Raw genomic sequence first — 144,179 nt, forward strand, 5'->3', positions numbered from 1 at the left:
ATTTTTAATAATTGTTATTCCTATTTAAAATGTCCTCATAAAAAATTCTAAAAAATACGAAAGGTCATTGAAATCAATAAATTTAAAAAAAACCCGAAGAAATGAAATTATTTTCAAATTATTGTTAACTAAATACAGGGAAAAATCATATATTATTTTTTTTTAATAATTTTTATACATTCTAAAAAATACTTTTATTAAATTTTTTAAAGCAATAGAGAAAACGAAAACCCTTATATATGCAGCGTTATTTCACATAAAATAATTAGAATAACAAGGAATAGTATTATCAAAAAGTTGGCAAATCCTTTCAGCTTTCGCAAATTGCCCGAACTGGACTTAGATGCTGTAACCCAAAAGTTATGGCATTATTTATCGATTAATAAAGTCATTTATCGTTACAATTAATTGGAAAAAGCATTACACTCAGTCCCGGCATTAAGTCCTTCGCAATTATGCACATACAATTATGCAAGTTTGCCTACCATTGGGAGTCAATTTGTGAAATCATTTTTGAAATACGCCTGAATGTATACTACGGTGCGACGTGGGAAATTTGAAAACACTGTGCTTATTTTTCAGAATAAAACTTTAATTTCTTTTATTAGGGATTTTTTTTTTTAAATATTCTAAACATTTATTGAAGAACTCTGATCAAAAAGTTCTGTTTGTTAATGCATTTCAATTAAGCAGTTGAATCTTTTTGTTTAAACTACTTTTACTACTCCTTTACTTACTACTTTTACTTGAAAGCCCCTGCGGGTATGCAATTTTTCTCGATGCGTAATGCCATTACGCGCGTTTTTTTTTCGGTCCCGAAAATGTGCATAATACCGGGATTGAGTGTACTGTACGTTCAAAAGTTCAAAAAAGTATTCCATACTCTTTTTTTCCAAAAGAACGGCAACAATGCCTTAGGAGAAACAAATTTGAATTTTATAAAAAATATTATTAGTTCAGAGCCATTTGGAATGGTTTAAATTTGTCAAGGATTCCAAGACCTTTCCAAAGAATCCAAATTTACTTCAATCGGTAGAGAAATAGGTTATCTAAAGTCTTTTAAAGCGTTGAGAAAATGAGCCTGAAGGAGGGGACGAGGAAAAACAAAGTCCTTGAGTCGTTTTTTATGAGCCGAGTCTCGAATGTTTTAACCCTTTAAGGACGAGAAGCTTTCCGCTGAGCGAAATTCAACGAAATCAAGTTTCCCTCGATATTTTAGCCTAAATAAAATATTTACAGTTAAAAAGAAATTTTCCTATCCCTAGGAGTCCTGCAAAACTATGGGTCATATATGACCCAATCGTCCTTAAAGGTAAAAAAGCACAAAACTTTCCAGACAACTAGTTTACTCGTTTGCTCTGTTATTTTTGAAAGATAAATAACTTGAATATATTTGTAATAATGAAAAAAAATTAGAGTATACGAGTAAAAATTAAAACGATCAAAAATTAATTTTAAGAAATCCCATTCAATTTTTGGTCTCAAAGACTCTTGAAGACTTGCACACAAAAACAAAAATTTTTATGAAAAGATGTATTATTTACTTAATTTTTAATTTTTATGATATTCATCGAAACAAATTTCGCGTACTGGTAAGGTAACACAGAGATAAATGTCGCATGCCTCACAAATACAATTGGTCTTATAATCCTTTTTTCTGATAGCACCATGTGCGCCACAGTTTTCTTCGAAACATGTTTGATAGTAATGGGTAGGTGCAATATTGCTTGTCTCTGGGAATTTCAGGCGTACAGTTCCACATTGCTGTGGATCTGGGAGTTCTTCCGGAGTTGATGCGTTTTCGATGAAGACTTCAAAGTCCACTTCATCTAGGTCTTGTTCCAAATATATTATGTCGCTTTCGTTCAGGACAAGATTGTCGGCATCATCGCTATCTTCCGGGCATAATATGTGGATGATTTCGGGTTCATTGATTATGAAATTTTTTTTTCCATTTTTGAAGTCATATACAAGAGTAAAAAGTTATGAATTTACAACATATACGCAGAAGTATTTTATAAATTATCAAAATATTACCTTCTTCAGTCAATGTTGCACTGGGAAATCTCAGCTAATTGATATATCACACAATATCACATGAATAATTAACTATGTTGCGCACACATACACAAAAACATGAAAAAGTCTAACCTCAAATCTTTGAAAATCCACTAGAGACAAATTCGGTGTTTTTTACCTTTAAGGACGATTGGGTCATATATGACCCATGAAAATTATGAAGCTTTCTTGAAAATACCAATAAACTATAATTTTTACTTTGTTGAGAAATATTATGTATAGTTATTATAGTTTCTAGTTCCAAGAGGTTTTTGCTTAAAAAAAATTAGAAATTTTAAAAAATATTAAAATTCAAGCACCAATGTGAAAATTCGAAAATTCGTCATTTTTGAGCTTAAATATTTTTTATATAACAAGTAGATGGAGATTTGCAAAAAATATTCTAGATTCCTACATCTTTCTACTTTGTGATTTGGTAAAAACATTAGAAAGAAATAATAGCCGTACTCACTATGGCGCTGTTATCTTGTAATATCGTTATCTCTTTATGTTCTCGTAATGTATTTTAGCCGTACTCACTATGGCGTTGTTATCTCGTAATCTCCGTAATCTGTTATCTTGTTATAATTTTTCATTTATAAAAGCCGTACTCACTATGGCGCTGTTATCTTGTAATATCGTTATCTCTTTATGTTCTCGTAATGTATTTTAGCCGTACTCACTATGGCGTTGTTATCTCGTAATCTCCGTAATCTGTTATCTTGTTATAATTTTTCATTTATAAAATACATTACGAGAACATAACGAGATAACGATATTACAAGATAACAGCGCCATAGTGAGTACGGCTTTTATAAATGAAAAATTATAACAAGATAACAGATTACGGAGATTACGAGATAACAACGCCATAGTGAGTACGGCTAATTTCAGGTAGTCAGGAAAAATTATTTTCTCTATGGGTCACGGGTGACCCAATCGTCCTTAAAGGGTTAAGTCGCTGTCTCTCACGACAATCCGAAGACCGGCCGAAAGAGTCTACGAATCGGCTGCAAAAGCACTTAAAAAAGTTAAAGTATAGGACTTGTGACTTGTGACTTCAATTCTATGTCTCAAAAGTACTGCCGCATCATTCGCCGTTTGTTGGTTCACAACTGATTTGAACTGATTCATAAAACACTCAAAATATCTTCCAAAATGGTGTAGCAGCAACATTAAAATTGATCTTCGGATAAAAAATAGTTGTCGGTTTATTCCTGGTTTGTAATGCCGATTGAAACCGGTTCTATATTTTATCAAAAATTCTAAGACCTTTCCACGCCTCTCCATCTAGCCCAAACATACATCGCTTTGTTTGAGAAATGCGCACTTTTGAGCCTTTTTAACCTTTGACCTTGAAAAACCGTTATTAGGAATATTTCAACGGTATTTGCAACCTTTAAAACATATCCAAAAATAAAAACAAATCGTACGACATGTTTTCGATCGATCTCAAAAACAAGGTTTTGGAGGACAAGGAGAGGAGTGCACTGGCACTAACTCTCGGGATTATGCACATTTTCGGGACCAAAAAAACGCGCGAAATGGCATTGCATCGAGAAAATTTGCATACCCGCAGGAGATTGTTTGTAATTTTAATAATTAATTATTAAATAATTAATAATTAATTAATTATTAATTATTTTAATAATTTTTATTTTGTAAGCATGTTTGTGACATTTCAGTGAGAGTGAATGAAAACTAAATCTAGTCATCTCGCTCACTCTCATACAAAATTTTGAAAACATATTTGTAAACAAAAGTTATTGTGCGTTGGGCATTACGCACTTTCATTGAAATTCTTACGCAAATTTTTAATTACCGTATTACCTTATCTCATACTCGGCGTCACTAGGTGAAAATAGCATAAGAAAATTGAATAAATAAAACGAAAATGTGATAAACGGTCCTCCCAAGGGTAGGCACACCTGCATAATTGTATGTGCATAATTCCATCAGGTGCATAATCCCGAAGTGCATAATGCCGGCACTGAGTGTAGGAAGGGCATGTTAGCGACAGCCGGATGGAGGGACGGTCAGACAGACAGACAAACAGTGTGTGACATTATTTCTCAGAAATCGTCTGAATAATAATGAATATTAATAATTCTTCTTAATTAAATTATTTAAAATAATTATAATACCTTGAGGTTAGAAAATACACTGGGTCCCGGGTTTATGCACACACAATGGATGTTTGCTTATCATAGGGAGCGATTTTGTGAAATAAATTTTGAAATGTCTCTTAAATGTATGCAATCGTTTTACGAGATAAATTTGAAATGTACCTTATGAACATATATGAACAGTTCAAATTGGTTCAAAATTCAAATGCGTTGATACTGCAACTATCAATTAAATGTGTGTCCAGGTGTCCAGGTGTTGAGTATAATTTTCAGACATACGTGGCGCTGCGATAGCATTCGAATCTCAGAGTGTGTATGATATGTATGACACAAAAATCCGCCATTTTGAATTTTTCAAAACTAAATCAATCTGGTTTTTGTATAAAGAGGACTAAATTCTCAATCCATTTGTTCGAGTTTGATTTATTTGAAAGGTTTTGGATTTTCCAAAACGACTGTATTGGTTCTACTAATTAATAATGGATCGGTAAAGCAATGGCAATTAAACTTTATAGAATTCAAATGCTTGAACTGAAAACTAGGACGCCTTGCTACTGTTTTCCTCTATGCAATTTCATTGCACGTTCTTATTAAACTGTATCCATTGGATATTTGCCATTGGTGTCTGCATATTTCCAAGCTAGATCCAGTCAATATTTTTATTGGGGCTCCCAAAGAGCACAAGAGAGAAAGAGAGGGAGAGATAGATGTGAGCAGGTGAAACTGGAATCATCATCGCACCTCGATCGCGCTGAGGTGCAATTGAAAGAGAAAATGGGCGCTGTGTGAGCCAAAAAGAGATGGTAAGGTGGGGCAGGAAAGGAATTTGTGTCGTAATTTGAATCACTGCATTCAACGAAGCCAAAGAGTACAACTTGTATGCTGTTTTTCGTTTATACGGATCGTGTGCTCATTAGTTTTCGTTATTATTTGCAAAGAAAAGTCCTCGAAATTAGTGGAAAAATGGAAAAATTAGAGTGAAGAGTGTTTTTCTATGTTCTAAACAGCAATTTGGGAATAATTCTAGTGAGATTATTAATGGTTTTTGTGGTGATTTTGGAGGTTTTTCTTTCTTTCTGTGCTGGTGTTATGGACTTCAATGGGCGCAGCCAAAGAGAACCACGGTAAGCAAAAGTTTGAAGGTGGAATTGCTCAATTTCTCTCAGGTGAAATTCTTCTGTGCAAAATTCCCTCATGGTGATTCCCTTCCCCTCCAGCTCTTGTGGACTCTTTCTGCCCAGATAAATGCTCCTCTTTTGGGGCCCGCGTGCGCCGTTAGTTTGCATAGAGATGCGGCTGAAGAAATATTCATAAAAACAAGAGATTCAAGATAAAACAATAATTTTATTTTTATCATCTTTATTTGAACAATTGATTAAATATAGGTTTTCTTGTGAATTCGAGATACTAACTAAAAATATATTGTTATTGATTTAATATTTCACATTAAATGCGTCAGTCATTTAAAATATTGCTCTTTTTATTTGAATTTGAGCAGAGTAAAAAGACTAAAAAGATGATCAAAGTCCATGCCAAGGTGCAAATTTCAATGTTTCTACTTTGACATTTTGATTATTGAAAATTTCGCAAGAATCATCTGAAAAAAAAAAAGAAATGTCTCCGCCTCCAGAAATGTCCATAAATTCCATTAAATTTCTCTCCATGAGATCACTCTTTTGCAACGAACGCGGGAAGAAGTAGTTTATCAGCTTCAGAAGGAGTAACAGTTTGTGATAAAATGTAAAATACTTGAGATAAGCGGTCAAATTGATGCTCGATAGTAAATCACTTTAATTGCAAATGCGTGAATGAGCAAAATTAATAAAATTAAAAGGTGGAAGAGTAGTTTTCTGGTGATGAAATCCACAATTTATGGCATATTCTCTGAATTTACACATTCAGTTCAAAGTGAACCTCTTCGGGATCATTAAGAAAGAATCATTAAATAATGGGTAATAAAATTACAAACTTTAAGAATATTGATCTTTCCTCAAGTATTCTGTTTCATAATTAATTTCTCTTGAATTACTTGGCTTTGTTAATAAAATCTTTCATTGGGAAATTGAGTAACGAGATAATTGTAGCAATGTCAAGTCGAATATTTCAAAAAGAAAAAAAGTAATAATAAAATCTTCAAAATAATTAGGGGAGGGTGTGGTAGTATAGCGTAGGGGCAGTTACAGTTTTTATATACTCTTATTTCTTTGGAGGAATAGAGTAAAATATCTTTATGTTACTAATATGGTGAGTTCTGGAATTGATTCTATAAAACTGAATCAAATAAAATTTCATAATTGTAATAAAGGCATTTAACATTGGATGAATGGTAAGACGGTTTTGACAATTTTGCACTACGTGTTCTGAAAGAACGATATGGGCAGCTTCATGCAGGCTTATAGGGATGTATTCTGTGACCCTGTAATTAACAAAATTATAAGAACAATTTCAAATGCTCACTGAAAACGTTTTACTAACCGATTAAGTTGATTATGTCGCTGGTACACCTTTTAGAAGATCAGGAAAATTTCATGAAGTCGAAATTCGAATCCCTTTCTTCCTCATGAAGTTGGCCTATGTCTATCTCATTCTTTCGCACTCTTCTTCTTCTTTTAAACATCACAAACAAATTCAATTTAGCTCAATCGAATTTAGTGTGCGAAAAAATGGGACAAACATATTCACAGCGCATGAGAAAGAAAAGGGTGTGAATTTTGATTTCATAAAATTTTCCAAATCTAAGGTGTGTTGGGGCTATTAAGTTTGAAATTTAAAAAATAGGATTCTTATAAGTGCTTTTAAAACTAATTTAAAAAAAATGAACAAAAATATTTTATCATTTATTTTTGTTGTAAGGTAAGATGGGATAATTCGGAATCATGTGAATCATGTCTATTTTGGAATTTTGGTACTTCCTCACTATTTTAGACGGTCAAAGAGAAAAACAAAACCATGAAGAAGTACAAAACTTTACATTCGATAGTATATCTTCGTTGTTTTTTCCTTTTACCATGTAAAACTTTTAGAAAATCTCAAAGTTCCAAATTACCCCATTTTACCCTGTTAGTATTAATATGTTAGTATTATTAAAGACTCTGTTTAGTTTACAAATTTATTACAATAAGTTTACAATGTTTCGTGAAAAATGTCCATTCAGACCTTTCAATCATTTGCACTGAACTCACATGGACCAGAACTCACTGGCCCACCCAAGACCCGTACGCCTTTACCAATTACACCACAGACCCTCTAAGCACAAAAATAATTTTATTGTTTTAGGCATTGTTTAAATATGTCAATTTATTTAATACATTTATCAAATTAGAGCAATTGATAAACAATTTTGGCAAATATTCGGTTTTCAGTCTAATAAAAATAATATTGTAAAATTTTATATTGTAAACTTTGTTTAATATTCGTGTTTGTAGAGGTAAAAAGTCTTGAAATATTTACTAATAAACTGAAATTCATTCTGGTGTCTCTAGATTTAAAAAAAAGCTAATATTCATTATAAACTGGTCGATTTTTGCATAAAATTTGTCCGGAATTGGGGTACTTTCAATGGACATAAATTTCTCTACTGTGTAGAGTCCATATCGGAAGAACCGTCAAAATTTCTTAAATAGTACCAAATATGGAGATAATTTTTTATAGTATTGTGTAAACACCTTAAGTTGATTGAAAATGCATAGGGTAAGTGTGCCAAATTCCGGCCAGCTTGCAATTTCGGCCACCTTTTTTGTTCCTCGAATTTCCATGAACTTTTAGATTTTACGTACTGTAGAGATTATACAATGCAAAAGAATAACAAAAAATGTAGATTCGACAAATGAGATGACGTGAAAAAGATATTGGAAGAATTCCCAAAGGGCAAGGAACTATGAGAATGAAGGTGGCCGAAATAGGGCACCAATGCTATGTCTATATTTTTATTCATTTTAAAATGTATTAAGAATGATTTTAGAGTAAATAAAGACGGTAAACTCTTTACAAGGTTCCAAGCAACACTCTTTCAGAAGAAAGAATTAAAAAAATCAATTTGTATTTAAAATATTACAATTCAAACTTGAGACTTTGACGCTTGCATGCAACTATGCCGAAATTTGGCACACTTACCATAATAAGTTTATTTTGACGAAACTTTCTCAAAAAGACAATGGGCAGAAATGTATGGAAGCTAATGCAATCCTTCGCCAGAGATTGGACACGGCCCATTTTATAGATATTGGTGTACAATTTAAAAATTAGCGAGACCCAAGTCAAAAAGAACTGTCAGTCCTTATGAAATTGACGATATTTTTCTAAAAATTCACAACTTGTCATTTTATTTATTGAAAATGACTTAACCGACTTTAATGAAATTCAGCTTAAAGTCGATGTATGACTTAGGCTTTAAATAAATATTTTTAGATTTTCCCTCTGACCTCCATCTGGATAGCTTTCATACAAACTAGTCATGTTCTAATTCCACCGCGCGTTAGAAGAACAAAACGATTTTTTTTTGTGTGTGATGGAAAACCATCGGTATTTTCGGAGTCCTTGATGTGTTTTGTACATTATATCTCTGTGAAACTTATAGATCACGTCAATTTTTTTTAGATATCTTAAAGTAAGAGTTCTTAACATAGGTTTTTAATTATTTTGTGAAACTTGCTTTTTCTCAATAACGAAATATCGTAAATTGTTGATGCAAAGAACGATTTCTAAAGAATAACTCAAGGGATATTAGGAACATTTTTCCTCAAGGGACTATTTCTCCATTTTCCTTGTAATTATCCAGATTTTCCTCAAATGTTATCGAATGTTCTTTAATTACACTAAAAGTATTGCATCCTTTTGTCTCCTTTACAGAAATATTTTTCTTAAAAAAGGAACTTTGTTAAAGATCATAGGATTGAAAAGGTACCGATACTAAAAGAATTTTAGCAAAAGCTTCAGACTAAATGGCTTAATTAAATTTCTCTGAACGTATTATTGAAAGTATTTAAATAACGGCACCTTTTAAGACTGTGATTTTTAGAGGCTTTAACTCTGTTTTCACGGAGATAATTACTGCACAAGAGACATTTATTAACACACAATCCTTTTTTTCTGAATTTGAGGGATGTTAAAAGATTTACGAGGAAGCTCTGGAAAATTTCAGAGAAAATAAAGATGGTTTGTTCTAGGAAAATTTTCTTTGAGCCCTCTTACAACATAAGATAAACCGTTATTGTATAAAAGGAGTTTTGCAAAAAAAAATCGTTACAATTACTATACATTATGTTTTGTGCTTTAATGCTTTTCATAAATACTGTGGTTGGTCCCTGAACAAAAGTTGTTACTTTTGTTAATACCTATTCGATGAAAAGGTCTCATTCGTGGTGACACTTGGACCGTTTTGCCCATTGTCCTTTTGAGACCATAAGAGATTTAAAAAAAGTTAAAAAAAAAATGAAAAATAGATTAATTCGTGCGTACAGTACGACTCCAAGTCAACACATTTGATTTTTATGTACCTGCGATATTTTAAGTTATAAATTGTTGTAGTTACTATTTCACTCGTTAAAAATTATCTCTGATTCTTAGTTAACAAAAGTCGTTTAAAAGTTTAGCACTAAACCTGGAATTTTACATAATTTTTTACGATGCTTAAATTTTTCAGGGGTTGACTCTATCGGAGTCAAACTGTATTTTATTTTTAAATCGAAATACACTCAAAAACACAAATTTTGTTTAACAAATTTTGTAAAATATTTCTAAAATTAATTTAAAATTATTTGTTTCAAAAATACTAAAACCTTTAATAGTATGACATAAGTTACTATGTTAATGTGTTTCTTTCCGATAACTAAACTGATTCCCAAATTAAAATTTATATATTTTTTCAATAAATAAATCAAGAATTTTCTATATTTGAATAAAATTTGCAATAATTTGTAATTTTAAATTGTCATGATGTTTATCAAAAATAATTCAAGAGAATTTAATTAAACGTCATTGATCGATTGTTTCATCATTGAAATTATTTGCAAATAACATCATTTGCAAAGAATAAAAGCACTTGTGACAATTAATAGCGAGATATTGGCTCACGAATATTCTAAGAAATAAAGCATTTGTGGCTTTGAGGTAATTCATGTGACAAGAAGTTGCGATCAAAACAAATAAATTTATCCAGAGAGGGAATTCGATTGGGAAGCCAGCATATCGCAACTGAGATAAATTGCTGTAAAGAAAATGCAGACGGCGAAATGGGCATTAAAAAAAAAGGACAAAATGTGCAGACAATTAATCTGACGATTGAGCAATAAAACACCGAGTGGAGATTAGGAAATCGCAAGACTTCACCTATTCTCATTAATTGAGAAAAGTCTCGAGATTAGATTTGACCATTTCATCGCACCCAACCAATGCATAATCATACCACAAATCAGTTTAAATTGCCGTGGCATACAAAAAAAAGGCACTCGGTATCTTAATAATATTTTACTCCATGCTTCATTGCACTTTTCCACTTGACTCTATCGCTATTGGCTGGAATTTAATATAGAATTAAGTTTTCTTTAGTGCATGAGAACTGGAAAATATTTCCTCAACTTGATCACTAATTAATCTTATCAAGCCGGTACTAATGGCCTAAACAAATCCATATATGCAAATACAGTCACGGAGGAATTTAACCTCTCTGACATCCAGCTTTGTAATGCTGTATGGTGCATTGAAAACCCATTTTCAAATATCACATCACTCGATCAAATTGATCGAAAAAGAGAGCATGGAAAGTCTCAATACGGCAAAGGTATAAAAACAGCTTTATTTGTCTTCCTACTTTGGGGAATTCAGATTATTGGAATAGTTACGCAAAATTAGGAACATACCTCTATAAATTGAAGAATTTAAACTTTACAGCATTTCCGTTATAGTTATTGAACTGAAATATAGTGATCGAAATGTTTTAAAGAGAAGGCAAATTTACTACGACTATCACGAAGTCTTTCATATAAGTACTCGACTGTATCCTCTAGCAGCGCTCTTTAAAGGTGATCATATAAAGTTTGCACATTTAGAAGACTTGGTGTTATGTGTTATCATTAATACACTAATTTAATAGACAAATTCTCTTATTTGGATGCTTTCTAACTTTATCGCCATTTACTTTTTTAGTCTATAGGGGAGACTGGGGCAAAAAGTCACAAAACGGATATTTTATTTTTTTTACAAGGTACTCGAGCGCTTCAAAAATTTCTAATAAGCGCAGTTTTATAGGAAATTTACCGCTCTACAACTTTGTGAAAGTAATTTTCCTCTATTTTGTAAGGAAATACGTTTATCGATCCAATTTCTAAAAGGTAATTTTGTGACTATTCTCAAAAATGCTGGGGCAAATAGTACCAGACATTGGGTATTATCATATTTTGATTCACTTCATTACGGGCTTCCGTAAATTTGAAAAAAATACCTAGAGGACATATTTTCATAGAAAATTTATTCATCTACACCTTGTAAAACACCGTTTTCTCAGCGAGAAAAGTGAGAAAACGAGGAAAGCGCTTTTCAAGCTATTTTAGAAAAAAACACACAAAAGACTCCAAATCGTTTGACCAATGCAAACAACAAGCGGCGAGACATGATAATGACGTTCTTTTTGCCGTGAGACATCAGAAATTGCTTCGCTTTTTTGTTACTTTTTGCTCTATACATTTTGTTACTTTTTACCCCAAGTGGCCATTTTTAATAAAAGGATATCTGGAGAAAAGAACTTTTGTGAAATTCTAAAATAGATAGCGGATTCGTATTCTAAATATCCAAATTATTTAGAAAATATTCACCAGTGCATCAATTTTGGAAAATAAGTAGGTAATAATTGTTATTTTTTGCAAGGAAAATATTTCAAAAATAGGGCTAAAAATTTCGATATTTTTCATTTTATAAATTCCTTGTTCGAATTCTAAGAAACTTACGACATTGAAGATCTATGGAGGCTATCTATAGAAAAAAATTTGAGTCGCTATCTTCTTTACCTTGGAAGATATTGAATTTTTCGATTTGTGACTTTTTGCCCCAGTCTCCCCTATCGATTACAAACTCAATATTCAATCTTTTCACATAACATAAACAAATGAAAATTATTAGGAATATCACCTAATATCGGTGTTATAACTTAGTTTAAAAAACCTCAAGAAATTTAGTAAATTTGACAATTAAAATATGGGATTCGTAAATTTTCATAAATTACACAAAATTTTATAGAAAATATGGCCTAAATGAAATTAATTTTCTTATAAAGTTGCGAGTTATTTTTGGAAATTGTACATTCAAACGATTTTATTTGTTTTTTTCGTATGAAATCTTAAATTTGTGCAGACATTCATTTACAAAAAGATCGGTAGAGGAGACCGGAGAGGTTTGGGACAGGGGTAGTATGGGACGAGGCGATTTTTTCATTAATTATTGAAATAAATGGGATTTAACCACAACTCAATCGTAGGCAACAATAAGATGTCTTGACTAAAAGAATGGATATCTTCAGTTCTATTGCTTAAATTCTATGAATTTTGTTTTTAAATTGATAAAAATTGTATATTTTTACGCCTCAGTTTTCTTCTTTGTATTTTATATCAGCTATACATAATCAAAACTTTTCTATCTTATTAGCTGTGTAATCTGGGAACATATTTTTAAAAAATTTCCGTGATCATACACTCTTGTGTTTTACTTAAAGGTTTTATATACGAAAACTACACGCGGGGATGTTTGGGACACCTGAAGGGGATGAATGGGACGTTGATTTTTGACAAGATTGTAAGTGGCGCGCAAATTGTTACTGTCAAAATGGAGAGTAATTCCCATTTTCTACCGGAAATCTTCCCCTTGTGCAAACTTTAGCAGTTGAGCAGTTGCCTACAGAAACAAGTAAACCATCAATGCCTCTGAAATCAATAATTTCTTCTCATGATATTCGACCTTTGTCCAATCCCGTTAAAAACTATTTACTCGAAAATTTCTAGAGCAGTATCCTCTACAAATCTCACAAGTTCCTCAGAAAAGGCAAGACGAGAGCTTATTCAGAAAAATAAGAAAAAAAACCATACAGTTGTCGTAAAATCAAACAGGAATCTGTCAATGAGTTCAAAACTAAGTGTCAAACGAATCTATTCGCCTGAGGAATTTGATGATGATGAATCCAATATTTAGAATAAAAAAGCAAAGAAAGCTGGAATAGTAAATAAGAAAAAAATACAATAAATAAGTGAGTGACAAAAAATGACTATTGTACAAATAAGATTGATGATATTAATTTCTAAGTATGAAATAAAAGAATAATTTTTTTTATTTGTGTTGGAAATATTTTTAATCTAGTATTTAAAATTAATTGACATGCTCCAATAATGCAAATTATGTGAGGAAAAGTGCGTCCCAAACATACCCTTTTGCGTCCCATATTGCCCCAAATCGGTGAGGTTTGGGACAGAGCGTTAAGTTAAATGTTTTATCTTCTCCAAGAAAATTCAGTTGTTTTCCAAGTTCTATCGAGTACTTTTTATAGTCAATACCCATAAGTATCCTACAGACCACATGAAATTATAATACATTATCGTGATTTTTTGGAATACTGTCTCAAAGTCAAAACACGAAAAAGTGTCCCAACCTCCCCGGTCTCCCCTATTTCATTTTCAAATACTAATTTTTTTTTTAATTTATGGAACTTGTATTTATTATTAAGAAATCCTTAAAATTGATATTGAATTTTTAGTCTAAAGATTAAAGGTTACCTAGTCTAAGTTAAAAGTTGATGCCAGTTTATGTTAGTTATTCATTTCAAATTTTTCAGTGTTTTGAGGTCTTCATAAAATTCAAAAATCAGAAATGCTTGTTCTTATGTCAATTTAATTATGGTTTGATGTCTACAACTTTTCTGAAGACCATTTCTCTCTATCTCGAGAAAGGGTTTTCGAGCCATTTTTAAAAAATTTCAATAATTTTGCAAAAATTCGCAAAACTGCTCAGATAATTTGTTATGTTTTGCTCTCGCAAATGAAAAAATATCAAGTTTATTTTTTCATAGGAGAAACCGTTCGCGGTAATGTCCATTTATTAGGGGGTTCATCGAAGATCGAAAATTGATATCTCTTCTTACCGTTTGACCTCTAGACCGGGAACAAACTTAAGGTCAAGAAAAATAGTGATTTTCGAAAAAACGATTTAATTATTCGTACTTAACCGATTCATTACCGATGAAAACTGATGCAGTAGGGCTCGAAATTTCAAAACCTTTCCAAAAAATCGAAATTTAACCAAATTTGTTAAGAATAACCCCCTTCAAAGTGCTTGACCTTTGACCATCAATTATCCAAAATGTCGATTTTGAATTATAGGTATGTTTTGACGAAAAGTTCATCTGGACTACCCCTAATAAAATATATCTGAAAATCTTTAAAAAAGTTTGGGCTAATTTTGAGAAAAAATTGAAAAAGATGGTTTAGAAGGGCTTGTAGTGGCCGCTGAGAAGAAGAAGGAAAAACCTTCTGGAGATAATGTTTTAAGGGTTTTCGGAAGATCGCAAGTTGATATCTGTTACCGTTTAAGCTCGGTTTAAGAGCGGTGAAAAGTTGGAAAAAACGGATCATATAACAACTCTCTCTTTGAGTTTCGAGCAATAGAATTGAAAGTAAGAAAAGTACCTACAGTAAAATTTGTTAAATAGTGTTACTATTTTCCATATAACCAATGATTTATATTGAAAATATCCAAAATTTTATTATGATTCACTTGCTCCAGAAAAGTATTATAAACGAGTTTAGAATTATTTTATTAACACGACCTATAAATAAGTTATTTCTTGTTTTTTCTTATTGCTTAAATACAGTAAATAAAGTTTTCTTAATAGCATTTCCAGGAATAATAATAAATTACAGACAAAGCCAATAACACATGCGCCTGTTTTACAACATAATCTATCCCTGAGGGGATTAACAGGGAAAACGCAATTTTTAGGTGTTTTTATGTCCAAAAATAGAGTTGAAAAATAAATATTTTTTTCCAGATGTTTCTCTCTACGATAAATGGAAAGATTTCACTTTGGAGAGGAAATGTTCGATAGATAATAAGATGGAAAAATTACCACAAAATTTCCATAATTTTGTGAACAAGTTGGCAATATTTATTGCCTAAAAACAAATATTAATCATTTTTTTTTCATGAGATTCACTTGCGATAAACTCTGCCTTAAGGCAAAATCAACTTTCAGCGAGACGCACTATTTCAGGTTTCACTAATAATTTTCCAACTTATTATGTCTAATTGATGTGGAAGGAAAATATAGTGAATCATTAGAGGTACATACACTTTTTTTTTACCAACTACCGCCAAAGCAATTAATTCAGTATATTTTTGTTGCAATTAAACTGTGTTTCAGTGCTGAAAATTTCATATGACTTTGTGACCTCTCTCATTGAGCTCATTAAGTTGCTTTTTTCCTGGTTTCGTATTGCACTTTGTCCTATTTTTCCGAAGGTTTTAGCTTTATTTTTCGATGGTAATTTTGTTATTATTATTATTTCTTTTGATTTTTGAAATTCACCACGTGATTCTGCTGTTTGATTATTTCCCTGAGAATGTTATCCGAAAAAAAAATCACAGTGAAAACAAAAAGAAAGTCATATTCGTGTTATAGAGAAAAATTCTCAAGAAAAAAAAATTAATCAATTTCACACTTTGCTGCATCATCTTCAATTTGAATAATTAATTGCAAGTTGAGGAAAAATGAGCAATTGTTGGGTAATACTAATGTCTGCCCAGAGAAAACAACAACAGTAAATTTTCACCTTCACATTGCATCAATGTGAAAGATTGCCATCTTTATCACATGCCAAAGAGGAGAATCTTCTTTGAAAATCATTCACTGAAAATCTTTGCATTCACATGTTCTGATCGCCACTCAATCATAATTCCTGAAAAATTAACTACCCATCATTTTATGCACTGGCTGATTTTCTATCTTACAGTATAAGTGCTTGTCTTGCGTGCTAAAACAATAATACAATTAATAATTTTATTGGGTATTTTTAATTTTTCAACCATTTGCTATCGCGTCAATATTTTGCTCTAATCTTTCTGTTTTTTTTCAATTTCCTCAATTGCACAATTCGACTCTGATTTTGGTAAAGTTTACCCTACACGTAATAATGTTGCTTTTAGCACCATAACAAGCCAGCAAAATGTTATTGCCCACTTATTCGTGTACGGTTAATAAAAACATATATAAATTACATTGCGTATTAATGCGTTATATAGTTTAAAAGATATTTTAATAGTTCAGAGCACTTGGAAATTGCAATGTCTTATCTCACTGTATTTCTCTGGAAATATTTTTGCAATTATTTGATCTACAAAAAACACAATAGAATTTGCACGAGAATGTTCTATAAACTGAGAAAGAGAAAGAGTTTTAATTGAAAGTTATGCTAACATATAGCTTCGAACTGATCAGTTTAAATTCTTGTTATATACTGTTGCCTTCAAAAATGTTAGTTCATAAGAATTTATCGTTACAACCATTTGAATGTATAAAAAATCTGAAATATGTACATAATCCAAATATACATGTAAAACTTCTTATTAAATTGACTTAGGTGAGGTTCTTAATCTCTAATTATTTCAATATTCTAAAACTAATTTTAGAATTAATTTTTCTAAAACTAAGAATTGTTTTTAAATCACAATGAACTAGATAGTATACCTACATTGTGAAATTATTGCAATTAAATATTTAGACGTAGTATAACGTTTAAACTTATATTTTCTGAAATTTTTATTAAAAAATTTTACATATTAAAAGCCCCTGTGTCATGTTTTTCGTAGACCTTTTTGAAGAAAATTTGCGATAGTCACATCACTCACTATAAAAATACGCCAAAAATGGTAATTTTTTGATTTTACAGATTCCGGTGATCACCAGTAAGATTCTTCTTCACCTCAAGACTAGAAACATCCTTTTCAATCTTACCCAAAGCTTTCGGTCTCGATACTGACCTTCTTGAGTGGCTACAAGGGATATTTCATTTTATTAACAAATATTTCATACAAAGTCATTTATAAAATAATTGTTAATAAAATGAAATATCCCTTGTAGCCACTAAAGAAGGTTCATATCCGGACCGAAAGCTTTGGACAAGATTAAAAGGATGTTTTTAGTCTTGAGGTGAAGAAGATCACATACGGTGATCACCGGAATCTTTCAAATCAACTCATCACACCAGTTCCTTTACCTATTGGTAATTTTTTGTATAACATTTCCCCAAAAATACAAATTTAATTATTTTCAAAAATCCCTCGTTCAAGTAAACAGCTTTACTCTTCTGCTGTCAGGAAATATTACTTTTTTTTTTATTATTGATGATTCTACTCTGAATCATCAAGACTACCGCAACGTAGATGTTAAATGTTTCCAAAAAAAACATGTCTTGAACGGCTGAATTTTTAAACTTTTTAAATAAAAATTTTAATAAATAAAGCTTAAATATTGTATTATTATAATATATGCTTAAGAGCTTAAATTAAATATCTTTTTATTATGCTGGAAAAAATTAGAGAAAATAGGTGGATCACGTAACACCTTTTGTAGGGGGAAGTGGGGTACTTTTGAATGTGGGGCAGCTTTGAAATTCGGATTTCTCTCCGACTTTTAAATGGAATTGAGCCATATCATAATGTAATTTGGCTTCTCAATCTGTTTGTGGAGCTAAATTATATCATGGTAAGGCTCAATTTTATTTAAAAATAGGAGAAAAATTTCAAATCTGCCTTAAATTCAAAAGTGCCCCACTTCCCCCTAGCTGTGTACAAAAATCGATTCAATAGGAGTTATAGGGGGAATTGAGGCAGCTTTAAAATAGAGCTTTTTTCTCTTATTTTTAAATGAAGCTGGACCTTACCATGATATCATTTAGCTCTACAAACCATTTATGAAGCTAAAATATGTAATGGAAAGGTTCTATTCTATTTAAAAAATTTCAAGTCTACCCCATTTAAAAGGTACCTCACGTTCCCCTATTATTTATGACCCTTTGTGATCACTTAAATATCAAATGACAATTATAAGTGCGCCTAACAAATTTTCGTGAACGATCTTTCCTAAATAGATAGAAAAAAACAATATCAAAAATTCAAAGGAAAATATTCTTGTAAAATGTAGAACTTTTTGGACAATTTGCAATTAAACAAAATATTCAATTTAATGATTATTAAAAAAAACTCGCAACTGTCAAATTGTATATTAATGTAAGCCGCGATGTTCAATCATGAATAAACGACATTTTCGATTTAAAGACCTTGCTTATTTCACAAACAAAATATCAGTAATTTTATGACACGTGAAAAGTTCGAAAGCTAATGACCGAAAATGTTTTGAAAATAGTTACTACTTTCATTTGTAAAATGTGTCAATAAACAAATATTTGAAAAACAATAGGTGAAAGATTTAGTAATTATATTATAGTGGAGCAATTTATGATTATGCACAGATTGTACAGTACATAAAAGTCTTATGGCCTCTACACATTGGAGGCAATTTTCGCTAAAAATTGCTTTTTTTTTAAAAATAATTTTAGCGTTTCCACCTGCATGATGATATGGGAATTTTTCTTTAAAAAAGTATTATTTGCCAAAAATTTCTCTCAATGTATAGAGGTCTTTATAGAGATCAAAATAACACAAATATTTTATTCTACTAATTGCATGGGAGTGAGTAATATGGAAATTTGTTGTTACATCAACTAGTTTTATGCCAAGTCTATTTAATGCATACATTTGGCTATCTTTTACAATATCGTAACTTATTTATCTGAGATTTATTTAAATGTTACTATAACGCCGATTAACTTTAACATAAATCATGGATAAAAGAGTATCACGCCGCTTAAACTAAATATCACGCCCATAGCAATATTGGCCACACCCCTCACAGCATAGACTACGCCATTCACATCTTCATAGCATAGGTTTCGCTCTGCTGAAGATTTACCAGACCATAAATGCTATAAGCCTTCTGGTGCTTATACAAAGTTCAGGACCAAATAACTTTTTAGAGTTCACTTTTCAAGCGATTAAGACAAGTTTAGTTTCGTTTGAAAAATCTTAAATTCTCACAAATCCCACTAAAATAATTTTTTAAGATCATTGTTTTTAAAGGTAAATCAATAGAATTATGACCTTGATCATATCACAAAGTTTAGGAAACTTTACAGCGCCTTTTTGTCAACATTAAAAAAAAACAGAAAGATATTAAAAAAATATCGTCTATATTGTTTAATAATTTCAAATTTCAGCTAATTTTCCATTCCCATCTTCCATCAATACTTAGCAATTTATAATGTTTTTGTACTAAGTCAAACTTGATTTTCTGCCACTTAAAGTTGTTCTCTGAGCTACAAAAACGATTCATAAACAATTTTAGAGGGAGTCAAATTGAATTACTCATCTCTCTATTCATCTCTGAGCATCACCCATTTGATTGCTTTTATGGAAAGATATACACCAATACAGAAGATCGGTCGCGTCGCGAATCATATGACAGGGAGGTAATATGAAAGGTCACGCTATTTGAATGACCTAAACACACACAATTGCGATTAGATCGTTAAGTCTATTTGCGTTGGGGAATGATGAGAAATTGATTGAATATCTGTGTTGACTATATGCATTATATATATGTATAGTTATGTCACGTGGATATTGCCAGCAATAGTGCATGTCTCTATTTTCTCTTCCCATAAATCGGATAACATGAAAATCACTATTCCCATGGATAGATTTTTGTGATTAATTGTCTCCAGAGGTGTCTCCATCATCAATTTGCGTGTACCTGCCCTGTGTCCATTTATCATCACCTGCCTGGGCAAAAAGCGTATATACGTGGGAGGGGTGGTATTGCATTTAAAAGTATAGGATTCTTGGGTACATCGGGTACATCAGACAGAGCAATGTCACGCTGATAGTAAATTGTTGGAGGAGAGAAAAATTTCAATAAGCAATTAAAATAAATTGAGTAATGAGCTAGAGACAATTTTTGTCTCCTCTTAATTGTATCTTTATCATCTTCATGTGACTGCAATTTTAGTGCCATAATTCAGTGTTTGCTGGAAACTCAGTGAAGATGAGAAAAAAGTCACATGGTCAATTACTGGGGAAAACTTTTCCATAAATTGTATAGGTTTTTTTTTTACATAGTTAAATCTCTGTGCGATGGGCGGAGATGAATATTAATTATTTGTCACCTGGCGAGTGGAAGGAAGGACGTTCTCGTGGAAGACAATGCATGCAATCATTTCCGAATAGAAATACAATATAGGCAATAGAGAAGAGACAAATAGCTCATAAAATGACAAATAACTATTGATTATTTCTCTCCTAAATTACTTGGAAATGTGGGAGGAGAAGGTTATTTGTGCCGAGGATGCAAGGAAATATCATTAGGTGACGCCTTTAGTGGAAAATTGTCCTAAATCAGACACATCTAAACAAAGCTGCACTTGAAGATAATTTCTTTCTTATGACTTTCTTCTCCCACATCATTCGGGATTCTAGCACAAGGACAAATATTTCCATTTCACACGATGCGATGATAGACAGTTCAAATTACATGAACTAGCACTCAAAGGAGTGGTCAAGAGCACAAGAAATTCGTTGAATGCTCGAACGTATGAAATTGACACTAATGGCTCCGGCACACCTTTTAGATCAGGAAAATTTCATGAAGTCTAAATTCCAATCCTTTTCTTTTTCACATGTTTTGCATATGTCTATCTCATTCCCTCGCACTCTTCTTCTTCTTTTCAACATCACTCCAAATTTAATTAAGCTCAATCGAATTTGGTATGCGAAAGAATGAGATAGTCATGTGCAAAATACGTGAGAATGAAAAGGATTCCAATTTCGACTTCATGAAATTTTCCTGATCTAAAAGGTGTGCCAAAGCCATAAGGACCCAAATAGACCCAGCCTAAAGCCCTAGACACACTTATATGACTTAAGCTGAGAGGCGGCTTAACGTAATTATAATCAAAATAATGATCAGACTACATCTTCATCAGTTTCTGACTAATCCGTCTCTCGGCTTAAGACTAGAGAAGCCTTAATGAGAATTTGATGGGAATTTAGTTAAATCATCATTTTGATTATAATTACGTTAAGCCGACTATCGGGTTAAGTTGTAAATGTGTCTAGTGCATATTCTTCGAGAATCTTTAGCCTGCAAAATTTGACAGTGATAAAGAAAATTTATGCGAAAAACAATCAATGAATGAATCAATCAATGACCTTAAGGCTTAAGCCCGCAGTGTATAACGGGCTTCAAACTTAAGACTTAGCCATATGGCTTAACTGCTCTAATTTCTCATCAGTTACGGTTTTATGGAAAACAATTAATTTAGTATTGGGTTATTAAAGACAAGCGACTATTTGATTCTGAAAGAGCAATTAAATGGGTTGCCATTTAGGATTTCGAGACCCTGAAAAACTGGGGTAAACCTCTAGTCTGAAGACCGCTTATGATAGTTTGGGATTAATCTTTACTGTCAAATTTTACAGGCTACATATTCTCGAGGATTGTCCTGAATTTATTTGGGCCTTAATTTTCTGAGAAAAGATCCTCACTTTTGGAACTTATAGGGGTCCAATTCAAACTGAGCAATTTTTAGCACCAATTCAATTTCTTAGATATTTAGCTTCTCAAGATGTCTGGGACAAATCTTTCTTTTATTTTTGTTAGAGCACTTTTAAAACATCGGAACTTTCATGTTTTAACCTAAAATAAAAATGATTTGAAAATCATTCTCTGCTTTCAATCTTAAGAGAAGTCATTAAAAGCGGAAAACAATATTTTCAAAAAAAAAATCATTTTATTTTGGAGTGACGATCCGATTTTTAACGTCAATCTCTCCTACGTTTAACGATGAAACATTCATTTGATTGAGTTAGTTGCTTGTTTAACGAAAATAGCAAATTACGAAAAATATACGTAATTCGTGTTGAAATTTAAATTCTGTACATTAATTAATTACAAACTCTTTTAATTTAGATAAAGTAACTATCTAAGAACACGAATTAGCAATCAGAATTCAAATCAGGAAAGAGGATGGAGGTCAATTTTAAGAAATTCGACGGGATGTCGTATTTTCCGTTCGCCATTTTGAGCAAAAATTTTGCATGACATTCCGCGAAGCGAGAAAAGAACAACAAAATGTATTTCCATTGCTGTCGGACTATTTTTTTGAAGTAACTGAAAGACCAAAGTAACGTAAAATCCATTCCCGATAGATATTCGGACATCAATTGCGCAGAAATAAATTATTAAAAATCGTCTATTTTTTGATTAATATATTAATCGATGGGTATGAATGGGTTAAATTCTCTTTTTATGTCATATGATTTTGAAACTAATTTTTCCATACGTACATCAAAATCTCAAAAATTACAAAAAAAAATTGATTTGGTTCTCTGTATTAACGAAAGAACGATATGCATTATTTAGAAAGTAGCAAACCAACTTATGGTTTAAGGTTTAAGCACTATGCTAGTGAAAATGATCACCCATTTTGCATTACAACAGTTTGTGGTCGAATCATAGATCAGTTTAAAACCTATCCAAGATAATGTAGAGTTCATACAATGCAAAAATCAGCAATATTCAAAAATTAAAATTACCAATTCAATACCAGTACTATACCAGTTGGAAATATTTTAAATTTGTTCGGGATATAAAGACCTTTTGAATGCATCCAAACTTATTCTAATTAGTTAAGAAATGCATTCTGTAGCGTTTTTATGAGAAAACAGCGATTGCTAGCGCTTATGGACGTTATAAGTTCACGTTAAAGGACAGTCTCTAAAACGGATCCTGGTCAAAATCCCGAAAGACAAAATTCCGAAAGCCATAAATCCGAACGCCAAGATTCCGAAAGCCAAAATTCCGAATTTGCCACAATCCCGAAAACCAAAGGCAAAGGGAATTTTTGTGTGTTTTGGGAAATTATTCTACATATTATCCTGTATATAATTTTATCCTTTTCAGGAATTTGAATATTCGGGATTTTGGCTTTCGGTATTTTGAGTTTCGGGATCTTGGCTTTCGGGATATTGGCCCTTTTGGGATTTTGGCGTTCGGTATTTCGGTTTTCGGGATTTTGGCTGCCTTCGCTCTAAAACATATTTCGAAAATAAAAAAAAAGAAAGAATTATGGCTCTGAATCATTTAAAAAATAATTTTCGAAAAGATCCAGGAGAGAGGAAAGCGCCAAGCTAATTACTAACCATTCGACCTTTAGACTTCACAATAGTCAGTTTTCCTGAATTTGTTGGTATTTAATAAGAAAGAATTTCTAAATTCAAGAAGGGTCTAAATGAATTTTTTTTATACAATTTAAAATTCATAGATTAACTTATTGCATTTTCTCTGTAGAGTTAGAGCAATAAAATGGGAAAAGTGCCTGGAGAAGAAGGTGCTTCCTACACGATTCCCAGTGTCTTGGTGCGTGCTGTTGGATGGCAAAGAAGTGAGGCAAAAAGTGTCAGTGAAATTCCTACGCAACGATCTTTCTTCCAACAAATTCTTCTGGAGTCGAGGGCCTTTTTTTTGCTTCCTCTCTCAACCATGTTCGCCCCCTCGAAAAACATCAACTTCCTGTCTCTTCGTCATTTTATTTACAAGAGACTCCCTGAAATCCCAGAGACAAAGAAAACACATACAATTACACCTTGTTCTTGTCCAATTCTAAAGGGGATAGCATTTTGATAGGCTTATAGTATTAGGTGAGATTCTTAACAATCTCACCTACTATAATCCTAACAAAATTTCATGTCGTCCGATCGACCTCAAACTTGGCCAAAATGTGTTTCGCCACTTCCTGATCACGAATATATATGTGGCTATTTTACGTTCCCGGCCGGCCGGCCGGCCGGCCGCTCTTTGGAGCTTAATAGCTCCTAAACTAAAAAAGATATCGACTTGCGGTTTTCGGCAAAGGTTATATATCGGGTGAAAATTGCAACTTGGTGCATTGACCCCCCACCCCCCACCCCTCCTTCCGCCATTTTGAAGACCCCCTTTTATTGTTTTCTCAATAGCTCCGCCCCTATGGCATCGAGCGGGCTCAAATTTTAGTATGTTATAGCTGGGCCTTAGAGCTTTCCATCAATACCAAACTTAAGGTCCCCTGACCCCCCTGACCCGAGCTATAAGGGTCCAAAAAAAATTTCTTAAAATGGCCATAACTCCTGTTGTAATTGTCAGAATTTAAAAAATGAGGGCTTTTTGGAAAGCTCTCGTGAAATGCCACTTCCCTTCTAACATCGCAAGTTCATAAAACCACCGCTAGGGGCGCTATTATTAAAAAGAAAATTTTTAAATCTTAAAAGTTAAATAACTCAAAAATTCCATTGTGCATCGGGCTGAAATTTTAGTATGTTGTTGCCCTTGATTATACCTATCAAACAAAAAAAACCTTAAGTCGATCTAAAACCCCTGACCCGAGCTATAAGGGGTCAAAGTTCGAACATTGACCGGCCTCTATCTCTGGTTCTAATTAACATAGCGACCTAAATTTTACCTTTTTGGTTTCGTCTCAATGAGCACTTTCAGATGGAAGTTCAAAAAGTCACCACAGGTGGCGCTGTGATAGCGTCAAAATTCATCGAAATTCAAAGTCACTTTTCTCAAAAACGGCATTGTGCAAGTTAATGAAATTTTAGTATGTTGTAGTCCAGTCTAGGACGTTTCCAAAATGGTGCGTATGCGCGCTGTGGTTTCAATAGAACCGGAGATATGAGGGGTCAAAGTTCATAAAATTCAAAAAATCATATCTCCGGTTCTATGTGACCGATTTTGATGAATGAGAGCTTAAACGAAAGATCTCACCAAATACTACAACTTTCTAGAATATTTGAACTTCGTGGGACCAACACCAGGGGCGCCATAGTCGAAAAACCAATTTCAATATCACATAACCTCAATTATCTCGACTTTCGCTGAACCGATTTTGATGATTACTTCAACATAATTGTAGAGCACATTTGTCTCTACATTTCGTCCATACATCATTTTCCACTCAGACTACGATATCACTCTGATTTTGTCGTTTAAGTGTGAAAAAATTGATTTTTCCCATAATAACGCTTTGAAATCCCTCAGATGCCAATTTGACTGCCTCTACTCGACCAAGACACTTAAAATAGGGGTTTAAATGGGAAGTCCCACAAAATACAACAATTCTTTGATATAGTTGAAGTTCAACAAATGACTACTTTTGGGGCACTCTGGATGAAAAAACGAGTTAAGAAACAAAAAACCTCGCTTATCTTGGCTTCTGAGTAATCGATGAGTTCAAGTTCTACGGCAAAATTATAGAGTACATTCTGGTCTACATTTCACCCATATAACACTTTTCTGTCAGTTCATCCAAATCCTTGATATTTTGGTTTAAATACAAAATTTGTATAATTTCACGAATTTGATTCAAGATAACTGAATGGCGTCTCCCAACTTCAGCTCCAAATCGAATTTGCATGCACTCCGAGTTAGCTCACGTTAAGAATCTCACCTACATAAGCCGGTTAGGATTATCTGTCCCTTTAAACCTCACCTGCAATTTCCTGAGGATTTTATTTTAAGAATTTTCGAGATGAATATTTGATGAATTGAACTAGAATTCTCTTTCACTGAACTTCCTTTGAGGTTGTACCCTTCAAAAGGTCTTTGCTATTTTAGGACGCAAAATCAGTTTTAGTTTATATAGAAAATTTATTACCCGTCTGTTTTATTGCTTTTTATTGAACTCAGATTCGGATTCCCCTCAATTAATTACTATGTTCTGGTTGAGCTGTTGTTTATTTGGAGAGGTTGGTATTCTTCAGGTTGAATTATCCAAAACATTCAAAAGAAAAAAAATTATTAAGTTTCCAGATTTTTTATTCCATCAAGACTAGTTTTGAATGAAACGAATAATACTTTCCCCTCGAATTAGAGTTATCCCATTAGACGTAAATTCTGTGCAAAAATGATCTATAACTACAAGCCAAAGTCGAATGGAATTATTTCAAAATGCAGTAAATTCCTATACAGAAAATGTAGTATTTCGTGTACGATCACCAAATGAAACTCATAAACAAGTATACTGATAAATATTGAATTTGCATAATGAAGGATTAACCAAAATTAACACACATCCCTAAACTGTTTTTTTTTTCTTGAAAATTAAAATTTTCTTTCAAAAATGTTTAATGTTACCGTATTAGTAGTACAGGAGATATTATTAGGAATCTCTCTTAATATATTTTCTATTATAAATAATACGAAGTTTTATTATCAATGTTTCTTCAGTTTTTACAAAACTATTACAAAAATCGAATGTGGCCATAAGCGGAAACCCATTTGAAGCAGTTTTGGACTCTTGGCCACCCTTTTTTACCATTTTGCACTGACAGTTAACTCGATTATCAAGGAAAATATGAAAAAATTAAAGAGGTAGGGCAAGGTTATGAAACTTAGAATAACTTAGGATTGAGGAACGTGAGAAAAAATCAAATAATATCTAAGTTTTGTCTTCTGAAACGTTTAATCATATAAAATTTCAGTTTAATAGTTTATTTAGAATATTTAAGGTGTATAATTATCCAATGTAATTTATCAAAAAAAAAAAATCAAACAAGATTAAATATGGGTTTAGTGCTCCGAATCCTTTTGTCATCTTTATTTTTTCATTGATTTAATGAGGTGTCTTCGATAGAATATTCATATATGTACATTTATTTTTGTTCTACTTCATTATAGGGGGAGGTGGGGCTACTTTGATCTGTAGGGCTACATTGTTATACGATGTTTCGCATATTTCTAACAGAAACTGGGTTTAATATGATGCAATTTGGAAAGACTTGTGGGTCTAAATAAAACAATTGTAAGGGTCTGCTTCATTTAGAAATAGGCGAAAAAGTCGTATAACAATCTAGCCCCACAGCGCAAAGTAGCCCCACCTCTCCCTAAACTCAACAAAATATTTTAAAATTTCGTATATGGAGCCACCGAATCTTCTTTTATCAAAAACCATATAATTGAATATCGTAGTGTCCAAAATTGCCCCGTTTGCACTTAATAAAATATAATGGAGTATTTAGAGGGTTTATAAATACCCAATGTATCTATCCAAATCTAATGGAGAAGCAATTAACTGAGTGTCTTCTTGGAATTCCTTCAATTTCCGGATAAAAAACCCCATTCCAAATGGAAGTTCTTTTATACCAACTTGGGTAGCCAGCGATAGTTTAAAAATCTATGTTGAAGATCTTTCGGAGAATGTGAATCAGAGCTTTGAGTCACTTGTGAAATTCTTTAAAGCTATGTTTATTGATCGATTATAGCTATCACGAGGTAGAGAAAGGGCTCGATGTCCAGTAAATGCATTTCTGTATACATAAGATGATTTAGTAGGATGGAGTGTGAGAAATGGAATAAAATGAACCACCCAGAGTGACCAAAAGGTGAAGAATTTGGGAGATATCTTTGGCTTTACAAGTGGATAAGTTGTCGATGTGCACTGCTGCGTTCACGAATCTTGGTGCCGCGTCACAAGGCACAAACACTCACAACAGAATCGGTTCCAACCAGCTACCTTTCCAACCAGATACCCACGGTAGTGTGAGCTCGGTCGCCACTCCAAGAGTCAGTCAAGTTGATTCAGTCATGTTGAGCGGTTCGTTTGTCTTGTAGCTCGCGTTTTCGACTTCTAAATTCCTTTAGTAAAAGCCTTCTGGGGACAATTTGCATTATAAAACTGTGCTATTGTGGACTATTTTTTGTATTGAACATCCTGTGAGGTTTTGCATTAAAGTGTTTCAACTCAACAGAATATTCGTGCTTAGAAAGTGTTGATTGGAAAGGCCAAAGGAAAAAAAATCAATTTCCACTTGTTCGTGAAGCTACAAAATTTGAACTCTTTCCAAGAAGTGAATGGGAATGAAGAATAAGGGATTACTACCATCGAGGGAACACTGTATTCTCCATTTTTATTGTGTGTAAGTAATATTACAAAAGAAGTTGGTAATAGAGGGGAGACGCAATTGGTATATAGACGAAAGGATTTCATCGATTATATAATTTTTATAACTCTGATGGACTTCACGAATGAAACTCTGGTGCATTTTTTTGTGCTTATGAGATGATGAAGAATTTCTTCATCTATGCACTAACACTTTTTTTGTCCATTCACATGAGCTCCAACATACACTCGGAAAAATTATTATAGAATATTATGCTCTAAATTTAAACAAAATAGTAAAATTGCATTTTGGATATTCTAGAATTCATAAAATACGTGTTCCTAAATTTTCTTTTAATTTTTGAATTTCTAGAGAGAAAATTATAAAAAAAACGTAGGTTGATAGGGATGATGAAGTCCATGAAATACTAAAAATTCAAGTATTTAGTTAAGTAACAGTTCTTGATTTTCGAAGAGAAAAATCTTTTTTTTTCTTAAGTTTTGTGAAATATTTAGGGATATTTTCCGAATGAAAAAAAAATAATAACAAATGCTAAACAACAAGTAAGGTTACAAAACTCCTGTTGAACCCGACTAAAGAGAATTTCAAAATACATATTCTTTGAAAAATGCATATGAGTATTTAGGATACTTAAAATTTTAAATAATTTATAAGAAAATTAATATAAAATTTAAAAATCAAATACTAAAATTTTTTTTTAAATTTTCTAATGCTTTTCGCGTGCAAAAATTTGAAGTTTTGTACGGAAAATGAAAATATATTTTTTATTTAAGAATTCGAGAAATTGCCAGAGTTTTCCTTCCAAAAATTGAAAATTAAAGCACGTTCCATGTAATAAAATATTAAAATCATAAAAAATTTCGGAACCATTGCAGTTTCTGATTGGCTTAAGCTTTAGACACTTTCAAGGTCTGACCAATCAGAGACGGAGAAATGATTTAAGTATTTTATGGTGATTTATATGAGAATTCAATATTTATTTTATGAAAAAAACGCAGCTAAAACCTGAATATAGTAATTCTTTATTATTTTTTTCAATTCTTAATAATGATCTTATTCTTCTTTCTCTTTTGGCCTATAAGAGGCTTTAAACCATGTTTTAACATTCGGATGTTTTCTACTCACAAAATTTTTCTTATTTATAGAGAATTATATTTAATTTAATTTGAAGAAGTTGTTTGATAGTTTGTATCTGAAGTTTGCGCTGAACTTCAATCTATTTGATAAATATAGCTAGTTCCATTCCAAATGGATTTAAGTTATAGTTGATTTGATGGGATTCTAAAACATTCATAACACTATGCAACAAATTCACAACTTTTTTTGTTAACGGAGATCTCACATGGTACATTTGATAGAGTCAAGTCCCCTGATTAAGAATCTGGTCTTGGTTTTGCTCCTATACGTAACAATTTTTTTTTTATTAATACTTTTATATTTTTTCAGCTTTGCCTTACATTATCCGTTATATCTCAGGTTCTAGTGAACGGAACTTGAAAAGTGTGGGTGCGTTGGAAAGCTCATTAGTCGAGCTTCAATTTTGATAATTACAAAAAACCTTGTAAAACCACTCCTTCGGGGTGTAAAATTGAAGTTTCTCTAAAAATTACCGAAAAAATGGTCCTAAAGTGAGGTTTTAAAAATTTGTATAAAATAAACTAAACAAAATATTAAAAATCCAATGATACCAGGTGATAGGCCACACTTAGAACTACAATTTTGTTCATCTGAGACATCGCGCTCCGATCACTCTAAATGCCTCATTTGTTGGTTTTTGTCATTTTCCAAAAATATGAAATACATATTTTAAAGCAAACTTCCTAAAGATTTCTGAGAAAACATCTTTTAAAACTTGTGTGAAACATACATAACTGTTGAGATCCTTCTTTAATTCGATCGGGGGACCATTAACATGATTTTCATGTACATTTCCAATCAACCCTCATTAAAAAGCTCTCAATTTTCCTTTAAGTATTCAATTTTTGTTTTTATTTATTTCCATCCATCCATCTAATACTATTTCTAGTAGAGGTTAATTTTAAATGAAAGTATGATCGAAAGTCATTGAAATGCATTTACGAAATATTTGCTGATGCGTTTTCTACCAATCATAAAAAAGCATTCCAAAAGGAGTTTAGGGGTTTCTTTACGTGGCTGAATGTTGATTGGGGATGTTAAAGAAAATCATGTTAATGGTCCCCCGATCGAATTAAAGAAGGATCTCAACAGTTATGTATGTTTCACACAAGTTTTAAAAGATGTTTTCTCAGAAATCTTTAGGAAATTTGCTTTAAAATATGTACTTCATATTTTTGGAAAATGACAAAAACCAACAAATGAGGCATTTAGAGTGATCGGAGCGCGTTGTCTCAGATAAACAAAATTGTAGTTCTAAGTGTGGCCTATCACCTGGTATCATTGGATTTTTAATATTTTGTTTAGTTTATTTTATACAAATTTTTAAAACCTCACTTTAGGACCATTTTTTCGGTAATTTTTAGAGAAACTTCAATTTTACACCCCGAAGGAGTGGTTTTACAAGGTTTTTTGTAATTATCAAAATTGAAGCTCGACTAATGAGCTTTCCAACGCACCCACACTTTTCAAGTTCCGTTCACTAGAACCTGAGATATAACGGATAATGTAAGGCAAAGCTGAAAAAATATAAAAGTATTATTAAAAAAAATTGTTACTTATAGGAGCAAAACCAAGACCAGATTCTTAATCAGGGGACTTGACTCTATCAAACGTACCATGTGAGATCTCCGTTAACAAAACCGTGTTGCATAGTGTAATCATAACGTTATTCACATTTTATTTAATATACTGTCCCATAAAATATTTCAGTTACATTTTCTCTGATTGGTTAGAACATAAAGCATTTAAAGCTTATGTTACCAATCAGAAAATATGAAGGATGGAACATAGTTTATGAACTTACAAATTAAATTCCATCTGCATAGTGCTCTATTTTACAAAATTATCGAATTTCGATTTTTTTTCTGAGTGTAAAACTAAGTTTCTTTTCCGTAATGACATGTAAGATGTTGCATTAGAATTAATGATGATTAGGGCGATATATTCCGAATGGGATGAAGAAAAATTTCTCCTTCTTAAGAGATGAAAGAATTCCACCGTGAATTGCTTTATTTGACACTTGAAAGAAAATTGGTAGGGTAATCTTAAAAAAAAACTTTAAAAGGAAAGGTAAAAAAATAACAACATAAGAAAAGAAGAAAAACATTCATAGAACGTGCAAACGGTGAGAAAGTGTGACAAATTGTAGTGGTAGTACGAAATAAGGTGCATTGAAGACAATTTATTCAGTTTTTGCGACTTAACCAGTTAATTCGGTGCCAAGGTTTTCATTTGTCGACGACACACTTGACTCTCGCGAATCTCCAAGATACACAGAAAAGTTGGAGATTATTGTTATGCAAACATATACCTATTGGTTTGGGATGATGAAAGTTTCTTGTTCTTTTGGTATTTTCTTCCGTTCGTGCCGCAATTCCCGCGGCGACATAATCTCACGAGGGAGGGTCTGGCCTGAACACTTGGAAAGTCCGGGTGTGTCTATAGCCAGATGGAGTACTGTCTGAAGGGTATATACACAAGAGAGTTAATTAAAGGAAAATTCCCTGACAGTGAAACTTGGTTGCACTTGACTTCCTGTCTTGACTCTTGACTCTGTCGAATGACCGTGATAAGAGCTCTTGGGAGACAGATACACTGTATCCGCATCTCGTCTGGGACGAATAATTTTCTAATATGCAAATGTCCTTCGTGATACGACAAGATCACCTGTGACGGAATAGATAATGCTCACTCAGTCAACATTAAACCCAGCCCATCTTCACATTCACTCCACAGTTGTATGGGAAAAAATTTCAATTTCATTTAATATTTTCCCATCATACTTCAAAGCTAAATTTTCTCGCTTGAGTGAAGAAAATTCCATTTAAGAGATCTCTTCCCATTCAAGCTAATCTTATGTATGTATCTTTGGTGGTGACTTATTTTTTTTTCTAACCTCTCCACAGTTAATCGCCTCTTATGGTAATGATATTCTTTGCACAATAGAGGAAATCATAATACATCTTGCAAATTTATAACCACTCACTCTAAAATCATATTGCAAAAGAATTTCCATTGTTGCTGCATATTTTATTCTATAAATAATCTGATTGAAAATTTGAATTCTGGGAAAGAGATTTTTCCTGACAGATAAACAGTCATTTTTTTTGCACTCAAATTTCTAATACAATATGCAAAATTTGCTCCTGGACCAATAGGGCGGGTATACCTCTTTTTTGCAGTTTAATATTTGTTTTTAGGTTTTGAAAAATAGATATGCTAAGTGGGGTTCAAACCAGGGTATTAGTCTAGTTCTCGAAGGTATCACAATCCTAAATAACAAGTAATTTTATTGGTATTTGGAATCTAATGGATAATTTTCTCTCCATTATCAAAATTGTCCATTAGAGAAGTTAAGCCATATGGCTAAGAGTTATACGGGCTTCAGACCTAAGGCTTAGCCATATGGCTTAACTTCTCTAATTTCTTATCTATCAAGATTTTTTGGAAAATTATCACTTAAGATTGGACAATATGGGCAAGTGATCCATTAAATTTTGAAAAACTAAGAAACTTGGTTGTTATTTTGAATTTCGAGACCATCGGGAACTGGGCTAAAACTTAGTTCTGAAACCGGCCTTAGGTCTCAAGTACGTATAAGGGGAGCGCCGCCGGAATGCTTCACACTGAAGATTGATATTCCAAAATAATTAATAATGATGTTTTTTTTGGAAAATATTGTCTTATGCAAAATGTGCTACATTGGCCTGATATAATATAATATGAAAAACACAATTTTATAAAAAGCGGCGAATAATTTTTTAAAATTAATTGATTTTGAAGTGACAATCCTACCTTCAGTGTCGATCCCCCCAGCGCATCCCTTATATTAATTTTCAACTATTTTCGAACAGTTAAAATTCATATTTATTAAAGTTGAAATTTGAAAACTAAAACATAAACCATTATAATTAGGGGGAAGTGGGGCACCTTGAAAGTGGGGTACCCTTGAAAATCGATTTTTTCACCAATTTTTAAATAAAATTGAGTCCTATCGTGATTAATTTAGCTTCACAATCTGTTTGGGCAGCTAAATATATCATGATAAGGCTCAATTTTATTTAAAAATAAGTGAAAAATCCCAATTTCAAAGGTATTCCATTTTCAAAGGTGCGTCACTTCCCCCTGCTAAATATTCAGTTTACAAAATATTTTAATTTCATCATGTCCTCTGACTGATTCAGGCTTTTAAAGCTGGCTTTTAATTATTAAACTTTTAATTAAAGCTTTTAATCACTAGCTAATCAGAAAACACAATGTGAATAGCATATTTAATGGCTTTTAATATTTAATAGCATGTAGTTATTCTTATGTCAGATAATTTTCAGCGTAGAAACACTCAAATAGGTTTTATTTTTCAAATAAAAAAGAATCACACAGTCAATATCATTTGGAATACAATATGGACCATATGGATATATCAAAAAGGTTTCAATTGAATCATATTTTTAATCAAAGCCATTAAAATATTATTACCCATTAGAATCAAAATTCATATTAAGAAACTTTGGGATTAGTGTTACAATATAAATTGAATTAAATATTCATAATAAAATTTTCTGATAGCGATGTCATGAAATCTTGGGAATGGATTTAATAGATCGTCTGATTGATATTAAAAAAGTCTGAGATTAATTTTACATAAAGAATAAACAAATTTACAAAAATAATTTCGGAAAAAGGGAAAAGACTTTTAGATTTCGCACACAATCTGGCTTCGGACACTTAATATTCCCTTATTCCTTTAATGAATCTAACCTAATTCTTTCAGAAAATGTATGATTTAATACGAGTTATTAAAATTTATTGTAATTGGCCAGATTCGTCAAAGAAATATGGGAAAAAATATACAGTGTTCGAAGCTAGAGTGTGTGCTAAGCCTGAAAGCTTTCCCCTGTTCTGAGGTATCAATCCTACAACAGTCAGATGATTTTTTTCGTAGAAAATATCTGTTTTTTTTTTAATAAAGCCTATGTAATTTCTCAAACTCAATCCCACGTTATAAATAAACGCCAAACTTATAAAATGGACAACAGTTTCCCTTTAATTTGCCGTAATTTGGATTCAAAATAGATAATTTTGATGACTTTTTTAAACTATTTTTTAATATTATTAAAGTTTATTAAACATAAATAAATAGTATTCTGCACAATTTTTATAATCTGTGATTTTTTTGTTTTCATTAAAAAATGAGCGCTAAATTTCAGTAATTTTATTAATAAATAACTAAGATTATTTAAATTTCTGTTAGTTTGCAAAACCTTTGCTATCGAAGTAAATTATAAATATTTTCTTTCTAAAATATATAAATTTTAAAGAAAATAATTTGAACTTTCGTTGTGTTTATGAATTATAAGCTTCAGTTTTTTAATTCACAGTCTCAGCGTGTTACGGGGACAACATTTACGCAAAATTTTCGAAATGTGATATAAAATGTGCAGTATATAACGCAAATTTTAAAAAGTTTCTTTTTTTTATATATGTCGTACTATCGCCTAATTTGCATAACTTACATTTTATTCAAAATCTACTCAAAACTAGTTTATGTTACTACTTGGTTATGCTAAATTAGGCAAACATTAAAATGCACAGGCCGTTCAAATTATCTTCGTTATTGGCTAAACGAAATACTATATCAAATAGTAATGTGAATGTTTTAGAAGTATGTTTTGGAAATATAAATTTTGAATAACATCGCGAGGAGAAATTCTTGTTAGTAATATAAATTGAATATTTCTAAATTGTCAAAATTGCTCTAACAGCTGTATAATTTTTTTGGCACGGGATTGTTGAATTTATACAACATGATCTTTCTATTTAATGCAAAATACACAAACCACCTGTAAAATGAAAATAAAATCAGAGCTCATAAAAGATAACATTTTCGCATCTTATATATATATATATATATATATATATATAAGATGCGAATTTATAAATTATTCCTAATACTCTATTGATATTGGCAAATGAAAAGTCTACAAATTTGGTCAATAACAGATATCATGGTTATAGTGAATATTATAGGAGATTTGTGATAATTCTCTGCTCAATAAGTAACTGATAAATATGATCATTTCACACAAAATTGAATTTCTATAACAGATTTCCAAAAAAAAAAAAATAATTTCCGGACATGAAAAAATTTTAAAATTTTCCTGTAATTTGTTGATCATTTCTACGCATTACCTAAACTTTTGCAACAGGTGAGAAAAAATTGCTCATATAAATGTTTTTATCGAACATCATGAGGAAAAAGATTCAATTGTCTACGCTTTTTCCCCTCTATCTTACATAAAATCATAGTTTTTCTCGATTTAATTTTAATAAAATAATGTTTCTATGCTCTACCAGTGGAGGGAAGGTTAATTAAATTAATAAAATGCCATAAAATTCTCTTTGTGGCACAAAATGATTCAGCTATGAATTGAATATTAATACCAATTCGGTGAAATATAAATTTTCAAGAGTCCGCTAATTTTATGATATATATAGTATTCGGTATTTTCACGCTATACCACAAATTTCTACTAATTGACTAGCCGGCATATACCAATAAAGTTCAGTATGATCTTGCTCATTGAGGTCCCTCTGACGCGATATCATACCTCTTGCCATGGGATGTATTATTTTACATTATTTTTTTTTCCGCGCAGCGTGCACAGAAAAGTGTTTTTTAATCAGTTTTTAAGATACAGGTATGAGTTAATTGGATCAGTGAAATAGAAAAAATACCATAGAAAGCGAATTTTAAAGTAGTATAATTTTTTTTTAGGGTTAAGAGAGAAAAAAAGTCTTTTAGTGATTTTCTCCCATAATCTGTCTTCTCAGTCGAAAACATTTAAATACCGTCCAAATTTGGTATCATAAACTTTCTTTTGATCTGCCTTAATGGGTGAGGGTGAAGCAAAAAATCGGAGAATATATGGATACTATTAAAATGTCTGTTTCTTCTGGTGCGTTAAACACTGTGAGACACCATAAAAGAAGTCTTTATTAATTATGGTGATTAACATTAGTAAAATAGCCATATGCTAAATGCGTACTTGCGTTTGAAAGTTAAATAAATACATTATGATAGTGAACTTGAAAAAAAAATATAAGCATCCATCAAATGTAATCAATAGATAGATAAATAATTGAATACTTTGGGGAAGTTGGAGGTTTTTTGTACCTCTGTCGACTGCTGAATCAATTATGTGAAACATACCGCTTTGTTGATATAAGACGTGCAGTTAGTCGGTGGAAAAAAACTCCCTTATCATTTGTAGAAATTGCCTTGACAGTCCTCGTGTTTTCTCCCAATGACTTGTATGTTGTGTTGTGATCAATTGAGGAAAATTACGGCGTATAAAGAAAATTTTTTCAGCTATAAATAGCCGGTCTGGAGATTGACTTAAAATGGCTGAGAATCAGAGGAAAGTTTTAAGTCACATTTTTCATTTTCTTCAATATCATCCCAGCTGCCCATCAAGACGTTTCAGTAGTGAAAACACGTGCTTTAAAAACGGTTGTAAGCTTCTTGAAAGTTTAAATATTTCTTTTACAATGAATTTCGTGATCGCCAAAATATAGTAAAAAATTTTATTGTGGTTCCTTATTGGTATGTATTCCTAATATTCTAAAATCAATCTATTAGGGTAATTGTACCAAATTTCGGCATAGTTGCATGCAAGCGTCAAAGTCTTAAGTTTGAAATGTAATATTTTAAATTAAAATTCATTTTTTTATTCTTTCTTCTGAACGAGTGTTGCTTGGAACCTTGTAAAGAGTTTACCGTCTTTATTTACTCTAAAATCATTATTAATACATTTTAAAATGAAAAAAATATAGACATAGCTTTGGTGGCTTATTTAGGCCACCTTCATTCTCATAGTTCCTTGCCCTTCGGGAATTCTTCCAATATCTTTTTCACGTGATCTCGTTTGTCGAAGCTACATTTTTTTGTTATTCTTTTGCATTGTATAATCTCCAGAGTACGTAAAATATGAAAGTTCATGGAAATTCGAGGAACAAAAAAGTGGCCGAAATTGCAAGCTGGCCGGAATTTGGCACACTTACCCTATTACCCTATATTTTCTCTTCGTACCTTTCTTTGACTTAAAGCACAGAAATTTACTAAGCAAGGAGTATATTCAGTCCTTATATTACTTACAAGTAAAAGAGACAAGAAGAGTATCTCTTGAATTAGGATTAAACTGTAGACTTGTTGCTAATCGGTGTTGCAGTCTAAAGATGCTTCATCTATTACAATCCTTCCAATATTGCTTAAAAAATTGGTATTTAAAATTAAATAAAAGCTAAAAAAAGTGACATTTCTGTTTCAACTTCGTGGTAGTGGAGTATTGTTATATTTTAACCTAAAGCCTTAAAGAAATTTGATGCTTCGAAATTAAAAATATCTTTATCTAAGAATAGCAATCAACCTTTAAAGCCTGTTTTAAAAATTTAGCTTTTAAAGATTTATTTCAAAATTAAAGAGTATAATCTATTGAGTGAAAATCAAATGATGAAAGCGAACAAAATTAAGCAAACATTTTTTTAACCTTCAGCATTCTAGTTCTTAATAAATATTTCGGTAAAATTTTTCTTAAAGGTGATTAAAGCTGATTAAAGACGATTATTACGGTGATTGGTAATTGGAAACTTCCATGCACATCTTCACTATTTTCAATATTTTATGTTAATGAAAGGAATATGATTTATTCTGAATTTTTAATTATTAAACTCGCTCTTAGTCGCGACAATTGGAGAAGAATTGGATACAAATTCATGAAAATTTTCCCAACCTGAACATAGAGTTGACAATTTTCGCATAAACTTTGAAACCAAAATATCCTTTAAATACACTTTCACTTTAAATAAAGCATTGCGAATAAATTTGCACTTATTCTGGTTTTTAGCATGTGAATAACATATTTTCGTTGGAATTTTCAAGTATTTCATGAAAATGAATTAAAAAAAATTTTAATATATCGTGTCTGTGCCTGAATTTCACCATTGGACGTGAAGAATAGTTCATGGTTCGTAACATACATAAGATATTTGTTAGAATAACAAACCCTAAACTAAAATGTAGGATTCTTTTTGAGACTTTTCTTCTCGGAATTATGTCGTAGTTAGATCGTTTGAAGCTTTTCGTTTCTTGATCACTCACATAGGTAAAAATAAAAGGATCAAATTGATCCAAATTTGATCCTTTTCAAAAGGATGGAGCAAATTAACATGTTCTATACGATAAATGTGCATTCAAAATTCGAAATTTTATCCATCCTTTGCAAAAGGATCAAATTTGGATCAATTTGATCCTTTTATTTTTACCAGTGCTTAAATTTCGAATTATCAAAAATTTCAATAACAAACTTTAAAAATATTTATTATTTTTTAAATTTTAAAATAAAATAAGGATAGGTACGTTATGTTTCTCACAGTCAGGAAATTTATTCGCAATTATTTGTAGGATTTACTCTGATAAATTCTTTAATTTAACGTTAAATATTAAAATATTTCATATTTACATTTTTTGACTCTCTCTTTTTGACTGGCCCGTCCCCAATGAAATCTAAAAAATATTGTAAAACCGTAACATATAACCAGAGAAAGGACATTTCCACCGTTTAGTCTTGGAGGTTGGAATCAACGCTAAGACGGCGGTGGACGCATGGGGGATGGGAAAGATCAAGAATAAGATAAAATAAATTCAAATTCAATTCAATTCAAATTTACAGGAAGATTTCAAATAGCCGCAATTATTTTCGCTCGCGGAAAACTTTTGAGAATGTAGGCGCATCCCACTTCTGAATTTGTAAGCCTTGATGAAGCTTACTTAAAAATTATTACGAGATAAGTTTTTGTAGATCAATATTCTAAATTTATTACCGAAAATGTTTTTACAATTAAACTTCAACACAGCAGAAATAATTAAAATAAACATTAGGGTGAAAAGAACACCTATTTATGCTTTAAGAACTCGTGTCAGGACCTATTGACACCCTACTCTGTAACATTTGACATACGAAATTTGAACATTTATCCTTATCGAAAAACGTAGATTAATGATAAAACGCCATATTACTTACAACTTATTAGATACATTAAATAAATTAAATAAACATTTTGACAAAAGTGTCAATAGGAGTTCCCTGTCGAAAAGGTGTTCATTTGACCATACTTAAAGTTGTTAAGGCAAGTTCGCTTTTATAGTTTCTTTTAAGATGCTTCTGTTGAGGTTTTATATTAAAATGTCCGCAGTATTGTAAGATTGATCCATCTTGTGTCACATTGCGAAAAATGCTGTTTATCGTGGAAGATGCAACGGCATAGCGGATTTTGCTATTTTCCTTTTTTCCTACTGTTGGCATTTAAAAAGAAAAATTGCAATATAGAGTTGCAAAAATGTCTACGAAAGCCGAGAAGAAACTCATGGTACATCTCGTGAGCCATCGTCCGTGGCTATTTTATGACTTTGCTGATTTGCCGCCTGCACAAGAATCTTGCGCGTGCATCGTTGGACAATTTATGTCCACACTGCCAGCCACCCGAAGTGAAATCAATAGAGTTATAAAAGTTAATCACATACAAATAATCATTTTTCAATTGACTTCACCATCCCCATGACTTTACGGTGAAATTTAATTTGCCCCTCAAGGGATCTTGACGCATTGGGTGGTTGGATACTGTGATAAATTCTTCTTGGGAACATAAGAAAAAAGCCACCACTCTCGGATTTATTCACATTTGAACTCACCGATGGCCATTGGTAATTGTCTGTCTTGACTGTGAAGAATGATATTAGATTATAAGTGGGAATTTTTCTCACTCCTGGCAAAGCATATACACAATTTTCAGATGCACAAAGTGCAAGTGCTCTGGCTCCTATATAAAAAGCATTTGTATCTCATTCAACTCCACCTTACACTGGGCCTGGGTATGCCTGGGTACATGATGTGATGGTTGGAAAATGAGTGTGAGAAGGCCACATGGAGAACACAATTTTATTATTAGACACACCCTTGAAAATAATTCTATGAATATCAAAAGATAATGTAGGAGTAAGAAATGAGAAATTTTCGAGAAATTCACAAGTGCGTATGCAAATTTAATTTATAAAAAAAGGCGAATGACATTAAAAATATTTTATAAATGATCTATTTACATAATAATGAGAAACTTAAACCTTTATTACACTCAATTTTTCAATTTTTAGAAGCTCAGAAAAGCTGTCTTTTGGATTATGTTAAAATATCTTGCTGACATTTGATTGATTTTATTTTGTATATTTTTAAATAATTTTAATATTCTTTTAAACCTCTTCTAAATTTTATATTTTTAGCTATTTTACAAATTTTAGTGAAGATTCATTGTCACTGACAACCTTTTTCTTCACATGAGGGCACTGTATTCTTCCGTAAGTGGCGCTGGTAACTGTTCTCAATTTTAAATTTTTAAGCTTTTAGTCTAAAATTTACGTCCAAATGAGTAAAAATTCACGAAAAGTATAGATTTTTATGTTTCTTGCTAGAATTCAAAGAGAGAGCAATAGTATATAATAATCCGTGTCATTTTTTTAATGTTTCAAACCTAATGAAAAATTGCTTAGAGTATATTAGCTTAATTTCGTGCAATCTACGTAATCTATTTTAATTTAATTTATCCTAAATTACATTCACCTAAAATGTGCATGCGATGCGGCCGTCGCCGTCTTATCATGACTGATCATCTCGGGGAAATTGCAAAAAAGCGATTTTTTACCCGCATGTCCCCTGTGTATAATTGAGAACGTCAATACAGTAGAACCCCGCTATAGGCTATCGCTCTATAGTCCACAATTTATCGACCGTTGATTTCAAAACACTGATTTTAAGTTAGGTTATGTGTTTTAGTACGCGACATGCAATGTTGTCATAATTATTTAAATATTTTTGGCAAATTTAATTGAGTAGTTGTGATAATTGTATTTCATGATGAAGAGAGCGGGGACAAGTACCCAATTCGCAAAGAAAGTGGAAGCTGTCGAGCAATTTCAATACAGTAGACTCTCGCTAATTCGGCTCTTTTAAGATCGGGCTACTTTTTAATTCGGGCAGCAGTTACATTTGAAAAAAAAATTGTTGTCATTTTTCAAGTTTGATTAAAATTATCAAATTAAGCAAATATGCTCAAATTTGCCATTTTTGTCTTAGTCATGATGTAATTTTGCATTAGTAAGGAGTTTTCACTAAATTTCCCATAAATATGAGTATGTAAACTTAGTTTAAGTATGCAGATGAACAAAAAATCGTTGCATTTCAAAAAGTTTGTCTCCTGAATTTCTCTCTAATTCGGGTGACATTTCAGTCTCAAATGCCCGAATTTGAGGGAGTCTACTGTACTAAAAGTCGTTGATAGTTTTAAAAAATGACATGGACTATAGTGCGTCTCAAGTGTCAAATCTGGAACCAAATATGGCCTATAATGAGGCTCTACTGTAGTTTTATATTCAAACTATATTCAGTTATTTCAAACTATCTTAGCAGGAACATTTCACAAAGAAGTTTCAGCCTTGAAAATTTCGCAAAATCGAGAATCCTCAAAGTGTGTTCTGGCTGAGGCGGTACAATGCAATTGGAGTGCAAGTGAGCATCTTCGCCATGTGTCTTGATATTTATAAGTAGAATTTTATTCCATGAAGTTGAAAATTTTATTAATTGAGCGCGTGTTTCTTGCGAATAGTTTTCTGCACGACTTGATATTTTACTGCAAATATTGGCGATGAAATGAGATTGTGCGGGAAGAATGTGGCATATGATCTCTGAGGAATTGTGCGCAATTTCTCAGTCGTTCAAATGTAAATTAAAAGACAAAATCAGGGAGATCTCATCCGCTGAAGAGTCTTTGTTTTTTTTTGAGTATGGTATTTAAAGCTAAACATTTTGGAGTTTTTGACTTTATCTTACCTCTTCCGCCGACATGAGGAAAAAGTAGACACGGGATATTCACAATGACGAAAGCTTTGACCGGTCAAACTAGCTATGGTATGGGTTTCTTTGACATCATCAGAATTTTTACTCCCGTGGTCTCTTGCCTAATGAGTGAGAAAAAGAATGGTTAATTTACAGCTGTCACAGAATTGAATTTTCAATAAGTCTCTTGGTGCTTCTGCACGATTATGGCAAAAATTAAAGTGTTTGCAGAGAGGGTGGAGAGAAAAAATCATCGATTTTTGCCCGTGTCTGGATATTAAGAAGTTTTTTATTCTTGGACCAGCAAAAGAATGTTGGTATTAGAGTCAAACAATAGCTTGTGGGTTGATGATCACAATAGAGAGTTCCGCACCTTCTTTCTACTCAGCACACCGACCATTCTCTGACAATTTTCTGATTATTTATTATTCCATCAGTCAATTGCACAAAAAGCAAACAATTTTCCCACCATGAAAATCTTTTAAGACTCTTCAAGGTTTTTTTGCCCTCCCTGGCTGTAGTGGCTATTTGCTCTTTTTTTTTTGCTCGAACTATAAAGTGAAAGCAATATATCGACGGTCGGATTAGCAACTGTTCTAACTGCGTTTTCACTGTATTTCTGAGGAGCCAATTTATTGTTTTTAGTCAAATTAGGTCCTTCGGAGTGGTGATGATTCCTCTTAAGAGCGTTTTTAGTGTTAGACGGCTTCAGACCTAAGGCTTAGCCATATGACTTAACTTCTCTAATTCCTTATCAGTCCAAATTTTTCCAAAAATTTTCAATTAGGATCGGATTATTTTATAGGTAAATGATCTTGGATAAGTGTGCCAAATTCCGGCCAGCTTGCAATTTCGGCCATCTTTAGTACTTAATTTTTAGTTTTTACACACTCTAGAGATTATACAATGCAAAAGAATAACAAAAAATGTAGCTTTGATAAACGAGATGACGTGAAAAGGGCATTGGAAGAATTCCTGAAGGGCAAGGAACTATGAGAATGAAGGTGGCCGAAATAGGGCACCTAAGCTATGTCTACATTTTTATTCATTTTAAAATATATCAAGAATGATTTTAGAGTAAATAAAGACGATAAACTGTCTACAAGATTCTAAGAAACACTCCTTAAGTAGAAGGAATAAATTAAAGATATTACATTTCAAACTTGAGACTTTAGCGCTTGCATGCAACTATGCCGAACTTTGGCACACTTACCCTATTAGATTTTGAAAACGAATTAAATTGATTAAATTGGTTATTATTTGGGATTTTCAGACCTTCGGGAACTGAGCTAAACTTCTAGTCTGAAAACCGACTTAAACGAGGCCACTTATGGGATTCAGAACTAAACAGCAATGTGGTTTTATGTTTTTTAAGTCTTACCAATAGGGGAATTCTGTAACAAATGGCAACACCATATGACAAATTCTTGTGGTAAATTCGGGAGCAGGACAATATTAAAGACCAGTGAGCATCGAATATCCATTGGAATGAGCTCTCTGAAGTTATCATTAACTGGTGTGAATCTGATTTTTGCTTAATTTTTCCGAATTAAAGACATAAAAATTTTAAAATTTGTCATATGACATTATCATGGTGTTACAGAATTCCCTTAGAGGCAAGATTTATGGGAAAATTTTCAAAATTTGGAAAAACAACTGAAATTGCTAATTTTTCCGGATACCAAGACCAAGAGTAGTCCAAATAGACTCAGGCTGATTCTTAAGAATATTCAGGTAGGCTATAAAATTTGCCAATAAAGATTTATCCCGAATTTGCCATATACACTAAAAGGGTTTAGGATCATCGATTAGAGATCCTTTGCATAAATTTTCTTCTTCTAAATATTTCCTGCCAAATTTTCAAGGCTAAATATTTTCGAGAATGATCCTGAGTCTCTTTGGGCCATTAGAAAGATCGCTGAGCCTTTTGCGAGATCCCTGTCCACTAGGGTTCAATCTGTGCGTTTGTCTTCTTAAGTGCTTGACCTTAAAATACCTAATACCAGATCTAACAATGTCTTAAAAGGTAAATTGCCTCTTGAAGCGCAGTGGAAACTTAAAAAAAGTTATCTTCTATAACTTATCAACTCTTCAATTGATATTTTCCAATAAATTCATTTTCTTATTTTTTTGGATCATATTTGGTCCAACATATACTGCCCACTCTTTTTTTCAGAAATTTTATATTATATTTACATTTCACAATGGATCAATCAATTTCTAACGTTTTGCTTGAAAATTTGTTATGCATATTTATCACGATTAATAGTGATTTACATCAATTTGTGCTACTCACGACACCTTTGTTGTACCTGAGCGAACATTGAGACCAATTTTTCGTTTATATATATAATTAACTTACTGGCTCTGAATGACGCTTTTTCAATTTATATCATAAGTTTAACAATGCTTAATTTTTTTTTGAATACTTATGAGCATTTTAAGGCAATTTGGATACCCAAAATCTACGGTATTCCGAGCATTCAGCGAACTTAGTTGATTTCTTGCTATTTGTGGTAGAAGAGCACAATTATCAGTTGGAAAAATACCCGAAATTATGATGGTACAATGAAAATTCATGCCACCTCGATATTTGTGAAATTAATTATTGTGCAAAGGATGTTAATATGAGTGTAGTTCCGGTCAAAATCTACGTTCCTTGTAAATCAAATGTAGAATTTTGTGGCAATTAACATAAAATAGCGCAATCGCCTTATTGTCTGAGTTGTTTTTCTTTTTTTTTTGTATTTTTACTTGAAACATGCACCCAGGTGAGATTTGTGTGAAATTTTGATCGATCTCGTGTGGAATTTGAGCACTCCTGCAGAAAATTCTCTCACACGATGTTTCATTCTTATGCCCTAAGTTTCAATATTGACTCCGATACAATTTCTCACGATCGGACCAAAGTATGGGGGGCTCCAATAGTGGGGAGAAACCATCTCGGAGAGGTAGTCAATACAGCTGAATTGCATTCCATTTGCTTCAATTGCAGAGCATTTATTTTATTGCAAAAATACACCATCAAATAGTGTTGTAGATCGGTGGAAAAAGTCTCGTTTGAGATTATAAGAATTTGCAATGTATTTACGCGAAAAGGTCAAAGAGAAGCTTCACCGGCAATTGCAATTGTTGCTCTAGACCCCTCCCCCATGTCCCCCCAAAATAGAGAATCTGCATTAACTTTCGCACTTTGAAATAATTGTTTTATCAAGTGTGTTTTATAAATTTTAATTGTTGCGAATTTTAAAGCTCACCTGGGTATCATAAAAATGTATAAACAGCAATTTATCAACTTCCTTGCTTACTTTTGTGATATTCTTACCCTCAGTGGAAATATTCTTATATGATAAAAGTGTTTACAGGGTTTACAGCAGCTAATACGCAATGGAACATCATTCAAAATTACATTCCAGCTACAGTGTGAACATGAGATTAAATTACCATGGGAAGTGGAAGGAGAGTAAAAACAGAAAAAGTCCACTAAGTACTATAGCTAAATTACACATAAAAATAATATCTTAAGGCACCTTTGACTTCCCTATTCCGAAGGTACTTAAGCATGGCTTAGGGTGTCTTTAATTGCTCTCTCGTGGGTAAAGCGCATGGTAATATTAATACTAAAAGTGACAGTAAAGAAGAAAAAAAAGCATACGAAGGTCATTTACACAAAAATTTAGAAAATAGTATTTCAAATTCACCTGATATTTTAACCTTGAATTTCTATTTATTACACGAATTGAACGGACAAATTATTTTGGCACGTATGAAATCGTCTTTCTTTTTAAGCGAAAACTCTTTTTTCTTTTCTTTTAAATATTCAAAAATGACTTCTTCAAAGTCATATTAACATTCGCGGACGCTGACGCAGGCACTATTCTTCACTCAAGTTCTTTTTTGTCCACTATTAATGTCTTCCCTGTCCACGTGAAGAACATTATCAAGAATGGCTTAAGCTAAGCCACAAATCATTTGAGTCTCAGAAATGAATTAAGAATTCCCAAATGGGAGAAAAACGAAGAAAAACTTTGGATTCAAATGCATGTTTTTAGTGTTGAAATAAATTAAGCAAAGGAAGATGAATTATAACAGACTTTAATGTGATGAATAATCTAACTCGTTTTTTTTCAAGCAGCGAAAATTAAAACAAGATTATTCTTTTTTTTACTACTTCTTTACCTATCATTTTGGTAAATGATGTATTGTAGTAAAATATGTCTGTTACATATCATTACTCATGTACTCTTTTAGGTGCATGTCTTCATTTCCTAAACATGACACTCATCATTTTAACACCCATTGCAGTTAAATACATTTTTAAGCAATATTAAACGGTAATCCACTTTGCCACTTTACCGTAATTCGAGGTTACTCTTGAAAATGCTTCAAATTACCAAAGCAAAGCTGATAAGAAAAGCACTAACGTTTACACAACAGGTTAAATATAATTTAAGAGAAGTGTGCAATATTTCGGACACTTTGTTATATTTTTAATACAAATTAAAATTTATTTTAATTTTATTTTCTGGAATGATGTTTGTACTCTAAAAATAATTTTAAAAACAATAGAAGAATTAATGAATTTACTTGCAGTGTCCGATGTTTCCCTCAAATTTTCCCTCGATTTTGCAAGCTGTCCGAAATAATGCCCCGGTTTCCTAGTATTTATAATTAATTTTTATACAATCAACAGTTAGGTGACAAATATTACAATTAGATTTAAATTCTGTTACCATAAAAATTTTTCTTGTTTGTTTAAAAAATGAAATTGATGAATTTCAAAATTTGTATTGTATTTTGTTTGCTTCATCGCACTGAGTTCTATGCATCATTAGAGAAGGATAAGAGTCTTATGAAGAAATTTCTATTTTCCATGATAAATATGTAGTTAGTTTTCTAAGTAAAAACAATAATTTTGATCCCAAATTAAAAAGAATATATTCTTTTGTTTATGTACACTGGTAAAAATAAAAGGGTCAAATTGACCCTTTTCAAAAGGATGGATCGTATTTGACCCTTTGAAAGGTTCACTTTTGTATCTCTTGAAATTTAGTATGCACATTTATCACGAATAATCATGTTTTATTGTAAACTTATTACTGATATCATATTTCTCTCATCTGAGCGAACACCAAAGATCACTTTTTCATTGTTTTTTTATTCGTTTATTCCGGAATTAAATAGATGTCAAAACCGTGACCCTTTCGAAGGGTACCTGGTGACCCTTTCAAAGAGTCAAATATGATCCATCCTTTGGAAAAGGGTCAATTTGACCCTTTTATTTTTACCAGTGTAAATAATCTAGAAATTCTCTAAACGGGTTTACCATGAATAAAATTGTCCAACCTAGGTTAATTGATTTAGCAATTACGAACATTTGATATAAGATTAAAAAAATTAGACCTTCACATTGAATTTATTGTGATCTAGATTTAAAAAAAAGTCTCCATATTGTGTACAATTCGAATTAGCAGCTTATGTAGTAATATTAAATCCCATATTTCACATCACGCAGTTAATCCTTTGAGATTATTAAGATATATCACGAAACGGAAATCATTTTAGAAGCTTACATCATACATCAATAAACCCCCATTTTGCGCTTTTCTGCGAAATTAAGAATTAATTCAAATATCCGGTATGATAAATTGAATACTCAGGTGATGTATTATTCAAAGAAATTATCAAGAAGATGTCAATTCTACTGTATAAGATCATAAGGTTCTGTGTGCAGACTTTTGATGAACTCCTCATTAAACTGTACACACACCCGATCGGTGCAATTATCTCGGCTTTCGTTGTAATACTAGCGGAATAAAATGTAAAAGAGCATGCAAATTGAGCGGTAAATAATGTGACTTTGACATCGGTGTCATCGCGATAAGTGCTAAAAAAGTTGCTCTTTTTTATCCACTTCTCCCCTGCTAATCATATAGAGGTGCTTTCATATGGGTTTTAATATTTATTTCCTGAATGACTGTTTGTTGTGTGATTTTTGGTGACTTTCCGTTGCAACAACTGACTCGTCAATTGGAATCAATTTTGCTTTCAATTTGCACCAGGGTCAGAAAGAGTTCAGGGCCATCGGTATTGTGTTATGCCATTATTAGATATATAGTATTAAAGGGGCGTCGGTTTGTACACTGAGAAAAATATGATAATAAAAATTATAAACACAATTTTGAAAATATTTTTTGAATTTTTAAAATTTCGAAAGAGCATAATTTAATGTCTCTAAAAATTCAGTAACTATCTGGACATGATCTGAATATATGGATTCTTTCCATCATGAGACTCTGTCTCCAAATGGCTTACAGCTCAGTAAGAGCTAGCCATTTTTAATCACTCACAATGCTCCAAAGCATTGCAGTTTCAACAGAGCAGAATCTTCTGTTTATATTTTTTAAATTTTTTTTTGGGTTTTTGTGTATTCAAAAAATTTGAACATGTTTTTACATGACTAGCATACAACACGGGAAAGAGTTTTTTTTACCGTCTTGCTCTGGAGATTGGTCACCAACTCTAAGACGGCGGTGGACGGAGAAAACTACACGGGATCTCATTAAAATGAAACTGTACTTCGAAAGCATTGTTGATGAATAAATTTATCTATCTATCTATGAGAGGATAATTTCTGATTGAGAAATTTGATGAAGTTAAGTTAACCATTAGGTGTAACAAAATGTTAATTTAAGAATTTTAGAGATCTATTTTTTTTAAATTCAAATTAATATAACTTCTTTGATTAGACCATAATCCAAAATGATCTTTTATGCTGTCTACACACTAGAAGCAATTTTCGTAAAAAATTGTCTTTTTTAAAAATTTCTGACGTTTCTGCCTACAAGGACTTGGGAAATTTTGTTTAAAAATGCATTTTTTAAAGAAATTTCTACATTATAGAGGCCAATTTAGATAATTATTTTATAGGATTTTATTTTATCCTTATGACCAGTGATAAACTTTGTTCAAAATTGTCTATCGTGGAGCTGTAATTGAACAGCAATCCTTTACGACGATTGACCTACATCTTATTCATTGTAATCTGACCCTTTAACGACGAGACACTTTTTACGGACTGAAAATCAACAATAAAAATTAAACTGAGAAACATAATCAATGATGAGTCTTACGTCTAACCTTGGAAAGTTCAACAGAGTCTGATTCGGTGTATTTTGTGTTTCTATGAATGATAGGGACAAAAATAGCTCAAAAATTTAAGTAATTTTTCTGACAATACCAATGAATAATATTTTTCGCTTTAATGAAAAATATTACATATGAGTATTTTAGTTTTTATTGCCAAAAGAGTTTTGCTTAAAAAAATTGGAAGTATAAAAAATAAAAAAAAAACAATTATAAATTTGAGAATTTAAAAATTCGCCATTTTTGAGCTTAAATATTTACTACATAGCAAATAACTAGAGACTTGCAAAAAATATTCTAGATTCCTTCAACCTTCTACTTTACAATTGTATACAGAGATAAGAAAAAAAATTAGGTAGTCAGGAAAAAATATTTTGTTTATGGGACACCGGTGTTCCAATCGTCCGTAAAGGGTTAAAACACTATCTCGTAAAACTTGAACCACTGAGTGTAGTTCTTTAATTGAGTGTAGAAACGAGTGTTGAAACAACGCCGCGCAGAGTATGTCTTTCTATTACAATCAAGCACTACATGAGTTTTAATTCAAAACTGTAATCATTAAATGAGCGTTGTAATTAGTCTTAATAATAACTTGGCTGACAGCTTTCATGTCAGAAGAAAGACAGAAAAGTTTGGTTATAACTCCCTGATTAATGGGTTTATCATGCATAATTTAAAAAGTACAGTCGAGTTTCTCAAATTTGAAATTCTCAAGTTTGAACGACGACGGTTGCATTCAAAATATAAAATATGAGGTTATGTAAAAGAAATTTTGCATGGAGTCTGAATTAAAAATGTTTTTCTTTGGTGTTTCCTAATTATTGTCGTATTATATTAATTTCCTGAACAAATTCCATCTATTTAACAACAATTTAGATCGATAAAATTCTCTGAAGTTATTTTGCTTAATTTAGGAAAAGTGAATTTTACATGAATTCCGTTACGTTTTTGAAAATAGTGTTCAAATTTGAGGAACTCTTCTGTAAGTAAAAATGCTCCCCTGAGCAAAATTCTCTCTTATAATAATAATAATAATAATGTCACAACATTCCATAGGGAACCTTGGGTCTTCCCGCAAGGGGACTTCGGAATATCCATTATTATTTTTTCTTATACAGGGATAGGGCTATCAGTCCCACGCCCCGTGGAATTAAGTGCACTGAAGCTCACTGCATGCAATTCGAACACCTTTAACGCCAGAAAAATTCTTGGTGACCTAAAGGGGATTCGAACCCGGGACACTTGCATCATAGAGCAAGTGCTCCACCACTTGACCTATTGAGTTCCCAAAATTCGTTCTTAATGGCTCCGGCACACCTTTTAGATCAAGAAAATTTCTTGAATTCGAATTTCGGATCCCTTTCTTTCTCACATGTTTTGCATATGTCTATTTCATTCTCTCGCACTCTTCTTCTTCACTTAAACATCACTCCAAATTCAATTTAGCTCAATCGAATTTGGTATGCGAAAGAATGAGATAGTCATATGCAAAACATGTGAGAGAGAAAGGGTTTCGAATTTCGACTTCATGAAATTTTCCTGATTTAAAAGGTGTGACGGAGCCATAAGCTCCTGTGTAAGAGTTTTGTACATGCGTTGTGACAACACTCATTTTGTATTGCTGATAATACTCAACACTCTCTCAAGTTTCTACAATCTTCTGCTAAATTAAAGTTTGGACAATTTTGAAATACGAAAATTGTAGAACTCACCAATTAAATTTTTCTCAGTGTAGCCGATATAATGTACTTGTTGGCCAAACGCAAAAGATCACGCACTTAGATGTTTTAGGATATGTACAGTGCTAAAAGAAGGAGCGTAGGGAAATATAATGGCATTCCATACACTAGTACGCTCTTCTAATGGTGTGCAGATGGAATTTGAGGTATTCAAATGTATTCGCGCAATATTTTGCAATTGTAGCTTGAGCTGCAAAAATTGTTAGACATTCTCCAGTGTTGTTTATCTCTTTTGGTACAAGAGTAAAAACCACTAGCCCATTGTTGACTACATGGTGCTTAGAAATAAAAAAAAATTATACACCATGGCTTAAAGTTGCGCACGAATGGAATGCAGGAAGGAAAGGTTTGTGAAGTGCGCAAAGAGGGAAAATCCAATTCATTCAGTGAGTCTTCTACACCAATTTATGAAGCCATTCTTCACTCTCGCGACTACTACACATGGGTCGTCTTAGGATAAATTCACAAAGTGCTAAATTAGCGACTGACTCCAAGGCATAGAGGGAAATGTTGTGAGCGACTTTTTGCCTAACAGATGTATTCAACTTTCAAGATCTTATATTTTGCAAAAAAGAAAATGTGCAAATCAAATTTAGATTCCTATCTCATTAATTAATATAAAAACCTGAAGCAATAATGCTTTTTATTATTATTTTAATGTAATTATCTCCTTGTAATCACCTGTTTTTCTCAAAATTTGAGACGGTGAATGAATATTTTTATTATTAATTAGAAAATATGTTAAAGAAAGTATTGATAGTACTTTTCATTGCTTTACCTTATAGTTTTTCTTAATATAACAATATAATGTTCAAAAGTTCAAATGTAAAATTTTGTCTTGTAAAATACTTCTTTCAAGCTTGAATACATCTGTAAAATATTTTCTCACCACTGCTCTGTGTGTCTCAGCGGAAATTGATTCACATTCTTCATGTCCATTCATTGCTGGTTGCATTTATAACACTCTTTTTTCCACCATCATATCTTTTTTTGGCTTATGAAATTGCCGTTGAAAAGGAACTAATATAGAGTTGAATCTGAATCTGACCAAACAACATTATCGTGAAAGTGTCTCTCTCTTAGATGAAAAATGAAGGGAAACAAGGTTAACGTCTTGTTTTTTTTAACCATCTTCCTCTCATATAGCCAAATGTTGATTTCCTGATTTAAATTATACTGCAGTTTTGAATTTTGAACGTGATTAGAAAGGTCTGTCCAACACTCCCTGTCTTGAATTGTGAATAACCAAGACGAACCCTCTAACAACCTAATAAAAAAGATCCGCTAAGCGGTGGGTAAATCCGGATGTCATGTTGGATTTTAAGGTGTTTGTTGTAATACAATTCATACTATTTCAATTCCATATTATCAATTAATGCTTGGTGCTACCTCTGACTTATCAATAGCGATCTTGTCAAAAAAAATCTAAAATACGGATCGTATAACAATTACACATGTTACAAGAGAGAAAAGATCACAAACTTTTATCAAAATTATATTTTAAAAAATCACGCATTGGGCTATACAATTGGGCTAGATGTTTAAATTATTAGGGGAAGGTGGGGCTACTTTGAGCTGTGGGGCTAGATTATTATACCACTTTTTCGCCTATTTTTAAATGAAGCTGGTTCTTACGATTATTTTATTTAGATCCACAATTATTTTGTCTATCCAAATTACATCATGTTAAACCGGTTTCCATTAGAAATATGCGACAAATCGTATAGCAATGTAGCCCCACAGCTCAAAGTAGCCCCACATCCCCCTATGCGCTCTCTTATGAGAGCCCCTTCATATTCTTTTGATGTGAACGATAAATTTCAACATTTAGGGAGAGGTAGAGTAGGGTGACGTGGGGCTACTTTGAGCTATAGGACTACATTGTTATACGACTTTTCCGCCTATTTCTGAATGAAGCTGATCCTTACAATTATTTTATGTAGATCTACAATTATTTTGTGTATCCAAATTACATCATGTTAAAACACAGTTTCCATTAGAAATATGCAAAAAAAAATCGTATAACAATGTAGTCCCTCAGCTCAAAGTAACCCCACCTACCCCTATCTTTGAATTGGGGCAATTTGAAATAAGACTTTTTCTCTCGTTTTTAAATGGAACTGGATCTTACCATGATGTAATTCACAAACCAACAGCTAAGCTTTATTATAGCCTTAGCAGTAACCTTAGCAGTACCCTTAGGAGTAGCCTTATTATATTATAATTTAGATTTATAATTAATTTGTGAAACTAAATTATATCATGGTAAAATCCAGTCCACTTAAAAAAAAAGAGAGAAAAAAGGATTACAGTGGGACCTCTATAGAGTCAACCCCTGATAGACTCAATCTCCAATAGAGTCAACAGCTATTTTTTTACTCTACGGACTCCGAATGAGTCAACTTGGACCCAAATTGACTCCGATAGAGTCAACTTTTCCATTATTATTGAACTAATAATATTGTAAGAGTTTTTGGAAATTTAAATCAGTGTTTTGGTCTATCAATGTAACGTTTTCAACACAAGAAAAAGAATATTATGATAAAATTCGTATATTAACCGTGTATGTATAGTCAATTTTCGACAACATAATTTTTTTCGTGATTTTAAGCGTTTTTACCGATTGAAAGTTCTCTTGTCTTTTCTGTCTCGTCTTGAGATTGTTTGATAAAGCCCTATGATCCCGTGTGACGTGTTTTTCTGTAATCACAAAAAAAAACGATTTTAGCAGCGAAGGGGAGGGGTAGGGAGGAAATGAAGGTCATAATATTGCCCAGGTTGACTTATTACGGGGTCATCTGAAGACTCTAAGTAGATATCTCTAACCATTTAGCGCCCATTTTTCAGAATAAGAAAAAATGAGAAAAATTGGTTTTATTGCTCTTTTTGTGTAGTTTAAAGCCATAGTTATGTCACAACGAAAAGAATAACTATCAATCTCTTCTTTCATACAAAAAAAGTTTAAAATAAATTCTAATTAATAACGTTAATTGCATCAGAATTTTCAACAATTAAATATCTACCGGAGCTCTTAAAAAAAAAGTGAAAAAAGAAATCTTTAAGACATCATTCCCTTATCTTAACATCGTGGATGAACGATAGTAATTTTCACGTAAGATACTTACTAATAATAAAAACATTCTGTAAAATCATACCTTAATCTCCAATTTTTGCCCAAACAAACGACTGTTTTGGACAAGAGGGTGTAGAATTTATGGGTTAATTAAATAAAATATTCTGCTATCGTGTTAAATTTATCAATTAAGGTAAAGTGCTCTCGAGTCGACCGGTTCCGCGACTCGACCGGTGGTCAATATTTGAATGTTTTAATGGTGAATTTCTATAAAATTGTCACTGATTCGTATTTATTTATGGAATAATTGACCTATTAATGTTAGATCATACGCCAAATATTAGTGCAAATATAAATAAATTGAATAAATAACTCTACCGGTCGAATTGAGGAACCGGTTGACTCGAGGTCACTTTACCTTATCTAGTACAAACATAAAATAATACCCCTTTATATCAAAATTTCACATTTTAATTGATTTTTTCGAACTCCGATAGAGTCACCAAATCCAATGGAGTCAACAGGCCTGGAAATAATTAGTTGACTCTATCGAGGTCCCACTGTATTTCAAAAGTATCCCAATTCAAAGGCGCCTCACTTCCCCCTATGTGTCCCAGGCTTAACGTTTTTTGTTTGTTTTAATCTGTAATGTATTTCATTTCAACACTAAACTTTAAGATTATTTTAGAGAGTTCCTAATGCAAAATTTCTCAAAATGGGTTTGGACACCAGGATCGAAACTTCTTGTACACGTGCCCTGTTGATCGGGAGTTGGGAGGAAATATGTATATAAAGTATAATTATTCTATTGGAGTGAAGGCGATTTATTGAAACAATTGAAATCACGAGTATCCAACGTGTTGGGACTGAGTAATTGAATAAAAAAAAAACATTTTACCAGACACCATCCAAATACAACCAAAAGTTTTACAATGGAATTTCATGAAACCATCAAGAAACGTGATTTATTTGCACAAGTAGCCCATAACATTATAGAATTCAGCAATTTTCCCAAAAGCCTGTATTTCTCTGACATCAAAAATTGTTTTCTCTACTTTCAGACCGATAAAAATCTGCGCAGAATTCGGATCGAGAAATTACCAAGTGACACCGAAATTTACAACAATAAGTGAATTGGGTGAAAATGTTGGAGGAACTCGTTGGGGGGTATTGAATTGAGTGGCATAGGTGATGTGAATTCCTTGAAATAGGTGTGTTTCCAATAAGTGATTGGAGAAAAGGAGTTAAGTCAATTTACCGAAGATCTGAGAGAGATCACCCTCAATTAAAAGTCTTCGGCAGGCGTGTGCTTCCTGGTACAATAAAAGTGGATATAAACATCGACTTTTCCATCTCACCGATTCTCCGTTAAGTGGGATGTTGTTTTATTCTCTGGACTATAAAATTAAAATAGGTACCTTCAGCTTCTTTTAGTGCCCTTTTTTTTATGGAATAACACTGCATCTCAGCGGCAAATTGTGAACATGATTTTGCCCCCTTTTCACAGTGTCAATTAGCGACATGAAGAAAATAGACTGATTATCTCAAGTGTGGTGAATATTAGTTTCATAATAATTTTCTGAGAGTGTGAGGGAACGGTAGGAAAAAGTGAATTGTGTGCAGAAAAGAGGAGTTTGTGGAATAAATTTTCTCTTTTGTGATTTACTAGAACACTTAGCAAGAGATCTTTTTTTTCCTCTTTGAACTTGATAATTTCCTTCTATGTTGGTGCATAATATGTTGAGTCGCGCGCCAAAAAACGGTACCACCTATTAAAATACCATCATAATCGTCCATCCACCACTGAGGATAGGTGATCCAAAGCATATGCATTTGTCGTCTTTTCAACCGATAAAATACAATTACGCGACAGTGACCCAATTTGGTGGCTGTTGATTTTGCCTCAAAGAACATTTTCCATCCTATGGAGAGTGCTAATCAACACGGGGCGTGCTACACAGTTAGGTTGGCATCATACAACACACATTTATTCATCAGATGCTCATAGTTGAAGACCTGAACAGAGCAAAAATTCCCGCTTCGATCCACGAGAGAGAGACGCGGCATACAAAACAGCGGCACCAAGCAGTTAGTCCACGGACGTGACGGTATCTGCAAGTATCAACATTAAATATTTTTCATACAAACTTGCACATACAACCCGTAGTAAATGACCAGAAGGGAAATTGGGGGTATCTGGCTGTAGGATCAGAACAATTGGTGGAGACAATTGAGGCTTTGAGAGTTTTGAAAGCAAACATTCCGATGTTGCTCTTTGAGGAAAATCAGTCACAGGTACCCATCGGAAGTAGTACAATGACTTCAAATGCAAATCACGAAGATCACGATGAGGTGGATTTTGTTGTGCGATCATCATATGGCAGTGGAGAAAAGAAATCACCCGATTTGATAAGTCATAGCAATGGCCTTCCGCACTTGATCAAGGAGATCACAGCCAAGGAGATAAGGGAGAAGCAGAAGAAGAAGGCCCAAAATGAGAAGAATTCGATCAAGTCACCGCTTGAGCGGTTACCGATCTTCAAGAATCACCTGAGAAAGGGCACAGAGATAGCCCAGAAGGAGAGTGTTAGACCAAAGTTGAATAAGAATGGAACCTCAATTGCAGCTCGTTTGCTCGGCAATACCTACAATACAGCAACATCAACCACGAAGAAGCGATCGTCATTGAAGCGATCGCAACCAGTCTCAAGGACAACAAATACCGAACGCTTTCACAAATGCGTAGATATTGGGGGTTTTCAAGAGGATCATCTGCAAACCATTGCTGGACATGCAGACCGAGACATCAGTGCACGGGCTCTGAGGTCCTTGACCAAGGGTTTGGGCAAACTCCTGAGACGACGAACTGACAGTGTCAACATTAGCACTCCCGATCCTGAGTACAAAGTCTCCTATCTCGGCAATGTGCTGACAGGCTGGGCGAAAGGTAAGACATTTCACAATCACTTTTTTATTTAACGCATTTAACGCTCCCCCTGGTGCACGCACATTTGAGATGAACAATCACCGCAATCTCCAACGATCACGATGGGAATCCGCATCTCGCAATTAACTGGTTTGCAAAATCGCACCAGTCAGTGTGTGTGATCGGTGAATGTCAAATTGCACTTTCTATTCTCATCTCATGATCGCGATTAGCTCACATGGCGTAAGTGAGGCAGCGCGTCATCAACGGTCCAGCGCGAATTAACCACTCTATGAGATAATTTACTGTCTCATGGCAAACAATTATAAATCCATGAATATCACATTTCACTTTCATTTGGAGAAGTGCGAAATGAGATCGCCCCCAACAAATTTGATTTTGTTGTTTTTTTTTACCCAAGAAGGTAACTTTCTTTGCGTCTCATGGACTTTCCGGTCATAGCGTCTCCATCTCATTTTGCACAATGTGCTCTTTTTTGTCGTATCTTTGAAGGAATTTTTTGATGTCTTTCATCACACGCGCCATGGTAAATGCACAAAGCTATAGGACGGGGGAATTGTCGTTCATTCGCCTCTTTGGGAGGTGAATGTTTATGGTGCTTTTGTCGTCTCTTGATAACAATGTATTACATGATCAAAAGATCTTTTCTCATTCGGACAAAATTGGGGCTTTTTTATATTTTTCTCAAACTTTCAAAATATGATGACAAATTTTAATATGCATAAGCCAGATATTCTGATAAAACACTCGCTCTATGATGTAAGTATATTTGGCTCAAATCCCATTTCGATCCAATTCAAATTTTGATTCCTGAAGATATAGGGTAAGTGTGCCAAATTCCGGCCAGCTTACAATTTCGGCCACCTTTTTTGTTCCACGAATTTCCATGAACTTTTAGATTTTACGTACTCTAGAGATTATACAATGCAAAAGAATAACAAAAAATGTAGCTTCGACAAACGAGATGACGTGAAAAAGATATTGGAAGAATTCCCGAAGGGCAAGGAATTTTGAGAATGAAGGTGGCCGAAAAGGGCACCAAAGCTATGTCTATATTTTTATTCATTTTAAAATGTATTAAGAATGATTTTAGAGTAAATAAAGACGGTAAACTCTTTACAAGGTTCCAAGCAACACTCGTTCAGAAGAAAGAATAAAAAAAATCAATTTGAATTTAAAATATTACATTTCAAACTTGAGACTTTGGCGCTTGCCTGCAACTATGCCGAAATTTGGCACACTTACCCTAACATCTTGAAGTTAATAAATTTTAACTTTTGCTATCTTAAGAATCATCACAGAGAAAACAATGAATGAAAAAAAGTGTTAAAAATGCGACCAAATATGGCTTCAACATGGTTCCAAAAACCGTTGGATTAAATCTCTAAGGAGGAAGATTAAAAAATCTTGTTTTGAAATTTGTGATCCTTAAGTTGTTTTATGGATTAAATAGTCACTCATTTAAAGCTTAATTTAATTTCTTCAAATATTTGACCCCAACTTTAATGCAATCTACAATATTTATTTATTAAAAAAAATATGCAGAGTGAAATTTTCCACTTTATTCATCACTTTGCAATAGCGTTCAACTCTTTTATGACGTTTGGAATGTGCATAAATTTCTATCACCAGTGAATCTCAATTAATGGACGGATTAACGCCAAGTGTATGGCCCCTTTTGTTCCATTGTCTGCCCGCCAATCACCAACACATTCCATCCAATCGTCAATTTATGCCAATTATCGATATGAAAATTGTTTTCTCTCGTCACTGTTGATGGGAAAAAAAGTTATGAAGACAATATCGTGGTTACTTCCTCACTGCCAATCAATTCCGGAAAAATTGTTCTTCTTTTGCATAAGACAACCTTTCTGCTTACCTATGAGAGGATCTTTTATGTGAAAACCATTGGCACTTTCCTCTGGTGCACCTCACAAACGACCTGTGTGTATGGTGCAAAATTAATCAAATCCAATGGTGTTTGCCGTGGAGGGAAGCGAATTGATGCAAATTCGCCCACTTGGAAGGATTTGAGAGAAGTGCCATTTAGTCAGATAAGCATACAATAAATATGCGAAGAGATTTACAGTGAAATATAAAGTAACAAAGTGGGATTGCAATGTGTGTGACCTCTGTTTGTGGGACTGCAATCAAATTGACTTGTGCGAATTGTTAATATTTGCAATTTCACCACTATAATTTCTGCACTGCGGGTTTAAATTTGATATATTTCCATTATCACTTGCTTCTGTAATCTCACTTTTTCCGAGTTTTCCGAGCTGTATTTTTTCGAAACCAAATTGGCCGATACTAGGAAATGGGGAAAATAGTTAGCTAAGACACACACCAGATATTCGTATAAAATTCAACAAGTACTGATACCACTGATACTATACCCTTTTATAGTTTTCCTATTTGAACTAGTCAAAAACAGAAACAGAATATTACTTTACAGAATTAAGTTAGGTAAACTACCTGAATACAGAGGGCTATTCAAAGGGAGAGGCTTTCAAAAATCGTTTTCAAAGCCAAATCATAAATGAGGTTATACCATAAGTTCGTGAGAATTCTTTTTTTTGTATTCTTAAACTTGAAAATCATTTTTTCCAAAAACCGCTATTTGTCTTTTTAGCGAGGACTCTTTCAAATAACCATACATTTATGAAGAACGTACCGCCATTCATTTTTGTATATGTGGAGCTCAGAGGCAAAATTGAACATATCCTATGCTCCTATGCTTTAACCATAGGATATGTTCAATTTTGCCTCTGAGCTCCACATAGACAATAAACCTAATGGCAAGTTTTTCCCGAAAAAGAATTGAATTATCATTCTCATATTTCAAAAATATTCATTAAAAGCTATTCAAAAGTGTAGATGAATGTTTTTAGGCCCCGCACACACTCTTGGCTTCGAACACTACATATTTTTCCCATATTTCGTTAACGAATCTGACCTAATATTTTCGGGAAAAGTGTGACTTAAGACTAGGTAGGGATAAGAGTCTATGCTTTACACGGCTTCAAGCTTCACAACGACTAAATTTTTCCTATGTTTTTCAAGAAATGTGACTCATCGCTCTTATATTTTAAAAACTAGGGGACATTGTCCTGTTTTTTTTAAAATATATTGCGGAGTCACATTTATTCAGAAATATAGGAAAAAATTAGTCATTATGAAGATTGGGACCGTGTAAAGCATGGGCACTTTCCCCTACTTATATTAAAAGTGTTCGAAGCCAAAGTATGTGCGATCCCTGAAAGCCTTTTCTTATAATTTAAAAGGGACAGATAATCCTAACCGGCTTATGTAGGTGAGATTCTTAACGTGAGCTAACTCGGAGTGCATGCAAATTCGATTTAGAGCTGAAGTTGGGAGACGCCATTCAGTTATCTTGAATCAAATTCGTGAAATTATACAAATTTTGTATTTAAACCAAAATATCAAGGATTTGGATGAACTGACAGAAAAGTGTTATATGGGTGAAATGTAGACCAGAATGTTCTCTATAATTTTGCCGTAGAACTTGAACTCATCGATTACTCAGAAGCCAAGATAAGCGAGGTTTTTTGTTTCTTAACTTGTTTTTTCATCCAGAGTGCCCCAAGTAGTCATTTGTTGAACTTCAACTATATCAAAGAATTGTTGTATTTTGTGGGACTTTCCATTTAAAACCCTATTTTAAGTGTTTTGGTGGAGTAGAGGCAGTCAAATTGGCATCTGAGTGATTTCAAAGCGTTATTATGGGAAAAATCAATTTTTTCACACTTAAACGGCAAAATCGGAGTGATAGCGTAGTCTGAGTGGAAAATGATGTATGGACGAAATGTAGAGACAAATGTGCTCTACAATTATGTCGAAGTAATCATCAAAATCGGTTCAGCGACAGTCGAGATAATTGAGGTTATGTGATATTGAAATTGGTTTTTCGATTGTGGCGCCCCTGGTGTTGGTCCCACGAAGTTCAAATATTCTAGAAAGTTGTAGCGTTTGGTGAGATCTTTCGTTTAAGCCCTCATTCATCAAAATCGGTCACATAGAACCGGAGATATGATTTTTTGAATTTTGTGAACTTTGACCCCTCATATCTCCGGTTCTATTGAAACCACAGCACACTTACGCACCATTTTGGAAACGTCCTAGACTGGACTACAACATACTAAAATTTCATTAACTTGCACAATGCCGTTTTTGAGAAAAATGTCTTTGAATTTCGATGAATTTTGACGCTATCACAGCGCCACCTGTGGTGACTTTTTGAACTTCCATCTGAAAGTGCTCATCGAGACAAAACCAAAAAGGTAAAATTTAGGTCGCTATGTTAATTAAAACCGGAGATAGAGGCCGGTCAATGTTCGAACTTTGACCCCTTATAGCTCGGGTCAGGGGTTATGGATCGACTTAAGGTTTTTTTTGTTTGATAGGTATAATCAACGGCTACAACATACTAAAATTTCAGCCCGATTGCATAAGGAATTTTTGAGTTATTTAACTTTTAAGATTTAAAAATTTTCTTTTTAATAATAGCGCCCCTAGCGGTGGTTTTATGAACTTGCGATGTTAGAAGGGGAAGTGGCATTTCACGAGAGCTTTCCAAAAAGCCCTCACTTTTTAAATTCTGACAATTATAACCGGAGTTATGGCCATTTTAAGAAATTTTTTTTGGACCCTTATAGCTCGGGTCAGGGGGGTCGGGGGACCTTAAGTTTAGTACTGATGGAAAGCTCTAAGGCCCAGCTATAACATACTAAAATTTGAGCCCGCTCGATGCCATAGGGGCGGAGCTATTGAGAAAACAAAAAAAGGGGGGTCTTCAAAATGGCGGAAGGAGGGGTGGGGGGTGGGGGGTCAATGCACCATGTTGCAATTTTCATGCGATATATAACCTTTGCCGAAAACCGCAAGTCGATATCTTTTTTAGTTTAGGAGCTATTAAGCTCCAAAGAGCGGCCGGACGGCCGGCCGGCCGGCCGGGAACGTAACTTAGCCCCCCATATATTCGTGATCAGGAAGTGGCGAAACACATTTTGGCCAAGTTTGAGCGCGATCGGACGACATGAAATTTTGTTAGGATTATAGTAGGTGAGATTGTTAAGAATCTCACCTAATAAGTAATACATTCATAATATTTATTATATCATATCATAATTTTCATATTATTTTAAAATTGTGAAAAATGCTTTAAATTTGATCAAAAGGACACATATCGCGAAGAATTGAATCAAGAGAGGTCCATTTTTTCGTTTACTATTTGCTAACCATTTTACGTTTACAACGGGCAAATCGTAATACTGATAAAAATAATAATAATAATTTTCAGATAATATTATTTTCAATAATTTTGCGTTATATTTACAGCAATTTTTCAATTTAAAATCGTGACTTACCTGCGTAATTGCAAAACAATGTGTAGGGGAGACAGGGGTAGAATTAGCCAGCAAATGAAGCTTTTTTTTCGCGAGTGGCTTGTGAAAAAATGATAAGTTTTGTCTAATATTTTTATGTTTCATAAGTAGCATTAGGATATTGGCTATATGAAACAGTGTAGTTCAAAGCTCTAAAATCCTTGGCTTTTTCTTGAGAGGATAATGAAAAAAGTAGTGCACATTGGCTACACTTACCCCTGCCTGGGTAGAAATAGCCACTTTTGGGGTACTAATTGCCACTAGTTTCCCAGATGAACTTTTAAACTGGAGATACCAAATATGTTTCACTTGATATACTGAAGCCCACTGATGCTAAATATGTTACTTAAACCTAAAGAAAAGGGCTTTAGCCAACTTTTTTATGACATTTTTGTAATTGAGGCAAAATTAATGCAAACATTCTGAAAAAATCTATTTCTCAAGTTGCTCATACAAATGGCAATATTGCTTGGAATATCAATAGTACTTTTTCATCTAACAATTATCCATCTATTAGTAAAAAATCATTGATAGTGTTAGCCCGCCACGGAAGAGTGACTACAACTGCCCCGAGGGCTGTTTCAGTGTTTATCATCTTATATAAAAAAGTGGATAATTATTATCCAAGTGAAAAATATTTTTTAATTAGGTTTATTGAACCAGAAACGAGGTAAAACTATGAAATCTTAACTAGAAACTCAGAAAACCAAATGCTGGTCCAAAAACTGTAACATCAAAACTACAATTTTATATCCATTTTATAAAAGTGCTTCTAAATTGTAGGATAACAGGATCAGAGTTATAAATATTTCTGGGAATATGGGGATGTGTTCCTACTTTCATTAAAAAATACTTTGCTCGATGTACATTTTAAGAAAAAGGAGAAAAATCCACTGTCTACTTTTACCCCTGGCTATAGGTACCCCGGTCTCCCCTATAATGAGTTTTTGACTTGGATTGCATTAGTCAACATCGTGATTAAATTTTGACCCTGAACAATTTCTTTTTTTTCGTTTTTAAATTTAAATTAGGGTCGAAGAAACACTTGTTCGGCAGAGAACACCTATTGGCAATTTCCTCAAAATATTGTAACTGTATTCTTATATCTGATTAAATGCAAGTAATTAGAGGGGTGTGGGGCTATTTTGAGCTATGGGACTACATTGATATACATTTTTTCCACATATTTTTAAAGGAAACACAGCTTTACAATTATTTTATTTAGTTCCAAAATTGTTTTTTAAACTAATTTTAATTAAGTAAAAGCCCAGTTTCCTTTAGAAATATGCGAAAAAATTCTATATCAATGTAGCTCCACCTTCCCCTATGACGTTTTTCATTAATGTATCTCTTTTTATAAGGAAAGATGTTCAAAGTTCATATCCTGAATACTACAAAATTGGGTTCCAATAGGTCATGAGACAAGTTCTTAAAGTGCCAATAGGCGTTCCTCTCCCAATTCCTGAAATGTTTTTCTACCAGAAAAAAAACTTCGAAACTTCATTTTTTAAACCTAAAAAACATATTTTGAAAATTATTCTCACGTAGTGAATTTTATCGTAACTTCTAAAATCAGTCGAAATTTCTCTAAAAATCTGGTCCTAAAAATTAGAGATGTTGAGCCATATGGCTAAACCTTAGGCCTCAAGACCACTTAATTCATTCATTTTGACTATAGAAAGTTATTTTTGTCCCTAAATGATTATAAAAAAATGTTATTTTTTAGATTACCGAGGTCACTGGTTCTTAAAGGGGGTATAGGGATGGTAAAGATGATAAAAATATTAAATAAAGTTCTTGACAATGTTGGTATATTTTTTATCCACATTCTGTGCAAAATGTCATAATTGTTGAGAACTTTCCTATATGTGCCTGTACTTCAAAATCGATAGAATAATTTTTGAGATAGTGATCCTTAACCCTTTAACTACGAGACACTTTTTACGGGCTGAAAATCAACAATAAAACTCAAACTGAGAAACATAATCGACGATAAGTCTTAGATCTAACCTTGGAAAGTCCAACAGAGTCTGATTCGGTGTATTTTGTGCTTCTATGAACGATAGGAACGAAAATAGCCTAAAAATTTAAGTAATTTTTCTGATTTTTTTGAGCTTAAATATTTACTACATAGCAAATAGCTAGAGACTTGCATAAAATATTATAGATTCTTTCAACCTTCTACTTTACAATTATGTACAGACATAAGAAAAAAATAACTTTAGGTAGTCAGGAAAAATTATTTTCTTTATGGGACACCGGTGTTCCAATCGTCCTTAAAGGGTTAAAGGTATTAACAAGGTGGGGATTCCTGAAATCGTCGGTAAAATACAATTCACTCAGGGAAAACTCATCAACTTTTCCAGAGTTTTCGGCTCGGTCTCCGAGCCCTCATCAGTGATCAAGTCTTTCAAATGTTCTCTGAGATTCCTTCATTAATTGGGTCAGGATGTCCACAGGACATGTAGAGGGAATGGAGCACTTTTTTTTTTACTGAGAATGCGGACAAAGACAAGCTGCTGGATACCTCAAAATACTCAGGAAAGAAGAAAAATTAAGAAAATTGTAAAAAACGGTTTTAGAGAAAGCCTAGAAAATTGTAAAAAAGTGACCCCTTTTCCTCTACATGCCCTGTGAATATACTGACCCAATAAATGAACAAAACTCAGGGAATGTTTGAAAGACTTGACCACTGATGAAGGCTTGGAGACCGAGCCGTAAGCTCTGGGAAAAGTTGATGAATTTTCCCTGAGTGAATTGTACTTTCTCGGCGATTTCCGGAATCTCCACCACGTCGGTTTGTGTTTTATTTAAAGGTAATCTTTCAAACTGGAGGTTTAATCCCCTCCCCGAAGGGCTTAAAATCTTAAATAACAAGCAATTTTAGAAGTTTTTCAGAATCTAATGGATAATTGACCCCTAATATCCAATACTAAGTGAAAATTTCCCCAAAAATTTTGCCTAAAAAAATTAAAGAAATTAATCTATATGTCTAAACCTCAAATCTGTGCCCATATAGTTATATAGTTGTCACTTTACTTGTAATTGCCCAGGTTTAATTTATGGTAGTAATCTTATTTCTATCTGAATATCTAAGTATTTTTGCGTTATTCCACAAATCTGATATGCAATGAATCATAATTTCTGCAAGTTAAAACCAGCTTATCACATGCATTTCTTATTTTCTGCTAACATACTGGCGCGGTGCTCAACAAATTGGAAAATTCAATGTAGTCTCAACACTACGTGATTGCAATTTACAATTTTTCTTTCGATGTGATATACCATACCTTTTCCTTTCCTCTTCACACTCAGTCTTTCTTCACCTTAATGGAAATTCCATCGAAAACGGAACTTTTTTTTAATGCTTCATTCTATGCCTAATGGTAAGGAAAAAAATACATTGCATAATTCGAGCAGTTTTCACTGAATATTTGATAAATTATGCTAAATGCAAAAGAGAATAAAATTTACTCTTTTTTTTTAAAGATACGTCACATCTACCATTTTCCTCATCCATTGATGCAATCTTTTTGTTTTCTTATGGGAAGTAAGATTCACAATTATGATGTGTTTGAGATGCCGTGAATTCTTTTAATGACTTTGAACTGCGATAACGAGTGGGGGATTGTTTTGCTAAAGACAGAAGAAAAAGAAACACAAACATCTTCCTCTTTCAAGTATATTATATAATAATCATAAATCCCACATGAAATGGTCTGTCTTTTGGACAATACTACCATAATAATACAAAAGTGAGAAATTCTACAAGTCTTTTTTCTGCCATTGTATTCTAGGCCTGAGGCATTCCTTCACCTTTCCCTATACCAATTTTGTTGGTAAGAATCAGCGAGGATTTTGTGGTTTCACTCTAATTAGCTCAATTTTGATTGAAAAGCAATAATGAAAATGATAAAATTTCTGTAATTTTTTCACTGTACAATTCTTCGTATATGTTAACTAACTTGTCCAATTTCTAAATAAATAAACTTTCAATATGTTGAAAAGTATATAAAGCATGCTGCGAACAGTCAATGGCTTTTCACCTATTAGGCTTTCATTTCTCTAGGCGCCAAAAATGTTGAAATGTGAAATGATTGATATCTTGCTAATAAATTGGAAATTGGAAGATCAAAAGGAGCAGCAGCAGCTTTCGGAATTTGCTTCTTTTTGAACACATATGGGGAACAGCAGCAGCAACAAAAAAAAAGAAACAAGCAAACATTCAATAAAAGAATGGCTATCGATTGATCTCTCTTACCATTTAGAGATGATTCCAATATATTCGTGTGCTTTGTGTGGGTGAAGAGAATTTTCTTCAAAATGTTTTGGAAACCCAAGACGCAGCAGAATCTAATTAATTCGGTAATTGAACCCCCTGCTAGACCATGTGAGATTGAGATCAAATAGCAAGAAATGAATGTTTCGGGTCATTAGAGTTCGTGATCTTAGTGAGAGTGGTAGGGAGAGTTATTGCATTATAAATCATCATCAGAAGATCAGAAATCTCTCATGAAAGCACCCAGTTTTGCACTCAACGAATATATTTAAGCTCTTTCCATCCATGATAAATGCAGTGGAGGTGAAAAAAAAGTGCATTGCTGCAACCTGCAACTGGTCAACCTTCACGTTTAGTAAATACTTGAGTTGTTTTATTTTCACATAATTTTATATCATACTTCAAATTGCAAGAAAAGTGTCCAATAGTGCACCTTGTAGTGAGACATGTTGAGGCAAGAATTACGTGAAGATTTACCAATTTGCAAATTATACCTCAGTTGAGGACAAAATTGATATTTCATAAATATGTCAAGTGATTTCGCGGGTAATCTTCATTTTAATATGCAATACATCCTCCCTTTCTCTCTACTCCATTATATATACTCAATAAAATTTTACTATATTAATTTATTTTATTGCGGCAATTGGCAAGAAGCACAACTCGGCCACGGAGAACTGCACGCGCTTATATTATGCGAAATATTGCTCACATGCTTTCAGCAAATAGCAATATTCATGCAATAGTTCACACTCATTTTGGGTATAGGATATGTTGCAGACGAATGCCAAAGTTGGTCAAAACTGCTCCATGAGGAAACATCAATTCCAAAAATTGACAGTTTAGTGTTACTTAAAAAATGTTCGTAATGTGAAAAGGGGCTTGAGAAATAGATACGATATCACATGTCCCAGCTTTACGGAATACTCTAATTCGTTCACTGAAAAAAAAATGGGGTGCAATTAACTTTTTTCCTCATAACCTTAACACTTTTTAGGTGTAAAAATATATCAACATTTTTTAATGTTAATTTTACACCTTTTCAAGAGTAAAATTAACATGAAAAAGGGTAACTTTAACCCCTAATACTCCTAAAAGCATAATGTTTACACCGATTTCGGATCAATACTGGAGAGTAAAATTAACATTTCCGGAATGTTATTTTAACTTTTTCGGATTTCTCTCAGTATTGTAGTAGTACTAGTATCCTACTCGTCGTAGGAAAAATTATTGTTTTTAGGTCACCGGTGACTCAATCGTCCTTAAAGGGTTAAAGCATGATTATAAAGGGACAGGATTATGTGGGGTCATCTAAAGATCTAAAATCATTATCTCAAAAATTTTGGTTTCTAGTTTCCACAACTCTTTAAAAATTGCAAATCGTCTAATTTGCAAAGATAAATCAAAAATCCAATTTGGCGGGAAATAGTAAACCAATAAAGAAATTTGGGAAATCAATTGTGGTTTACCTTAAATACCCCTTATCACTGACTTATCAGTATCGATTTCATTGTTCTTACATATGTAGGGGAAGTTTTTCAGACTTCGCACACATTCTGGCTTCGAACACTTCATATTTTCTCCATTATTACCTTGTGTTAATATATTTTAATAGCTAATCTTAACCCTTTAAGGATGAGTTAGTCACCGGTGCCTCAAAAATAAAAACATTTTTTTGACCATAGAGGTTCATTATGTCCCCTAAATAGTTCGAAAAATTGGTTTTTATATTTGGGACACCGGTGTCCCATTCGTCCTTAAAGGGTTAAGTCACACGTTTCCTGAAAGAATTAAGTCAGATTCATTAAAAGGTATAACAGGACAAATATAAAAAGTTCGAAGCCAGAGTGTATGAAGCCTGAAAACCTTCCTCTACATTCGGATTTTGCGAAAACCTTTGTAATCAGTAAAATATTTCATTTCAGTCATGAAAAATAAATGATTAGAAATGACATTAAACCATATGACATGTCGATATGATTCATAAAATTTCTTAATTTTCTCTTTGTGAACATAAATTCACTACTTCCGTGCTCGTAAACTGCTTTATTTAATGTTTGAAAATTGATATTATAGCTACGAAACTCCGTTTAGATCAGAAAAACTTCATGAAATCTAAATTCATATTCATTTTTTACACGCTTGTAGTATGTCTATCCCACTCTCTGACATTTAAATTGAATTGAACTAGAATTTGATGTGATGTTCTTAAGAAGATAAGGAAGAAGTAGAGTACTAAAGAGTGGAAAGGCATATTCAAAAAGTTTGGAAAGACAGGGATGAAGAATTTGATTTCTCGAAATTTTCATGATCTAAAAATATGAGAAGGAGGTAGAAACATTTAAATTTTTCATCCATGTTGTTACAGTTTTCTCTATGAATATTCTACTATATAAATATTTTTGTTTAATATTTATTATAATATGTATCGGCTCGGATTTTAAAATAAAACAGTAAATTTTTATACGCTATTCATATCTTATCTTATATGAAATTCAAATAATAACAAAAATGTAATTTAAAATAGAATACAAAAAAGAATTCAAAATAAAATACAACAATTAGTATTTACAACAGCTGTTACCTAAGCCATAAATTTATCTTTTTATATTTTTTATATTATAATATTGTTTTCGTAATCATAGAAAATCCTTTTAAAATATTTTAAAGGACAAAAAAAAATGAACAGTAAAAATTCAAACTAACTAATAACTTATTTTCCGTAGTATCGACATCGATTCTGAAAAATGTAAACGATAGCTACACTTTTTGTAGCTTATATAGAGATTTACCAACATTCAAATTCTTTTAAGAATGTCCCAATAAATGGCCCAACAGTGAGTAAAAAGTCAAGATTCACTTAAACTAATAGATATAGTTTTATCGATACTATCGACTCGATAGTATCAAAAAGTTATCAATCCACCCCTGGTCAGTAAACAACCACAAAATGTAAAAACGAAAAAATGTGCTCTTTTTCAATGAAATTTGGAATTCAAACGAAAATTTTTTGTCATAAAATAATTATATCAACGAATATTTGCGTATCATACTAAGAACCCAGATATGTTGAGATGGTTTTTAATAGTTTTTTCTGCCATTTTGAAGTTTCGCTACATAAAACATCTCAAAATTTATGATGTGAGGATTAGAAAATAATCATTTCTGCACATAAAATATAACGTTTTTTTTTCTTATATAAATATATATTCAAAAATTACGCACGAAGCGTGCTCAAAAGCACAGTTTTGTTTTGTATATTCATAAATTTATTCACTCCAGTTCCAATTAGAATTATTTAAATTTTCAGTACTATCTCAATGATGGCAAAGTTCTTTGAACTTGAATAAAGTGAGGCATCTTAAAAATTATTCACTGGAAGTTAAAATCTTAAAATTAATAAAGTGAAAATAATTTTTCTTTTCAACATGCCATAAATCAAAGCAGTGATGTTTAAAACTCTTCCTCATTGAGTAGGTTTTCAAGATCTCATAAAATTTTCAAAGGTACTTGGTGTATGAAATGAAGTAGCTGTTGTGATGCTATAAATTTTTCTTATTATAATTTGAAAAATCCTCAACATCTCTTCAGCTTCTTTTGCCATTTAATTGAATGAGGAACTGTGTTATAAGATGAATAAATGAAAGGGATCTTTAATTTAAGCAATTAGGAAATGTTTCAGCTGGAGAAACATATTTGAGATTTTCTAATAATTGTATCACACTTTAATTTTATGGATGTTGATGGCTTGTCTTTTAGAGAAATGGCATCACTTAGGGAAAGGTACTCTCCTTTCGAACGTTTATGCTTTCGAATAATGTGAATTTCTTTTATTTTTCCTAAGAGATTTACATACAATTATCAATAATTGATTATGAGCTAATTAATATTTAATAGAAATGTGTAAGTACCTTAGGAGAAATTAAAAAAAAAATCACAAGGCATGGACGTTCGAAGGGACAGTACTTTCCCTACCGGTATTTTATTTCATTTTACCATGAATGAATTTGTATATTTAGCTAAGATTTTTATATTTCTTCATTATGATAAGGCTGGCATTAAGTGGTGTTATTACCCTATATTGCTTGCTGGATAGTAAGGCATATTACTGCATCATTGGTACAACGTTTGCATTTTTTATGCGGGACAGTATTAGGAAATAGTAACTACTATTTACGCATTCATAGTGAGTGTGTGTTGAAAATGGAAGGTAAATTGCTGGTAAATATTACTAACGTTGAAATTTAACAAATCGTCGGTTGCCTCAGCAACTGTGCTAACTGCATCTGCTTTGTGTCTGCATTCGTTGCAAACGCCGCGCAGCGATGCGTTGCTTACAACGAATGCTGACACAAAGCAAATGCAGTTAGCACAGTTGCTGAGGCAACCGACGAAATGTTGTTCCTCAAATAGTGCGTTCTGTCCCTCTCTTAAGTTTCTCATTGAAGTTGTGAGAGAAAGAGGCAAAAGTTGAATGAACCGAGCCACAATACTATAGTACTTACAACTTGTAGTAAAACAGTGTTATTTTCCTGCTGATATTTGTGTGCAAAGCACAACTTTCACTTGCAATTCTGTGCCATAAATATATAATAATAAATAATGTTGAAAAATTTCCCGTTGACGATAACTACAGTGTTTAATCGTTAAAATCCGCAGAAGAGGGTGTTTGCAATATTGCTTGGCATAATTGGTTAAAACGTTTTTCAAATTGATCTATTTTGCATGTTTTCAGCACTTGAGTCAAGTGCAACCGTATTTAGTGATGACATGTGAAATATTTAGAAGAAAACTAATTTGTTTAAGCTAATTGACAGCAGTCCACTTTAGTGGTTTTCAAAGCATTGTCCATGCCTGGTGAAATGATTAAAAAATATTTAATTTACTCAACACTCAACCACTTCCAAGACAAATAACTTTGGTTTCACAATATCCAATCGACTCCCTCCTGAGTGCAACAGGTGTCAATTGTTGGTATTTTTGCGCAATATTGAACAATATATGCAAATAGACTCACACAGCACGTTGTGGTGCTAAATTGACTCAATTTCAGTGTGGGTGACAACATAGATAAATTTATGATTCGGAAGCATGACAAGATGAATGCTTTTTTTTCTTTTTCCAATTTAGTTTCAGTCGATAAATTTTCATTCTAAAGCTTCTCTTCCTCATCAATAAACTAATTCCTTCTGACAATGTCACGGAAGCCCTGAAATACGTTTAAAAAGCAATCTAGGCTACTGATAAACTTACTTTCGCTTATAGAAGTTATGATTCTTTTATAAGAAATCCTAGATGAAAAAATTGAGCAGAAGTTTCATCAGATTTTTTTTAATAAAAGAAAAAAAACTGAATTTACTTAGGGGAGATAGGGGTAGAATTAGCCAGCAAATGAAGCTTTTTTTTCGCGCGTGATTTGTGAAAAAATGATAAGGTTTGTCTAATGTTTTTATATTTCATAAGTAGCATTAGGATATTGGCTGTATGAAACAGTGTAGTTCAAAGCTCTAAAACCCTTGACTTTTTCTAGAGAGGATAATGAAAAAGTATGACACATTGGCTACACGTACCCCGGCCTGGGTAGGTAGATATAGCCACTTTCAGGGTGCTAATTGCCACCAGAATTCCAGACGAAATTTTAAACTGGAGATACCAAATATATTGTTTCTCTTGATACATTGAAGCCCACTGATGCTAAATATGTCATTTAAACCTAAAGAAACAGGCTTTAGCCGACTTTTTTATGACATTCCTAATGAAAACTGGGTTTTAACATGATGCAATTTAGATTGACAAAATAATTCTGAATGTAAATAAAATAATTGTAAGAACCAGATTCATTTAGAAATAGGCGCAAAAGTAGTATAACAATCTAGTCCTATAGCTCAAAGTAGCCCCACCTTCCCCTATCAGAGAGAGCTTACCTAAAAACCCGTTGGAAGTTCGAACGTTTATATCGACGAGGTACACAAAGTCGAGCAAGTGCATAAAAAGAACATTTATTTTAATGAAATTGCAAAATAAAAGTTCTGCCATCCTGATTTTTTACAAAACTACACAAAAATTCACTTTTCCCAACAGACGTTTACATACTGTTGTTGATATTGTTGACGACTGAAGTGTCATAATACAGAAATTCTAAATGGAAGAACAATCTGCGCTAAAGCGGAAATCACATGAACTTGCACTTTAGGCTTCCGGTAGATCTTCGAATAGATTAGGCTTGGCTTTATTTCTTCGAAAGGTTATTAATTACTGAACGGAGCCATAGGGGAAAGTGCCCATGCTTGATACCATTGGAAGCTTCGTAATGACTAAATTTTTCCTATGTTTCTCAATAAACGTGACTCCGCAATATATTTTAAAAACTGGCTACTTTCCCATAGTTTTTAAAATATGGTTGCGATGAGTCAAATATATTTTGTGAAACATAGAAAATTTAGTCATTACGAAGCTTCCAATTATATCAAGCATGGGCACTTTCCCCTAGATGTCTCTCGAAGCGGCGCCGATTTCTCCTAAGAGCGTTTCTAGTGTTAGCCTATGAGTTACTCCTTCGGGAGGGGTGTTATAGAGAGAATTAATATTGAGAGTTAGTTCATGTTGAATTGTCGAAGGGAATAGATCGCTAGGAGAAACGCCGATAGTTCTGGAGAAACATGTGGTGGTCAAGGCGCTCATTCATACGATTGCTTGGTACAGCATTTACAGATTCCCTGACGAATTTAACAAAATCAAATTTTCCATTCATTTTTTTCTCAAATCTATTTCATATCTCTATCAGACTCTTTCGCAGTCAAATCTACATTGAATTTGCTGTGATGCTCCCGAGAACAAGAAGAAGATGATGAAAGAGAGGAATGGACACATACAATATGTAGGGACGGAAATTTTGATTTTATGATTTTTTTCTGATCTAAAAGAATTACCAAAAGAATTTGGATCAATTTGATCCTTTTATTTTTACCAGAACTTTGTTCACTAAATTCAAATTTTCCTCCGTAGAAAATCAAAATCAAATTTAAATTTTTCAATGACTGAAATTTATATTTTTGAACTGAACAAATTTTAATTTTTACTAACCGATTGATTTTTAATCGGTATTTAAGTTTTCACCGTTTAAAGTTTGTATTTAAAATCGGCTCTTAACATTAAGTCTGACTGTAAAAGTAACATGTAAAAATTAAAGAATAATACTGATCGGCCGGTCTAACCGATTTTGACAATTGGTCATTTTCGAAAATAACTTATACTTTGAATTTAACCTCGATCAGCGATGGTTGTTTAAAACTGAAAAAAAAAACAGTAGTTGTGAATATGAAAAAATGCATCGAATATGCAAAATTGCATGCGCGAATTTATCTGTGAAATAAACTGTCATGGGTGTGGATTTGTGTGAGAATAAAATGTAAATATCATGAAAATTTACATGGAACTATTTCTCGTAATTAAATTAGCTTCATATACAGAAACAAACATCACTTTATTAGCCTCTTTTGTGTGCGTCAGAGATCACGATCATCTTGATTATTATACTAATGTTCGTGTCTATGTATATTTTGCGACAATGAAAAGGGGTTAATTTTCAGTGCTGTTAGTCTCCTGTTCCGCGATATCATCGCGACAACGAAATGGTTTGCCCGCTGTTCAAAATATCTCTTTTATATAGGAATGTTTTTGTTTTCTGACTGAAAAAGGGGATTTTCCTCTATTCTCACAAACTCTTCTCAGCCAGTCGCAGAAGACTATAATTCAGGCACCTATTAAATTTGTGTTACCAAGAATTTCTAATAAACGAATTATTAAAAAGAATTATCACACCAATATTTAGAGGTAATATGTTAAAATTGATTAAACAATTAGCAACAAATTTGACACTACTAATAACAAAAAATACATCAGTAAAAAAAACAAACTCAGTTTATTCCACCCATTCCACCTGGGATAAAAGTTTAGAGCATGTCTTCAATACTGTTCTATTCCACAATATCTATTGTTAATTGTCTTATCATAGTATGAAATGGAGCCATCGACTTGTGTAAATGAAGTAACAATCAGTTAATATATAGAAATTCTTATTCTATGACATCATCGTAGGATGGATCAGATGATCAAGTTCTTTCAGCTTTTATTGAAGAATCCCACAGAATTTTCATTCACGATCTTTGGTAATGCAATGAAGTTGATGGTAATTTGCTCATGAAGTGTCAAGAAAAAGCACAAGAGAATATGGATAAAGAAGACAGCGTAGATCCATCGTGATTCGCAAGTTTTCTTCTTTTGGCACCTCAAACAATGTCGAATTGAAAGGAGAAGAAACAGACATGCCATAAGAATCGAGGTCAGTGCAATTCACTGCATGATACCTTGATAGACTTCTTGCAAACTTCTTGACTGTCCACAATATGTGTGGAACAGAATGAATGACAACGTGGGAAGCCTCAAAACTTTGCAAAGTGCTTGATTGAAAAAAGCATTTCGAGATTATCGTTATGTCGTATTAATCAGTCTAGTTAAAAAGGGGTTATTTCCTATAATGCCCGCTATTTAGGAAAAATATTTTTCTGTTCTTGGTCCTTACTGGTCGTAGCTCTGATCTTATTAGGGGAAAGTGGCCTGCCTTTGAATGCGGTAACCTTTGAACGCTTCACTTTCTCTCTCACTGAGAGAAATCCGAAAAAGTTAAAATAACATTCCGGAAATGTTAATTTTACCCTGCAGTATTGATCCGAAATCGGTGTAAATATTATGTTTTTTTTAGGTGTATTAGGAGTTAAAGTTACCCTTTTTCATGTTAATTTTACTCTTAAAAAGGTGTAAAATTAACATTAAAAAGTGTTGATATATTTTTGCACCTAAAAAGTGCTAAATTTACGAAGAAAAAAAGTTAATCGCACCCTCGGTTTTTTCTCAATGCTCAAACTTCTGTAGACTAATAATTTCAAAGTAAGTTTTCCTTATCATTATCGTCTTGTACATATCTCAATGTTAAACTTCATAAAACCCATAACCTTCTAAAAACAGCCTCTATTATTTAATTATTTTTTTTCTTTTTTAATCTTTAACAATTTCAGTTTAAACGCATTAACTAAATTTTCAAAAAGGGAGTAAAATGGAAATTGTTGGAATTTCAAAAATTGGAAATCAAAAAGTCTAGTGCAAAATAATTTATTTTCCATATAAATTAAACAATTTTTTTTTATATATTATATTTGTGAAGCCGGCGTTTAAAAAAAGATTTAAACTTTCAGGCCGTAAAAGCTTTTTTATGCAAATATTATGTTGCAATTGAAGATATTAAAATTTTAAGACTTCAAGATTGTTCCGTGAACCTGGACTGGATTAATTTATTATTTAACCCTTTAACGACGAGACACTTTTTACGGACTGAAAATTATCAATAAAAATGAAACTAAGAAACATAATCAATGATAAGTCTTACATCTAACCTTGGAAAGTCCAACAGAGTCTGATTCGATATGTGTTTTGCTTCTATGAACGATAGGAACGAAATAAGCCTAAAAATTTAAGTAATTTTTCTGACAATACCAATGAATAATATTTTTCGCTTTAATGAAAAATATTACGTATGAGTATTGCAGTTTTTATTGCCAAAAGGGTTTTTCTTAAAAAAAATTGGAAGTATAAAAAATAAGTAGAATCAATTTTGAATTTAAAAATTTAAAATTTCGCCATTTTTGAGCTTAAATATTTACTATACATAGCGAATAGCTAGAGACTTGCAAAAAATATTCTAGATTCCTTGAACCTTCTACTTTACAATTATGTACAGACATAAGAAAAAAATAACTTTAGGTCAGGAAAAATTATTTTCTTTATGGGACACCGGTGTTCCAATCGTCCTTAAAGGGTTAACCCATTCGCATCTATAGCATTGTTATACGTAAATTAGACGATTTTTTGATATCCGAATTGCGGCTGTTCAAGGATTTTTTGTTACTTTAATTTTATAAAATCTGAAAAATTACATTTGTTACTCTTTTCTTGCTTGCCGTAAAGTTGGATAAAGTTTGTGCACAAAGTTATGCACAGATAAGCTTGACATCGCATAGATTTTGATAATATTTTTCCTAATTATCTTTCCCGATATGAATTCTGAGTGACAGATTCTTTTCTTAGATGGTTATACGATATAAACAAATGGTGTTTGAATTAGTTTAGTGTAGAGTAGAGAATTAAAATTCAGTGACCGTTAAAACTTTATGTTTTATAGCGTCTGCATAGATCTTGTATGTATAGTTCTTTCTACCTGCATTTGTATTTGTATCTGCAAGGAACAAATTCCAAAATACAAATAAACTAACTTAAATAATTCCAAGCTTTATCTAGAATATAATAATGATAAAAGCGGATACAACATCCTATATATAGAAGAAGTAGGCCTTAGTCCTAAAGAGATTTCTAATCCTAAAATAAGGATAGCAAAATGTGAAAATTATTGCCATTAATTTCCAGAAAATTTCTACTAACTTAAGTGGTATTCGAACCCTGGACACTTACATCATAGGTCAAGTTGCTCTAACCGTTTATATAATCGAGTCCCAAGTACGGATACAGTATTGTACAATATAGTGTAAGAATTATAGTAGGAACTTTTCTTCTGAAATAATTCACAAGCGAGTTCATGTAGTAAAATTCTACAGCAATTTGCAGCGCCAGCGTGCAATAATATGAAAATCCCATTCACGTGTGCCAATTGAAATGCATCAGAATTTGCAATTTTTCCGTCCAATATTGCTGTGATTGTTTTGGGTCACAAGACATCGTGAAACCCACAATTATAGTTTAATAAATAATATTTAATGTGCAGTAGAGAGACCCATTGTATGCTTCAAATACTGCTGTACACATGCACTTTTTTTTCTCCTTATGCCCTATGCTTTATTTTTACCATGTACTTACTCCACATATTTTTAAGGTTTGTCAATTGGCGATGTGAGGTTGGTTATTGCCACAATTGCAGACTTGTAACGTAATCCATTGTAATTTTTCCCGCCACAATTGAGACGTGTGCCGGCTATGTAATGAAGAGCTGAATGAGGCGAATCGGAGACTTTTCTCCATACTCAAAGCATACACATTAATGAGGAGGATTTTAATGTGCCAATTAATCATGCAGAAAGTACATATTGACGACGTTCAATAATTATATAGCAGAGCAGAAAAAATACATTTCTTTCTTTTATATAAGTTACACACTTCTTTTCTAATCTGGCATATAGACGCAGTTACGTGAAATCTGATGATGACACTTGAGCATTGGATGATCATAATCGCGGAGAGAAAAAAAACCAACTTAACAATCGTTTCGATGGCTCAAAGAGGAGTTATGCAATTTAATAAGTCATTAAAGTATATTTGATGCTTTAGTGTTATACAATCGAGATCGAGATGTATGTTTAAGTTTCAATGGCTCCAATCATACACTTAAATACCTCTAATCAATCAATTTAATACGGGTAAAATCACTGCTCAAGAAGCAAAGTGATAGTGTTATGGAATGAGAACTTATAAAGATCTTGCAGCTGACATTTTATAGTCTTTCAATGAGAATTGGTGCTTTTCTTGTAAAAGCTATCGAGGTCCTTGTTGTGCTTTGTACTCGTAAGGTCTAATGATTCATGACTCCTTAAAATGATACTTATAGTTATTTGCAAGTTGCTGTACAAAGAATAATGTTTCTTTTAGCTTGCTCTATTTTTTTAAGCAGCCTTACCATTATACTGAACATAACAGCATTTCTGACATATTCTCTCTTTTGGTTTAATTTTCACACCCTAGTGTTTTCCTTTGATTTTGGAAATGATTTTGAGATATTTTCAGCACTTGATCGTAAATTGGCCAAAAGATCAATATTTCCCTTAGCACCATCGTCATTCGGTTTGACGTAAAATTCTCAGCAAAATAAATGCACCAAATTTAATATATCATTCCTAATTGATGTCTAGAAAATCTACTTTATTAGATACCTATCGGTTTTTTAGGGAAATTTTTTGAGACTATTTTTTTCTGGTGTGAATTCCGCTTACGCAGAGATTACCTTGAATGTCGTGTATGAATTTCAATTATTCAAACATAGAATTTACTCTATCTTGCGCTCCTTCAAGATCATTGAATTTTCTGGGCAAATGTTTAACCATACACCATTGTCACATGCCTCGGTCATGATACACCTTAAATCGTGTGGGTTATATACTCCATAATGAATAGGCATGTTGCCATAAAAGAATCATACGACATAAAATGTATAATCACAGTTTGGTGTACGCTTTCAGAAAAATTGCAAACAGTATAATATATCACAGAGCACTGTTATCATGCGATAAGTCATTATCTGAATAAAAAAAGAGTTCTTCATACCTCAATGTTTGTTTGAATAAGTAATCACCAAAGTAAATCCACATTAAACAGAAATTTAATTCTCAAAAAGGATATAAATTAGCAAATGAATGCCACATTTTTCGACAAGGTGCCAACGCTCGCCAGGAAACTTAAATGTTTTGTAGCACCAGATAATGGCGTACTTAATCTACATTTTACCAGATTTATCTCAAACTTTCCAGATAAGTACTTAACACTTTTACAGTTGGACTTGTGATATTCTGTAAGGAAAGAATTTAATTTGACTTTGTCATTATCGGTTTTAAGAAAAATTTGATAGGCGGCAAAAGCTAGTGCGTTTTTTTTTTTTACAAAAAGGTCATAAAGCTGCAAATTTTTAAGAAAAGAAAACCTATTGAGCAAGGAGTGTGGCGATTTGATTTGGGTATTTGAGTTTCTTTAACAGCTAAGGTTTCAGACATGAGGTTTAGCCCAGTTCCCGAAAGTCTCAAATTTCAAAATAGTAACCAATTATTTTTCAGAATTAACCAGCATAATATTCAATCCTAAGTTCCTTGACAGACCTGAGGATTAGCCGAGAGACGGTTTAGTGTAATTATACTCGACATAATGGTTAAACTTCATTTCCATCATTTTCCACTAAGTCGTCTCTCGACTTAGGTCGTAAAAGTGTGTCTAGAGCATAAGGGCCTTGACAGATCTGAGGATTAGCCGAGAAACGGCTTAGCATAATTATATTAGAAATAATGGTCAAACTACATTTCCGTCATTTTCCACTAGCTAAGTCGTCTCTTTTGGCTTAAGTCGTAAGTGTGTCTAGTGCATAAGTCATATTTTCTCAGAAAATCTTTACTGATAAAAAATAAGAGAACTTAAGCCATATAGCTAAGCCTTAGGTCTGAAGCCCGTATAACGCAAACCTGTTATCTTCATTTATGCATTAACTGACCAAAAAAATGCTTGAACTCAATTGTGCTTACAAAATTTTATTTTAAACAGTTTATTGATACTTTATCCTTGGTAGCATTTTCTTTTAAAAGCCGCAGGAAAGACATTGTAAAGTCCTTAAACTATATCTTGTAACGTATCTTTTTCGGTCTTGATTACCCTTTTACGGGCTTCAGACGTGGTTTAGCCATAGGGTCTAACTGCTCTAAATTCTTATCGATCATGATTTTTTGGAAAAATTAAATTTAGAATTGGATTATTAACAACGAATGACCTATAAGGTTTTCAAAAAACAATAAAATTGATCGCTATTTCGGATTTTGATACCTTCGGGAACTGAGTTAATAGAAATAAGGGCCTTGACAGACCTGAGGATTAGCCGAGAGACGGCTTAGCGTAATTATATTCGAAATTAAGATTAAACTACATTTCCATAATTTTCCACTAAGTTGTCTCTCGGCTTAAGTCGTAAGTGTGCCTAGGGCATAACCTATACTAATTCTAACCATTAGTCTGAAGATTGCTGTACAATGTAAAGCAGTCTTCAGACTAGAGGTTTATCCCAGTTTCCGAAGGTCTCAAAAACCCAAAGAGAAAGCGATTTTATTGATTTTTTCCAATCAAATAGATAATTTCCTGTTTATAGTCGAATCCTATGTTAAAATTATTCAAAAAAAATCTCGACTGATAAGAAATTAGAGCAGATAATCCATATGGCTAAGCCTTATTTCTGAAGCTCGTATAAGATGCCCTACCTATTTAAAGAGGGTTAAAGAACTTGATACAATCATTTTACAAATAAAATTGTCATTAAATTAATCAAAGGTCGGTAACCATCTTTGAATGTTTTTGTTCCATAATATATTCTCTGTGCTTTTGAACTATTTTTCTAAGAATTTGAGCAAATTTTTAAAATCTATAAGTAAGAGAACTGGGGCTAAATTAGCTAGTATATTATTTAGTACATTATTTTTCACATTTATTTTTCCCAAAGACTGATTGAGTACACAAAGTACCTTGTCCCTAGGGTAGCCCTATGGGTGGGAAGTGAAGATTGTGCATCTTTGAAGCGGAGTGCGATTGTGCCTTCCAATGGCATAATGCTCCAGACAGACATAATTGATTCTGAGTTACGAATACGCCAACACACCCTTAAAAAGAGTAATCTTGCCGGGCCACCACCTCCAGTAGACTCTTGACGCTCGTTTTCCAAGTCCTAGTTAAATTTTATCTTACAATTTTTAAATCATTTTGTTACACTTGAAGTATGAAGAAGTCTCGTGTTTCATGTATCTGTAGATGCAGATGACTTTACCAACCTCCTGTCTGTACGCATCCTTTAATTCTATTACTTAAAGGATGGTCTTTACCAATCGAACATGGTAGAAACGATCAATTCATTCAGACCATTCTTAACTACTACAGAAAATCTTACGATCAATAGGAAGCAAAGTCACCCGCATCTATTGTGTTTATCTTGAAGATGAAAAAAAAACAAGTTGTAAACATTATACATAATAATTATACAATACCTAACACAGATTTACTCTCCTCTCATTTTTCATTGCTTTTTTAACACTGCGGTTTAAGCGATATTTTATTGAATATCTAGTAAAATATTTTGAGTAACGATATTTCCAGAACGTAGTAAGAAAGAACATCAATCTTTATTATAATTTTTTTTAGCAAAAAAGAACTATCCGTTTTATACGACTTTTGCGGTTTTTACATGGAAATCTTATCTCAGCAAGGTGACCAACCGCATAAAATTATCGCAATAATTAAACAAAAAATTTCATTGAGTTAATTAACTGAGATTATCTACTTATCACAAGCTTCATTTAATAGCTTTAAACAGTTGGATGGATATACTTTAATGTTAAGGGGTCATACAGAGTGGTTTTACACAAATATCCATGTTTTTTTATAACTAAATTTCTAGTAAAGATCAATTTGATTTTATATAGGATTTTTTTAAGGGAAAAAATTTTACTTATATTGTTTATAAGAATTATAGGAAAACTTGTCTGAAAAATCTTAACACGTTAGATAATAAAGTTAAAGGCAGATTCAAAACCTTAAAAAATTAAATTCAATTCAATTCAATTCAATTTATTTAATTTAAAATAGGACAAACTGTCCTCTGTACAAAAGTGGCCCTATACAAAAGTAAGGTAAATTAGGAGCCTGCAGAGGCAACATGATTCAGGATAAGCCCCCTCTTTCGCTCTCTGGGCAAAGTGTTCCAGAGTATGACACCCTCTACAAAAATGGAGTTGCGAAAATTACGACACCCTGAACTGGGCACACGGAGACACGAAGACCTGTAGGATGATCCAGCAACCACAAGCTCTGCGAGGTACCGCGGCTTACCAGTGGAAAGAAGCCTGGAGATGAAATCCACCACACGGGTATCGAGATAACCGGGCAGTGGAAGACCGAGAATAGAGTCGATAAATGCAGAAATATGATCATATTTACGAAGTCCGAAGACATACCGCAAACATGAGTTAAATGCCAGTCTCAGACGATTTAGAGCGTCATGTTGTGTTCGAAAGAACAGTTCACACCCATAGGTGAAGAAGGGCACAATCAGCGCCCTAACCAGTAGCAATCTAGTGTTTTGGGGCGTAAAGGATTGAAAGCGCCGCAATGTACGCAAGGTAAGAAAAACCTTCCGACAGATCTCTGCAATGTGATCCGACCAGGTAAGAGTGTCATTGAAGATGACACCAAGATTCTTCACTCTGGAGGAGAGCGGGATCACTTCATCCGAAAGATAAAGCGGATGTGGCGAAGGATTCCTACCTCTAGAGTGAATGACCAATGCATGAGACTTTTTGGCATTCAGCACAAGGCCATTGTTGTAGGCCCATAAAGTGATTCTCTCCAGATCATCATTCACCGCTTCAAAAGCGTATGATGAATGAGACGGATCCCCAGAGCAATAGACCTGTAGATCGTCGGCATACAAATGATATCCGCAGAACCTGAGAGCCTGCGGGAGATCATTTATAAAAAGGGAAAACAGAATGGGCCCTAAAATAGTACCCTGAGGGACTCCGTGAGTGAGATCGAGGGGAGACGAGGATGATTCGCCGGACCTCACTACCTGGGATCTGGAAGCAAGGTAAGACGAAATGAGACGGACGGACACCGTAGAAAAGCCAAAAAGTCTCTCAAGTTTATTACAAAGTAGATCGTGAGGGATGCTGTCAAAAGCCTTAGAGAAGTCCAGGAGGACCAGAATGCTGAACATGGCTCTATCCAAAGACAATGCAATGTCATGATTAACTTTAAGTAGAGCCGAAACAGTGCTGTGATTCTTGCGAAATCCAGACTGAAATTCACATAAGAGATTATAGCGATCCAAATGTGCAGACATCTGGTCCAGAAGGATGATCTCAAGAGGCTTTGAGAGGGCGGGCAAGATACTAATTGGTCTAAAATCCGAGGCAGACGCAGGAGTAGCCACCTTCGGGATAGGAACAACAACAGCTCTCTTCCAAGCAAGTGGGAAAGAAGAAGAGGTGATTGCAAAATTAAAAAGGTCTGTGATACACGGGAGTATAACAGGTAAAAGAATACGGATGAAATCTAGGGATATTCCGTCAGTTCCAACCGCCGAAGATTTAACCCGCGACACAGCTGAAGAAACAGCTTGTGAGGTAACACACTGAAAATTAAATTCCGGAACTACAATCTCTGAAAGAGTAGGGTAGGGACAATCCCGGCGAGGCCCCATGGAGCAAAAAAACGAGTTAAGCTCGTTCGGGTCAGCCTCAGATGAATTCGAGGCCTTTTTTAGTCCCAGTCTGCCCAAATTGCGCCATAAGACAGCAGGTTCAAGCGACGGATTCAGTTGCTGATGGTAGTATCCAGACTTCGCATCCCGTATTAAAGTTCTCACCTTATTACGTAAGATCTTAAAGGAGGACCAGTGAGAAGGCTGACCAGACCTTTTCCATTCCCTATAAGCTCTATCGCGGTCACGGATGGCTTTCAAAATGTGCGGACGCATCCAAGGGGTCCTGGGATTATGCAAAAGAATCCTTTTGTAAGGGACGTGAGACTCAAAAAGAGAGAACAGAAAGTCGTTGAGCATTTCTGCACGTTCATCCACCGTTTCCAATGAATTGATCGACTGCCAATCCATGGAGACAGCAGCTTCAAGAAGGGAATCCACATTAACTCGCTTAAGATCCCTAACCAAACGATAACGATTAGTCCTGTCAACCTTCGGAATTGAGAAAGAAAACTGAATCATATCGTGATCAGAAATACCCGGGAGCTCCTGCTGACCGTACGAACGAAGTAGTTGCTCACAATCGCATGGAAGCAGTGCTAGATCTAGCAAAGACTGACCCCGAGTAGCAGAGAAAGGCAGGTGCAAAAGAGAGAAAATGTTGCAGGCGGAAATAAAGTCAGTAGTTAAACGACTAGGTTGAAGTAAATTAATATTGAAATCACCTAAAATGAAATAGCAACTGAACGGAGTCAAAAGATCGAAGAGCTCCTCAATTGGTTCAATCGATCTCACGGGGGGCGGATAGTAACACACACAAACAATGAATGCAAAAGAAGAGTTAGGGTGGGAAACATTTAAGGATAGGTACTCAACCGGCCCTAATACACCCGACGAGTGAACAGACGCCACAAATCGGTCCGAGAGATAAATAGCGACTCCACCACCCCTCCCCGATCCCCTATCACACCGATAAAGCCTGTAACCGGGAGCCGCAACAGAAGCAAGAAGAATAGAATCATTCAACCAGGTCTCCGTGACACACAGCGCCGAGAACCTGAAGTCGCACAGAAGGAGCCGCACCTCATCAATGTGGCACCACAAACTCCTCGCGTTTACATGGGCTATTATAAATTCTGATAATTCATTTATATCATTGTGTGTAGCCGAGGTCGTCGTAGAAAATTCATCAGGAGAGACGGTGACAGGGCTAGGGAGATGGGCGTCGCCTCCGCCGAAAAAACCACCTGCCCACATGTACGCCACTAGGCCATGCCTCCTTCCGCAGAAGACTCCGAACACAGTCCCTCGGCACACCAACACGGAAAGCAGAGTATCCGGCGACCCCAGTGCGATTTAACGGCAGAATAACACGAACCACAGTTGGCGACTCCACCCCTAGATCAGAGACATGTCTACGTAGAATCTCTTCTGTAACATCCACGTGGACACGGGTAACATATACCCAGCCAAGACCGGAAGGCTGTCGAGCATCAGACACCGGGGCCGCCCTGAAATCACCCATCTCAGCCGCAGAACCCCCAATCAGCTCGCGTCTTTTACGCTTTTGCCGTTTCACTTTCCGATTTCCACGACTGTCCAAATCAACAATTGACGGGCCGGGAATTGGGGGTACAGTATTCGAATCGGCACCCAAAAGTTCAGGGTGATCACGTCTAGATGGGCCAGGACGATCCCTCAAATCCACTCCACGGTTCAGCGACTCATTGCGAGATGGAGTAGGAGGCCTCTGTATTGGGCTGATGTCGCCGCCAGAGCCCGATACTTGAAGAGCATCTCGAAAGGAAACCTCACCGGAAACTCTACTTAAGGAGTGATGGTCTATCAATGTTTCAATTCTTCGAACAGAGTCCTCTCGATTGTTGGATCCTGCGGTCTCCAGGCGCAAAAGACCGGCCTCAAGCACAGAAACTCTTCGGGACAGAGCAGCGTTTTCCGCCAGCAGACCAGCCGTCGAGCGTTTATATTCGAGCTCAAAAGAGCTCAATTGAAGAACGCGCTCATAGAGCTCCGAGTTGGTGGATTCCAGGTCAGCAACACGAGAATTCAAGGCCTCCACAATAGACATCAACCCCTCAAGGGATCTAGGGGCACTCAGTGCGGCCGATCGTCGTCTATGGCTCGAGCACCTCGAGCAGGTCCACGCGGCGTTACCAAGGTTTATGGCAGCGATGGTTTCAGGCGATAATACCGGATTAACGCAGTCGAAATGGTACCAACGCAGGCAGACCCCGGAACACTGCACACCCGGAGATCTGACCGGCGTAATAGCAGAGTCGCAGCTGCAGCAGAGTACACGGTTTGAAGGCATGTCGCACTGTATCCGTGATATACAGAGACGCAACGGAGGGACGGGGTGGTATAATGATATCACCCCGCACAGCTACTCTGCCAAATCCCGCGACGCCGAAAATCCACAAGATCCGTTTCCCTTTTTTTTTTCTTTTTCTTCTTCCTCTTCCCCTTCTCTACGAAACCGGAAAGCGGGATGATATAAAATGATCACCCCGCAAGGATGCCTCCTCCGGGATATGGAATACTGAAATCTCCAGAGGCACACGCAAAAAAAAAAAAAAAAAAAAAAAAATCGCCAAGCCGCTCACGATGTCTTGCACGGATCTGTAGCTTGGACACAATTGGAACAAAAGCCAAGTGTCAGCAGGCCATGTAATCTGCCAAAAAATAAACAAGGCAGCACTATAATGCTCTTGGGTATTTTAAAGAGTAATTTACCGGGAAAGCGGGGTGCAAAAAAAAAAATTTTCACCCCGCACAGCCAATCCCCAGACTCCCACGACGAAAAGTGTAATTAGTCACATGCAACCCACTCAACCAGTTGCAGCAACTTGGCGCCAAAATCACGATGAAGGTAGCTCCCGCCGAACGAGTGCCATCAGCTGATACACGATCTCCAGCAGGAAAGTAGTCACATAAACTACCGTTGGGTGCCGAGGAAACAGCCAAAACTGGTGGAGTAAGAGAGAAGAGGCCAGAAAAGTTTTTCCTCTATTGGTAAAATGAAGGAAAATACCAGGAAAAGTGAGGGCAAACTTGTCAAACCCTCACTCCTGAGATCCCCCGCCGATGCAAAACCTCAAAAGCTCTTAAAGCTGGAACAGCATAAGCAGCAGGACCAGTGAATAGATCAATGCACTCTTCGCACCAATGGGTAGATACTCAGAAGCACTGACAGAAAATCCAGATAATCTTCACTGCGATTCCTCAAGAAACTGACAATGCACAGAGGTTTCTCACTCACTATCACCCATAAAATCCACTCAACATTGCACGGGTGCAAAATCAAACACGGAAAACTATTATTTCCCGAAAAACAACAGAATTAACTATAGACTAAGCAGAGCTCGATGCAACCTCAATCCACCATCACAGTTCTCGCCATGTGGAATTTTATAAATTCCGTTTATAAAATTAAAAACCCGTGCAAATAGAAACTAAGAGTACTTTAAAAGTGTGTTAATTTTTTGTGCAAGTAAATCAAAATAAAGATATATGGCGTTGGCACACCTTTTCAATTTTCTGAAATTCAATTGATTGAAATTTTACCTCTTCTCTTTCAAACTCAAATAAGATATGTTTGTCTCTTTCTGTCAAATGAAAATTAAAATCTCAATTTCATTTCCAATTTCATTTTCAATTTCAATTTGAAATTTTATTTGACAAAAAGAGACATCTGAATCTAATTTCAGTTTGAAAGAGTAAGAGGTAAAATTTCAATCGATTGAATTTCACTCAATTGAAAAGGTGTGCCAGCACCAATAGTTTTTAAAAGTTTTTAAGAGATTAATTTTAAATAATTTGAGCGAAAAAGACAGCAATAAATGCAAATTTTTGTAAGTATTGCTATCTTTTCCGACATTCCCTGTAACTTCATAAAAAATATAATTAAAATATTATCGCTCCGGCACAACTTTTAAATCAGGAAAATTTCACGAAATCGAAATTCACTTCACATCCCTTTTTTTTGTCAAGCATTTTGAATATGTCTGTTCCATTCTCTTGCACACAAATTTGGGTTGATCTAAATTGAATTTGTTATAACGTTCAAAAAAGAAGAAGAGTGCGAGAGAGATAGACAACGTTAGAGAGTGAAAGAACAGTCGATTTTGATATCAGGAAATTTTTCTGATCTAAATTTAAAAACTAAAAGGAGTGCCGCAGATTGGAATGAACTTTGCAAATTTCTTTTCTATATTTAGCGCTAAACCTACCAAGACCCGGTCAAATTGACCGGTTTAAAATTAACACATATTTAAACGGTACTATGTCACTATCAAACTTTATGAATTTCTTAAAATATGCATAATGCATGTAATATATAATATTTTTCAGTCTTTAAATTTAAATTTTTTGCTCTTTTCTAAGACAAATTTGTTGAGTATCCTACTCTACCGCGGTTTGGAATTTGACCAAAAAGCGACCAAAACGGTCGGCATGTTTAGTGTTAAAGAGGTGGCAAAAAGAAGAAAAACCGTTTGCTTTTTCTTAGCACAAATTTTATGTAACTCCTTTATAAAAGTTATATGATTATAATTATCTTGGCGGGTAGTTAATTCCGGGCATAATTAATTGTTTATCTGATTACTTATCCAATAAGCGATTAATTGTGAATTTAATATGAGAAGGAGTTAGGCTTCCTGCTTTTTACACCCTCACATAAAAAGAGATTTTAAATGGTGTCATAAAACTTTTCAATTTTCTCGAAATTTTAACGATCCTTCTGCGAATTGGAAAAGTTCTACGACTGAACATGAAGATTTTGAAGGAGTCATTTAAAAGTAAAATAATACGCTTGACAATGCAGTATGTTTGAGTAAGAACAAGTTAGAAATATTTTCATGTAATATTGGCAATAAGATCAGCTAGATAAATAAGAAGTATGGTGAAGTATTTTGATCCGTGTGCTAATGAATGTGATTTAACAGTCAATAAAGACTGGAAAAGATTGTTTTATGAGCTGGGAAAACTATTAGATTTCAATAATGGATGGAAGAACAATTCAATTCTCACTGTGAGAGAGATCATACAAATATAATTTTCGATATTTATAGTCATTGTGTCACTCTAAAAGCAAATATAATTGGGCAAATGAAGAGAAGTTTGAGCAATTAAGATCAAATTGCATCACGTCTCTGTGACACATTGAAAAGAAAAGTGGCAATTTGAGTACCTAACAACACTTCATCTTCAACTTGAGCTACAGATAACTTACTAATAGGATGCAATTAGTCAAGACAAATGAATTTGGGCACAAAAAAAGAGGTATTAAATTGTGTGAAATGCAAATGATTTCGACAAATACTTCACTTGATTAACTTTGGTAAATAAACTTGCTAAATTTTTCGTGTACAAGGAACTTTTGAACAATGTACGGGAAATTTTTTCGTGCAGACTTCATCACTAAAAAAAAACCCTCATTGTTTGCCTTTTTCTTCTAAATGATTATTTATTTTTTCCTGGACACTTGTCTCAATTGTTTTGGGATTTTTCTAACCACTGGTTTCTTCTTTTTTTCTGTTTCTTTCAGGAGAAGGTTGTGTGGAGAAACCTATGTCGACTCTATGGCGAAACTATGTTCAGCACTACAAGCCAGAGGTTGTTATGAGGATCAAGGTGTCCTCTTCAGGTCTTAAGGCAACTACCAAACAGCATGGTCTTACAGAATACTGGAGTCACAGGATAACTCACTGTGCAGCTCCTGAGAATTTCCCCAGAGTCTTCTGCTGGATCTACCGACATGAGGGGAGGAAGCTGAAGCACGAACTTCGATGTCATGCCGTTCTCTGCTCCAAAGAATCCATCGCCAGAGATATTTCTGTCACACTACAGGTGAGACCTCAATATCATCTAATTGGCCAACAATCGATTTCACTCTCGTGAGAAGATGATAAGCGTGAGAAGTTTCCAATTCTAATACAATTAGCATTTGCTGATGCTTTTTGTATCGAACTTTTTGTATCACGAATAATCTTTCATCATTTATATCCTCATTAATACCTTTGAGAGTTCACACGATTGAAAGAAAAAGATTGAACGATTTAAGACGAGTTGAGAAGAAAATTACGAAATTTTATTTAATTTCAAGATGTTGCGAGATATAGACACAAACAAGGGTCAGAGGTTTCAATATGAATAATTATTACTACAATCTCCATTATCTTTTATTAATTCCGGATCAAAGTGTATTAATGGATTAATGTATAATGCATGGATCTTATAATATTAAAAAATAATATATGTGCGTGTATCATTTTGATATAAGATCACAGATCTAAATTTTTTCCTACTAAAGCAAACTTAGAGTATTTAAAATAAGAAATTAATTGAACTTATTAACTTTATCAGGGCATTCAATAAGTAAAGTGATAGATGATTGAATTCCTTTTAGGTTATGTAACTTTTTTACGTTCAATGCGTTAGAACCATTAAACGAAAATAAAATACAGTAGACTCTCTCTCAATCGGGCTTATGGGGCAAAATATAATATCATCCAAATTATCGAGAGATTTGGGCATCAAAGTCATTGTTAATTCCCAAGTTAATTCCACAAAAAGCGCTCAAATATAAATAATAACGATAAAACAAGAGGGACCACAGCGAATTTGAACAAATTTGGTTCAAAATCAAACGAGAAAATTGTCAACAAAATCTTGCGCCCGATTGAAAAAGAGCCGATTGAGCGAGAGTCTACTGTAATGAAAAATTCAAACAACTGAAAATTAATTGGAAGAAAATGGTGATCCGAGACACGCACCATATAATTAACCTATCTACAGTATTTACCGAACTTTAAATTAAAAATTATACATCCTTTCTTGTTGAAAGAAAATATACAAAATTTGTATAGATACTATACATATAAAACAGAAAATATTTTTTTAAGGACAATAAAATGGTCTAAAAAGATTTGATACGAATAGGTGGTGTGTGTCTTGGGTAACCGTTTCTTGTTACGATTTTTATCAATGTCCAAAGTCTTTTGATTTTATTATCAAATCAACTAAGAAAGAGCATAACACGAGCTTAAAAAGAAAGGCAAATGGCCCCTACACACTTGAGCAATTTATGTCCATATTGAAGAGTTTTTCCTGCACAAGCTATCATTTGCACCGAGCGGGACTCGAATTACTATTTTATCTTTTCACTTTTACTTACTATTATATTTTGATTTTTATCATATTTACAAAATAAAAAAGCAATAAAAATAAGTTCCATCCTACGGCCTTAAAAGCGTCTACACACTAAAGAAAATTTATGTCCATATATTGAAGCAAATTCCCTACGCTTGTGTAGAAAAAACTCTTCAATATATATGGATATAAATTTCTCTAGTCTGTAGAGGCTTTTAAGGCCGCAGGATTGAACTTTTTTTTATTGCTTTTAATTTTGTAAATATGATAAAAATCAAAATATAATAAGTAAATAATAATTCGTAAAATAGTAATTTGAGTCCTGCTCGGTTCAAATGATTGAAGCGTCTGAATGAACATTTTTCACGAAAAATAGGGTAAGTGTGCCAAATTCCGGCCAGCTTGCAATTTCGGCCACCTTTTTTGTTCCTCGAATTTCCATGAACTTTTAGTTTTTACATACTCCAGAGATTATACAATGTAAAAGAATAACAAAAAATGTAGCTTCGACAAACAAGATGACGTGAAAAAGATATTGGAACAATTCCCGAAGGGCAAGGAACTATGAGAATGAAGGTGGCCGAAATTGGGCACCAAAGCTATGTCTATATTTTTATTCATTTTAAAATATATTAAGATTGATTTTAGAGAGTAAATAAAGACGGTAAACTCTTTACAAGGTTCCAAGCAATATTCTTTCAGAAGAAAGAATAAAAAAAATCAATTTGTATTTAAAATATTACATTTCAAACTTGAGACTTTGACGCTTGCATGCAACTATGCCGAAATTTGGCACACTTACCCTAAACCGAATATAATACCTTTGTAAACTGAAAAATGTACAATATGGCAATTAAACCCCATTACATCGAAAGGAATAAATAATAATAAATACTCACTCTGTCCAAAAAAGTCGTACATTCTGTCATATAAAATGTACTAGCAAACGTACGACTTTTTTCGGGAAGGAGGGAGTAATAAATAATATAAAAAAATAATAATGATACTAAATACAGCGGGCTACTTCAGAGAATTTTTATATCTCTGAAATCTAAGAATTGATACGGACAAAACGAGTGGATCACAATTATTGTTTAAATATTGGAATATTGGCAATAGATTCAAATTGGAGTTCATTAGTCTAACCTTTTTATATGAAGGCTACCATGTGTTCTGATTGTTCTTCTTCCTCTTCTGGAATTTTTTTCTTTATCTGTATTTTATCAGATATTTCTGGTTTACTTTTTGCTATAATATCAATGGAAAATTATGAGTTTATTGATACAATTGCACCATTGAAATTTTTGCTATTAAACTTTGCAAAATTGATACTGAAATTAAATTGTTGATTCAAATAAGTTTTGTCCTTTTTGGCTGTTTATTTTTTTTAGAGCAATTATCTTAAAAGTTGAGCCTAGCTTTTTTCACTAATATAATTAATCAATTTTTGAAACTTTTAGTTTAAATTGCAATAATGATTATGAATTTTTTTTTATTTTCATCTTGTAGTTTAAAAATCCAAAATACTTACATAGGGGAAGGCTTTCAGGCTTCGTACATACACTGGCGTCGAACACATCATATCTTTAAAATATGAGGTGCTCGAAGCCAGAGTACCTATGTGCGAAGCCTGAAAGTATTCCCCAATTACTTTACGAAAATGAATAATGACGATTTTCATGGAAACATGAAATGTACCAGCGTTAGTTAAAAGTTTTCTATCAGTTAGATTATTTTAGCTCTTCAATTAATAGTACAATTTTTTTTTTTAATAAAACAAGTTTTATTCGGATATCATTAAATATGATATTCAATGCTTTAAAACAATTATTTAGTCTCATATCTCCCTATAATTAGCTAGAACTTGAAACTTTCTAAGCTCTAACCAATCCGAGAACATGATGGCTAATAAATATTTTGCAAGATAAATATTTAACATAAGAATAATGCTTTATTCTTGTATTTAAAACTCTAGTGTTAACAGTACACTATTCAAACTATTCTTAATTTTTTTTATACCCCATTTTATTTATGAAAGGGACTTTTAAAACAAATTTATTAGTCCCCTTAATAGGCTATCTATTAAATTATTAGTTACTTATTTTTTTTTTACTTAGAATGGGAGGGAAAACTAACAGGAAGATTAAAAGGAAATAGATAAAATATTACACAACAAATATCAGATATTCAATTACATTGTGTAAGAAGTATCACTTCCTCCATAACGTACATATTTCCTTTCGTGCCTTACATTTTAGTGCAATTCAACGAATTTGGTTTTTTGTGAGGGAATTTTCCATCAATTTGCATTGTAGTTATTTATTTAATTTGCCCTCAAACTAATGTAGTTTGGTCTGTCTTTTGCAGAATAACCTATTCAAAGCGCTGAAAGAGTTTAGGCAGGACAAGCTTGCACGCCAAAATGCTCGGCTCAGCCTAGCCAATTCGGTGTATGACAATCCAGTCATCCCACGGCGGAAATTGCTACTGAGTGTGGGTGGAAATAACTACCGACCACCGCTAGAGAGATCCAAATCAGCGCCCAAACTGATGGCTATTGAGGAGGACATTGGTGAGGAGGAGGATGAAAATGAGACTGTTGAATCCACAGAAGCGAGAGCATGCTGTCGGGAAGATTCTCTGTATCCGGCAATGACACTGGGCAGGAGACGATGCCGACGAGGTCATTCAATTCGTCGCACTGGAAGGCGAGGAGTGAGCTTTAAGGCACCAATCTTGGAGGAGAACAACAATGACTGCATGGAGGAGGAGCTGAATGGGAAGAAGAGTGAGGAGAAGAAGGTGGATTTCGATACCAAAAATAGCTTTAAGACACCCAATGCCGGAAGTGATGAGGACTTTGATAGTTTGCTGGGTAGTGAACCATTGATTGGTGAATTGATGTCGCTGTTTGAGATGAAATTGCGTCCACCGCCAAAGACAATGAGTCTGTCAGATCTTCTGGATACAGACGAAGTCAAAACGTCCATATCCCCTGTTACGATGAACCGAAGCCTGGATACTCTGGATAAGTACTCAGACTCTGAAGATGAGTCGAGTTTCTTCAGTCAAAATGATATCCTGGCAATGCTGAGGAAGGAGTCAGCGAACAAGAGAGGAAGTAGTCCAGATCAGCGTTCCACAGAACTGTACGGGCCTCTGCGGCAACGACCAGGATCGACTCTCAGACTAAATGAATCTCTGAGTAATCACAAACTCACCCCCGTTGCAGCTGGTGACTCGGATGAGCCGCATTTGAATGAGAAGGTGCAGAGGTCTCCAGAATCGCCACCGGCGATGCTACGCCTGCCAACGGGCTTAACGCACCTGGACAGCGATGAGGGAAGCATCTCAAGTGGCTGTGAAACTGCGAGCACAGTCACAGCCAATACGGATGAGATGACTTCCAAGCATAACTCCGTCGAAGATGATGTGGTGATCCTTGAGCCCGTCGGCGAGAAGAATTCCCTGGTGGAACTTCCGCCCTTCAGGCGCAGTGTCACATTCCCACCTGATATGAAAACCCTCGATAACCTGGACTCTGACTCGGAATTCAGCGATGAATCCGGCTTCAGTGACTTCCAGGAGAACTCCATCAAGACTCGCAATAAGGCTATCATGGCCTAAGAGTTACCATCTGTTAGTTTGATCGAGGAGATCACCCAGTAAAGATCATGAAATGCGTTTTAGTTGAAATTTTAATAGAATTTGTATTATTGATGTGATAGTTTTAATATGGGAGGATTCCATCTATAGACCAACCCCTGTTAACAACTGTTATCATAATTTAATGCATGGGTAATGTTTCCTGATATTCTTATTAGACTGCAGCACGTTGTTAGTTAAAACAGAAAATACCTATACCGTAGATGTAGTAATTGCAAAATTTGACCTTTTTGGTGTATAATAGCTAGAAAAAAAAAGAAGCAGTGAGAGGTGAAAAGTTTAGAGAAATCATATTGAAGGGGAATAAGACCAAATAATACACTGAAAAAATAACTCAAATTTAAAGCTAATATCCATGTAAGATTGTTATTAAATAAAATTGTTTTTTTTTTTGGAGGAAATTACACAACTTAAGTGAATAAATAATTATATAGATATTTTATTGTACCTTCAACAAAATGGAATCTTGTATTCATACAATAAATTTTATGTACCTAATTCAGTGTACTTTTCGTTTCTTGCTGAAAATCCATCATAAGCACGCAATTTATGACCAAAAAACAAGATTTTTCCCCATATGCTGTTACGAATGTGAAGCTAAAGAGAAAAAAAGTATCAAAAACATTTTTTTTGGTTTGTTGTTTTCTTTTTACAGCATCAAGGCGTTCTTAACCTCTGTCGACATCCAGATATCTAAATCATTTAGTTGACCTATATACTTGAAATTAAAAATAAAAAAAATGAAGATTTGCAAAATCTTTTTATATTTGCTCTATACTTTATAGATTTTTTTTAATGCAAGATTTTCATGAAGTGTAAGAATGTTATAAAGCAGATTAAAGTTTTTTTTTATCATTTAGTATATTATATTATTTTGAACAGTCTATCTGGGGCAGTATCACGCAGCTGAACCTTTTTTAGAACTCATTTGCTAAAGGAATACGAATCATATTGAAACTATGTTCCGCTGATTTTTCTTGAGTCTTGACTATTGACTATCTGAAATACTTCTAATCTGATATACTGAACACTTTCTAAGTGATTATCGTCTTAAAAAACCTTATTTTCAAATGGAATGCATGCGTGAAACTACCCCATCCTACCTTTAATGTAGCCTTACAAATTCAAAATTGCGTTATAAAAAGATTTTAGGCAGACTGAGCTGTTTCGGAGCTCTTACTGAACTAAAAAAAAAAAATACTATAATGCTTCTATAGAGCAAAGCAATAAAAATTAAAGCTATATAGTCATTCGAGGAGAGTTGGAACAGTGGGAGAGATGGACCACTTCGCCTCCTGCCTACATCCTATGCACGATCTCCACCTCATTTGGTCTATTTGTGCCCTTCAACATTCTAATAAAAACCCCCAAGTTACAGCTTTCTACCTTTAAAATTGTACGACAAAATTGAAAATTAATTTTTTGGATGTCTGAAAAATGGCCAAAAATTTTTATTTCGCCATAAGAATACGAGTATTTGGGAGTTGAGGAGAGATGGAACTTAATAGTTTTGGCAACACTTCCGGTGTGAATTTTGGTCAATGTTCTTCAAAATCTTTTCAAGTAAATCTTAGAAATTATTTTCCCTAAATTTCTGATAAGATTGACTTGATACACTCAGCGAAATTGCCATCGAATTATATGAGCCACATATTCCAGAAAATAAATCATTTATACTGAAAAAATAAAATAAACTCCAATAAATTCAATGAAATAGTGTTCATGTCTAAATTCACTTCCCTCTTATTCTAAATTAATAAAATAAACTATAAATATTTTGCTAAAATTAGGGGTGTTCCATCTCACCCTCACTTTTTTTGAGTGCCTCAAAATGCAACTTTTTTTAAATCCTATTTTTCGAAGTGACTATTTTCATCTAGGCTTTTCTAATATTGATATCTTAAATTTAGAGTCTTCAAATGATAAACCAATGAGATTCGTCTTTGTCTCGCATTCAAATGTATACGCAATATTGAATATAAAAAAGTGTTCCATCTCTCCTCGAATGACTATATTAAAAATTAAAAGAAGATTATAAAATTGGATGGTAAGGTAAAATGCCCTCAAGTCGACCGGTTCCTCAATTCGACCGGTAGAGTTATTTTTTTAATTTATTTATATTTGCACTAATATTTGGCATATGATCTAACATTAATAGGTCAATTGTTCCATATGAATCAGTGACAATTTCGTGTAAATTTGGCATCAAACGTTCAAAAATTGACCTACCGGTCGAGTCGAGGTACCGGTCGACTCGAGGGCACTTTACCTTAAATCAAAATTTTTTGCTATGCTATATTACACAGAGTTTTTCAATTTTAATTTAAATTTATTTTTAAGATTAAATGTTCCTTTGTCACTATACGTTATTTTATTTCATACACTGAGAAAAAAAGAGGGTGCGATTAACATGTTTTCCTCATAAATTTAACACATTTTAGGTGTAAAAATATATCAACATTTTTTAATGTTAATTTTACACCTTTTTCAGGGTAAAATGAACATGAAAAGGGGTAACTTTAACCCCCAATACACCTAAAAAGGGTAATATTTACACCGATTTTGGATCAATACTGCAGGGTAAAATTAACATTTCCGGAATGTTATTTTAACTTTTTCGGATTTCTCTCAGTGTATGCATTATTAAAATCAGTGGATCTCAGTGGCTCAGTAGGTAAGACCGTTCGCTCTTGGGCGGTGAGATCTCTGGCTCGACTCTCACACTTACAGCTATGAGTTCGAGTCCTGCTCGGTGCAATCAACTGAATGTCGAGAAAAAAGGACATTTTTCACTGTGATAAAACGTAATAAAAGGCACCGCCTCTGCCCACAAATCTTCAAGAGCACGGAAGAAGCATTCACTACGGGGAAGGAGTTCCTGGGCGATCAGCTCTCCCGCAGGCTTTTTGTCAAAGGGATAGGTTTTATATAATTCTATTCCCCCGAATGCCAGACTATCCGTTGACGGAATAACAGGCTACTTCAAGTCTCAGTCCTAATAATTTAATTTACTTTTTTCTCAATATTGCCTTTGCCTTATATCCACTTACTTAAATTTTGATAATAACTTTTTTTCTTTTTTTTCTTATTCTTTGGCCATACATTGTAAGAGGGGCGAACCCTATTTGTTTGAGAAATTAATAAATAATAAGATAATAATCTACAAACAGCAGATTCTTCCAACACGAGGCGCCTTGTAATGATTACATTGTAATACCAAATAAAGTGTCTAGATACGATTAATAATAATTAAAATCAGTTGAACTAACAGTTTTTCAATAATTTAGTTATGAAGAGAAAAACTTTATCTTTAAAATAAAGAAAAGCGTTGATTACTTCGTAAAACCAAAACTAAAAGTGTTATGGATGGATCAAGTGGCAGCCGCTGCAACTAATCACAAATCTTAAAATATTTTATTAATTTTACTTTTATTTTAACGTTTGGAATCTCAAGATTCTTCTCTACTCTCTGACTCTAAATTTTCGTCTGCTTGTTCATTGCATCTAAAAAATTCTATGCAATGCTTTCATTTTCTTCAGAATTATAAAACACTGCCTTTTTTAATTGAGAATATGTAGAATAATTAAATTTTATTTTTCTTCTCAAAAAATTGTACTGATACTTGCAAATTGTTCCTTTTACGATTGTACATATGAATAATCAAGAAAACTTATCTGGCATCACCTGCCAAATTGCCTATCGAATTGCAGTTGTTTTATTTTTGCAATATTTTTAAATTAAAATATTATTTAAATCCGAACTTATTCAATGCGAAAAAATTGCCAGATAAATTATAGTATAATTCAGGCCTCTTGGAAAACGATTTATTCTTCATTATGAAAAATACAATTGAAAACGAATTTAGCAGTGGCTGTCATATGGTCTATCAAAGTGTTAAATTGCTAAAATACTATAAAAATGTTATTGCTCAATAATTTAAAAAAAAAATTGAATTTTGCAAATTAACATTTTAATACATTCCAATTTTCTTGCATTCTAACAAGTAGTCTTCTGATCCGAATTGTTCTACAAAATTTATTTACTCGAAATTGATAGTTTTTGTGCTTACGAAATGGAATAAATACAGCGGATCAGTGATTGATAAACTTTCTCTGAAGAAAGGTCCTAGTATAAGGTGTAACTCCACTAAATTCCTCCAAAATCTTGCAGAAGATATTGTTGTTTCCGGCCAATCTCCAGAGAAAATGACTTCACACAAAAAACTTTACCAATCTCTTTACCTTTGGGTAAAGAATTGGGGAATCTTCTATATAGCAGGTAAGTGGTTTGTATGAGAGACATTTTAAGCAATATCACACATTTTTCCGGAGTTATTCACAGCCAAAAATTCAGCACATTTTTGAATTGAACAAAAATCAAGCAAATACATGTCGGCTGTGATAAATTCTAAAACTTTTAATGGGACATTTTCGACTTAAGGAACTAATATAACCTTAAATAATTAAAAGTCTAGGTCTAGACTAGACCTGAAATTGTGCCAAATATTACAAAAACCAGTGATATATCTAGATAAGCTAATGATAGCCGAGATTCTTTACATATGACCTCGAAATGCGAGCAACTCGGAAGGTGTGAAAATTTGATTGTGAGTTGAATTTTGGGGGTAAAGAATCGCGTCGAGTAATCTATTCTTGTCTGTCCAAGTGGATAAAATTGTCTCGATGCAATTTTTTACCCCCAAAATTCAACTCACAATAGAATTATACAATAAAAATTTAGGGGAAAGTACTCTCCTTTTGAACGTTTATGCCTCTATCCAAATAATGTGAACTTCTTTTACTTTTCCTAAGAGATTTCCACATGATTGTCACATAATTATAAATAATTGATAATAAGCTAATTAATATTTAATAGAAATGTTTAAGTCTCTTAGGAAAACTTAAAGAAAATTCACATTATTTGAAGGTATGAACGTTCGACGTGAGAGTACTTTCCCCTGTATAAAAATTTTAGTTGTTCAGTTTTGAGCACAACTGAATTTAAACGATTTTCTTGTTTTCCTATGTTTTTACAATGTTAGCTTAATCCAGTAACCTCCTCCCTCCTCCAAATAAAAAAATTTCACAAATCCTAAAAGAAATGTAGAATTTTTCTTTATAGTGTAACATTTTAATTTATTATTATCTGTGTCACAATCTTATTATTTAATTCTTTGTGACCCAAATAATTCGAAATTTCATTGATAACAATGATCAGTGATAAGCCCAGATAAGTTTATGGTAACTGAGATTTTTTACAGGTGACCTCTAAATGCCTGCAACTCGGGGTGCTTGCAAATTGGAATGCATGAAAATTGGATTGTGAATTGAATATTGGGGGTAAAGAATCGCGTCGAGCCAATTTTATTCATTTCAACCGACAAAAACAGTTTACTCAACGCGTTTCTTTATCCCCAAAATTCAATTTACAATCGAATTTTCACGCATTCCGAGTTGCAAGCACCCCGAGTTGCAGGTATTTCAAGGTCACCTGTAAAGAATCCCAGCTACCGTAAGCTTATCACTGGTCATTTTCTTTTTTAAATAGTCTGAGTGGGGAAGACCAACAAAAGAAAAAAGAGTTCATTGAAATCGGTTAATAAACATTGGAGATAGAGTGCGGTCCATTTGGATATAGTAAAGGTCGGGGTACAGTGGGTTGGAGTAGAGACAGATGGGACTCATCATAAGAAAGATCTCAATCTCAGATACAATATATGCTAAAATTTCATCCAAATCCCTTTATAAATACAGAAAATGTGGTCCGGGCAAAACATTTTTAGTTATAGCTCGGTTCAGGGCACATCGAGGGAGGAGTGTGATCCACCGTTAGAAAGGTCTCGACCTCAGCTACAACATAATGAAATTTAAAAAAAAAGCAGCGTCTAGTTTTCGAAATATTCGAGACCGAATAATCGAAAATCGATTTTTCGATTAATCGAACCTTCGATTACTTTCATAAGTCTTGTCATAAGGCTTGTAGTACTCCACGAGAGCTTTCCAAAACACCAAATTTTTTCAAGTTTGTTTTGTTTATTGAGGAAACAAAATTTGGGGGTATTCCAAAATGTCGGAGAGGTCTGACATCACCAACTTCTAGCCATCTATCGACATTTAACCTTTGCCGAAAACCGCTTCTCGATATCTCTTTCCGTTTTCTCTCCTGAAGAGTTTGTACTCTGGACGGGACGGGACGGGACGTCCACTAAAATCGATTTTTAGCGCATATGATTTTCGTGATCCATGAGTGTCAAAACGTGTACATTAAAAATTTGGGCCGATCTGACGAGGGCGGATTTCACCTATAACCACAAAAGCTGAGATTGTAAAGAATCTCAGCTAAATTCCCACTTGAAGCATATTTTGAATTAAGACAATTCTACTCTAGTGCTTTGCTTAAGGACATAAAAAATGAGAAAATTTTTTAGCTGTTCCTAGAAAATCGTTGAGGATCCTATTTTTATCAGTCAATTAAAAGATGAAATTATATTATGAAATTTAGCTGAAAATCTTAATCATAATAGGGGAAAGTGCCCATGCTTGATACAATTGGAAGCTTCGTAATGGCTAAATTGTCTATGTTTCACAATATATATGTGACTAATCGCAACCATATTTTAAAAACTATCCGAAAGTGGCCAGTTTTTAAAATATATTGCGGAGTCACGTTTATTGAGAAACATAGGAAAAATTTAGTCATTACGAAGCTTCCAATGGTATCAAGCATGGGCACTTTCCCCTATAATTTTTTTTATTTCACGTTAAATAAGGTAAAGTGCCCTCAAGTCGACCGGTTCCTCAATTCGACCGGTAGAGTTATTTATTCAATTTATTTATATTTGCACTAATATTTGGCGTATGATCTATCATTAATAGGTCAATTATTCCATAAATAAATACGAATCAGTGACAGAGAGATTCACCATTAAAACATTAAAATATTGACCACCGGTCGAGTCGAGGAACTAGTCGACTCGAGGGCACTTTACCTTAGTTAAAATGAAATCGCAACTTATTTTTATATTATTTATTTTGTACTTTTTTCATATTAAATACACTCTTTGCCTCTTTAAGAATCACAGCAACTCTAAACTTTTCAGGATTTGTCGATCTGATTGCGAAGAAAAAGCTTCTGTGCTAAAATCTCTGATAGCCCATAAGAACTTTGTTTTATTAAAACCTCCTGCCAAACTTGTTTCTCAGCAAAATCAAGGGCAAACATGATCAGTTTTGTGGCAAAAAATAAAGTTATTCGACAAGAAGTCAGATGATCATGTGATTGCAAGAATAACAGTAATCAAAACCAGCTAAAGGCACTATTAGAGGAGATAAAAAGTCAGCCATCAATCATACTTAATCTATTTTTATCCCTTATTTGAGGATCTTTTTACCCCCGCTTATCGTCTGATCGTAACAATAAAACATTACATTGGATGATTAAAACGATCGTATTTTTTGATTACACAATGGAACATATGCAGCACCATCTGTGGTAAATTCTTCTGCAGAGCTTTTTGTTATGTATATTTTTAAAATAGTTGAGAATTATTTTTGTGTGTTTTGAGTTCTTTCACAGCGATCGTGGCTGAACATGATCATGCTTTATTAGCATCAATGCGTGAAATAGATGCAAAAAAGCAAAACACAAATCACCCACAATCGACCCAAATTACTAATCACGTTTTGGCCCAAATCTTCCAACATGATAAATAACTCATGTCTTGATTAAATAAGAGATTTTAATCAATTTTGCTTTTTGGGATTTCGTTGGTGATCATATCACGATCGAAAGTAGAAAGTGTTACTGGATCGTTGATAGATGTTGCTATATTGGTGTAATTGTGATAAATCTATGTTTTTGGAAGTGTGATCATGCTGGAAAACATAGAAAATGATCATATTTTGATGGGTGTCTAGGGTGCAAAAGCGCTAAATGTGTCTTGGCTCATAACATCAAAAACATCGCAAAGAGTCACGGATCGAGAGAAAGAGAGAAAGAGAGAGAGAGAGAGGGAATGTTTGGCAAACTTTTTTCTCACAAACACACTGAGGAAGAGAAAAGAGCAACCTTGTTCATTGACCTACATTTCATACAGCAAGGACGCTGAGGCGCATACAAGCTCAGTGGCTTTTCTTGTACACTATCCCAACATCTGCCGCAATACGATCATTTCTCACGATGTATTTGTGCATTTTTCGTGATCTTTGAGAATGTTTTGTCACTCTCTTCTCTTTTCTCGCGTGAATGGCGGGTGTTTTGAGAATACATCGACAATTTCAAAGATGTAGAAAACTCATACAGTCACAATCTTTCTCGTAGTTTAATTGAGGTGAAAAAAGGTGTACTTGAGAAATTTAAATGCTAAAACTGTTATTTAAATTTGACTGAGTGAGAGATGAAAAAAAAATTGGGGACATTTCTTTTAACTCTTGAGACCTTAATCATATTTGCTGCAATGGTTTCTTCTCTATGTACATTTTGGTGAGAGACCTGAAAAAGTGGAAGGGATTTTTATTGTTTAATGACTTTAAAACACTTTTTGCGTTAATTCTTTTTTTTTTGTTGTTTCTCAGTTTATTCTCTATCTTCATTACTCAACTGTGTTAATTCATTGGGAGTTAATCCTGCTTAAAAGAGGCATTTTCGGTGGAAGGTTTTCTGGTGATCTGCACTCTGAAAGAGTCATAGTTATGGATTTTCAGAAGTCCACAAGTTCCGCCCTATTTCTTGATGGCGCGACAATTAACATCCGTCTTTTGTCTCTCAAACTCTTAACAATTCTTTCCACTTTGGCAAAGAGCTGATTCTTTGGCTGCTGGCTTCAGTTGCTGGACAACTTGACAAGCTCATTTCTCCATCTCTCTATCCAGCAGAGAAATTGTGTGGGAAATTCGCAAAGACATGGGGACACGATCGTTTAATACAGATATTTAGATACATGTAATTAATTGCGTAGTAAAATGTTGCTCCATCAATTTGACACGCTAATAAATTATAAAAATATTTTTTTTTTGCAAATAAAATTTTCTTTTACTTCTCACACCTAAGACGAATTTATTGGCAGTGTTTTTTAATATTCAACGAACTACTATCTCTAATGTCCTCTTTTGTCTTCAGTTCTTCAAATTTCTTATCTCATTTCATTTTCAACTCGTTTTTTCTCAGTGGAGTCTCAGGCTTAAACTCAAAAGGCTGGTAAAGTATCAGCCCAAGCTATCAGAGACTGAGAGTATAGGATCAGGAATTGGAGGCGGAGGTCCTTTGTATCAATTTCCTTTACATGATCCTTAACAGCCAAATTTTACAGACTAAGTATTCTAGAGAATAAACCTGAATCTATTTGGGTTAGGCCATCTAGTTTAACCTGTTTAACCCTCTACGACTTTTGATCCTCCGACCACCGTAACTTCAGAAAGCTTTCGGCAGTCAATTCTGAAATATTTCCATCAAGCAAGATTCTGAATATTCTGTACACATTTCCGCATAGATCTTCCTCGAGGCCGATAGCCCTTGCTAAACCTTCTTCTCTTTAAATTCAGTTTATTTCAAGCTTAAGTACCTTCCAAAAAACCTAATTGCCTAACTGATGATTGTGAAAAAGGAGAGCTTGAAGATTTTCAATACATATTTTACAATAAACTATTTTGATTGGATCTATATGTGCAATTTTTATTTTACGAAATTCTAACATGCAAAATCGCAAATCTATTTCAAAATACACCTCATCAATAACTAATAATTAATACATATAAAAAAAAAGGAAATTTAGAGGAACAGCATAACATTCGAAAGAACTTGTATGCTTATTGCAAAATTCTCATCACGCAGAACATTTTCTTCCTCTTCCATATTCAGTTTATTTACAACTTGACTACATGAACATTTTGCAAAGGTATCTCTTGCAAAATCTATTTACTTCAAGTATTCTAACTAATTAATATTAAACTATTTCAAAACAATTCAAATACTTTTAATGTAAGAAATAAGAAGGCAAGGGGGTAGAAACTTTATAAACTTTGTAAGTAAATTTCACGCAATGTGTTTATTCTTTTTCGTTGTACGCTACTTGTCACTGCGGTATTTTTAAGAATACCGATATAAGATATTTACAATATTGTCTATTATGCTAAATTTATTAAAATTTTTATTTTAAGTAAAATTTAATATTGTTATCGAGAATGTTTACAAGTTACTTGATTTTTTTTAATTTAAAAAGTATAAATAGGATTTAGTTCTGAACAAAACAACAGGAAAAACTTGAATTGAATGAAACCCTAAGCTAAGGTAATTTCGGGAAGGGAAGTCATTAGATGATCTTCAGAAATTCGTGTCCTGTATATCTTACAGTTTGATCACTCTAACCAAAAGCGAGACGTCTTTTTTTATCTTAAGACATACCCCTCAATTCTGAGATAAAAAATCCTCAAGTTTTAATGTCAAATAAAAAAGTCCTAGTTTAAGGAAGTGAAGGTAATAGGGCTTCCCAAATTCACGACTTCACTGAAAAAAATAAATTATTAAAAATAGTAAACGATTTTTGATAAAAGCATTCTCAATTCGGTGAATTCTATTAGTTGAACTACTACATGGAATTGTTGTACTAGGAATTGTTTATAAGAAGATGAGTATGATATTTTCAAAAGTTTTTTAGTTTTTAGTCTTAAGTATAAGTAGAAACGTATTGGTTTTGATTTTATTAAACCGTATATTTTTGTGTATGTATAGGGGAGACTGGGGCAAAATTAGTCAAAATGCATATTTAATTCTTTCACGAGCTCTGAGAAAACTTAAATGTTTTATAATGAGCATATTATTATAGGAAATTTACTTCTCTACAACATTGCAGAAGACTATTTTCCTCTATCTCGAAAGAAATGTGATTTTCGAATCAATTTCTAAAAGTCGATTTTGTGGAGATTCTCAAAATTTTGTCAGTCTTCGGATAATTTATGAAGTTTTACTCTCGCAATCGTTAAAAATATCAAATAGATATATTTTTATAAGAAATTTATTCCTCCACAGCTTTGTTGAAGATAATTTTTTTCTATCTTAACGAGAAATGTGCTTAAATTGAGCTAATCAGTATTGATATTTTCTGTAAGCCAAATATTCCAAAAATAGGGCTCAAAATTTAATTATTTTTTATTTTACATAATCCTTCCTCGAATCCCTTGAAACTTTGTAAGTTTAAGAAGGTTCATGAAGGCTATAATAAAAATTTCAAGCCTCAGTCTCTTTTATTTTAGAAAATAGTGAATATTGAAATTTTCGTTTTGACAAATCTTGCCCCAGTCTCCCCTATGATTCTCACAACTATTTTTTAACATGAATATTAGGCTTTAATACGATACTACTCTGTCTTAAGCGGTTATGTAGGTAACGAAAAATAAATTGTTTATTTTCTGTATTTTTTCGGCATAGTAAAAAAATATTATTTAAATCTCTTATGGCCTCTACACTCTAGAGAAATTTATATCCATATTGAAGAGTTTTTTCTACACAAGCGTTGGGAATTTGCTGCAATATGGACATAAATTTCTCTAGTGTGTAGAGGCCATTATGCATATAGAGGATCAATATTAGCTGAGAGCCTTCTTATTTCTGGAGGGAACCTTCGAACGATTCAGCCTTCGAACAACTAAATTTTTTTTAAATATTTTTATTGGATTTGGCCCATTGCTCTTTGGGTCCCGGTCAAAATCCCGAAAGACAAAATCCGGAAAGCCAAAATCCCGAATTCTTAAAAGTGTCATAGTTACACTCACGATTGCACCCGCGTTTGCTGAAGGCGAAGGGAAATTTTCTCTGTCTTGTGGAATTATTCTGCACATTATCCTCCATATAATTTAATCCCTTTCAAGATTTTGAATATTCGGGATTTTGGATTTCGGGGTACTGGCTTTCGGAATTTTGGCTGCTTCCGTAAAAAAATATATTACAAAAATAAGTGTTCAAAGCTTGAATCATCCGAAGGTAAAGCGTTTACCCCGCTTACCCCAATAATATATTTTCTGAATTTTTTATTTATAAATATTTAAAATTGAGGTTCTGTGATTTGATTTTCTGAGACTGAGATGTTTTCGAAAAAACTTACTTTGCGGTGGACAAGATTATATACTTGTAATGAATTCATTTAAATAAAAAAAATATTTTTTTTGTTATCCAAAGAGTTAAATTCGCATTTAAATGAATGGTTTTTATTTTTTTAATCACGACTACTAATATATTTTACAATACGAAACGTGGTGTAATATACTCCGAAAATGTAAAATGGCAATTTATGTAATTAATTTAAGAAAATCCATGATATTGTTATTATGATGTTTTTTTAATGTTTATTTATTTAAAAAAACAATGTTTCTTAACACATTGAACAACAGTACAGCTCTTAATAATATTATAATAAGCCGATTAACAAAACGGATTTGAAAAACTAGCTGCAGCGGATCCAGCTGTATTTTGACAAAAACAATTAATGAAAATAAAGATTAGTCAATAAATTAATGAAAAATTGCCAATGCATGAAAGTATAGTGAAATATTCTTGGCAAAGGGAAAATAAAAAGACTATAAACTGTCTTAGTATAGCAGAGTTTTGTTTTTGTTTTTTACCGTTTTAAATTATTTTTTTACTGACCAATTTTTTTTATCTTGCAAAACTTAATTTTGCGTCCCTGTAAATTTTAACTACAAGGCTAACAGCCCACGTCTGTCGATCCTTCGTTACTTCAGGAAGATGTTCGAGTTCAATTTAATTCAGCCACTTTGTCCTAGATCTGCTCCGAGGTCAAAGTCTCCTCATATTGGCTTGCATAGCTTTTCTGGGGTATTAATCATATAAATTAGACTGGATTTTGTAAAAATTTGAGTTTTCTATGACAAAAATGTAATTTTTCTTTCTGATCAAATTAATTTTTACTTTATATTTTTCTTCAAATTCTTCAAAGTAAAAATACTGTGCTATATTTTTTTATTCAAAGTACTGTAGGGAGAAGTGGGACACCTTTACAGTGGGGCAGCTTAGAAATTGGGCTTTTTCTCCCATTTTAAAATGGAATTAAGCCTTAGAGGAAGGAGGGGCTACTATGAGCAGTGGGACTACATTAATATACGATTTTTTTTCGCATATTTATGAAGGAACTATATTAGTTATGGATTTACTTTAAATCCACAAATGTTTTGTGTATCTAAATTACATTACATTAAAACTAATTTTCCATTAGCTCCTACAGCTCAAAATAGCCCCACCTCCTCTATCACGATGTAATTTAATTTCACAATTGGTTTGTTGGGCTAAATTATATCATAATAATGTCCAGTTTTATTTAAAAATTTGAGAAAAAAGCCCAATTTCAAAGCTGCTCCAATTTAAAGGTGCTCCACTGTTCCCTAACTTTTTTATTACATATTTATTAAATCATATTGTAAAGAAATTGACATTTAAAATTGAAGTTATAGGGGGTAATATCCTTATTAAAAATTTTATTGTTTTTATTAGAAATATACAAGATAAGTAGGAAAATCTACGGTTCAATGTTTCAAGCCGAAAATTTTAATATTCGATATTTACAAGAAAAACAATACCGTAAAGTATTATTTTTTAGTATAAATACTCTACATAAACCTTCTTAAACCTCCAAGGATTTAAGGAATTTGAATGAAGAATATATGAAACAAAAATACTTAAAATTTTGTGTTATAATTTTTAAATATTTGCCCTATTTTTGATAATTTAATTATTAGTCTGTGTTTTTTAAAGAGTAATTTGGATCCGCTATGCAGGAATTCATTGTATATGTTTTAGAAATATCATAAAAGTTTTTTTCTTAATAGGTAACCAAACTAAATAAGTATTTCTCATCACTTTACAACGGCATGAATACTTCCTCCCAATCATTAAGAATTCGCTGAAAAAGAACATGCGGGAATATTTGGCTGAATACACAAAGATTCCTTCTGCAATGTAATTTTTTGAGATGATTGTGCAGAAAGTTTTCTTAAATTAATCATTTTCGCATAATTTTAAAGATGCTCCCTTTTCGTGCTACTTGTGGCACTTGGTCTCATTAGAAATGATTGTAGCAAATTTTCATCAATTTCCTCCACCTTGTTGCCACTTGTGCCATATTATAAGATGAACACCTTATTCACTTGTTGTTTTTTTTTTCAGAAAAAAATTTCTGTGTTAATTTTGAGAGACGAATTGAGATCTAACGGTACATAACTTTTACTTTTGCATTTTTCCTCAACAACTTGTAACAAACTTGCTACTCTTTTTGCAAAAGAAGTTTGAATGATTGAGGTGAGAAAGAGATGGGCAACAAGGTGTATTTTTTTCTTGAAAAAAATATTTATTTCTTGTACTTTTTTGTGTGTTGTTTTTAATGCAATTTACTGAGTTATTTTGTTCTTCTCATCGTTGGGTGATCTTTCGAGTTGAAAAATTGCGCTCTCAATTTCATTCGGAAGTCGCGATTTTATTTCTCTGCTCTTACCAAGATTTTTTTTTCTTAATAAACCATCCTAAGCTCAATGTAGATGATACTGTTAGAGTCTCCCATATAATAACCACTAATTATTTCACACTGCGCGTCTCTGTGTCGTCAGTAAAACTTTCTTTTCCCCCACAAACATGCCAAAGACTTTATGTTGGATGCACTGCGATTTTCAATGTTTTCCTCCTGAGTTGTCTTTAGACCAAGAGACAACGATATGGCTCACAATGGAAGTGCGACCATCAGACGTAAAAATGTGAGTTTTGAAATATATATATTTTTTACTATTTCTTCAAACACAAACATCTATTCAAAGCGTTATCACATGACATCATCAATTGGTGGTGAGCATCGTGGAAAATTTGCAATATATTTTTTTTAAGACATGCAAGTTGTGCATCGATGGATAAAAATAATTTCATAATTCGTGCTCGAAGAAGGCAACGAGCACATAAATTCTTACATTACTAATATTGCCAACTAACGCAACAATCAATCGACTAATAATTCTCCCACTCTTATATTCACCTTTACCTTTGTCTTATATTCACAAAAGTCAGACGCAACAGTCCTAGCTGTGCTTTTCTTCAAATTAGGACATTCTTGTTTCTTGTCCGAAATTACTGGTTCAGCATAATTACATGATAATCTCTCAAAATCCATCTCTGGGTTTTTTTGTTACTGAAGTGATTCATGATTCATGCACGAATCATCGCATATATTCGTGAACGGTTTCGATCGAAAAGGCATAATTAAGTTGAGCTTATAATGAAGCACTTTAAAACATTTAGTGCCACTCAATGGACATATAATTGCATATTCAGTATTCAAAATGTTTTTTTTACATACATAAAAAATTCCTATTATTTTTAAGCCAGTAAACCTTTAAAATCATTAAAAATATATTGTGAAATGGGTTTATGATATAAAAGTTAACATTCTAAAATTAGCATCGTCAGTATAAAACATTATAATACATATGGAATCTTTGTCGCACTATAAATTAGATCCGTTTTTCAATTGTAAATTTTCAAGTTTTCATTTTAAAATCAATTTAAATTTAAGCTGCTGCTTACGGTGAAATGGTTTGGAATTATTTTAATAATGGTGCAGCACAATATGGAAGAACTAAACCTTTGATCAAGCTAAATTTTAATACATGTTGAATGAAGTCCGTTATGCCCTAGACACACTTATGACTTAAGCCGAGAGACGACTTACAGTAGAGCCTCGCTATAGACCATATTTGGTTCCAGATTTGACACTTGGGTCGCACTATAGTCCATGTCATTTTTTTAAATTATCAACGACTTTTAGTATAGAAATTGCTCGACGGCTTTCCACTTTCTTTGCGATTATGGTACTTGTCCTCGCTCTCTTCATTATGGATTATAATTATCACAACAACTACTCAAAAAGTTGGCCAAAAATATTAAAATAATTATGACAACATTTCATGTCGCGTACTAAAAAACATAACCTAACTTAAAATCAGTGTTTTGAAATCAACGGTCGATAAATTGTGGACTATAGAGCGATGGCCTATAGCAGGGTTTTACTGTAGTGGAAAATGACGCAAATGTAGTTTGACCATTATTTTCATTATAATTATGCTAAGTCGTCTCTTGGCTAATCCTCAAGTCTGTCAAAGCTCATAGATTCAATTTGATAGCAATCTTAGTGACTATTTGACAGAAGTCTACTGGGGGACAAAAAGGAATTCGAAACTGAAACGCTTGCATCATTGAGCAAGCGCTCCGTCGCTCAATGGTGCTATTCCAATGAAAAATAATTTTTTTTAACAGTATTGTTCTCAAGTGCTTCCACATAATCGACTCTCCTTTGTATTTGCAATAGTTGCTGTCAAGACAATTTGGTAGTTTTGGAACACGACGACAACTGGAGAAAACAGTCGTGACATGAACCAACATAAATAAAAGTCGATAATGCAGAAGCAATTATGAACAATAAAGTGCTAAAAAAACATGTTCATTTTTCATTGGAATAGCACCATAACCAATTAGAATAAAATGGTTTAGAAAGATTAATAGAGCTATTCCAATTGAAAAGCAACATGTATCTGGTATATGGTTTCTGTAACGACTGTTTGATGGTTTTAGAACACGGCAAAACTATGGAAAATAGTCGAGACAGGAATTAATATAAACGAAAGTCGATAATGCAGAAGCAATTGGGAACAGTAAAGCGCTAAAAAAAATAAACATTAAACTGCATGTTCATTATTTATTGGAATACCACCATAATTCTTACTATTCTTTTTTTACACTTGTTTTTACCCCAAAAAATATCCCTGATAAGTATATCAACAGTGGATTACTAAAATTGAAAGAGCATAAAGAAAAGCAGATCTACAATATGCTTAAAGTCTTAAATAGTCTTTTTGGTCTTTTGATTAAAAAAAATACAATATATAATATTAATGGTCTTTTCAATTTACAAACGAATGCTTTTGTCACTGATAACTTTTTGTTAAATCACTGGGCACTGGTAAACGGCCACAACTTAAAAAAAATCAATTAATTAATTTTAGCATGGTAAAAGAATAGATTAAAAGTTTTTAAATATTCTACAATCCTTTAAATTTGTCGTTTTTTAAACCATAAAGAAAAGTGTTACAGTCGTATATAATATCAGTTAATAAACATCTTTAAATTGCATTTTAATAGCACATTTAAACTGATATAACTTGAAAACCAAAACCGAATTAAGCATTTTCTCTTTCTGGTTTGGTAGGAAATTTTAATAGCTGGAAACATTACTTTTTTTTTAGAACTCCTTAAGGCTTCAATGTTGGAGTTTTAATAATAATAATGAGCATATAAACCCAAAGAGAAAGCCTTCACAATTTGTCACAGTAAGACCTTTTCCTCTAAGAGCTTTTTCCTTACTAATTAAATTTAAAATGTTAGAACCCTGTAATTATATTTAAAAATTGGTAATAGATGTTAAAAAGTTAAACAAATTCTTAACCCAAATTCTTAACTTATTCCATTTTAGATAGATTTGGTTTATTTCAATTACTTACAATAAAAGCAATTTTAGTCCAAAATTGCAATCCTTTAAGCCATGTATTTCATTATTATTAACAAGCGCTGTTTTAACCTCTTGCACAGAAATTATATAGATAGAATATTTTCCTATATACAAGTAATATGGCATTTATGGATAACTTAGGGTAAGGGCTCATAATTTTGACCAGTTACTAAATTTATACACTTTGAGGATAAAATTGGACACTATAAATAAATTAACAGTAAATTAAAGTAACAAAAAAAGTCGATTAGTATTGAAAATATCGCACTTCAAAATCAGTACTTTGAGTAATATTGAATTACCCTATGAGTTTTATTAAATTAAAATTCCAAATGTGTTCAACTCTGAAAGAATAAATTTATTATAATTTGAAATATACTTTTTGTAAACCTACAAAGAAATTTGAGTTTACTCAAATCACTTGGAGAGATACACAAATTTTAAAGGGGTTTTAATAAATGACTTTATTCACAGCGAACAGACTGGGCTTTTCTACATGGTCATTGCTTTTCTACGCCTTCATTGCTTTTTTACACGTGGGAAAAATAATCAAAAAATTGCGGCATCAAACCAATTTTTGCACTAATTTGATATTTTTTACGCCTTATGAGACAATATTCTTTAAAAATAAAATTATATATAAGAAAAATTTTCCGATTATAAGTACCTTGAGCAAGGAGCAAAAAACAATTACCCGGTCAATTGCTCTTTGCTCTTTTTTCGAGGTGTTTAGATTTGTAAAATTTTACTAAAACATCATTTTCTTTTTAAAGAATATTGTCTCAGAGAACGGAAAAAAACATCAAATTGATGCAAAAATTGGTTTTATGCCGCAATTTTTTGAGTATCTCTTTCACGTGTAAAAAAGCAATGTAGGCGTAAAAAAGCAATGACCATGTAGAAAAGCCTAGTCTGTTCGCTGTGATTATATCCTGAAATATATTTTCTCGTAGTTATTGGCAGATTTGAATCAGATACATATGTGACTTCACAGTCTCCAAAATATATATTGCAAATTAAAGAATAATTAATTTAACCAAATATCTAGATCTAGAGCAATTCTTTGATAGCAAGAGTGTAGCCAGGATTTTAGTAAAAAGATGGGGACTAGAAATTATGTCAGTTTGTATTAGAGGCAAATATTTTTTAACCGATTGTTCCCAAGGAAACCATTCTTTTTGAACGCAAAGAAGAGTTTTCTTGAAACTAGTACTCTATAAAGTCTAAATTTAAAATAAAAACTAATTTTAGAACATTAAATATTTAGAATATTACACAGGAAACATTTTTTGATGAAATGTTCTTTGATGAATTTCTGCATCGATTTCGCGATTTTGACGATTTTAGACAAATGTACTAAAACATTCTCATTGATCTGAAAAGTTTTTCTTGGAGAAAATTGTATTTTTAGATTGTGAATAATACCTCAAAAGAAATGTTCTTACATTACAGGCTTAGACCTAACTTAAAAAGGCGTCATAAATTAAATAATCCGACTTTGATTTATTAGTGGTTCGAATAATTGTTAATTTTTTCATTAGTTTTTCAAAGAGTGTATATTAGTTTTTTTCTCGTTTTAACGAAAAGAATTATCAAAATTAACTTGAATTTTCATTTAATATTCATTCATATTATAAAATTCAAATTAATTAATGAAGACGAGAACATCTCTACTTAATATTTGAGAAAAAAAAACAAAAGTCCTTTAATGTGTTTTATACTTGGTTTTATAACATAATACAAAAACCTAATTTTGAGTAATCTTGCGGATCTCGTAAGCAGTATGTTTGCCTGAAGACATCAAGAAGTCTTTTTCTTAATAGAAATATCGGGTAATTGATGAAAAATCGAATGGAAAAATCAGTTTAATCTTAAAATTTTTTTTCCAGTATAGTTTCTTTTGAAAATTTTCCAAAAAATACTGCACTGATTTTGATTATTTGTGGGCAAGATGTGTAAAACTTGATAGATTCCCTAAAAGCTTTTCTGAGGGACATTGTGGCTTTCTTTGAGAAAAGTTAGTCAAAAGCTTCCCTAAAGTCCTCCAAAAAAATATTTTGAAAGATTTAATATTAGATTTCGTGCAAAGTTTCTTTCAAAAAATGCCATAAATACATTTTGAATCCAAATTGAACGACTTTAAACTTATGAAAAAGCTCATATGATTCAATAAAATATTCAATAAAATATGATTCAATAAAATAAAATAAATATGATTCAATAAAAAATTCAAAAAAAAAGTGAAAGCACTTTTTTCTTTGAAAAAGCTCTTGTGATGAGATATAGCTTAGATTTTTGAATTATTTTTAGTATTAAGGAAAGCGGGGCTACTTTGAGTTGTGGGACTACATTGATATACGATTTTTTCGTATATTTCTAATGAAAACTGGGCTTTAGCGTAGTGTAATTTATATAGACAAAACAATAGTAGATTTAAACTAAATTATGATAAGTCCCAGCTTCCATTTGAGACGAAAAATTCGTATTTCAATGTAGTTCCACTGCTCAAAATAGCCCCACCTCCCCCTATACCTTTTTTGATTTATTGAATATCGTGTAGAGGTGTGGGGAGGAAGACAAGGGCTCCTCACGGTCCCTTCCCTCCTAGAACCCTTATTTGATAGTCAATTCTTTAGAGCAAAATCAATGTAAAACTTCCTTCAGGGGTTTTATATGCCATCTTAAAGTTTTTTGTACAGAAAATTAAATTCTCAAATTCGAGTGCGTTTAGTTTTAAATTCATTTTCAGAATATTGGGTAGTATTTTATTAAAAAATATTACTAAAAATAATATTTAGAAACATAAAAAATAAATTTTATGTCGTGAAAATGGTGAAATATTCTTGAAGGAAAAATTAAGAATTTGTTAAACATCTTGAGATCTAAGATAAAGATCAAGATTATTTATTGACCAAAATAGCATATTTCAATTTCACTGACCAAATGTTTTACTAGCTATAAGTTTGTACTTTTCATAAAATTATTAGGAAGTGGAATTTTTGGTATGGAGTTATGTGCCTCTGTGGTAAGCTTTAATGAAGACTTCAAAAAGATAACACATGGCGTAAAATCATGCATCTAATTGCTGCTCTTGTATGAAATCCAAATTAACATATTTCGTCGCTATCTGATGAATTACAAATGTAGAACACTACAATTAACAGCACAGACGATATTAAGTCATTTATGTGCAGTTTATGCTTATTAATCTAACAATGCTTATGTGATTGAAGAAGAATTTATTGGAAAATGGCTAACCAATAAAGTTCTCGATGTATTTCACCATCAGACACGGCATCCTTTGTAGCAATATATTCTTTGTAATTTCATGAAATACAATTAAAAGTTATGGATGTTTTTTTTTCGAGAAATATAAAGCAGAAAAATTATGAAATATTTTACGCATGCTAAAGCACGATTGGGTGGTTGTTTTTCTTTTCTTGGCGCGATAAAAATTAATGAATTGGGCAATGCTTTGGTCTTCTATCTCCCTCAAGACGGTCTCCTTCTTGGTTTTTTTTTTACAATTTTATTGCAATGTACATAGGAGGTTCCTTGACTTACCTTGATACGATTTACTTCTGTTTTTTTTTCAATATTAGCCATATTTTTTTTGCGCAAAAGGTTCGTCGCTTGCGGCAATTGTTGCAGTCTTTTGTTCTGTTGCCCAACTCTGACGCGCATGAAATGGATGAGCTAGAATTGCGATGCCCCTTGGAATCTGAACGATGGATTTTACGTTGGTTGGAAGACAAAAGACATGTGGTACGATGGTAGTTCTTGGCGGCAAAAAGAGAAAAATACCAAAATGACTTGCTACAGTACAAAAATCATTGTACATGAAGTCGCGATCGCGAATGTAGGTTGTGACATACTTTTCTTCATATTAAAATACATCTTGTGGTGCGCTGCTTTCTTTACGCGCGCACTCAACAATAAGTCAACAACGCTATATTGACTCTCTCGAAACCCATACTCTTGCAAATATGCTCTCGGCCACGATCATGGGTAAATGCTGGGGAGATTGCATGGAGATCTCATGGCAAGATCACTGCCAAATGTCGGTTGGCGATGAGTATACAGAGGAGATCAAAAAAAGATCAAGACAGCACCCAGAGATTAGTCAGAATCTGAGGGAGAGATGCAAAGGAGCCATAATAATATACCATACCTTTTTGTACATTACCCTTGCCATCAAGTCTTTTGGGGCCTCTCTCATGGGCACGAATCGACGCCACTGTGCAGCAATAATTGGTAAAGCGGGGCACAACGAGATTTCCAACTGATGATGCCCCACACTGACTTGGTGTTGGTGAATAGGTTGCTGTCTTACTTTTCCCATTTCTTCGAGTAGGCCGCTATATACTGTCAATGGGTTAGAGTGAAAGGGGAGATATGCTATCTCAATCAACATGGCAATATTCACAGCCAAAAAGAGCCATTGAAGAAGATTTTTCGTAAAGAAATTCAAACAGTGAACATCTTATTCCAAGGGGTTCGTAGCTTCTGTGGAATTGATGTCTATTGTCCACCCAGCTTCAATGGAAAAGTGTCTCTATGGTCTTTTTTTTCTTACAACAGTTTAATTGGTCTCATTTGAAGTTGCTTTATACACAAGTTTTCTCTCATCTACAACTACATACAATTCCATTTTAAATCATTCTTTCATCAATATTTATAATAGTGAATTTGTTTGCTCTTCACATCAATTTTAAATTACAAATCTAGCCGTATTTATTATACAATAAATATTAACAGTTGAAAAACTCAGCTCTAGAGACATTTCTCAGCATTAGCCACTTATTAAAAATACAAAGTAAAACACATTTTCACTAATAATTCGATGCTATTCGGGGTTAAAGATATATTTTTCAATTTAAATTTTGGTATTTTTTTTGTGCAAATTTTTAATTTTAAGCCAACCAAAAACAAAAAGATATTGAAGAAAATATGCAAAATAACTTAAGCAATTACTATACAAAACCCTACAAACATTGTTTTGCCAAATTATAATTTTAACGTAAAAAAATGTAAGTTTTACGTTATTATTCCTAATAAATGTAAATATTACTTTTTCCTTACGTGATTTTTAATTTTGCAAAATGTTTGCAGGGAATATACTCTTGCCCCGAACAACACCATTTGTGTACCATTCATTTTGTTCTTTTTTTTTTTAATATTTTCTTTACTTTCTTTTTTAGCTAATTTAATAAATACTGACTTTGTTTCATACATTAAATTACGAATTCTTTTTAACAATAACTACTCAACGAAAAGAAGGAGATCTATTCTTTTAATTTTAACTTCCTTTGATAAAATTTCTTATTGAATAACAATTTGAAAAATCAAATTTACCAAATGTTGTTAAAACAACCTTATCATTTTTCTTTTTTTTTGCTTATCGAGGGAGTTATTTTTTGTTTTTTTTTTTAATTTTATATAATTTATGAAAATAGCAAATATATCGTTTTTCTGCTAAATTGTTATGATTAAGAAGGTTTCTATCACATTGTCTGTACTTAAATTGTTTGTTCTTCTTTGTCATATTATTTTTTTAACATAAATATAGAGATAAGAATTTTTATAATTACGACATTGAAATTTTCAAAGATTACATCAAAAAGATCAATTTTGATTTTGAAATTTGAGAGTTTGTATTTTTATTAATCATCTCTTGATGTCATATTTAACAAAAAATTAAGTTGCGCCACTGATTTCAATAGTTTGAAAATATAACAAGAATATGAAAAAATGTTGAGGAAAATATAAAAAAGAAAAAAATATTGCTCATTCTTTGGAGTTTGAGCAATAAAAATGAGGTATAGAAAAATTTTCCTAAAAACAATAATTCTATAAGGAGTCAAATTGAATAAACAAATAAATAAATAAAGAAGAAAAAGCTAAAATTGCAATACTATATTTGCTATTTAAATCCAAAAAAAACAATATTAAGGAATATCATTAAGAAAGACAGCAATAATTTACAGTGGAAACGAGAAAATTTATTTAAGCAGTTTCCTCAATTCCTAACTCAATGTTTACATTCAACACACACACTTCTCACTAATTAATGTAATATGCAGTGGCCCTATTCCAAATTGATGCACAATAAAGCATACATTTCGACAGAGTTTAACAAACATATAGAGGAGTATTTTATTAAATGTTGTTTTTCTCAGTTTTTTTTTTGTGGGTCATCATGAAAATAAATATAGTGGGGTTAGAGATTTTAAGTCTTTGTTAATGGTGTCTCATGAAATTGAAAAAGAAAAAAAAATCCTCAAGAATTCAAATTCAAATGACCGTAACAGATAATTAATTGCAAGTGAAGGGGTCTCTTGCGATTCTCTCCTGCGCATGTTTATTAACTTCAAAATAGCAATAAACAGAGTTCCGAAATCACGCGGAAAGTGTTGAAATGAATTAATTTAATATCATGTTCAACACATTAAAGTACCTATGAGATGATATTTCTTTTCAGAGAGGGGTAGAAGGTTTGAATTAAATGACTCCCGGCCACTGATAATTACAATACATTGCACTTTTTTTTTCGTAGGAAAGTCTCTACTTAAGCACTAGCATATGAACTAGGAAAAAAAATGTCTCTACAGTGAACCTTAATTAATTACCTAAGAAGATGTTACAATGGGTCTACAAGTGGATTTTGATTACATTTGTGTGTAATTTTGTTTTTCAACGCTCCTAATTGCTATATCTCATTGTTTTGTCGTTCTTTTCTTCCCTATATGAGTAATTGTTGTCGCCACGGATAGCCCTGTGGCATGGAGGACAAGAAATTATTTACACTGCAATAAGCTATTTACAAATACTATTCACTCCATCTTCCCTAATTACAAAAGAGACATTTCCTTAAGACACTATTTGCAAAACACAATTATTACAATAGAATCTATTAAAAAAAAAATTATTTTGTGTTTAAAATTATTTATGATTCTGAGGTACCTTTCATATATAGCACGTGTGTTCCCATCGTCTAACATAAATAAAAGTCAAGTCCTCTTTCACAGATATTACATCAAACACTAAACAGCCACAAATTGCTCATCATCGCGAGTAAAGAAGTTTTATGTATAGTCAGCATGTTGGGAAGATGCTGACTCTCCTTCAAGAGCGAGTGGGATGCGAACACAAGAGATTCCACCGGAGGAGCATGCACAGCGCATAAACTTATCGCCCCTCCAAAGTGTGTCACTAATGTTACAAGAAATGTCTGCATCAGCCCCAATAGGGCTTGACCTAGAGTCATTCACATTTTTTTTTGTTTGTTGAGTATCCTATCTTGTTAGTATCACACTTACTGGTGGTCAATCCCGTCCGATTCTTTTGTGAATCTGCTGGTGTTTGATTAAGTGGGCCTTCTGACGAAATGCCTTCGAACAGACGTCACAGCGAAAGGGCTTCTCGCCCGTATGCGTCCGCAGGTGAACTTTGATGTTACTCTTATTGAGGAAGCCCCGATTGCAGATGTTGCACCGATGGACGGGCTTCTCTTTGCTGAGCAGACCACCCAAATCACTGGATGCCTGGTAGCTGACAGCGGACGCCGGTGTCGAGCTACCACCTAGTTGCGCCTGTCCCTGTGACTTCTTCTGCGACCGCGATCGCTTGTTCTTAGCACTTGTGGGTGTCGAGGTGGTGGTGGTATGTGGATAATTTCCCATCAGCTCGGGACTACACAGTCCATCTGCCTTGAGACCACTACCACCGCTGCCGGAACCTCCGCCACCCGCCATATTGACTTGGTAGTGATGGGACTGTTGGTTGGGCAGGTACCTTCCGTTAAGCATCATGTTGTCAGTGGTGGACACCACGGATCCGGGTGGACTCGTGGATGTCGATATGAGGTCACCACAGTACGGTGTCGATGAGGTGGGTGCTTCGACTTTGATGGGGGGTCCGTTCTGCAGTCGATTCTGCAGCAACGGCATATACCCATGCGTCAGTAAACTCTGTAACGTACTCCCGGCGGTCTGAACGCCCGGCGAATGTGGCAGGACAAACTCATTAATGCTGTCTTGTTGAGCCACAATTAACTTCCCATCTTGCTGAACACACGCCCCATCTATCCACGCATCGAGGTCCATCCAGGAGTCTCGTGTGTCATTGTTGTCGTCATTTTCAATCTGATTGGGCACTGTGGTGTCGGCAATGGCGCTCCCAATAATGGCAGCAATATCCTCTATTGAACTCATATCGTACTCCGTCAGTTCCTTCGAATCAGCATATATCCTAACACTGGACACTGAATCAGGACCAGAGCCTCCGCTACCACTCATCACACAACTGTCTGCCACGGAATACATCTTACTATCTATCGCACTATCTGAGAACAGTTTGACGTCCTGCAGACATGTGTCAGGAGCATCGGGATTGAGGACTGAGTCGGGTAGACACGTAGATGAAGATACTATATTCTGATCTGTTGTACTACTACTACCACTGTTCGCTTGATATGTCGACTGAGAGTAGTTGTTATTTTCCTCGGGTAGCCTCTGGGCGATAGCGTGGTAGTGATGTCCCGAAATACCGTTTATCGATAGATGTCCCGTGTAACCGGTAAAAGGTGGCAGGGGTTTCAGTTCAGCTAAGCTTGAATTAATCGACTGGGAGTTGAGCAGTAGATTATCCAGAACATCCATTGAGCCTTTCTGTGCCTCTGAATCGCTGGGAAGTGAATCAAGATCGTGTTCTAGCAGTAACTTATGCCCCTCTAACATATACTGATCCTGTGATCCATTCTGACCTTGACTCCAGCACGGACTCATTAGTAAACTCTCTACTTCCGATTCGTTCTGGGTGGTCATATTGCTTGAACTGCAATACTTCATTATTGGTCGTATCTTGAGGGGGGTCAGTTTGGATGAATTTGGTGCTCAATTGTCGTATTTTGTTTTTGAGATTGCTCCCGGGCCAAGAGAGGGGTTGTACCAAAGTACACACGTAGTGAACTTTCACCAGCAAAAGTATTCTTCCCTCCCGTTACCGAATTGAGAAGCAAGTTTAACTACTCGGGTACCAAACAGCAAATTAGTATTTGTCAAGTGAGCGACTTCTTCGATGCCATATCTGGGACCATTTTTTATTAATCTGCAATAGAGAAAGAAAACAACATATCTTGTTTTGTTGCTTATTTTGTGCTTCATCTCAGAGAGAGAAAAAAAACACGCACACTCATATGGAGCTCAGGTTGGAGAAATGGAGACATGGGGAATTGTGATGTGATCTTGATTAGAGGCCGCATGAATTTTTAAATTATGCCATCCGTGTATTACATTCAGCAACAATGCATATAATTCCATTGGAATAACAAAACATTTTCTAAGCGCTCCGCTGACTATCTGGACTACAAAATTGTATACGGCATGCATGGTTTAGTTGCTGTATGTGTGAGACTTGGCATACAACATCTCCCTCCCGCCGACCCCCCATTATCTTGGGCTAGAGCAAGACAGAGAGATGTGAAAGATCATTAAAAAAAAATCTGTAGCAAAAATTTAAAATATTGCAATATACATAAAATCCCAATAACAGCCATACAATATTGCAACAAAATTATGTGTACATGGTGAGAGACTATTAAATGAATACACTCAATCTACAACACCCGTAGATTACAATGAACGATGATCAATTGTGATCAATGAACTACGGAGAAGCACAGAAAAAAACTGCTGATCACGCTTTATCATTTTACATGATCATAAAACAATGCACTATCGCAGAGCTTAAGATAATAGCCAATAGTCAATGATAGACTCAAGCGCGCCGCTAAGTCGATCGCGAAAACTGTGTCGCGATCGCGATCGAGAAGAACATATAAAAAAATGAGATCCTCAACAATTCACTCATACCGACTTCAATCTCAAATGTTCTTTTGTTGATGCCAGTGAAAGAAGGAGAGTACTTTAGCAAAATAAAAACTCTCTCTGCAGAATCATCGATATTATACGAAATTTTTTTGATGCAAAATGGCGAAAGAATCAAAGATCATCTTCTGATCCCGTAAATAATACACCACATACACGCTCTTTCTCTCTCTCATTCCAAATCAATCCACACTACCAACATTGGATTTCTCTCGTGAATATATATATCGAAAAACTATATAGTTATAATATGAAGCATCCTAACCCAAGTATGGCATTTTCTTATTCACTCTCAAAACCCTCTTATTAATTCCATGGTGAAACCGTTAAGACATTTTTGCTACAAGAGCACCAACTTGAGTGCCGAATTTGTATACAATGGCAGAGAATGGGGAAGAGGAGTCTCCCGAAAATTGTACACATTTGGCGTGGGATGCTTCCTGTATGGACAATGTGTACAAGAAGTTAAGATCAAATCACGCCATAACGCACTTTTATCGCCATTCGCGTAATTGTTTTATTTTCGTATCTGGGGTAACTGTACCCAAACTTATGGATTCATCCTGCCAACGGAAACAAGGGGTTTGTCACAATGTGAAAAAGATATCCATTTAATAACATCCCAATTGCAATATTTAGATATGCATTATAATTCTTTGCTTGAATAGGCTTGTCAATATCAAATCCTGTGGGAATAAGTGCAGTAAAGTTTACTGGATTAGGCTACCTTTATAATGCAAAAAAAATCAGAAGACCTAAAAACAATTCTAAGGGCTCAAATAGACTCAGACTGACTCTCGAGAGCATTTAGGCTGTAAAATCTTGGTAGTGATTTATCCCATACTATCATTCGCTGTGGGCTTAGGATCACCGATTAGACTTGCTTCACAAAAATTTCCTTTATCAAATCCTCTACTACCAAATTTAACAAGCTAAATATCCTCGAGAATCAGCCAAAGTCTATTTGAGCCCTGAGAGAGTACCTAACATCATAGATAGAACGCTCTGCCGTTTAATACATACCTATCATTCCTTTATGATAGATATGTAAACTACCTCTTGACTAACGCCTTAACTAAATGGGTCAAGTAGTAGAGCACTCGCTCTATGATGCAAGTGTCCCGGGTTCGAATCCCCTTAAGGTCACCAGGAATTTTTCTGGCGTTAAAGGTGTTCGGATTGCATCCAGTGAGCTTTACTGCACTTGATTCCACGGGCATGGGACTGACAATTCCATTCCATATAAGAAAAAATAATAATACATGTCTAGAAATCCCCTTGCGGGAAGGCCTAGTTCCTTCATAGAATTTTGTGCATGGTCAGTTCTCCATTTCGGATTACCGATGTATCCAGGCCACAATTGGGCCCCTTATGCTTCCCCACTCCTATTCTATCTTATCCCTCGGATACAGGTAGCCGCTCTATATCACAGCTCTGTGGGCAATCAGTGTCCCTACTATGTCACAGCAGCCCATCTCGGTGTGTGTTTGGGATCAGTGACAGTGAATATTTGTATCGACAGAAGCACCACTTTCATGTCGAAACTCATTCTCGTACCAGCCTCTATTGTTTTGGGCAGTTCACTTTTTTTCCAATATGCACCATTGGCATTACTATTCATTCATTCACTGGACGAATTCAAAGTCGATATGGCATGAGAAATCTTTTTTTCTGCTGCTCAGCTTCGAACCCGAGACCTCACAGTCATAGAGCCACTACTCTATCCACTGACCCACTTGAGCCTCTTCCTTAATCAACTCATTACTAATAATACCCAATTAAAAAAAAGATAATTTCAGTCCTTTAGATATGAAAAATTAGTCTTATATCTTCTAATCAAGTTCTACTAATGTTATCAGTTTTAAACCAAAATAAACTAAATTTACAACCTAAAAATAAAAGTTACTTTAAATTTCCGGATATAAGTAAATTTATTTCAAATGTTCAATAATCCCAATTTTCTATTTAAGCATTCGTTACTTTGACAAAATAAAAACAAACATGTATTAAAAATTTTACGGTGTGATATCTCGTAAAATACACCTAAGTGGAATAAAAAATATTTATTTATGTAGGGTAAAGTGATATAATTTGGACAATTCGCCGGTAATAGTTGGACATGGCTTTGTTCTTGATAAATACAGTACAAAATTTGTTTTTAAGCACAAGGAACCAAATTTTAAAACTAGAGCATTAAAAATATACAAATAAAAATGAAGTACTAAATTTATCAAGACAAAAAGCCCTGTCCAAATTGTACCATTCATTGTCCAACTTGTACCACTGCCTAACTTGTAACACTTTACCCTAAGCTCTGATGGGACTCACCTAAATAATATTACAAATTCTAAAGGAAAAATGTGAAACTTAAAGTGCTATTCAATAACTCCTCAATTATTTGGTTGAATAAGGGTATTCAGGTTCAATTCTTAAGATAAATCAACCTGCTTGAGAATTCGAAAATTTCGCAGTTTCTAATTCTGCGTATCGCATTTTCATTACCGTCTTTTTATTGCTTCAAAATATGTCTAACATTGAATAGAATTAATACAATTCAACCTCTAAATAAACCCTCCAGCAACCCGCCCTAATTAATCCCGCCCGTTATGAATCGATAGGTCTTTAAAAGACTAGAGTTTATATGGCTGTGGAAGTATTTTATTCTGATAATAAAATCAAAACGATCTAATAAGTTATGTAATCTGAATTTGATAATATATAATTCTTAAATATTTCTTTGTTAAGAATATTGTTCACGTAAAATGACGTGGAAAGACCATCAAATCTTGACCTTGTTATTGGTTTTTATATCTTGGTATCTTATACAATTTCCAAACTAAAGATTTAATCTTGTTCTTTAAACTTGTATCCAATTTCCGAATATATGAAGCAATACAATTGCGTTTTATAAATCTTAAAGAAAATTAAATATCTGTTTATTGTACTGATTTAAAAATTTTTCAAGAACTTCGCCTCTTGCTTAATTGACAGTTCACGCACTTAATCTTTTTTCAAGACTTATTTGCTAAACGACTATTAGCCATATTTAAATAAATTTGTAAGTCCTCATGGAGGCTCACATATAAATAATATTAAAAACTTATAGAGGGAATTTCGAGAGCTCAAGGTGCAACCCTTTTTGACTTTATGAGAGTGAAACGTCCACGGCGACTGATGCTTATTCATTGAAAACTGAGTAGAGTTACCTAACAGAAAGAGCTCCAAAGCAACCTTTCAGCATCCATAAGGATGGTAGGGGTTGGGCATGTTAGCGGAATAAAGGATTAGGTTACAATCGTCAACTGGTTTGACATGTGTCGAATAGGTTGCACGCTCTACAAATTAAACTCCGTTAGTTTCTCTTGGGTATAGGCTGTCTAAAAATATCTAGCACGATTCCTAGATAATCTTGTATTATCCCAAAAATATGTATTTATGAAAATAATGCATGCGTCAACAGCTCCACCTTCCCTTTTAAGATTTAAATATGCTTTTAGATAAGGAGTACAATAACAGTTTGTCCTTAAAGGATAACAAAAACAAAGGATTAACAGTAGAGGATTTCCGTAGGCTTGCAGCGGTGCGTGGAGTTTAGTTTCAAGATACTCCATAATATGTTCAATAAAAAAACAGTTAAAAAATCAATATTCTATTTTTGCAAAAAGTTTCAGTTCATAAAATTCTCGAGAAATTATTGTCACAATGGTGGTGTGAAGTTCCCAATATAGAAATTTGATGAATTATACCACTCTTTCGACATTATAGGAAATTCATTATTTTAAGTCAAATTTTAAGAATAAGGCATAAGGAAATAAATTTGATGTCAATAATTATCTCAGGCTTAACTGTTTTAGTAATTAACAAATAATGATAATTAAAAACAAATATTTCTAACAAATAATGTTTCTAATACATTAAAATACCAAAATCATAATTATCAAATTAGTATTTTTTTTTAAGTATTTTGAATTTGTTAAAAAGGGAAATTATTTAACACACTTAAATTATTTAGTATTCAAAAGTTTAAAATGTATTCAAAGCTCTAACTCAGCTGCAAAATCTAAAACAAAATAAAGAAATGGTACTTTTCCATTTCAGCTTTCTTATTCGAAGTTTATTATGCTTAGTTTAAGCTTTAAAAACTTAATATTTTGTAATTAAGAAAAAATAAATTGATATTTTGTTCTTATTTTTTTAATTTTATTAATAATAATTAAAAATTTAAGGAAAATAGAATAAAATGATACAACAACGAACAGCAAAAAGTTAAATGTGGTCAGTGAAAAGTCCAATTTGAGAAGCAGGAACGATTAATACCTAGTAGCTCTTTAAAAAAAATCCTATCGTGACCTATTGGCACCCTATTTTGGTCAATTTGAGTTACGAAATTTAAATATGTATCTTCAGAGAAATGGGAAGATTAATGAAAAAACGTCATATTACTTACATTTTATTAGATACATTAATTAAATTTCAATATTTTGAGGAAATTGCAATTTGGTGTTCCCTGCCGAATAGGTGTTTCTTCGACCCTACTCCAATTTAACATTTTAAAAGCTGTAAAATTTTCATGCAAATTTAGGGGAAAATAATAATAATTTATTTTAGCCACATCCAAGGAAGATATTAAAATTTATAAATTTATAAATATAAAGTTTTTTTTTCAATAAAAATTTAATAATGCCAAAATATATTTTTATACTGATCAACAATTTTAATGCTTTTTTTTAACAAATTAAAATTTTAACGGAGAAATGTTGTTTTTCGACTGACTAAATTTAATTTTTAACTGAAGATTTGTTTTATTGTCATTTTTAATTCCCACAAAGTTTTTTAGGCTCTTTGTTGGCTTTAATAACAGTATTTCCCAAAATAAACTTAATATTATGAGCCTGTCTTTTTATTATCAACTTATCAAATGATCTTATACATTTTTTCAATTTTTCACTGTAAATCTTTCAATTTCTATATTAGTATTTAAAAATTGTCTATACTCAGATAATAATCTTTTACTTTTCACTGTCACTTTTTTAATGCTGAACGTTGAAGGCTTCACAATAACAAAAATTAAATGTTCTTTAATTTTAAATATTATATCAACGGGTCCTTTCAAATGTTTAAATACTAAAAATGTTGATGAGAGCTTGTGATGAGAAGTTTGTAGCTTCTCTGCTTTATTGTATAAATGAATAATTATTCAATCGTTGGTTACTAATTATAGCTGTTCATAAGAATATTAACTTGAATGCCTTTAATTGACCATCCTGTTTTGGTATTTCTTTTTTACTTCCTATAGGATTGAAGGCTAAAGAAATTCTGAGAAGTCAAAAAAAGCATAGAATCAATTTTTCAGTATTTCAATGGAGAAATATTCACGAATGATCATTCTACGACAATGATCGCATTGACATGGATCAATCCATTGTCTCATGATATTGAACGAGAATGAAAGAAAGAGAGGTTCATTGAATTTAGATTATTAAACATTGCCGAGTTTACAGTTTCACACCAAATTACAATATCCTCATGAAAATGTAAATTGTATGTCTGTTGATAAAATATTCAGCAAGATCAATCTATGATACCGGGTCTACGTTATGCCTATCTGAGACATACATGTGTATCATCAACGGAGCCAAGTGATTAATTAATTCATCAAAATGTGTCCATTTCGACAGTCAATTAATGGATGGTATAATTTGATATCTGTGTTTAGCATGACTAGCTATTGCGGTAGTAGTCAATGTAGCGGATCATTGGAGTGATTCTTGGAATGATCTTCAAAAACCATTTCCTCCATTGAACACCTCCCTTCTGGCAGTGTCTTCATAATTCCATGAGAAAATATTTAGAAAGACAAACAATTGAAGAGTGGATATAACCTAGATACTTAAAGATCATTGTTGACTCATGATCGCGTCGATCACCTCATCCCGGAGATTGAGGTGTGCACAGTCTGTGCACATGGCACCCTTTGCGATCTGTGCCCACATGAAAAATTGTCAATTGAGTGTATCTCGCGAGACCCATATAAGCAATGCTTATAATCGCGCATTGGTGGCTTCATGGAGAAGGGGATTGAAAGAGAGCGAGAAAGAAAAAAACAAGGAGAGTTGTGATCACCAGAGTTGATCATTGTACAGTATTCGAAAAAGATTTCCCTTTCAGTGGTGCCGCTATATTTATAAACACACTCTATTACGATTAACGGTACCGTTATTCGAGACCTGCTAACACACTTCCGTGATCATTTACAGAATATACTATCTCTTTCATTCGATCGTACGCGATCGCGAACACAATAGCCATCCCTGTCCCTCACCTGTACCATCACATTGTGATTTAATTCAAATTTGGCGGACGAGATGAGACAGAATGGCATGGAAAAAAAGGTGCTTGCAGATTTTTTTTCGTGTTTGCTGTGGTGATCACTGGTTCCACTCCAGCTAACGGTGGATCGTGTAGGACCAAAAAGAACCATTGTTTGAGGTGTGCGAGCGCGAACGAAGGGTAAAGAGAACGCCCCCCCCTATAACGTATCGATGATCACGTTATTGTTATTTCGCCCATTCCGTTCTGCTAAAAAAAAAACTTTTGAAAAAAATCAGCACTATTTTTCTCTCTCTCATCTTTTATATTTTACCACCGCATATACCCAACACGGACATCTCTGCACCACCATCAACCTTTGCGTGATGACTGCAAAACTTTGATTATGTTTATGCTGGTTTATTGTTAATCAATTTGCCAGCACTGGAATTTACATTAAATGGTTCTCTAGGCGATGATGGAGTGTGATCACAAGTGTTGCCAACCTGTATGGGGGTGATCTGGTGATCGCGCGCGCGCCAACTTCACGCGGAATGAAGCGTCGTCGTTGGTGGAAGAAATTGCGGGCGACGCTTTTGCTTAGTCACCTCAACTCCACAATTATATTCTTCTCCATCAAACTCAAAAATTGGGTCAGGTATTCTTCATCATATTCAGCACCATTTCCAAGCGCACCAATAGATCCAAGCCATACTGAAGCACCATATTTCAAAAAGGAACATACGGTGGTGTTGCAATGGGCATATTGGCATAAGAAACATACAAATGACTCTCAACCAATGGGCGTTCACACCGTTGTGATTTTCGCTCAAACCACTAATGGCATTCATGACTAATTTGTGCAACTAATTGGAAAATATCATTCAATGTAATTTGGGATAATGAGATGTGGAAAAGACAGTAATAAGTAGAAAAGAAGGATTACTTACGACTAAAAATGGCAAACTTATAGGTAACCCCCCAGAGAACCTTTTCCGAAAGATGCGATGATGGTGGGCAAATGGCAAAAATGCTACATCTAATGACCTCAATTTGGTGCTTGGCCCTAAAACGAGTATATATTATATAGCGCGTCACTTTTTTTTTAACGGTACGCCATCAGCCAATGCATCATACAAGAGAACTCTAACCACCTCTGATGGTACTCGCGTTGGCCGAATTTTGCCAGACACCATTGTGCGGGTTCTTGGGCACTTCCAAAAATTTACCGTTTGCGGTACCCAAAAACCGTTCAATTCAGAGTCTTGGCGGACGGAGTCAATACGCAATTTTCGTGCCGTACACCCGACGCATTCACGATTGCGCATCACTGCCTCATGATCACGATCAAGATCACATCCAAAACAGACACACCATTATTCAAATGTGCATCTCCAATGGAGTGTAGTGAAGTTGGAACGGGAGCTAAGGCGGGGAGGGTGACAAAAAAAAGTAGTGCCAAGAGTGTGATATTTTTGCTCAAATGTACAATCGCATATTAAGTCGCGTTTCGTAAAATTTAAACGACCAAATATTATTAAATAGAAATTATTAAAATGTAGGGCGAGGAGGGACACTTTTGAATTAAAGCACCTTTAAAATAGGGTTTTTTTCTTTTTTTATTTTTAAATGAAACTAAGCCTTATCATACTATAATTTAGCTTCATAATTGCTTTGTGGAGCTGAATTATACTATGACAAGATCCATTTCCATTAAAGAATAGGAGGAAAACTACTTTTTCAGAAGTATCCTACTTCACCTTACTAAACCATTTTTTAAGTAAATATCACCATGTAATAAAACACTTTAGAGTTTGAGAAAAAATAAGATGTAGCTAATCAGAAACGGTAGTATTCAAAAATATTTTATGGTATTACAAACAACATATTGAGTACAGGAATATCTTTGTACCTACAAACCCATGTAGAAACAAATAAAAATTAAAAACAAAATTATTTTGACGTATAATGGGGTAACACTAAAAAACTTTGTAATGTAGATTGTCAAAAAATTACGAAAGAGGCTTTTTGACTTATTTAACAAAACATTTTGATAATTTATTTTATGAATTGACAAAATTGTAACAAGATATTTTTGTGCAATATTTTAACAATTTTTTATAATGTATTTTATGGCCTTATAAACAACATATTGAGTACAGGAATACCTTTGTACCTACAAACCCATGTAGAAACAATTAAAAATGAAAAACAAAATTATTTTGACGTAAAATAAGGTAACACTAAAAAATCTTTGTAATGCAGATTGTCAAAAAAATTACAAAAATAGGCTTTTTAGTTTATTTAACAAAACATTTTTATATTTTTTATGAATTGACAAAGTTTTAACAAGATATTTTTGTACGATATTTTAACAATTTTTTATAAAGTATTTTAGAAAAATTACCTCCCTACAAACTTTAGTAAAAATAGCAAAACAAACGTTTTCCTTCAAAGAAAAGAATGGCATCGTATTTCTTTAGGCAAACACAAAATTACTTTTGTTTTTAAAACTTGTTATTAAAAGAAGATTTTTTAAGTGATCAAAATCACTAGTAGTAGGAATTTGCCCATGGATAGTAAACTGTTAAAAATTAACCCTAGATTTTTAAAACTCGTGCACAAATTTTACATAATTTTAACGTAAGTCCTTCCTAATAATATCTTCTATAGAGATCCTTGTATAGACCCTTGCGCCATCTAAATGCGTTTTAAGCAACTGTAGTAGTTCAATTTAATATTCTAATAAAAGTATTATGAAATAAAAAAATCACTTGTAAATTACAAAAAAAGAAAACACACTAGGGTCGAAGGAACACTTCTTCGACAGGGAACCCAAATTGACACTTTTGTCAAAATCTTGAAATTTATTTAGTGTCTAATAAAATGTAAATAATACTACGTTTTTTCCTTAGTCTATGGTTTCTGATAAGGATAGGTGTTCAAATTTCGTATTCCAAATGGTACAGAGTAGGGTGTCAATAAGTCCTGACACGACTTCTTAAAGTGTCAATAGGTGTTCCTTTCACCCTATTTCTTCTTAAGATTTCACGAAAAAAACTACGCAATACAACTCAATCAAGGCCAATTCAAATAAAGAATTTTTATTTGGGAAATCGTAGGAAAATCCTTAGTTTTAACTGAAAAAAAAACACATTATATACTGCTCTATCTTTTAATTCCAACAGAAAAATAAGAGCTTAAGCGAATTTTCTTGCAATTTTCTTTGATAGAGCCGAGGTTTTAGACTTAAGGCATGAGACTTAAAGAAATGTTGCCAGTGTCATTTAATTTTTTATAATTTATTTGCATACGTTTTGCAGTGATAGTGTTTTCCCGTAAAGAAGTTAAAATTTAAAAGTGAGCTTTTTTCTGAAATTGTTTTGGAATAAACGTTGGAATTTAAATTATCTCGTAAGAATAGGCAATTATAAATGAAATTTTCAGAAAATAATCAATTATAACAAGTAAAATCCAAGAAAAAGAAAGAGTAGATAGAAATCAAGGTGCTAATTACAGAGTGATAAGTATTTCTCAAGTATCCTGCATTAAGGAACGTTTCGATTTTGAATGAAACGTTCTTCAGAGCATCGAAATAAGGCTCATAAAAGCAATATTTTTCACAATTTTTAAATATAAAATACTATCAAATATTGCCAACAGAAGATTTTCCAACCAGGAGTAAGAATCTTAGGCCTTGGTGCAGTTAGTGACTAGTTTAATCGTTATATAGATTTGATGAATTGTAAGACATTTCCCCAAAGAAAATTTAAAACGCAATTTTGTGAGCAATTCTAACATATCTTTCCGGTAAAATAATCCATTATCCCATTAGATAATTATTTATTATAAGGTAATATTCGATAATTTATAATCAGTATTAAAACGTTGATTTAATAAAGAATAATTGAAAACAAAAAAAAAACATATTGAAATTCTTCCCTTGACTTCCATTGTACATATCTTTTTCAATTGAAGTACAAGACTAAAGACACAAGAAAGTATATATATTTTTTGAGTAAAGTAAGTAATACAAAAATGTCGTCAGATTTACAATAAAGAGTAAGTGCAATAAAAATGTTTTTCAATCTAATAATCGTGTTTTTGTATTGGCTTTAAAATTTAGACGTTAAGTATTCCCTCAATTAATTACAATTTAAAAAATCAAAGCCATTAGGACACAAAGCCATTAAAATAAAATTTAGTTAGAATTTAAATTTATAGAATATAGGGGTTGGTTGGTCGGTAAAGTGGAGTAACTGTATTCAGTATGTTGATTTAATTTGCGTTTTGACTTTATATGCGATTATACATTCTAGCTTTAGGTAAATTTATGCGGTTTTTTTTGGTTCAAAAGATAAAGATATTACCACATTATAGTGCAAAAAAAAGAGAAGAGAAAAAATACACAAAATATAGTCAAACCTGCATTTTCAACTCCAACGATATTGTATCCATTTATATTTATCAGAAAAAAGAAAAAGTTATAGCTTCTGCATAAATCACACGTGAATTTTCTCTGTTTCATCTGTCTCTTCATCAACTATTGATTCTTTTGTAAATTATTCCATCACTCATCAGTGGTAAATCACACGTCCCGCGTCGTTTGCAGAAAACACCAAAGATGATCACTTTCACCAAAATTAAAATGATCATCATTGTTTGTTCATTGTGAGCATCTTGAGTTAGTGCTGTTAGTTGTTCAACTTTCATACGTGGATGGATTTTGTTATAAAAGAAATGTTTCTTGATGGAGAGGGAGACAAGCAACTATATTCTAGTGTACCTAGTTATACTCTTTTATGGTTTAGTGTATAAATTTATTAGGGGATATGAGTTTCTTTTAGCAGGTACTTTAATGTTGTTTTATTGCTATAACTACTTTGCAAGATGGATTTGTTGCGGTGAAAGAAAACTGGGGAGCAAGTGGAGAAAATAAGACAATGGCATGCAAAACAGAAGCATAACAAAAAGGAGATCACAATACAAAAGATCACAGCTAGTAGCAGTGGTCAAGTAGGTGCAACAGATAATAATGTGGTTCTGGGTAATGGAATAATATAAAGATCAACAATACTCACAGAAATGGAAATTGAAAAGTATTTTTTTTTTCAGTGGATAGATCACAGATGCAAAGTCCCCAAAAGACAGAAGAAGAAGAAGTGATTAGGCAAGTGTTAATTTTTTTTTTGTTCTAAAGGGGGAAGATTCTCTCGATCGCGTGGCTTAAGTGTATTGTTCTCAACTCAATTTATCTTATGTACAGAATTGTTTTTTTTTAATGCATAAATAGAGAGATTTGTGGGTTTTTATTCTATCTCTCTCTCCCTCTCTTTTATGCTGGTTTCAAAGATGCAAAAACACTTATACATCCGCCACTTTTAATCCTTTTTTTTGCATGCCAATGTGGGTCACTGCTCTAAAAACTTCACTGCTTTATTATTATTATTCACAGTAATTCCACCATACAGTTGATCGTGTATATATATACGTTTTTTTCCGTAACGAACATGAAGGCGCACTTTTGGTATATTGTCCAAAAATTGAATGGTAAAATATTTGCACGTTAGATCTTCGTGCAAGATCACTGTCATTTGATCTCACTCACAAATCATTGATTTTTAGTGCAAATTGCTCTTGATTGACGGTGATCGTCTTCTGCATGACCCACACCTCCTTCAGTGGCCGGGCCAAAATTGTACCATTGGTACACCGGAGGATGAGTAAGATGACCCCAGGTGGAGCACACATCCACACAATCACGAAAAGATGCGTTTGAAGATGTTGGTATCAAGACGGTAAAAAAAAGCGAACAATGTATAGTGAGAAGAAGAAGTGGATGGAGCTTTTGGGTGTGCTTTTGATGTTGAGCTGAGGGGGGAAGATGATTATTGGAAGCTGCTGCTGACTGAAGAGCTTGGCTCCAATGTTGGGCTGGTGTTGGATGATGACGATCGAGAGAGAGAGAGACTCGATATATCCGGGTCAGACGAAACGTCGGTGCACTTTGGTACAAAAGTGGGTCACTCAAACGATATCCATACACACTCAACACTCTTCTCCACAACCAAATACGAGATAGGCTTACGAGGAAGTTTTCATTTATGCACGGTTTTTCGCGAATCTGCGCGCTGAGTCGTATTGTTCTTCCGCTGAATCGAATTGAGTCTCTTGTTTTCTTCTTTTTCCGTATTTATCATCTATAAAACCATTGAAAATGTGTCGTGCATTGTTTCAACTGTTCCATTCACACAAAAATGATGTTCGTTTTTTTCCTTCTTATTCAACTTCTTTTCTCTCCTCATCGAGGGTATAACCAAGAGATTAGAAAAAATATTTTCAAAAAATAAACTATTTCCTCAAATATCTTCACTAAAAATTTCTATTTCCAAAATTCAGTCCATAAAATTTATTCACTTAAATTGTTTTAATTTGTTTTCACTTAGCAAGGAGTCCTTGGAATTATCCTTTGATCGAATGTGTAATCCATTGCGATCTTCACTGAAAATTCTTTCACGATCTTCAGCACTGTTTCTTAAGCAATAATCACTTTTGTCTCATATATCCTTAAATATCCTTCAAAAGCTGACATCGAGGATCATGTCCTCAATCACAAAGCACAAAATTATTAAAGCACGATCTCTTTGATTGGAATCCTTCCGGTTTTGATAAACTGGTCGTTGTAAGAGATCGAGGAGCTTTTGAGGTGGTCAAAAAGCTGAAGTAGGTCGAGATTAGATTGTATTTGGGCTATTCACATAGATTTCACGATCGGTGGGTACACAGAAAGTCAAAAGGTACCCTCTCGCGTCGGACAATAGAATGATACTGAGGCTCGTCACTTTGGCTTCGACCTCAGGAAGACCTCACTGGCTGGTGCTCGAAGCCAAATGAGACAGTGACTGTTTGTTTGTATATGGTGAAATGGTGAGAGGGGAGATAGGTGAGCCTTGTCGGCGTGTATTGAACTCGTGAGCGTGCAAAGTCGAAGAAATTTTGTACTATGTACACCGTTGGAGTGTGCTTGGAGAAAGAGCGCCAAGCATTGGCGCTCAAATAGTGGGGATCGCGAGAGAAACTAAATTAAATATTTTGCCAAAATTTTAACCCATAATATTACCATCCACTGATAACACCTTTATCAGTCTTTCCGTTCTATCTAATTTTGGGTACTTTTGTGTTGAAATTTTATGGTACTCTTCCCTGAATTTCCTCTGAGAACATCTTTTCCATACCACCACAGGTATTTCCCCAGCCGCGAGAGAGAGCCTATACCACAAACATGTATGGGTACATTTTTCTGCTGATGGCCATGTGGTGGTATCCGAAGGGGAAGTACTGAACACGCTTTCACGGGCAACAAGATTAGCATTTTGCATTTTAAATGATATGATGATTATTTAACAATATCATTTCTCCTTCCTTCTCTGGATCACTTGGTAAATCTCAGACATTCCTCAAGCCAATTTGTATAGCTTGTCGATCGCGAAAACTGAACATTATGCGCCAGAATTAATTAATTAGGTGAACAGTTTAGATTTGCAAACTGTGACGCAAATTTATCGAAAGAACCAGATCTAACGATCTCTTTTATCTGTTTTAGGCTTATTTGCCGTTGTCTTAATTTGTTGCTCACTCAGTCTCAATCTTCTTTGACTCTTTAGTATAACACGTTTCTAACCTTATATCTATTCCAATTAATTCATCATTTTTGAGATCTTTTAACATTCAGCCCAGATTTCTTTTCAACGGATCTTGTTGCCCTTATATAGGATCTAATCATCACAATCATCATGACCAATTTTCGTCAAAAATTTTGTTTTTGACGAATTTTTGACTTTTGTCCCTACATAGAGAATATTCATCAAAAAAGTCATTTTTTAACATAAATTGATCTCAATGTGTAATAATATTTATATGTAATATATATAATACACTTTAAAAGAGGTAAATTAATTTTAATCTATTCAAAAGCATCACCGAGTTATTTGATACTTTCAAAATGGTGAAATAGAACATTTAAAGCCTTACACTTTTAATCCTTTGTAACAAATTGCAATTGTCTTTCGTTTCTAATGTCTAAGACTCCTAAAGCTTGCAATATTCTGATAGGAATTCTTCTCTTAAGCCAACAGATCAGTTTCGCCTAGTTCCTATAGGCCTCAAATTCAGAGAATTACCCCCATGGCTTAGCTGAACTAATGAAAGGTTTACGTCTGGAGCATTTGAACTCTTTCTTTAAATCTCCTTAATTAATTCTTCATGGCTTTGTCTCCCGAAATATATGGTTAAGTGTTGATCTTTTTGGGAACCTGCAGTATACTTCATTAGGCATTGCTATTTTTTTAAGAATCTTCAGTGACCCTATAATTTTTTTACTGTAGGGTAAAGTGCTACAAGTTGGACAGGACCTTTTTCTTGATAAATTTAGTACTTCATTTTTATTTGTATATTTTTGATGTTTTAGTTTTATAATTTGATTCCTTGTGCATAAAAACAAATTTTGTACTGTATTTATGAAGAAAAAAGCCATGTCCAATTTGTACCGGCGAATTGTCCAACTTGTAACACTCGTATTACCCATGTGTCTTATCTGATTCCTTCCCACCTTCCCATATAACCCAGTGAGTTCCTTGAATTTGGAAAAGATCGTTATACACGACAAAAGACTATACAGCCTGAGAAGAAGCATTTCCGCCGTTTGGCTTTGGAGGCTGGTCACCAACGCTGAGTCGACGGTGGACGCATGGTATAGGGAATTATTGTAAAGACACATGTTGGAAAATAAATTACATACATACATACATACATGTCCAACTTGTATTACTTTACCTTAATGATTCTAAAAAAAAACTTACGTAGGGGAAACTGAGGCAGTGCTAAACATGGGCAGTTGTAAACACTGATGTTGATGTCCACATTACTTGAACTTAGTTCGACCATTTCTTTTGTGGACATGAATCCTATTAGTATCTGTGAATTTATATAGGTCACGACCCTTAAAATCTAATATTTTACTTAAAATATATCAGTGTTCAGAACTATCCCATGTTTACTACTGTTTCAGTTTCTTCTATATAGGTCTTAAGACTTAGATAAATTGGAACTAATTTTTGTTTATTTAATTCTGCAATTATACGGTTGTTACCATAAAATAAGCTATGAACCATATCAAATATCTTGTACATCACACCATTTCCGTTAATCCGTGACGCAACCCTTTCTTTTAAACCGGGATATGAAATCATCTTCATAGAACCAGCTGCCAGTAATTTTTTTGTCATTACTACACTCGTGAATCTAGTTTCAGATGTTACTAAAAAATATTTTTATAAATATTTAAGATGGGTTAAGAAAATATCCATTATTTTATATCATTTAAGCTTAACTAAAGACAAATTTTCCAAGAGAACAAAAAGAAAGCCACACACATAATTTTTATTTTTTTAATTCAAAGATTTTAAAACGAATTTAATTATAATTTAATTTATAAAAACTAAAGCAATCCTATTATATATTCGTAAGAAGCATAATCGGTAAAAACGTAAATGCTCTGGTAGAAGCTTTAAATTCACGCCACTTGGTTTATTTTTCCCGGAGACATAGATCCTATGGTCTCTTTCCAATATTAAATGATAAGAATGATTTATTGCAGAAATATAATATTGCAGGTGTCTCTTTATAAACCAACAAAGAAAGTTATCAACTTAAATTAACTATAGGGGAAAGTCGTCTGCCTTCAAACGAAAAATGGAGTTCCAAATTTAAGATTTTTTTCTGAAGAATCCACAAAATGGATTTTATTTTCTACTACACCAAAAAATTCTCTTGTTCATTCGGCGTATATGATTACCTCATTTAGCACTTGCAAGTCCTCAGTTTTTCCTTCTGAGGAAATTAAAAAAGTGATGTCGATTTGTATGAAGGCATCTGGCATAGTCTGCCTTTAAACGTGAGGCAGCTACCTTTAAATGTTTTTTTTTTCACTGAGAATATTGAATCAATAAAACTAAATGGGCTATAAATGATTAGGTTGAAGCCTAACGCACTCACTAAAATCATCACTGCAGTCAAAAGACATTACAAAATAACTTTTCTTCACATTTTTCTGTTTTGCACTTGAAAATTTGGAAGAAAAAGTCATTGAAGTTGACAATTGTCAACTTGAAACATCCCGGCCGGAGCAAAATAGCAGGTTATAAGTATTTGTATGACGTTCGTCAAAGAAAAGTAGGAGTTCGATTTCACATGTTTTGATGTATGGAAAGATAGGATTTAAAGGCACACGACATTAGCATTTAAAGGCTGCTGCAGGGTGATATTTGCAAATTTTTGCCACCCACAAAAATTGTGTCATCTGAACCAAAATGTATTAACAGAAATATTAAACCTGATTAACCTTCTATGTGTCACAATGGAAGATTTATTTGTAAAATGATTTTTACTATGAAAAATCACATGATTTGTGGAATATCAAAATTACAGTTTAGAGCTCATTTTCATTTTTTTGATCTAGCATCTAGGAAATAGAAGCTAGGCTCTCAATTTTTTGATGATTTGTGAAGATGATGGATAGCTACCTAATAGTTAATAAAATATAATTTATGCTTTTGGGAACAACGAAAAAATCGCAACATTTGAAGGCTGCTGCATTTAAAGGCAGACGACTTTCCCCTATCTCCTGAAGTGGGCGTGATCTGAAATCAAATATCCCTTATGTTTATCTATTTTTATTGCATTGTACGGTGAAAAAAATGTAATAATTTTTAATCAAATATATGAATTTTATTAAATTAAAGTCTTGTCAACTCTTTCTGATGCAGTTGACTTAATAATATTTTATTTTTTAAGGAATTCAAGACTAAGTCTTTATCGATTATACGATGATTCACAGACCACTAAAACACGTAAATAATTTGATAAAATAAATCATTCTATACTTTCAAATACTTGAATTTTTTTTTTTATTCTACCAAAATTTCATATTTTGTACAGAATATGAATCTAATTTCAGAAAAGAATGCTACAAATTTTTCTAGTAATGGCCAAGATTTAGTGTGAAGATTGAAGATTTTTATATTTGCTTTTAAGAATTTTAGATGAAGCCTTCAGGTTTAGGGTACCTGGAAGTTATGACAATGCGGACATTTGTCATTCTTCCTCCACAAATTTGTGGGTTTGCGTTCATATCCTGAATAGAAGCATAAACCCAACAAAATTGAGCCAGAAGCAATTGACCAAAAATGACTTGTTGCAATATTCCGATAGTGCATGTCCCATAATTTGCCTCAAGGTTAATTGCTTCCCAATGGTGCGTTCTGGTGAAAAATTTCGGCCAAAATCCGTTGTGGACAAAATATGCTACCTACATCACGACAATACTGTTATATTTTAATAGTTCTATGGAAAACTAATTGTCAATGACCACATTTAGAGTTTTGTGCGGAATTTTTGCCATCATTCAACCAAATTTCTGTCAATTGATCTTCTTTTGCCTTGTCGCATTGTTACGGCTTTACGGACAATGTTGATGAGATTTGCTACATTTCATTGAATTACCACAAGCGTGAATGGCTACAGGTAGTATCGCAGATGATAAAGACCAAGAGGAGAGAGTGGTGAAAAGAGATTGAAACAGTTGCCTTTTGTGCTCGTACAGTTGACGACGGTATTTTTACTTGTGATCATTGAGCACATATCACGCTCTGTTCACCCGCAAAAGACAACCAAATCCAAATCCCATACCCATGATCATCTCACCATCCATCCACCAAAGTGAACCGGATTTCTCTGCACAGACCATTACGAGGTGGTTGAGAGGCCAAAGTGACCAGAGCATCTGACCAAAAATATTTACTATATATACTCAAAACTCCTTCAACTTGCCCCTAATCTGTATCAACGGAATCCGTTAATTGCACAGCAACACTGCTCCACTGTTCTTTGGCAGTCTACCCAATTCTGTATACCTCAGCCAAAAATAAACTACCGAATTTAATATTGCGACTGTATATAGCGGATTCGATGTGAACAGCAATGAGACATTGGAAGAGTTTCTTTGGTCCATGGAAGACATGCGGTTTCTCATATACGGTTTATTTAAAAGGCTCAACACAGCGACTGTCAGAAAAATTCAAGAAAAAAAGAATGAACATCGCATGAATCAGTTGAAGCGGATTTTATTGCATAATATTAAAGATTGCAGAAATTCCCGAAATGAAGAAGAAAAACACAACATTCACGTGATTTCTTTCTTATCCGCAATAAGTGTCCATGTGCCGCAGGTTTATTTTATTAATCATCCTGAAGAAACATTGGCATTTTAACACTTTTTTGCAATAGTAAATAGTGTATTACTGGCATACCTTTAGCACTACTGTTCACGGGTGCTAATATCATTGCATAAATTGGGCGTGAAAAATCAATAATTGTTATAAATATTGAAAAATGCTATTAATTTTAAATTTAAAATTGCATTATTGACTTGTTTCAACACTAAATTTAATCAAGATAAACAAATTATCTAGGTACAATTAAGCTAATAAAAAATTACAAATTGTCAATGAATTAAATTGATGTGAATCTTCTTTATCTATGAAATTGTATGAACAACTTACAAAAAAACACTTCTCATGATTTCCGTAATACAAATCAGAAATTATAATAATCCCTATAGGGGAATATAGGCAAGGTTCGCACGTTCGCACCCAGTTCGTCATTTTATTGCCATAAGATAGATAATTATTACCCTCATGAGACGAGATGAGAAATGGTAAACCAACTCTTTGCAAATAAAGAGTAAATTTGCATCGTTAGAAGATTCACTGTGTACGAACCATTCCTACATTCCCTAGACACCGAGACATTCAATAGTTCTTATGCTTAAATTGTAGTATTATTTACGGAATTATTTTTTTTTACTTATAAATTAATTTAGAGGAAAGTGACCTGTCTTTAAATATTAAAACTTTTCTCTTACTTCATGAAGCACAAATTCTATTTTATCAATCGAAGAAAATAGTTTTAACTGTAGTTTATAGAATAGAATTTTACCCTAATTATTTTTTTCACTTCTCTGCATACGTCATATAAACATACGGCACGAGATATTCAATCAATAACTTATTTCGACGATTCAGAATATAAGTCGCACAACTCGATTTTTTACAAAAATCGTTTTATTCGCTTTTTGGATACTTCTTCATACCCTCTAATTTACTTGTGAATATTATACTTGAATGATAATTATTTTAAAAGTTATAGAGATTTTAAATCTCAAAAATCCTATATTGGGGAAAGTGCCCATGCTTTGAACGGTCCCGCTTTATAATGACTAAATTTTTCCTATGTTTTTGAATGAATACGAACGCGCGATATATTTTAAAACAAGACCATTTCCCCTAGTTTTTTAAATATGGATAAATGTGACTGATATTTATTGAGAAACATACGAAAAACTTAGTCATTGTAAAACTTGGAACCGTGTAAAGCATGAGCACTTTTCCCTACTCTGCATGTAAAATCTCAGTTTGAAATCGCTCTCCTGTAAAATTTGCCTATTACGAGTTATTGGTTTCTTATTCTGAGCGGTCGATTTGCCCTCCACCCTCTTAGCTCTTCAAAAACGTGATAATCAGGACCTTTTTTGTCCCTAATCTCTTGATTGCCGAAAATACATGTCTCATTACATAAAAGCATATGAACTATGAACAAACACAATACATTAGGAAAGTCACATTAGGAGAAGGATAAAATTAAGTTATTTGGAAACGCTTTCAATTTTAACTTTTCTGTTTTTCTAATGATTTCTGATGGCCTAAAAGAAAAAGAAAACCACGAAATAGAGAAAGAAGAAGATAAGGAACAACAATTTTCGTGATTCTTTCTTTTACTCATCGAAAACTGTGAATAAATCACGAAAATTCAAATTAAAAAATATTTTAAATTACAACATTTTACCCTACGCCAGAAAACCTGTATTACGATTTTACAGTCCATAAATACAAAATTAAACAATCGTATGTAAATTATAATTTTCGTAGATGTTATAAATGCGAAGAACTTAGCGATAAATACTTTAAAATAAATAATATGTATTTATAGGAGGTGGATGAAGAGGCAGTATCTCCTATTCTCAAAACTCTATACCTTCCTGTAAAATATGGGATCCGAAATCAAATTAAGACAAATAAATTTAACTACAGCTATAATTTCAGTAATAGGGCCAATTTGAAAAGTTCTGCCTAAGAAAAAATCTCAGCTAATAGACCGCGCCTAAAACTGAATTAGAGCGAATTAAGCCTTACTTAAGTCTCACCGAAGATTTAAAAAAAATACAATAGAGATTTTGATTTCCTGAGCAAATATCTGAAAACTAATTTGTATGATAAATTTTTAAAATTTTTGTCATTATCTCAGTTACTCTTACTTAAAACCCATTAGGGGAAAGCACTCCCTCTTCGAACGTTCATGCCTTCGAACAATGTGAATTTTCTTTTATTTTCCCTAAATGATTTACACATTTCTATTAAATGTTGGTTAGCTTCTTTTCAATTGTTGATAATTATGTGATAATTATGTATAAATCTCTCAGGAAAAATAAAAAAATCACATTATTGGAATGTATGTATGTTCGAAGGGAGAGCACTTTCCCCTACTCATAACAATCTATTTTATGTGTAATTTTTACACGAACGGACAAAGTGTAGAACCTTCTTTATACTTTTATTTCATTAGTGACCCGATTCTTTAGTGCTCTCAAACAACTACCCCATCCGTGGGGCGTGGTTTGTAAGGCTCCACCGTCTAAAAACAGGCCACACCTCTACAAAGTTTCTATAAAAATCTATTTTGTTTTTTTACTAAAATAGTTACTTCTAATGGCCAGCGCACAATAATTTTTGTTTGTAAACATGTTTTCAAAATTTCCCATGAGAATGAGCGAGTTGACTAGATCTAGATCTCACTCACTCTCATTGAAATGTCAAAAACATGTTTACTAAACAAAAGTTATTGTGCGTTGGGCCTAATGCTCAGCGCACAATAACTTTTATTTTGTAAACATGTTTTCTACGTTTCAATGGGAATGAATGAAATATAGATCTAGTCATCTCGCTTACTCTCACAGGAAATTTTGAAAACATGTTTACAAACAAAAGATATTGTGCATAATATTATCAACGTTGTATTTAAAAAGTAACCGCAAAATTAATTTATTTGCGCAAAACAAAGTCTTACTCATGAAGTGCACGGCTCCAGTCCATTTGGTAAATCTATATCAATCTTTTGTGCATAAATGAATGCTGTTACAATAGTACACGGGGTTTATGTATTGTGTAAAAGAAATTGGGTTGTTAGATAGTATCTATAATTAATGTATTATGAATATTCCGATAATCTATGACCGATCCTTTCAAATCTTCTCTGTGGTCAAGAAGAAAAGAACACCAAAAGACACAACGTCTGCAATTGTGGATTGAGTGAAATGAGCAATCTCTCTTGTCTGGCATACAAACATAATTTCTATCGACCGAAAATTTGACCATAAATTCCTCATGAGTTAATTTTTGGTGTGGACACACTTTGAGAAAATTTTGTGATTGGAAGTGCAATTGTTGAGAGTTGATTGAACACATAAATTTATAGGTGTTATACATTTGTAATCCCA

General features: G+C 33.3%; 2 protein-coding genes across 3 annotated transcripts; one reads left to right on the top strand and one right to left on the bottom strand.

Annotated features, from left to right (window-relative positions):
• Positions 1 to 5,032: 5,032 nt before the first annotated feature.
• Positions 5,033 to 95,265, top strand: LOC129810211 (uncharacterized). 2 transcript variants are annotated; one of them, XM_055860546.1, is made up of 4 exons: positions 5,033 to 5,308; positions 55,306 to 57,191; positions 89,498 to 89,799; positions 93,469 to 95,265. In XM_055860546.1, exons 2-4 carry the CDS (start codon positions 56,510 to 56,512, stop codon positions 94,726 to 94,728), a joined length of 2,244 nt encoding a protein of 747 aa, XP_055716521.1. In that variant the 5' UTR covers positions 5,033 to 5,308; positions 55,306 to 56,509; the 3' UTR covers positions 94,729 to 95,265. The 2 variants fall into 2 exon arrangements, with proteins under 2 accessions (XP_055716521.1, XP_055716514.1); XM_055860539.1 differs by lacking the exon at positions 5,033 to 5,308 and adding an exon at positions 27,854 to 28,223.
• Positions 95,266 to 116,879: 21,614 nt separating this feature from the next.
• On the bottom strand, positions 116,880 to 133,143 carry LOC129810227 (ichor). The gene is made up of 2 exons (XM_055860558.1): positions 132,938 to 133,143; positions 116,880 to 121,424 (listed from the first exon to the last, which is right to left on the bottom strand). The coding sequence occupies exon 2, from the start codon at positions 121,163 to 121,165 to the stop codon at positions 119,642 to 119,644; it is 1,524 nt and encodes a 507-aa protein (XP_055716533.1). The 5' UTR covers positions 121,166 to 121,424; positions 132,938 to 133,143; the 3' UTR covers positions 116,880 to 119,641.
• Between the last annotated feature and the right edge of the window lie 11,036 nt (positions 133,144 to 144,179).

Source organism: Phlebotomus papatasi, chromosome 1 (assembly GCF_024763615.1).
Source record: "Phlebotomus papatasi isolate M1 chromosome 1, Ppap_2.1, whole genome shotgun sequence".
NCBI lineage: Eukaryota > Metazoa > Arthropoda > Insecta > Diptera > Psychodidae > Phlebotomus > Phlebotomus papatasi.

Excerpts from the sequence above, each read along its gene's own strand:
- LOC129810211 (XM_055860546.1), top strand. The coding sequence starts at position 56,510 with ATGTTGCTCTTTGAGGAAAATCAGTCACAGGTACCCATCGGAAGTAGT. Across the intron at positions 57,192-89,497 it reads GCTGACAGGCTGGGCGAAAG|GAGAAGGTTGTGTGGAGAAA; the intron begins GTAAGACATTTC and ends TGTTTCTTTCAG. Across the intron at positions 89,800-93,468 it reads ATATTTCTGTCACACTACAG|AATAACCTATTCAAAGCGCT; the intron begins GTGAGACCTCAA and ends TGTCTTTTGCAG.
- LOC129810227 (XM_055860558.1), bottom strand. The coding sequence starts at position 121,165 with ATGAAGTATTGCAGTTCAAGCAATATGACCACCCAGAACGAATCGGAA.